This window comes from Pongo pygmaeus, chromosome Y, assembly GCF_028885625.2.
Source record: "Pongo pygmaeus isolate AG05252 chromosome Y, NHGRI_mPonPyg2-v2.0_pri, whole genome shotgun sequence".
Taxonomy (NCBI): Eukaryota; Metazoa; Chordata; class Mammalia; order Primates; family Hominidae; genus Pongo; species Pongo pygmaeus.
This window is the reverse complement of record NC_072397.2, coordinates 18,200,290-18,344,468: the sequence shown is the minus strand read 5'-3', so window position 1 is coordinate 18,344,468 and position 144,179 is coordinate 18,200,290. Positions and strand designations below refer to the sequence as shown.

At 38.7% G+C, this 144,179-nt stretch overlaps 2 pseudogenes; both read left to right on the top strand.

Annotated features, from left to right (window-relative positions):
• Window positions 1-22,722: 22,722 nt before the first annotated feature.
• On the top strand, window positions 22,723-129,063 carry LOC134739076 (serine/arginine repetitive matrix protein 1-like; annotated as a pseudogene).
• LOC129025701 (cell division cycle protein 27 homolog) lies at window positions 126,237-127,301 on the top strand (annotated as a pseudogene).
• Window positions 129,064-144,179: the final 15,116 nt, after the last annotated feature.

Genomic DNA, 144,179 nt, shown 5'->3' with positions numbered 1-144,179 from the left:
TAGCTACACTGGGACTCACAATTTCATATCTTGAATTCTAGACCAGAGCTCTCTACCCTAAAGCAACGGCAAGGGGTTAGAGGCACCCTTCTTGATTCTAATAATAAAAAACGATGTTTTTGTAGGGACAAGTTCTCACTGTGTTGCCAAGCTGATCTCAAACCCCTGGCCTCAAGTGATTCACACACCTTGGCCTCCCGTACTGCTAAGAGCCACCACACCTTGTCATTGGAGGTGATCTTGCTTTGTGTGTTTCGGCTGGTCTTCAGGCGCAGCTGTAAGTAAGATGTTCCTGCAGTATAGTTCGAAGTCTTTCTGCACAGAATCAGTGGATCCTGTGATTTTTTCACATGGAATAGCCCCTTTTTTTTTCAGAGATGCTAGAAAATTCACAGTAACCTATGGCCTAGAAAATTTTATTTCTTGATCAACACAGCTCTTTATAGACGCTTGTGGTCCAAAAATGCAGATTCCTAATTATCCCCATGAATAAGGGGGCCATTGCAAGGCAACCTGGGAGGAAGTTTAGGATTGCTCTGAGGCAATGAAAGCTATTGAAATTCCCACATGAGGGGGCAGAAAAGGGAATCCACATATTTTGATCCCTCCATGTTCTGGGTGTAACTTGGTCCTCGTTAAATTGCACCATTTTTGGCATCAGAGAGAACCAGATTTGAATCCCAGTTCCAACCCTCATTATGATTTGATGGTGAATGTGTTTTTAACTCGTGTGAGCCTCAGTTTGCTGATCTATAAAAGATGTGATTGTTACGGGGCTTCCATAACATACATGTGTAAAAATCATGGCAAAGTGCTTGTAATTTAAAAGAGAGGGTTGTTAGGAGACTTCTATCAGGTAAGAACGTAAAAACCTGGACACAATGTCTATAATTTTGTAAGTGTTCGTATATGGAGAAGGAGAATTGTTTTTCTTTCATTTAATTTTTAGAGCAACTTTATAAATTTGGAGATACTCATATATCAAAGCAAGGATCAGAAAGACTAAATAAATCACCATAGTCACAAAGCTGTTCACAATACATTTACTGGATGGTTTCTAGTTAAATGTAGCAATGTTGATCACATTGAAAATCTTATATTATCTGGTGGTTTTCTCTTACATAATTTTCTTGGAATTTAGTAAGATAACTTGCAGCTCAAAAAGCAGATCCGTAGAATATTTTATTCCAGAAATTGTAGTGGGGGCCAAAGTGTTGCACGAGTTTTGTTGGGAACAAGGTTTAGGATGAGAATCTAAGCAAAATTCAGTTGGTGGTTTTCAGTTGGTGGGCAGTGGCAGAAGGAGGAGGAGCTCCGTCTGTGCTCTCTCTTCCCCCAGTCACAGCCCTGAGGCTTGTTGCATCCAGGCCCTTCTAAGTAAAACCAGACATGTTGACAGGTTTATTTAGCATTTAGCAGACATTCAGCTCAGTGTAGGCAGGTGAGTTGGGGTGTGGGCTGCTAGTACAGTGCCGCCTTTTGACCCAGGGATGCCCGTGCCCATGGGGCTATTCCATATATTATATATATTATATATATATATATAATATTTATATATATATATAATATTTATATATATATGTATATAAGCCTGTTGGTTTGTTAAAACCATGGATTCTAAGTTGCTCTATCAACGTGATCATTAGAAAATTGTGACGGACTTAGTTTGTAAATTTTAGAACATTTCTTCTGTTAGTCTTGTTAATATTCAATTCTTTTCTAAAACACCTGGCCCAAATCTCCATAGGTTTTAATCGAATTATATTATAATTTGGATTTTCTGGTCTGCCTATCTTCCAAATAATGAAGTCCTTAAAATTAATTTTCTATTGCTGCCACAACAAATTACCACAACTTTGTGGCTTAAACCAAAGACTTACGACCCTATAGTTCTGTAGGGCAAACCTCTGACTGTGGTTTTACTGGGCTTAAGTCAAGGTGTTGTCAGGGCTGTATTGCTTTCTGGAGGCTCTATAGAGAATCCATTTCCTTTTCCAACTTTTAGATGCTGTCCCTATTCCTTGGATCATGGGACCATCCCTCCATCTTCAAAGCCAGTAATGTGGGATGTCTGTAACTGTTGTTCTGTAGTCATATCACCTTCTGACTGTAACTAGGAAAGATTCTCTGATTTTTTAGACACACACAATTAGATAGGCCCCCAAGATAATCAAGGATAATCCCCCTAACTCAAGGGTTAATGACATCTCCAAAGTCTCTTTTGCCTCATGGAAAGTAATATGGTCACAGTTTCCAGGGACTAGAACATCTTTATGGGGTCATTATTTTGACTGTCACAAAAGCAAAGTCTTGGACTTACACATATCTAGATTTTGTTTGCTTAATTTCAGAGCCTAGAACATATTAGACTTTAAATAAATGTGAATGAGTGATAAATATTATATTTACAGATTGCTGCCTCATTGCAATTCTGTCCTCCCACTGGTGGTGGAATCCTATGTGTTTTTTACCATCTCCATTTTGCATTCAGACTGAATATGGCTATGTTATTCCTTTCACCTGAGTGATTTGAAACCATCTCTCTATTTCTATTTGTAGAGATCTTGTCTATCAAACCCTTCTCAAATGCCACTTCAAAAACTTTTTATAATCCCCAGTTGTCTTAGTCAATTTATGCTCTTACAACAAAATAACACAGACTAGGCAATTTATTAAAACCAGAGGTTTGCCTGTCATAGTTCTGGAGACTAGGAGGTCCAAGATCAAGGCGTTGGCAGATCTGATGTCTGGTAAGGGCTGTTCTCTCCGTTCAAGATAGTGTCTTGATGCTGCATCTTCCAGAGACAAGGAACACTGTGTCTTCACATGGTGGAAGGTGGGAGGGCAAGACGGATGAACTCCCTCCATGCAGCCCTTTCATCAGGGCTCCTAAACCCATTCCTGAGGTAGGAGTCCTGATGGCCTCATCGCTTCCTCTAGGCTCCACCTCAACACTATCACGTTGTCAACGCTGAATCTTGGAGGATGCACAGTGAAACCACAGCACCAATCAAGTATGATCTTTCTCTCCTCAGAAACCCCCTCATATGTTTAGACCTCCCATGCACTTTTATACATTTTGTCTCATGGTTTCTTGCTGTCCAAATAAGGTGCTATAAACGGATAGCTATAGTTTTGAGTTTCATTTCAACAAAACGCCCTTCCTAGGTTTTGAATCCCAAGCGAAATATGAGGACAGGCCCCAACATCCATTACAAAAGCTGAAAGAGAGTGCATGATCCTTTTTCCAGTTTCTTGGCCACTCACGTGTGGGCACATATCTATGCCCAGCCAACTGATATCTCTTTATTAGAACCTGGAACCCAATGAAACGATGCAAAAGACCTGAAAGAATCAGAGAAGATTCTGAGAAATTGAGCAGAGATGCAGGTCCAGGAATTTGGCAGCAAGTGCCTAGGTTCAGCAGAGCCCAGCTACACGGTGACAAGTGTCAAATTGCAGCATCCTAGTGATGGCATCTCAAGATCTGCTTCCGTCGAATGAACTTGGCTGTGCTGAGTTTCCCTCAGTTCTTACCGTGCTTCTCCAGCATCTTCAATGATTTTGTGAACTATTCAATAGCCTTTCATTGAATTCCTATTTTGCTTAAGTTGTCTATAATTTGTTATTTTCAGTGAAAAATATAAACCAGTTATCCTCACATTAAAACACACTCCACTTAGGCATCTCTTGTGATATCACTGGAGAAAAGTGTGGACGTTATTTTTAATTTGACTCAGAATTATAGGATTAGTTTGGTACTAGTAACAATGGAGATAAGTAACTAACTTTTCGTGAAACTTCTTCCTGGGGTGAAACAAAATCTACTGTGGAAACTCTTTCCAATCATCTCTGGAAATTTATTATGTGACCTAGTATATAATGATAATTTACCATGATATTTGATAAAATAGTTTTGTGTGTTCAGAATAATTTCTTTTTTATTTACCTTTGAAAATAAAGCATCGATAGTTAATTTTCTCCTAAATTGTCTGTTTTTATTTCCATAGAAGGTATTTATGGAATGTCTCCTTACTTTTAATGTAACTAGGCATTGTGTGATCAAAGTAAAATAAATATGTTCTTGTTTCTGTAATTACTAAAGCTTTGAAAATGGACTTGTCGACCTCAAACCAATGGGACATATTCCCATGTGGCCTGATCTCCGGTTAGGGTTCCCAGGGTAAGTGGTGATTCCTTTTCTCTTTTAAAATATTTCAGAAATGAAGCTTCTGCTGTGGGCCACTAGGCGGCGTACTTCAGAGCAGGGTTTGTGGGAGTACAAAGCTAACTTCTGCTTATTTTGCTTGATTTTTCTGCAGCTTCCTTGACTACTGTGGATGATAAGTAACCATTTTCTTCCTCTTCTTTCTTTTTTCCCCTCACTGTTTGGAGTGAACTTGAAACATTTGGTAAGTTTGTTGATCAACATACCGTGTTTATGAAAATCCAGCTAAGATAATATGGTAAGAATCCTTTGGTTATAAATAATAGAATTCAAACTCAAATTGGTCTAAGCCAAAAAAATATTAATTTATGGACTCGTATAATGGAAAAATCAAGACTGTAGCTTCAGAATGGCTGAACGTAGGGACTGAGGACTTGGCTCCTCTCAGCTTCCTTGCTTGTTTCTTCCCCATTGATTTTATTCTCAGATAAGTTTAGTCTTTGTGCTGCAATGTGGTCATCATCACTCCTCCAGTTTACATTTCCTTAGTTCCACAGCCCTACAGTAAAGCAAAAACAGAAACACTTCTAATGGTTTCAAAAAGAGACTGGGGATTGAGTTTGGGTGTGAGGTTTGGATTCCACGTCCATCTCTAGTTTCATCTGTGCCAGGATTAGAAGTATATTCATTGGCCAGGCCTGTGTCAACAGCTCATACAGTGTTTCCACCGTCCACACTGTGGCTTTGCAAGTATTAGAAAATGGCTCCCCTTTCTCCAGTTAGATGCAGCCCTGTATTGGGGCATGTGGCTTGGAGAAGAGCATGCAGGCTGGATTTCAGCCCCCTTTTCTCCCTTAGCTGGGTTTCTTCCTTGAGTGAACAACATACTTGTTATTAGCTGTCCTGTGCTTATTCCTGAAACTGGGGGTGAAATCAGCCCCCACGCCAAAACTGAAGGACAGAGGGTGGCTTCATCTAGGGTATCAGATAGTGGCTAATAACAAAGGGGGACACTGGGTGCTGTGTGGGCAAAAGGAGCAAAAAATAATCCTAACATGTCTAGACTTCATCTCAGAAGGAATATGCAATCTTCTTCATTGGAAATATTTAACACTTCAAGAGTGCCAAGAAGGCTATAAGCAGCATATCTCTTAAGGATATAAGTTAGGGCATTCTAGAATGTATGCTTTATGGATTTACCTTATAAATATATAACATTGACTAACACACACAGAAAATATATTGCAGAGTAACATAGATGACACAACTTGAAATATAAGACGTTCTACCGCAGTCTATCAATATTTTCGAACTTATCAACAGACTCGGAGGATCTTTTTTTTATTGATAAATTTCTAACCAGAGCCGTATTTACTCGTGTCTTGAAAAACAGAGTATTTGCAAATATGTCTGAAGATGGAAGAGAAAGAAAATGATTCCGAAAAAGCTGATGACATTATGACAGCTTTTTATAGAAGAAGCAAATTTGCAACCATAAATTAAAAACTTATAGGAGATACACAAAATGTGAAGAAAAATAAATGAAACCAAACCACTACAAGAAATAACTAAACTAAGAAGACAGCAAGAGAGGAAAAAAAAAAGAACTGCAATACATATGAAAAACAATTAATAAAACGCAAGTTACTCCTTACCAATCAACAAGGACTTTAAATGTGAAAGGATTAAACTATCTAATTAAAAGACATAGAGTGGCACAATGCATAAAAGATACTCATCAGTACATATTTATAAGGGAGTTAATTTAGATATAAAGATTCATAGAGGCTTAAAGTGAAGGGATGGGAAAAGATACTCTATGCAAATGATAACCAAAAAAGAGCAAGGGTTTCTATACTTAGATCAGAAAAAATAGACTTGAAATCAAAACCTGTCCCTAGAGACTAAGAATGTCATTATATAATGATAAAAGTTCACTTCAATGGGAAGATTGTAAATATATATCCACTCAACATTAGAACAACTAAATATATAAAGTTAATATCAACAAAGCAAAGCAGAGAAATCAGTAACACTAAAATAATAGTAGCAAACTTCAGTACCCCAAATTCAATAATGGATAGAACATCTAGGCAGGAATAAAAAAAGAGGAAACAGCTGACTTGAACAACACAGTAGATTAAACAATGACATGTACAGAACTTTCCATCCAACAGCAGCAGAACATACATTCTTCTCAAGTGCACACAGAATATTCTCTGCGATAGATCAAATCTTACGTCACAAGGCATCCTACAAATTTAAGAAGTTTGATATAATGCCAAGTATCTTCTCAGACCACAATGGAATAAAATTAGAAGTCAATAACAAAGAAAACAGAAACATTTACAAAAAAAGCAGAAACTAAACAACACACTCTTGAACAACCATTGGGTAAAAGAAGAAATCAAAAGAGAATTTTATAAATATCTTGAGACAAGCAAAAATGAACATACAACTCAACAAAACTTACAGGATGCAGTAAAAGAAGTGCTAAGAGGGAAATGTTACAGTGATAAATACCTACATTAAAAAATAAAAAAGATATCACTAGAACAACCTAACTTTACAAATAAAAAATTAGAAAAAGAAAAACTAACTAAACCCAAAGTTAGCATAATGAAGTAAATAATAAATATTAGATTATAAATAAAATAAGTATAAAATAAAAAATAATAGAAAAATCAAAAAAGCTAGAGTTGAATTTTTGGAAATACAAACAAAAATAACAAAACCTTAGCTACACTAAGAAAAAAAGAGAAACTCAAGTAAATATAATCAGAAATGAAAATGGAGACATTATAACAAATATACAGGAATACAAATGATTATAAAGGACAATTAAGCAATTATATGCCAATAAATTGGATAACCTAGAAGAAATGCATAAATTCTTAGAAAGATGTAATCTCCCAATATGGAACAAAAAAGAAATAGAACATACCAAAAGCAAGCAAAGAGATTTAATCAGTAATCAAAAATTTTCCAACAAATAAAATCCCAGGTGCAGATGCTTTCATGGGCAACTTCTACCAAATACTCAAAGAGCTAAAAACAAAACTTCTTAAACTCTTTAGAAAAAATAGAAGGAGAATACTCCCAAACTCATTTCATGAGGCCGATGTTACCATGACTTAAAAGCTAGAGGAAGACAACATAAGAAAAAATAATTACAGACAGTATCCTTAATGAATATACAAGCAAAAATTCTCAATAAAGTACTAACTAGCAATCTGAATTCAAAAGCATCTTGAAAAGGTCATATACCATGACCAATTAGAATTTATCTATGGGACACAAGGACTGTTCAATGTGTAAAAATTAATAATGTGATATACCACATTAACAGAATGAAAAGCAAAAATAACATTCCAATAGATGCAGAAAACACATTTGACAAAATTCAATATACATTCATAATAAAACTCTCAGCAAAATAAGTATGAAGGAAACTTACCTCAACACTATAAAGGCTGTATATGGAAAACTTATATCTAATATTATAATCAATGGGGAAAAACTGAAAGCTTTTTCTTTAATATCTGGAACAAGACAAGGATGTCTACTCTCATCACTCCTATTCAACATAATACTGGAAGTCCTAGCTAGAACAATCAGGAAAGAGAAATAAAAGCATCAAAATTGAAAGGAAAGATGTTGTTACCTCTGTTAACAGAAGACATGATTATTATACATTGAAAACTCTAAAGACTCCACAGAAAATGCTTAGAAATAATACAGTCAGTCTTTCATGTCTGCTGGGGATTTGTTTCAGGAACCCCTCAGATAATAAAATCTGTGATGATCAACTCCCTCACATAAAGTTGTATACAGTTGGCCCTATGTATCCATGAGTCCACATCTGGGGATTCAAATCACCACAGATGGAAAATATGTACAAGTTAGGTCCATGGTCGATTGAGTTCATGGTTGCAGAAACCATGGATATGAAGGACTGACTATATAATAAATTTACTAAAGTTGTAGGATACGCAACTGACATACAAAAATCATTGCTATTTCTAAACACTAACAATGAATTGTCTGAAAGGGAAATTTAAAAAACAGCATCAAATAAAATACTTTGGAACTAACTAACCAAAGAAGTGAAAGACTTAAACACTACAAATTACAAAAGATTGATGACAGAAATTTAAACCAAAGTAAATTGAAAGACAACCCATGGATTGAAAGAGTTAGTACCGTATTATTAAAGTTTCCGTATTACTCAAAGCAATCTACACATTTAATGTAATCCATATCAAAATCCCAATGGTATCTCTCACAGAAATAGAAAAAAAATCCTAAAATTCACATAGAGCCACAAAAGTCCCTGAGTGGCCGAATCAATTTTGAGCAAGAACAAAGCTACAGGTATCACATTTCCTGACTTCAAATTAAATTACAAAGCTGTAGAAAGAAAAACACTGTGGTACTGGCATAAAAACAGACACATAAACCATTGAAACAAAATAGAGAACCTAGGCATAACCCACACATTTGCAGCAATTGATCACCCTGGAAGGTGACAAGGAGACACTATAAGGAGAGGATATGCTCTTGACCAAATGGTGTTAGGAAAGCTGGATGTCTACATGTAAAAGAATGAAATCGGATCCCTAGCTCATGCCTTATGTAAAAATTAACTCATAACGGATTAAACATTTAAATGTAATAAATGAAACCATAAAACTCTTGGAAGAAGACAGGAGAAAACTTTCTTGACATTGGTCTTGGCAATAATTTGTTTAGATATGATGCCAAAAGCACCGGCAACAAAGGCAAAATAGATAAATGAATTACATCAACTAAAAAGCTTCTGCACAGCAAAGAAAACAACTAATGAAATGATAAGGCAATCTATGAAATGGGGAAAATGTTTGTAAACCATATCTCTCATAAGGAGCTCAAAAAATAAGAAGGACACATAAACATCAATTCCAAAATTATAAATAAGCTAATTTTATTTTAAGGCAAAGAACCTAAATAAATACATCTCAAAAGAAGAAATTCAAATGGCTAACAGGTATATGAAAATGTGCTCAACATCTCTAAACTTCAGAGTAATGCAAATCAAAATCACAATGAGATATCATGTCACACCTGTTAAAATGGCTATTATCCAAAAGAGAAAAGATAAGTGTTGGTAAGAATGTGGAGAATAGGAAACCATTATACACTATTGATGGGAATGCAAATTAGTAAACACAGAAAACAGTATTGAAGTTCCTCCAAAGAAAATTGAAAATAGCACTGGCATGGTGTGGTGGCTCACACCTGTAATCCCAGGATTTGGGGAAGCCAAGGCAGGAGGCCAGGAGCTCCAGACCAGCCTGGGTAATATAGCAAGACCCCATCTCTGAAAAAAAATTAAAATTAGCCAGACATGGTGTTGTACTCCTGTAGTCCCAGCTAATCAGAAGGCTGAGGTAGGAGGATAGCTTGAGCCCAGGAGTTCAAGGCTGCAGTGAGCTATGATCTTGCCACTGGACTTTACCCTGGATGACAGAGTGAGACACGGTTTCAAAAATTAAAAAAAAAGAACTACCACGTAATTCAACAATTTCACTTCTGGATATATGTCCAGTGAAATTGACATAAGAATCTTAGAGTGGTGTCTCTCATCCCCTGTTCATTGCAGCATGACACACAATGACCAAAATATGAAGATAACCTAAATGTCCTTTGGCAGAGGAAAAGATGAATGGGTAAAGAAAATATGGCGTGTATACATAAAATGAAATATTATACAACCTTAAAAAAGAAGGAAATCCTTCTATTTGTGAAAACATGGATGGAGCTGGAAGATACTGCACCAAGTAAAAATGCAAGACAGAGAGACAAATACTTCATGATCTCATTAACATGTGGAATCTACAACAGTCAAATTCATAAAAACAGAGAATAGGACAGTGGTTGCCAGGGGCTCAGGGAGAGGAAATGGGGTGATGTTAATTAAATTGTGCAATGTTAAAGTTATAATAATTTCTGGAGATATAATGTACAACATGGAACAAAACTGTACCATATTCCTGTGTTCTGCTAAAGGACTAGATCATAAATTAATTACTGTCAACACACACAATGGTAAATATGTAGAGATAATATGCTAATTTGCTTGATTGTGGTGATCATTTCAAAATGTAGAGAAATACCAAAACATTGTTACCTTAAATTTATACAATTTGTATATGTTATATTATCATCATAAAGCTGTTAAGAAAGATTTAGTAAATCATGTCTACAACCTGGGAACTTCCCCATGAGAGGGAGGGCTGGAGTAGGAAAATGGAATTTTTCAACAAGGATAGGGTGAGGGACAAGGGAAATGATTGATCAAGTATTTAAGAAATGACCTGTGGGGCAGTTACATCAAAGTTTATGAGATTTAGAGCATCACTTCTCAAACTTTTTGGTTTCAGGAACACTTTACATTTTTAAAAGTTATTGAGGACCCAAAGAGCTTTTATTTATTTGGATTATATCTATTGATATTTATCATAGTAAACATTAAAACTGAGAAATTAAAAAAATAATATACTTATATGTTTACATAAATTACATTTTTATTTAAAATTATCATTTTTAAGCAGTAAAGTTGGTGAGAACAGTGACATTGTTTTATATTTTTAGGTATGACTTTAATGTCTAGTTTAATAGAAGAAAACTTGGTTCTCCTTTCTGCTTCTATGTTTAATTTCTTGTGACATCCCATATCAGGTAGCCTCTGGGAAACTCCAATTATATTTGTGAGAGAATGAAAGTGGAAAAGGTAAACAAAACCTGTGCATTTTTATGAAAAGACTTTTGACCTTGCAGAGCCCCTGGAAGGGACTCAGGGACTTCTCAGGGTTCTCTGGCCCATGTGTTCACAAAGTAGAGGGTAAGTCCGCAAGAGAAAGCAGTGATTGTCTGTGGGAGGTCTTGCTGAGAGGTGGTAGAGAAGAAGTTGTAAGTGTAGAAAGTATGGTCGTTGTTTTCATTTTTTTCCCCTTTCCTCTGGCCTCTTGTTGCTGGGATTTCCTCTTTAGACGATCGTATCATAAATTAGAAATGGCATTAATGAACATTCCTGATACTGCCTAATGAAAGTTTTTGTTTTGTCTTCCTGAGTCTTGATAAATTTCAAGAAGTCTTCTATCTCATTTATTTTTCTCACCCAAATTTGGAATTTAGGAAGGGTTGATATAGCTATATTTAGATGATTTATCTCCCTGAAGACATTTTGGGATCATTTATAAATCTCTATAAACAATGCTCTGATGTCCTTTTACTTTGTTTAGAGACTGGGTCTTGCCGTGTTGTCTGGAGTGGAATGGCTTGATCGTAGCTCACAATACACAATACAATCAAACTCCTGGGCTCAAAGTGGTCCTTCCACTCAGCCTCCACAGTAGCTTGGTCTGCAGGTGTATGCCAGCACGCCTAGCTTTTGATTACTATTATTATTTTTGTAGAAATGGGGGTTTCATTATGCTGCCCAGGCTGGTCTTCAAACTCTTGGCCTTAAGCGATCCTCCTGCCTTCCGCTGTCTGAGGAGCTGAGTTTACAGGTGTAAGCCACCGTGCTGTTCCCGATGTCATTTAAATACAAACACGATACTATATTCCTTGTAGAAAATGCTACATAAAAATAATTTTTTTTGAGATAGGTTCTTGCTGTGTCACCCAGGCTGGAATGCAGTGGTATGATCACACTCACTGCAGCCTTGACCTTCTGGGCTTAAGCGATCCTCCCATCTCAGCCTTCCGAGTAGCTGGGACCTGAGGTATGAGCCACCAAGCCAGGGAATTTTTCAATTTTTGGTAAAGATCGGCGTATTGCTGTGTTGCCGAGGCTGGTCTTGAACTCTTGGGCTCAAGTTACCCTCCACCCAGGTCTCCCAAAGTGCTGGGATTACAGGCCTGAACCACTGCACCGGGTCCTAAAAATTCATTCACTTTCTTTGTTTGTCCACAAGGTGCTGCTGTTTCCCTTGTAATAACATGAGACAGCTCACTCAAGAACATCAAGAACACGACATTCTCTAAAAAAAATCACAGTAGTTCCTTTTCCATAACTACTAAGTTTTCAAGGTTTTATCATGTGTATCTCATAGAAAGAATGTGTAAAATTTTTCATGTAGAAACATAATCTTTTAACAATGAGTTAGTTAAAAAATTTGGCCTTGTCAGAATGAAGATTTCCTTTTCCCTATAATTTTACTTATTATAATTATATTTTCAGTGATATCAATTGCTTTATAAAAACTCATTACATTATATACCCAATGACTGTGAAATCGTCTGCTTTGAAGCACAGTGAAATCATCAATCAGCATACTGGGTCTAACATGGTTCCTTCTATTTTAAGAAAGCTATTTACACTCCAATTTGCAAGCGGGACTTTACAAAAATTAAAACATTTATAAAATATATTAACTATGATTGTTTTAAAAGTAATGGTTTTTATGGTAAGGAAATAAATTGAAGCTCTGTGTTAGAAAGTGCAGAAAACAAATCAGCATTCTTTATAAACAGATTTTACTGCTGGTTTAGAATTACCTTATGTCCTTTATAGATGATGGAAAATGAAATCAGCTGCAGTTAGCAGTGTGCATGCATCGTATTTGCTATGTCACTTTCAGAAAGATTATGGAAAATTGACATGTCAGGATTCTCAAAATGATAAATTCTAAGAAGAGACTAAAGGCAACAGAATTTTAAAAGGAAGCCTAGTTGTTTAATATATACATGGACGAGATACGGGGAAATCCTGGACTGGGAGCTAGCAGATCTATGTTCTGACTTTCACTAAGTCATTGGCTGCTACAGCAGGCCAAGCAGACATAACTGCCAAGGCTGCCTGGGAGTTGGGTTGATTGGCAATTGGCACAGGGAGAGAGGACAATTGCCAGAGTAATTGCCAAATATTCAGGGTTTCATGTTCAGTGAAGCAGGACGTACACTTGTATCCCAAGGGCAAAACTGATGCTAGAATCTGGGCCTCCTAGCTGAATCTGAGTCCACAGTCTGATGAGTAGGATGAAGTAGTCTCAGAAATCCAAGCCAGCCAGAACCCATGAGGTGTGCTATGCAGATATTGACTGGCGAGCTGCAGTAAGATGTTTCGTTCTATTGAGCAAACATTCCTTGATTGGTTAGGTTAGCATCCCACAAGAGCAGAGACAAATTCTTCAGAATTTGTCCATGAAGCTATAATCCCAGAGCTTATATTTCAAGGGAGGAGGGAGGAAACAACATCTCAGGATGGTAGGTGATTACAACTAAACCAAATTCTGAAAATAAAAGGAACCCTATGTCTTTGTCTGCTCAGGCTGCTACTACAAACAACTGTAGACTGAGTGGCTTAAACAGCACATACTTGTTTTCACAGTTGTGGGAATTCAAAGATTAAAATCTGGGCCAGCAGATCCAGTGTCTGGTGAAGGCCTTCTTACTGGTTTGCAGGTGTTCTTGTTGTATCTTCACATGGCTGAGAGAAGATGGCTCTAGTCTCCTACTCTTCTTATTAGGATGCTAACCCCATTGTGGGAACTCCATCCTCATCGAAACCAAATTAATTCCCAAAGATCCTCTTTCTAATGCCATTCTATTGTTAGAGTTTCAACATGTGCATTTGTTGATGCAAACATGCAGTGCACAACATCTTATCTAATCAAATCCGTTGTCCCTTGAGTAAAATTCTAGCTCCTATAACAAGACTTAAAATTATGACTTGGTTGTTACCAAAACTGTCTATCTGAATTTGCTAGAAATCAAACATACTTGAATATTTCCTCTAAAGATTTTCTCATTCCTATCCTATTGTGTATATTTACAGAATTCTTAAATAATTACATACCCAAGGCTTCTATTAGGTCTGATGAGAGATTCTATTAGCTTTGACTATTGCAAGCAGCTTTATAGCACTCTAGGTAAAAGCATGTGCTTTGAAATCATACAATAAATTTATTAAATGCTAAGCACTTTATATTCAGTATTTAATTTTATCATCTTAATCACCTTAATTATTACCTCCAATAAACCCTATTTGTTGGCTACTTATATTATTCTGATTTTGCAAATCTAAATTTGAGAGGCTTTCCCAATGTCACATAAGTTAATAACTGGCATAGCTGGGGTTTGAATTAAAGTCTACCTGATTCCAAGATCTATTTACCATTGTTCTACAATATGTACTTCTTAGGTCTCTGAGAATGCTAACAGCCTTTCTTTTGAAATGTGTCTTATTTCTGAGTAACAGCTTTATTAATATGTGATTAGGGCACCATATTTCAGGCAACAAATTCTTTGAAATATTTCATTTCCATAGTGAGATAAGGATAAATTCTGTGGCATTGTCAGCCAGAAAACATCATTTGGAGACTATCTTGTACAAGAAGTAGAAAACACAGCTGGGGGCCTGAGGAGGACAGAAAGCTCACAGTTTCTGTCTATACCCCTTTCACTTCCTCCTCAAGGAGATGGACCTCCGTGGTTGGTCAAACTTAAGGATCTTTTATGAGCCACAGCTAATGGTGAAATCTTCCTAACTCTAGGTGAAGATTAATGGGCAAGTTGGAGAGTTAAGGTAGCTTGTGGCTGCTCCTTTTAGAAGAAAGTCTGATCATGGCTCTCTTCTTTGTGGAACCCCTCTGTTCCCCCAAATTCTTGGTAAGACATGCCTGAAGTCCAAAACTGTGTCAGTAGACTTCATATCTACTCTCTTCTACCAATCACACAACTACAGACAAATAAGAAAAATAAAACAAAGCTGAGACACACTCCACTGGCACGGAGGCCACTCTCTGCCTGGCTGCTTTTCTCTACCCTGGCACCTCCTGGGCATTTGGCTCTTTTTTAGATGAAACGGAGACATGGGTTTGGGATTAAAATTAGTAGGTGAAAGGGGTCTCTGGCCTGTTTTGGCATTAGGCCAAGTAAATAACTGAGTTCTGGCTTAAGCTCAGCTCTGTAGAGCTTTCTCTGTGTTTGGGGAAAGTCTCCGATAGTAATGAAGTGATATTTTACTGTGCTTCGTTTTCTGTACATATATCTCTTTCTTAGGTATGTTGTGAGGAGGTTCGTTCCCTGGACAAATACCATCTTAATCACCTTCATTATTACCAACTTTATTTTATTTGCAGAATTAAAATTTAAATACACATTCAGGAAAAAATTCTGGTGAGAGAATTATATTATGAGGTTAATCTTTCAGCATCTGCCTTAGGGACATTGATTATTTTCCCACTTGTTTTTCACCAAGCTCCAGGTTTGCAAAAGAATTGTGATGTGGTCTGAGGCAAACTTACTGATTGGCTAGTGGTAAGTTAAACCGTATCCTATAGGACTGCTGGGAACCATTGTTTGTCACCGGCCAGAAATCCACTGTTTGGAGGTGTGCGCTGGGAAGGCTATTCATACTTATTGATACATGTTTTGTTCTTGGCACTATGTTAAGTACTAGAAACATGCAACAATTTGGAATATCGTTACATTCAACCCTAACAATAGTCTGATGTGTATGTTATTAGTCCCGTATTAGAGACGAGTAAACAAGATTAGAGGAAGAGAAACACACAGCTGGAACCACACAGGCAGCACTGGGATTGGAAGCAGTTCTGTCTCACCCCGGATCACCATTTCTATGCTGTGTCTCCACTAAAGGATCCTTTCTTTGGTTCTTCTAAATCATTAGTCATCAATAATTTATCTCCAAACTGTAGGTTTCACAGGAGGAGATGCCACTTGAAGCTTCAGGGCTCCAAATGCAGATAGAATGTGGAACGTGGTGGGAAGCACCGGGAGGGGTTTAATGATAAATTTCAAGTACTTTGTGGGGCTCTGAAAGACTGTCTTCAAATTCTTTGTCCTACTGCCTCTTTCATATTATTTCAAATGTCATGTTGGTATATCTTTTTGGTTAAATTAAGGAAAATCTCCGTGAAAATTAAAAAATGAACAAAAAAAAAAAAAACCCCAAAAGAATAGAAAGAGATACCATGAAAAATCAACTCAGATTTCTCAGGGTTTTATTAACTCAAAGAAGCCTTGGTCCAGTTGGAAGAAGACAGAATTGACTTTGACAATCTCTAGCAACCCCTTTAGCGTTCAATGCACTCTAGACCGTGAGTATAAAGAAGTTCACTTAATAGATTCACCAAATTAGTTAGTTTGTGTAGTTCAAAGGGAAACAGACACACAGGACTGTGAGGTTTTGACAGGGGAGAAAGGCAAGTCTGGGTCCAGTGAGCCCAGGCAGGCCATGAAGGGGCAGGGCAGGAGAAGGATGGTGCTGGGAGGCTAGGGAACTGGCCACCTCTGTGCTTGCTGAAGATAACAAAAATCAACACAGCTTTCTCCAAACGCTGCCCTTGCCTGATGGAATTAAACAGAGCTCTGAGAAAGACAGCACCGGGGCTGAGGATGGGTCCTGAGCTGCCTACAGTCACCAATATCTTGGCCAATGGCTATGCACTCAGGGGCAATTTGGCTAGCTTTCTTGATCCACACCGGAAAACTCACTTTTGAGGTGGTTTGGAATGCTCCAAAAGGAACGTGCTTCATGCTATTTGTATTGCTGCCAAAAAGAAAAGATTCTGCTTTTCATCAGCTGTTGATTTTTGCTCTCTGTATTTCTCTAGCATCTGTTGCTGGTGGCCCTGGTTATGCTAACAAGTAGATAGTGTAGGTGCAGCAGCAGCACAGAAAAGACTCTCCTGGATTCTCAGTTTCAGGCTGGCCTGGGAACAGGATTAGGGATGTTTCAATGCTTGAATGCAGCTGAGCTGGAGATCTGTGGCAATTCTTTTGACTTGAGGCTGGACATTCTTTATAGCTTCCCCAGATAAAGGAATTGGCAGGGTTTGAAAAAGAATTACAGGCAGGAGATTCATTTTCTTTTTTGCTACCTCACCAGCCATAAAATTAATAGGTTTTAACCTAAATAACCTTAGCCATCTCGTGGGAGTAGGAGATCATTTCCTTCAGAGTCTTTCCCAATTGGAGTCTAGTCCCAGGATGGTTTGAATGATCCATTTGAATTTGAAGAGCTTTCTAATTTATTCCTCTCATCCCCTCTCCAACCAGTCTTATTCCTTTCCCCTTCCTCCCTACCAAACCTCAGAGTCTCAAAATAAAAATCTTTGTATTTTAAACTTCATCATGCTAATTTCATCACTTCAAATGAACCTTCCCTTGTTTGCGTTTCCTCCAACTGTGTGACTTAGGGCTGTTGAACTGTTTCAAATACACAGGAAAATGGAAACCTCTTTTGGTGTCTAGTGATTGTATAATAAAATATTTTCAGATGCTAATCACATGCTTTGTGCTTTGTTAATGAAAATCTAAGGATATTCTTATTTGAAAGGTTTAAAAATATAATAACTGTCATTACATCTAATTCTGTCTACATTTCTGGTGTGAAATGAGAAGTCAGGAGCCCTGCCATCTACACAGTGCATGGTTCTACCAGCTATTTCTGTGTAACTTCAAGCAAATCATTTCTTTTCTGCCTTTTCTTTCTTTATATGTAAAATGTGGATAACTGTCTCACTGAATTCACAGAGTGACTGTATTATGTACAACAAAATTTGTTGAAAAGCATAAAGCTCTATAATTAAGTAGAATGTTACGTGTGATTTATAAGCATTTTAAATCCTGGAGCAGTGGAGGAAGTGTTCCTCTTACTGTAAAAGGACATCCCTCTAATAATCTCCCTTCTTTTCCTGACTTTTCAGGGATTCTGTTCATTGCTTTTCCATTTGTCATCTGCATCTTCAATCTGTCTCCTTCTTGATGCATTCTGTCAGCATTTAAATATAAATTTTTCATTAAAAAAATCTTCTATCTTGGAGGAACCTTAACTTTGACTCTGTGTGTCTCTCTAGCTGTCAAGCCATCTCCTCCTTTCTTGGCAAATTTTTCTCAAGGATTTTCCACAGTTACTATCTCCTTTTGCTCCTTTTCCTTTCACTCTTTATTCAGGTCAGTTTGGCTTTCACTTTCACCAAGCCTATGAAACTGTTTGTGCTAAGGTCACCATATAAGAGTGCCAGGGGCTTCCATCACAAGCTGCCACAGATTGAGTGGTTTATCTTCCACAGCTCTGAAGACTGGATATCCGGGATGGAAAGTCAGCAGGTTTACCTTCTTCTGAGAACTTCTGTCTTGCAGTTACCCCCCTTCCTGCTGTGTCCTCAGGCTGTGTTGCCTGTGTCTCAATCTCTTTTTAGATGGATACCTGCCATATTGGTTTAGGGTCCACCCATACGACTTCATTTGACTTCACTTACCTCTTTGAATGCCTTCTCTAAATCAGTCCCCTCTGAGGAAGTGGGGATCAGCTCTTCAACATAGGAATCTGGGGGGACACAATTCAGCACTCCCAGAATTGGTCATTCCTAAACATCATGAACACTAGTTCTCTTTCTCTATTTTCATTCTTTCTTTCTTCCTTCCATTCTTTCTTTCTTTGTTCTTCTCTCTCTTTCTTTATCTCTCTATTCCTTTCTTTCCTCTTTCTTTCTCCCTTCCTTCCCTCCCATTCCTTTCCTTGCTCTCCCTTCCTTCATTCCTTTCCCTTCCTTTCCTTTCCTTTCCTTTCCTTTCCCTTCCCTTCCCTTCCATTCCTTTCCTTGCTTTCCCTTCCTTCTTTCCTTTCCTTTCCTCCCCTTTCCTTCCTACTCTCTTTCTCACTCCCTTCCTTCTATTTTTTTACTTTTGTTTATATAAAATTTATGGGATACATGTGCAATTTTGTTCCATGCATAGTGGTCAGTTCAAAGCTATTAGGGTATCCCTGACCCAAGTAACATATATTGTACATATTATGTAATATATGAGTCCAGTGGGGTCTCAGGAAAATTCAGTAGAGTAGACCCCTTACCTCTTCCTCTAGCTTGAACTATTTTCTTATCAGTTTCTCCCTCTGCACAAACATTAAATGTTGAGGTTCTTAAATCCTGGGTCCTCTTCTATTCTTATTGCATACTAAGCTTGTCCAACCCATGGCCTGGGGGTCATGTGTGGCCCACGTGTGGCCCAGGACAGCTTTGAATGCAGCCCAACACAAATTTGTAAACATTCTTCAAGCATTATAAGATATTTTATGATTTTTTTTACCTCATCAGCTATTGTTAATGTTAATATATTTTAAGTGTGGCCCAAGACAATTCTTCTTATTCGAATGCAGCCAGGGAAGCCAAAAGATTGGACACCTCTGCCTACACAGACTCTAGACAATATTTTATTAATTCCTATGGCTTTAGATACCATTTATATGCATATGGCTCCTACAGACCTCTCCTCCCAGGCTCCAAAAGATTATGTGCACGCTGCCATCTTGAAATCTCCACTGGGATTTTCACAGGCGTTCCTAAAATCAGAATTCAAAACTCTTGAGTTCTTCCCCCACATCTATGCCACTTCCTCAATCATTTCCCTTTTGTTAGTTTATTTCTTCTTCAGCCCTACCATTTTTCATAAAAATTATCTCCATTTACTTCTTCCAGAAAGCATCATCATCCTTGATGCTTTCTTCTTCCTGCAACACCACTACCGTCACAACTTGCAACCAAATACTGTTATTTCACCTTCAAAATATGTGCTAAAATTATCCGCTTCTGTCATCCGCATCTTTCACCTGGTCTGCAAACATATACTCATCTTTCCAACTTTTTGCCTCTCCAATACCTTCTCTATGGCACACTCAGAGAGGTCCTTCAAAAATTTCAATTAGATCACGTCTCTCCTTCGTTTAAAAATCTTTAATGATTTTCTACCCACAAAATAATTCTGCTAGACTACAAGCTCTATAAATGAAAGGACTAGGTTTGCCTTATTTGTTTCTGTTTATGCAGAGCCTAGCCTTGCACTTAGTGGGAACTTAACACATTGACCTAGATCTTGTCCACCTTCTCAGCCTCACCTCTCATGGAAGCACTCATAGACCTCAGTCAAGTTACTCTTTTCTCAGATCCCTGAGCTGGCCTGGTACAGGGCTGCCTGGGCCGTGATGCGTTCACTCCTGCTTTGTTGGCCGGTATCTGCTTATATGCTTGCTACTGTAACTGATGTCCAAGGCAGTCACATAGGCATCCCTGGGAGCTTGCTAGAGCTCAAGCACCACCCTAGATTCAATGAATCAGAATCTGCTTGTTGACAAGGTCTCCAGATGGTTCATATGCACATTCAAGTTTACGGTGCTTTGCTCTAGATCTCAGCCTGAGTGTTAGTTCTTTAAAGAGACCTTTCCCAACTGGCCAAATCTTATTAAGTCATATGATGGATTCACCCATATGGTCTGTGATACAGAAGGGAAAAGGAGTTGAGGTCTATTGATCAGAAGCTGCTCACTTTAGAGTTTTACCTAAGGGTGATCCTATCAAAAGTTCTGGATTTTGTAGAGAAGCATACAAATTAGTGAATAGTTTGATTTGAGCTAATTGAAAATTGCCAGTTTTCTTTGCTTTAACCAATATGTTTGCTTTCAAACTGAAAATCCCTTGTTACAGGTCCTTAGTTTTACTTTGCCATATTATGACATGATGGGAATAATGCACAGCGGTGATCCTGAGTTGGTTTGTGTTTTCAATACATAATTGATCCATGATTGTGACATGCATTGTAGAATGTCCAGCTAGAACACCTATTCTTTAAATTACTTTCATTACTTTCAATGGCAAAACCACAATTACTTTTGCACTAACCTGATAGCTTTGCTACAAGTCAGTTGTTCAGTTTTTTTTTGTTGTTGTTGTTTGTTTTAATTTTTGCAAACACTTTAGATACTGCATAGTGGATGGATTAGTTTGGTTCCTGGGATCTTCTGTGTATTCTCTTGAAGCTCAATAATCACATTACTGCGGACCTCCAAAATTTTACAAAGGACTGCATAGTGAGTATTCAGCCAATAAACTAAACCACAGCTTATGACTGTGAGATGAAAGAAGCACACCAATTAAAAGTAAACACTGTTTAAACTTATCTCAATGCATTTCTAAAGTATACATTTATTATATTCTCTACTTGTAAAATATTTTGTTGTGTGTATTGCCAAGTATTTCGGGATTTTATGGGTATAATGTATTCTGTTAATTTAACTGGGAAACTTGTAGTTTTTCAATAAGAAAACTAAAAGTGTTGACAGAGATGTAATTTTAAAGCACAATCCCACTCATTCCTTCAGTATTACAGCTGCTCCTTGTTTGTTTAATAATAGAACTGATGAGCAGTTAATTTGAGAGGAAAGCTGGTGCAGGTGTAGTGCTATTTAGACGTCATGGAGGACACATGTGACATCTGAAGCTAGCTATATGGTAAAAGCAAAACAGAAGTTAAAATCAGCCCTGTATAAAATCTGCATAGTTTTAGGCTTCAGGGAGTTTCTCTGTATGTTGAAGCAGGAAGTTTAGTAAAATTCTAAGTAATAAGAGAGGAACCAACATTTGTAGAATTTGCTTTGTATGGGAGAACTCATTCAATCATCAGGAGAACTCTTCAATAGGTTTTATTTGCTCCGGTTTACCTAGATGAAAAATTGAGACCCAGAATCCATGCTTTTCTTTCCTGGTTACACATTAGAATCACCAATGTGACATTAAACACACAGACACACACACTGCACACCCATTAGGATGGCTGCTATCAAAAAAGGAAAACAAAAAAATCGGGGCCAGTCACGCTAGTTCACACCTGTAATGCCAGCCCTTTGGGATCACCTGAGGTCGGGAGTTTGACAGCAGCCTGGCCAATATGGTGAAACCTCAGTTGTATAAAAAAAATAAATAAATAAACAAAACAAAAAACAACAAATACACACAATTAGTCGGTCATTGTGGCACACGTGTAATCTCAGGTAACTGAGAGGCTAAGGCACGAGAATCGCATGAACCTGGGAGGCGGATGTTGCAGTGAGCCGAGATCACGCCACTGTACTGCAGCCTGGAGACAGAAGGAGACTCGTCCTCAAAACAAACCAAAAACACCCAGAAAATAACAATTGCTGTCAAGGATGTGGAAAAATTGTAACTCTTGTGCATTGAGGATGGGTATTAAAAATAGTACATCAGCTGTGGAAAACACACGATTCCTCAAAAATTTAGACATAGAATTACCATATGATTCAGTAATACCACTCACATTTATAAATCTCGATATTTGTATCTTTATCTACCTATATCTATCTTCAAAAGAATGGAAAGCAGTTACTCAAATAGATACTTGTACACCTGTGTTCTCCCGACCCCCCCCCCCACTTTTTTTTTTAATAAATGAGGTCTCACTATGTTTTCAAGGCCGGAGTTTAGGGGCTGTTTATAGGCACGATCCCCTGCTGCGGGGCTGTCCAGAGGCATGACCCCTTGCTGGGGGCTGTTTATAGCCATGATCCCCCTGCTGCGGAGCTGTCCACAGGCACAGAACCCTGCTGCGGGGCTGTCCGCAGGCATGACCCCCTGCTACGGGGCTGTTTACAGGCATGATCCCCATGCTGCCGTGCTGTCCACAGGCACAAGACCCTGCTGGGGGGCTGTCCACAGGCACGATCTCCCTGCTGAGGGGCTGTCCACGGCATGATCTCCCTGCTGCGGGGCTGTCCACAGGCACGATCTCCCTGCTGCGTGGCTGTCCACAGGCATGACACCCTGCTGGTCAAACTGGGAGTTGTGCCCTGCTTTTTCTCCAACACAGGCCGGTTCGCCCCTCGTTAGGCAACGTGGTAGTCCCTTACCCCAGGAGGTCACTGTACTAATGTCTAATATTGTGCAGACATCTGATCAACACAGCACACTGCCGCCCAGGACTCCTAGGCTCAAGCAATCTTCCCGCCTCAGAAGCCTGAGTAGCAGGAACTACAGGCACATGCCACCACACCTGGCTGCTACACCTGTGTTCATTGCAGCATCACAGCAGCCTTATATACAGGAACCACAAGGTGGAAACAATCTAAAAAGTCTATTGAGGGATAGATGGATAAATAAAATGTGGTATAGACATAAAATGGAGTATTAGTGATCTTTGGAAAGGGAGGGAATTCTGATACTTGCTACTATATAGATAAAACTTAAAAACATTATGCTAAGTTAGACGTCAAACACAGACTACGTGATTCCATCTACATGAAGAACCTGGAATACGCAAATTAATAGAGACGCAAAGTAGAATAGAGGTTTTCAGGACTGGCAGGAGGTGGAAATGGGCGGGGTTAGTGTTTAATGGGCACAGAGTTCCTTTCTGGGATGACAGAATGTTTCGGAAATGGATAATGGTAATGATTGCACATCATTGTGAATGTAGCTAATGACATTGAATTCTTTACCAGAAAACAAAAACAAAAACAGAAACACATTGCTTAAGCTTCCCAGTTGGACAGGTGACGTGCTTTGGGCAAGCTGGGGCCTGAGCCCAGGCTTCCCTCGCCAGAGCTGCTTCAAGACCTCTCTTGGTTGTATTTACACCTGATTGCTCTGGAGAGCCCCATACATGAAAGCCAACTCTGGTTCTATCTTTTCTCACTCCAGTTCTCCCTTCCCCCACCATCCCCCAGCTGGGCATTATGAGAAAAGCAAGATGACTATGAGTTTTCTGATTATTTATATGACCAAATAATCTCAAGAACTATTGCTAACTAACCCATGGGACTCCCACTACCTTCATGAGGTTCAGACGAAGTGAAGAGTCCCTAAAATCCTGCCACCTAGTCAGGAACTCAGTTGTCAATAATTTCTTTATTTTTGATACAAGCAGGAGTGGGGAAAGAGAAATGAACAGACTTGGAAGCTTCTCCGAGGCCCTAGAGAAGACCTCTGGGCTCCAAACACCAGACGCTAGGAGAAAGGAGGGTAGTTGATGACTCCCCACTCTTTCTCCAGCCCCTGCTCCTCTGTTTCTTCCCTTCACCCACTGCAGCTTCCTCAGGTCCTGGGTCCCGCGCCATCATCTCTTCGAATCACCTCCATTCTATCCCTGTTAATAAAGGAGCATCAGCTAAGTGAACATGGTGATTTGCATTCACTTACATTTATTCAAAAATTGTGTTTAATTCCACACAAGAAAAAGAATGTGGCTCTTTTTCACTCGGAAAAAAATAATTGTTATGTATCATCTTAATCATGTTTTCCTGGGATCTAATCTATACATGATGCCTATTAAAACCTTCATTGCATCTGTGTACGTGGTTTGCTTTCCTCTCTTGTGAAATAGTGTTGGACCACACGGGTTTGGGCCACAGCCGAGGAAGGCACAATCGTGAATGTCATAATCCCAAATGTTGAAGTCCCAAAAGATCTGAATCTGTACAGTATAAAATCCTGAAAATTACAATCGTATAAGAACAAAATTCTGAAAATACAATTCTGGAAAAGAATTATTAACACATTCTTTAAAAAAGCATTTATTGGGCAGTGCATGGTGGCTCATGCCTTTAATCCCAGCACTTTTAGAGGCTGAGGCGGGTGGATCACAAAGTCAGGAGATGGAGACCATCCTGGCTAACACGGTGAAACCCCATCTTTACTAAAAATACAAAAAATTAGCCAGGCATTGTGAAGGGTGCCCATAGTCTCAGCTACTCAGGAGGCTGAGGCAGGAGAATCGCTTGAACCTAGGAGGTGGAGGTTACAGTGAGCCACGATAGCACCACTGTACTCCAGCCTGGGTGACAGAGTGAGACTCTGTCTAAAAACAACAACACAAAAACACTTATTTATATTTTTAAGATGGAATTTATTTGAGAAACGTATAAAAACACAACAGAACGCTTCCTAGGCCACTTTACACAATCAATAGGCAATAATAACATACATATATTTGCAAGCATAAAACTCAGGTATGCTAACGATAGTCTCACGGGTATAACGGTAATGAGCAGATGAGTTGTATTTGTAAAGAAATGGGTCAAAAATAAAATGTATAAAAGCATGGTTGGTAACTGGGTGGACTCAGCTTTATAACTTAGGTCATCTGGAATACTGTAACGGACAACCTAAGTCTTTTGACCAGATTCATCAAAAGCTGGGATGGGTTACCCTCTAATATGCAGTCAAAGAGCTGAGATCCTGAGGAATTTTCTCTTTCCCAAATGTAAATGTGCAAAAAGGATATCTTCTCATTTATTGAGGAAACTTTAATGTTTTTATGTACATGTACAATGGTTACACACAAAGTCAGTGTTGTGATAATGCACTCTTGTGGAGTCAAATTTGCAAAAAAAAATGCATAAAACAAATTAAAACTCTCTATAAAAGTCTTTTCAAAATTTATACCTCCAGTATTGGAAATGATACCAAGATGAAATACATAGCATAGCAAGTTGTAAAAAATAATGCTGACAATTTAAAATAGTGGAAAAAATGGAAAAAGAAATAACTAAAAAGAAAATTGACATATAAAAACTATATTACATGGATAGATTATGGGCAATCGCAGGGTTCATCATAGCTGGCTGACTTTCATGACCATTAACTATATTTTGAAGTCTTGCATCATGATGAATAGTTGCCTATTTTGCTTTTAGGGTTTGACTCTCCTCATAAAATACATTCACATTCATTTTCTATGAGGCACTGCTCTTTTTGAAATTCTTCTATAATTTGATACACACTGAAATGAGAATTTCCTATTACATTTTCCAATCTTCTATGCCATTCTTGTCTATTGTGTTGAGTATGTGGAAATCCATTTTGAAGGCCCTCATATACAGGCCACTCATTTGGCAGAAACAATACTCTTGATTGAACAGCAACTCCGTTGCCTAAATGACTTCTTATCCTACCTTGCACATCATTATTTTCAAACCAGTATGTAATACTTCTGGCTTCTTCAGGCAATTGTGGTTTTAATTTATCAAAAGCTCCTGGAATTTTATAGGGTGGAAGGAAGGCCAATACAGACAAATGACACATTTTTAAACTAAAATTTTCATCATTGCCATATGGCCTGGCCAATCAACTCACCTGAATTTTCTGGCAAATGAGCTCGGCTGAATGGAAGATATAAAGTTTACTGCTAACAGCTGGCAATTAACTTTTAGAAGCCTTGATCACACCTAATGAAAAACTTGTCATTATAATTTGGGGATCCAGTAGAAATCTATTTTCTTCTGCAAAGCCCTCCAAGTCTTCAAATAAGCTTTTATAAAGTACTTCACTTTTTCCAGTTATTAAACTATAAACATGTAGATTAAATTACAGAATTTTGTAATCCAATGGGGGCATAAACTGTATGAAGTTTATTTAAAAACCCACTGGGGACAGTTTTGAAAGTGCCATTCATCAGCCAAAGTGAAATATGCACCAGTTTTGTTATGTTAAACTTAGTGGTAAATAAATATGTTTATCTTTTTTGAGAGTCAAATCCCTAGTCAAGAATAGTTCATGATTTAATATGTCTTGTAGCACTGGAGGAAGCTCTGTGCCAGGAGGTGTCTGTCTTAGAAGGCCACTGAATTTGTTGAACTTTTTATTATCTGACAAAAGGCATTTTGTGAAGGCAAGCATGGTGCTATGGGTAGAGGTGCTTGGTAAATGATTACATAATTTGGCAGACAAGATTTTGTGCATTTTTTACTTTCATTTTCATGTCTTCTGTGATATTCAAGACATTCAAAACAGTGACAGCAGATCTTCCCCACCTAGTCCGCTGAGACCCACACACTGATCTCTTCTGAGAAAACCATCACAGACATACCCAAAATAATGCTTTCCCAGCTTTCCAGGGATTCCTTAATCCAGTCAAGTTGACACCTGAAATTAAGTCTGCAAGTCCCCCCCTTGTATGTTTGGCACCCATATGGACCTCCTTAAACCGTACATAATTTCCAAATAAAAAGAAAGCAGAGCAACAGTTTTACCTAACATGGTGCAGCTAACGTGGTACAACTCTCCTGTGATTGTGATTTTCTGGGTTTTAGATGTTAAGAATTTAAACCTTAGGACTGGGCATGGTGGCTCATGCCTGTATTCCCAGCATTTTGGGAGGCCAAATCAGGAGGATCACTTGAGCCCAGGAGTTTCAAATCAGCTGGGGCAATAAAGTGAGACCCTATGATATGGTTTGGCTGTGTCTCCAACCAAATCTCATCTTTAATTGTAGTTCCCATAATTCTCACATATCATGATGGGGACCCAGTGGGAGGTAATTGAATCATGGAGACAGTTACCCATATGCTGTTCTCATGATAGTGAGTGAGTTCTCACAAGTTCTGATGGTTTTATAAGGAGCTTATCCCCCTTTGCTTGCACTTCTCCTTCCTGCCACCTTGTGAAGAAGGTGACTTGCTTCCCCTTCGCATTCTACCATGCTTGTAAGTTTCCTGAGATCTCCTCAGCTATGATGAACTGTGAGTCAATTAAACCTCTTTCGTTTATAAGTTAACCAAGCTTGGTTATGTCTTTATTAGCAGCATGAGAATGGACTGATACAGTAAATTGGTATTGAGGTAGTGGGGCGTTGCTATAAGGATAGCTAAAATTGTGGAAGTGAATTTGGAACTGGGTAACAGGCAGAGGTTGAACAGTTTGCAGGGTTTGAAAGAAGACAGAAAAATGTGAGGAAGTTTGGAACTTCCTAGAGACTTGCAGAATCGTTTTGAGGAAAATGCTGATAATGACATGGACAATGATGTCCAGGCTGAGGTGGTCTCGTATGGTGATGAAGAACTTTTTGGGAACTGGAGTAAATGTGACTCTTGCTATGCAAAGAGACTGACGGCATTTTGCCCCTGCCCTAGAAATCTGTGGAACTTTAAACTTGAGATACATGGTTTAGGGTATCTGAAAGAAGAAATTACTCAGTAACAAAGTGTTCAAGAGGAAGCAAAGCATAAAAGTTTTAAAAATTTTATGGCTTGATGAGATAGAAAAGGAAAACCCATTTTCTGGAGAGGAATTCAAGCCAGCTGCAGAAATTTGCATAACTAACGAGGAGCTGAATATTAATCACCAAGACAATGGGAAAATGTCTTCAGGGCATGTCAGAGACCTTAACGACAACTCAAACCATCATAGGCCAGGAGGACTAGGAGGAAAAAATGGCTTCATGGGCCCAGTGCAGGAACTTGCTGCTCTGTGCAGTCTCAGAACTTGGTGCCCTGTGTCCCAATCATGGCTAAAGGGCCAATGTACAGCTCAGACCATGGCTTCAGAGGGTACAAGCCCCAAGCCTTGGCAGCTTACATGAAGCATTGGGCCTTTGGGTGCACAGAAGTCAAGAATGGAGGTTTGGGAATCTATGCCTAAATTTCAGAGGATGCATGGAAACGCCTGGGTGTTCAGACACAAATTTGTGACGGGGACTTAGCCCCCCTGGGGAACCTCTGCTAGGGCAGTGAGTGCAGAAGGGAAATATGGAGTCAGAGCCCCCACACAGTCCCCACAGGGGCACCACCTAGAGGAGCTGAGAGAAGAGGGCTACCATCCTCCAGACTCCAGAATGGTAGATACACAGACAGCTTGCACCGTATTGCCTGGAAAAGCCACAGACACTCAGCACCAGCCTGTGAAAGCAGCCAGGTGGAGGGCTGTACCCTGCAAATCAACAGGGGTGGAGCTGCCCAAGGCCATGAGAGCCCACCTCTTGCTTCAGTGTGACCTGGATGTGAGATATGAAGTTAAAATAAATCATTTCAGAGCTTCAAGATTTGACTGACTCATTGAATTTTGGACTTGCATGGGGCCTGCACTCCCTTCATTTTGGCCAATTTCTCCCATTTGGAACAGGAGTATTTATCCAATGTCTACATCCTCATTGTATCTATGAAGTAACTAACTATTTTGATTTTACAGGCTCATAGGCAGAAGGACCTTGCCTTTTCTAAGGTAAAACTTTGGCATTGGACATTTGGGTTAATACTGGAATGAGCTAAGACTTTGAGGGACTGTTAGAAAGGCATGATCATGTTTTAAAATGTAAGGACATTAGATTTGGAAGGGCTGGAGGCAGAATGATATGGTTTGGCTGTGTCCCCACCCAAATCTCACCTTGAATTGTAGTTTCCATAATCCCTACATGTTGTGGGAGGAACCCAGTTGGAGGTAATTGATCATAGGGGTGGTTACCCCTGTGCTGTTCTCATGACAGTGAGTGATACCTGATGGTTTTATAAGGGGCTTTTCCCCTTTTGCTTAGCACCTTCTGCTGCCTTGTGAAGAAAGTGCCCTGCTTCTTGTTTGCATTCACCATGATTGTAAGTTTTCTGAAGGCTTCCCAGCCATGCTGAACTGTGAGTCAATTAAACCTCTTTCTTTTATAAATTACCCTGGCTCATGTATGTCTTATTGGTAGCATGAGAATGAACCAATTCATTCTGTCTCTATTTAAAATAAAGAATTCAGTCCTTAGGAATTTTGCTCTTTCAGGATTTCAACATTCAGTGTTATGGTGTTTGTGACTGAGTGTTCTGGGATTATTATCCTCACCTGGACTAAACAGCCTCGCAGCTCTCTTCAAACTATGATCCTATTCTCCCACTGCCTCCTGAGTTCAGCCTCTTTCTTCAACTTGGCTGAGCCTGCCTTTCCTTTCCTATCTGTCTTTTTTCTTCCTTCTGATTAATCCGAAGTAAAATTTGACTTTTATTTTCATTCCAACCACTCCATCTTCTATCACATATTTCCTTTCATGAAGTTGGCCCTGATAATGTTTCTGTTGACAACAGTATAATATAGACAAGATTACACATAAAGTACGTATTTTATTATTTGGTGGCAGCATTCTGATAAGAAATTAAAAGTATTTCTTTTAAAATCATAATTTAATCACCAGGCAGAGCAAGTAAAGAGAAATAAGTTCTAGAATCTCACATCTGTCAAAAGTAAATGCTGATTTTTATTGAGGACTTCCTTATTTCTGCCACCAGTTGACTCTCACGCAGCTTGTTCCCAATAGAATCAAGTGTGGAATTGGCAAATGGGGTGTCATACCTGCAGTGCTCTACTGGAGCTGATAATTAAGTATCCAGAAATTTTATGAAGTGTTTGTCAAACCATCAGTAGAAATATTTACACAATGGAAATCAGCAAATGCTACAAATCTGGGCTTCTCCCCACCCAACCAATAGTTTTACTAGTGTACCACTTTTATTCATCTTGTAAACATTCAGAATTTATATAAATATTCATAGACTCTTCTATATTCAGTGTCTCAGAATAAATTGAAGTTCTTACAATAGCCAGTGAGGCTGAGTGTGAATTGACCCACCCCAGTACCTCTCTCTGACTTGTCTTCTGTTAGCCTTCTGGCTCCCAGTGTTCTCTACTTCATGCACATGGGCCAGACACCCTGCTGTTTGCCTGCCTTTTCTTCCTTGAGTGTTCTTCCCCAGATATCTGCATAGCTGGTGCCCTCACCTCCTTGGAATGTTTGTTCAAATGTTATCTTCTCAGTGAGACCTTCTATATAAGTTTTCTATGACTGCTGGAATAAATTAGCACACCTCTAGTAGCCTAAGAGAACACACACTCTCTCTAGGGGAGAGAGAACACTTTCTTACCTTCTCCAGCTTTGAAAGGATGCCTGCATCCCTTGGCCCCTGGCCCCCTTCCAGGCAGCAACCACATCATTCTGACCCTAGCTGTCACACTTCTTCCCTCAGACTCTCCTGCCTCCCTCTTTTGCTTTTAAGTACTCTTGTGATGACATTGGGTCAACCTGGGTAATCCAGAATAATCTCCTCATATCATGATCCATAACTTCATCACATCCACAATTCCTTTTTGCCATATAAGGATATGGACATGTAGAAAGGCCATTCTTCTACCTATTACTCCCTCCTTGAGCATTCTAATTACCTTCACATCTACCCGCTCTCAGCATTCCTGAGCTCCCTTCCACGCTTAATTTTTCACTATGCCACTTATTACCTTCTGGCATATTATATATTTTACATATTTATTTTATTAATGATCCATCTTTTCTCACGGGAATGTAATTCACATGAGGATAAACATTTTTGTTTTATATCATTGCCATATTTTCATTATGTTGAACAGTGCCTTGCTCTTAGTAAGGATTTAAGAAATATATATGTTTTGGCTGAATAAATTAGGTTGAGAAGTTTGGGGGAAAATCCTGACATGATACAGAAGATGGATCCCAATGATGGGAAAGAGCCATGTGGTGGGGCCTCTACAGGAAGCCGGGATGCTCCAGAGGTCCTCCATGGCAGAGCTGCTTTGCTCACGTTGAAATATTTGCCCAAGTTCTGATTTCTAATGTTTTCTTTCATATTTGTTTTTGCTCTGACTTTTTCTAATTAATTTTTTTAATAGAGATGAGGTTTTACTATATTTCTCAGGCTGGTATCAAACTCATGAGCTCAAGCAATCTTCCCACCTCAGCCTCCCAAACTGTTATTACTACAGGTGCAAGCTGCCACGCCCGGCCTCCTTTTGCTCTTTCTTTGAAATATACTCAAAATGTTTATATTGGTTTCTAACTATAGATCATGAACTCCTGAAGCAAAGTAACCACTTTGTGCTTCTTTATTTCTTTCACTCTTCTACTCTGCACGGTGCCAGATATTGGATATGTAGGTGCCAGACATTTGATTTTCTGATTTCTTATATTTTATTTCTTAAATCAGCCTAACCACGTTGTAGAGAGGGATGATTTCCTTCCTTTGTTTTGAAAATTTGTGCAATCCCAATACTTACATTGTGCGGTTCAATGTCGCTTCAGCTTTTTTTTTTTTTCTACTTTTGCCACACTTTCAAAACTCTTAAAACTTGTTAGTGGTCAGCACAGCAAGAAACACTCTTTAGCTTTGAAAAAAAATCTTTAAAATGTAAAAATGCACTGACATTGTTTTTAATGTAACATAGGCTAGAATTTGCCTATGTTTTCACGTGCTGAGAATTGTCCCACCTGGCTGATGTGTTCACCTCTTCAGCTTGGATCCTGTTGTGGATTATTTACAAACATCAATTGCCTTCAAGCCATTCTTTCTGCTGTATGTTTTGCAGCCTTCTACAGTAGATACACAACAGATAATGTGGAGAGAAAAGACATAAGAGGAGGAAGATAATGAGAGACTTTGTCAAGGTTGTAACCTTCTTTTTCTCTTTGAATAATTTTTTGCCCTTCTACTAAGACAGCGAAGCCGCATTTTGTTACCCACCGCCTAAAACCACTTAATCTCAGGTGAATGCACCACTTGCCAAGCTGTTGGAATGCTATTTGTGTTTTGTTGCACAATTTTTGAGTTGCTTATTTGGTAGTCTTTTTGGAAGGCAAATTTGGAAAGAGGACCTACACAGAAGTGCTGACCCACCCACATTCCCTTATTATCATTAGAAACAAGAAGAAACTAGCATAGCTAAGAATGGAGTGAGGAAAGGCAGTGTGATAAGCACCAGCAAAGAGTTGAGGGCTGTTGCTCTCTAAATTATTATTTGATTATTTTAAAAGTATGGAAGTTTTCTAGTCACTGAAGAAAGGAGGGGAAAGTGCACTTATTTTTATATGGAGTTACTTAACTACCTCCTAAACACATAAGTGGAAATTGTTTTAGTTGGTGCAAAGTGTTTTAATTAGTAAGAATTCATACATTGAGATTATAATTAGAGAGCTCAATTTATGTATTTGCTATCCTGCTCAAGCCTAACGTGGCAAAAAAAAAAAAAAAAAAGAAAACAAAGTTCACTCCGAAATATATAGCTTCAAAATAAAAAATACTGGAAAGTTTGCTGTGATAACTATTTTGTACTTTTGTAGAAAAGACCTAAAAAACAAATAACCTAAAGAACAATTTGATAAACATGGGCAATTGCTCCCTTTGGGTATATACAGGTAAGATAGGAAGAATGATCAGACCAGTAAATTATAGTTTATATTGAAGATAATATTCAGTTGACTTATAACAAATAACCAGCATTCATGATAAGCATTTCCAAGGTGTCAAGTGCACTGATTTTTAAAAATATATTTTAGAAGGAATTTAGAACTGGTGTTTTCAATGAAAAACATCATCTCTGCTGTTTCAACATGTATATGAAATGGGTGTTACATCTATCCTGCCCTTTAACCCTACCGTTAGCAAAGTGGCTGAAAATAACAGTAAGAAAAAATCAGTCTAAGGGAGAAAACCACTAATGCTCTCAATTCTCTCTCTCTCTCTCTGTGTGTGTGTGTTAAGGGGGATGGCGGGAGGTGGTCTTAACTCTTCAAAGAAACCTTCTTTGTATAGGAAGCATATTTCGGTTTAGGTACAATGATAAGAAAGTTTAATTTTATAATCCATAAGAGCAGATACCTTCAGAAATGATTTTTCTTGTGGGATTTCAAAGACTGGTATTCTGACTAGTGTGAAATGACAGGTTTGGACGTCTATATCTACACCCATCAAAACCTCAGAACTTCATGCGCTGCTATAACTTTTCTGTTAACTCTGGGTAAATTAGGAGGCTGATACGAGGAATAATTTTAACTTCAGATTTTACAGTTTGTTTATGTTAAGTGCAGAAAGATCTACTTTTCAATGATCTGTACTTTAAGATATTGATTTTTCCTGGTGCTATTTTGTGATTATGGAGAAAATAGAAATCTCAACTCCGAATTGAGAATAGATGTTTTGATACTAGTCCTGCTGTGGCCTGAGACTTGGAATCATGAAGTAAAAGAGACCTTGCTGTTTATCTACAGATTAGAACACACAAATAAACATCAGCGTAACATCCTCGTTTGCATTCTAGTAGTTACATTTACTTATTCCAGAGCAAAATTAACATATGATGAGAAGTGGAATATTTTCTGTTGATATCTAAGGTATTATGACAACTGCCTTCCTTAGAAAAGAAACAGTGTATTATGAGGACAGTGGTTGCTTCAAAATTATTTGCCTTCAAGGCATTGCAAGCAACTGGAATCAATTGAACAACCTTCTCAAGCACAAGCCAACAGTGAAATTAATGTAATTTATGTGAAACAGCAGGCAAGAGCTTCATTGGTACACTCGGAAGATGTCTCACTAACCCTGCCGAAGTTTTGCTCCATCTGATCAGGGCATAAAAGTTTCATTGGCCCAATAACCAAGGTCTTAGAGTTTCACAGTGTTTTCTCTCCAATAGCTAATACAGGGAGCGTTGCTGATATTCTGCCCATGGTTGCCAAAGCTGAAATCAAACGTGCCTTGAATAATACTATAAAAACTTTGAAATTAATCTTTGCCATAGGAACCAATGTTCAACTGTGGGCTCTATACAAAGCCTCTTAAGGTGAGAGGGACCAAATTTTTCAAGTTGGTTTTAGGTAACAGAAACAGACGTCTTTAACCGATTTGTCTGGAAAAAAAGTAAGGAAAATCCCAGCCTTAAATATTCTAGTCAAGAACTACAAGGCTTAGTCCCGTTTTATTTCTCTCTTTCTCCTTTCGATACTTTTTCCTTATTCTTGACTCTATACATGGAGAAAAATTTCAAGTGCATCTAAAGCAGTAATGCTGGGAACTTGCCAACTTATTCCGACGATGCTACTATTGCTTATAAAGCATTTTGAGGATTCTTGTATTCAGAGCTAGTGATAAGCCGCAAGAGGAAGTCAGTCTTGCTGGTGTACAGCTGCATTTTGGGCTCATGTATAGAAGAGCTAACATCGATTTCATAGTCTCCCAGGTGTTTGAAATCCAGGCTCCGCTCTCAGGACCTGTGAGGTCTTAGATAAGTTGCTCAATCTCTTTGAGCCTCAGTTTTCTGAGTAAAATGGTACATACCTTACAGGACTGCGGTGTGGATGAATTGCGATGATGTGTATGAATCCAGCTCAGGGTCTTCTTTCCTTCATTCTTTCTTCCCTGCCTCTGAATTTACACCAAGCTGTACTTTTGAGGTCTGACTTCTGATAGGCTAGAAACACAGTCAAGCTTGATGCTTGCTAGAAACTGAGGGGCTCGACTTGAATATTAGGGAACCTGCGAATGACATCTGTCATCCATCCGGGAAGGCCGAGGAGGAAAGAGAGGCAGGGCAGCAGAATGGGAAGTGGTGCTCATGGAGGCCACTTTTTGGCTGTAGCCTGTTCAAGGCACTTTAGTGCTGAGTCATTTGGGGCCCAAGGTAGGGGCAGATAGAAAAGAAGGAGAACAGTTATCGCCTAGTCACAGGGATAGATAGAAGAGAAGGAGGGCAGTTACCGCCTAGTCATAGGGGCAGATAGAAGAGAAAGTCGGCAGTTATTGCCTAGTCAGGAGTTTAACAATCTCTATTTCCTTTCAAACCTCGTTTCATCCCTTCCCTCCCAGTCATATTCACAGGCAATTAAACTTCCTCCTGCATCTCGGAGCAGGCCTCTGCGTAATCATTTCTCTTCTGCAAGTGTATCTTCTTCAGGCACGTGGGAAGGTCTTAGTGCACCTGCTGTATTTAAGGACTTGATCCTCTTTCATCTTTATTGTCAAAGTTGTGGCTTGCTGAGGTCAGGGCAGAGTCTGGTTATGACATGTTAGCAATCGTCACCTCTCATTTTTAAGTAGATATACTTTTATGCAGTTTGAGCTCCCATTCATGTCATTTATTAATTTATTCATTCGTTAACACATTCATTTGTGGAGCATTCGGCCTATAAAATAGAAGAAGCCCTTCCTTAGCATTAAGGGAGGAAAGAAAACAAAATGCACAGAGACACATGCTAGGTTTTGTATAACTTTGACAGTTTCTAAAATAAAATAAGGTCTAACTTGGAAAACCGAAACCTATTATTGAGATATTTTCATAATCTAAAAAGTCAGTTTCAAAAGAACTTCCAAAATGTTTTAAAAAATGACTATCCTTTACAATAATGATGTAGCATTCCAAGGTTTTCGTGTTCAACCAGCCTTTATTACTGACTACAGGGTGCTTGAGGCAGGACATTTGTAATGAGAGCCACAAACATGAATCGAAAAATCGTTGCCCATAGGTTCACAGTTCCTGTCAAAGCATAGAGCGCCCTGTAGATACAGCCCCCTGTACAAGATGTCCTGTATTCTGGGTGAGAGGATACACTAGCTTTGCAGGTATATCTGGTGGGCAGAACAGGAAAGGTGTCACTGAGGAAGTGCTATGTGGGTTAGTTGTGAAAAATGAGTACGGGTTTATGAGGCAGATATGAGAGGCACTTTGTTGAAATTACAATTCCTACCAGGCACTCGTTTGAATTTTCTGTTTCATTTGCTCTTTGGAGGTTGCTTGTTGATACACTTACATCTTCTATGCCAGTCTAAAAAGAGAGGAGTGAGTGTGTGTGTGCCTGTGATTAGTGTTTTTCGCAGAGTTTCTTTGTGTTTCCAAGCTTACTTTAGACCTGAAGCTTATTAAACTTCTCATAACAAATGCATGATTGAACTAAATTCCAAACTGCTGCCTCTGGCATTGGAGCCTTATGGCACCTCAGTGCATTCATGGGGTGTGCTCTACCCTCTAACTTCGTAATTTATTTAAAGACCAAATCATAATGAATAACAATTCTTAGGCTTAAACCTATAGCAGGGGTAGGAAATAGTTCAAAGCTTCTGACTTACATGAACAAATGCAATGTTCAAAAACTACTGTTTTCTAATCTGCATGAATGTACTGAACTAGTTGCCACCTTCATTTAAATATGATGTATGAAAAGTGGTTTCTAAACTGTTAAATTCCAATGTTGATATTGTTATAGATATGCTTTATTTAAATACTGGATTATGATTTTATAAAGTACAGGGTTTTTAACTGCAAAATTATTCTAAAATATGTAGAAATAATTTGGAATATTCTTCCCATTTTGAACAGAATGATTGGTTTTAAAATTCCCTTGATTTATATGTTTGTATACTGTGGATTCTCACCTGAGTGAATTAGTGTCTTTGCAATATAGTAAGATTTTGGTACAGTTTTTAATCTATCAAGGAAAAGGCTAGATAAGTAGGATCTCATTTGTTTCATAGCTCATTATTTGAAGGATGATTTAAGACCCTAGGAAATACTGACTCACCATTTCTGAAAAGACAACTGATTTTCTTATGCTTTTAAGTTCAAATTTATATTGTCTCCTTTTGATTAATTTAAACAACAGCTTATCAAAAACCTTAACAGAAAACATTATTTATTGAATCAGAAGAGAAACAGGTAATACTATGCTTTATTGGGCCTGTTTCCTTTACCCCAATATCATAAGAATTGTTGTTGCTTCTATAATGTTCAGCTTCAAATTATTTTGCTTGATCAATCAAAATAAATTACCTGAATTTTCTCCTCTTGTTCTAAATGAAACCACATTCATCCACCTACCCACAGCCATAGGACTGTTTCCTTTATTCTGACAGTTTGTGATATCCTTGACTTCACAGCAGAAAGCTGTGAGTCTCCCAAACCCCTTCACTCAGGTCCCATGGGGCCTGCCCTCTAAAGTCTCTTCAGTCTTTTTTCTTTGAATGTTCATGGCCACCTTGTCGTTTAGACTCTTATCCCTGACTGTAAGTGATCCCTCAGGTCTTCCTGCCTGTAGCCATGCCTAATATTTACCCTTCCTAAAATGTGATGTGATCATGTCACTGCCTTGTTTAGAAGCCCTGCACTGGCCTCAAACATGTGCAGCATCAAGTGCTTGCTGTTTAACACGGTCTACCCAGTCCTCCAGATTCTGGTTTCCAGTTATTTTCTCAACCCTAAAAAGCACCTCACTCTCCAAACATATCAAATAGCTTGTGCCCTTCTGCCTCCTGTTCACACCTCCATTACTTCCCCTCTACCTGGATGTTCCTCTCTTCATCCGCCCCTCCCCCCAACAGTGCTTGAGTGTTTTATTGCACGTTGGACCTCCCGTCTTTCACTCCTGGCTTCTGTCTGTCTACCTGTCTTGACCGGCCAATTACACTGCCTCTGGCTTATCTGCCTCATTCTGGTCTACAGTGTTGTTTGTTAGCTTCATATCTAATGGTTCTCTCAATTATTTCTCAGCATCCCCACACCAGGCTCCTTGCCCTGTATTTATAAGCTGTTATTGGCTTGAGGGTGACAGTGCCTTTCTAATAAAACTATTTTATAGACTGATACTTACAAAGGTATAGTAGAAAAGAAATGAACCTACCTTTGAGTATATTTCAACATATCTAGTGATTCATGAATATTTCTTCTTATTATTATCATTATTGTTATTTTTAAATAGACGAACAGGGAAGGCAGAGTCTAGCCCACCAATGTGAACTTAGGCTTTCATCTTTATTAAGACATTTGGGATCTCTGTAAGTATTCTGAATTTTAAATGGCATTCAATGATTTGATAAAATAGGAATTTTATTTTACTCTGAACTGGGTAGTGTTTCAGCAACTGGCTACTGTGACATTATTTCTATAAATTCAAAATGTAGAAGGAACATTTACCTTTTAACAATGGAATATCCCGGGTCTCAGGTCTCAACCTTTTTTCTAGGTTCACTCATGCCTCTGTGATCTCATGAAGCCCAATGGCATTAAATTCCATGTATATGTGCATGGTCCATGAACACATATTTCCAGCTTCTACCTCTCCTCTAAAATTTAGACTCATATCTAATTATCTGCCAATTATCACCACTTGGAAGACTAATAGACAGCTCAACTATCACACATCCATAAGGGAATTCTTGATCCTCCACCTTCAATCCCTGGGCCCAACAATCCTCAGTCTTCTCCGTCTCAGTAAATAGCACCTCCAGGTTACCAGCCGTTAGGCCAGAAAACTTGTCTTGACCCCTCTTTGTTACTTAAACCTCATATCAGCATACACTGTTGAACTCTAATAAGAATCTGAGCTTCCCTTGCGACACCCATTGTGTACACCCTGCTTCACTTTACATCATTGCTTTCATGGATTATGAAAATAGCCTCTTAACTCCTCTCCCACTTTCTCTTTCTCCCTGTACTTTGCTCCTCACTAAGCAACCAGAGTAAGTCCTTTTTTTTTTTTTGAGACAGAGTCCTCTCTCTCACACAGGCTGGAGGGCACTGGTGCAATCTAGGTTCACTACAACCTCTACCTCCTGGGTTAAAGTGATTCTCCTGCCTCAGCCTCCCAACTAGTTGGGACTACAGGCATGCATGACCAAGCCTGGCTAATTTTTGTGTTTTTAATAGAGATGGGGTTTTGCCATGTTGGCCAGGCTGGTCTCTAACTCCTGACCTCAGGTAATCCGAATAAGTCTTTTTAAAGCATAAGGAAAATAATGTTTTCATCTGCTTAAAACCTTCTATGGCTAGGAATGATTTAAACCATCTTGTCCCCTGACACTTCTCTGATGTCTAGTCCAATCAGTCTCCCCTCTATTGTTGCAATCTTCAAAGACACCAGGCAAATGTGCTTCTGCCTCAGGGCCTTTGCATGTGTGGTCCCTTTGCCTGTAATGTTTTCTCATCAGGAATCAACATGGCTTACTTCTTCTCTTTCTTTTATTTTTATTTTCTTTTATTTTATTATTATTATTTTACTTTAAGTTTTAGGGTACATGTGCACAACATGCAGGTTTCTTATATATGTATACATGTGCCATATTGGTGTGCTGCACCCATTAACTCATCATTTAGCATTAGGTATATCTCCTATTGCTATCCCTGCCCCATTCCCCCAACCCACAACAGTCCCCAGAGTGTGATGTTCCCCTTCCTGTGTCCATGTGTTCTCATTGTTCAATTCCCACCTATGAGTGAGAACATGCGGTGTTTGGTTTTTTGTCCTTGTGATAGTTTGCTAAGAATGATGGTTTCCAGTTTCATCCATGTCCCTACAAAGGACATGAACTCATCATTTTTTATGGCTGCATACTATTCCATGGTGTATATGTGCCACATTTTCTTAATCCAATCAATCATTGTTGGATATGTGGGTTGGTTCCAAGTCTTTGCTATGTGAATAGGGCTGCAATAAACATATGTGTGCATGTGTCTTTATAGTAGCATGATTTATAATCCTTTTGGTATATATCCAGTAATGGGATGGCTGGGTTAAATGGTATTTCTAATTCTAGATAACTGAGATATCTCCACACTGACTTCCACAATGACTGAACTAGTTTACAGTCCCACCAACAGGGTAAAAGTGTTCCTATTTCTCCACATCCTCTTCAGCACCTGTTGTTTCTGACTTTTTAATGGTCACCATTCTAACAAGTGTGAGATGGTATCTCATTGTGGTTTTGATTGGCATTTCTCTGATGGCCAGTGATGATGAGCATTTTTTCATGTGTTTTTTGGCTGCATAAATCTCTTCTTTTGAGAAGTGTGTTTTATCCTTTGCCCACTTTTTGGTGGGGTTGTTTGTTTTTTTCTTGTAAATTTGTTTGAGTTCATTGTAGTTTCTGGATATTAGCCCTTTGTCAGATGATTAAGTTGCAAAAATTTTCTCCCATTCTGCAGGTTGCCTGTTCACTCTGATGGTAGTTTCTTTTGCTGTGCAGAAGCTCTTTAGTTTAGTTAGATCCCATTTGTCAATTTTGCCTTTTGTTGCCATTGCTTTTGGTGTTTTAGTCATGAAGTCCTTACCCATGACTATGTCCTGAATGTTATTGCCTAGGTTTTCTTCTAGGGTTTTTATGGGATTAGGTCTAACATTTAAGTCCTCAATCCATCTTGAATTAATTTTTGTTTAAGGTGTAAGGGAGGGATCCAGTTTCAGCTTTCTCCATATGGCTAGCCAGTTTTCCCAGCACCATTTATTAAATAGGGAATCCTTTCCCCATTTGTTGTCTTTGTCAGGATGGTCAAAGATCAGATGGTTGTAGATATGTGGCATTATTTCTGAGGGCTCTGTTCTGTTCGATAGGTCTATATCTCTGTTTTGGTACCAGTACCATGCTGTTTTGTTTACTGTAGCCTTGTAGTATAGTTTGAAGTCGGGTAGCGTGATGCCTCCAGCTTTGTTCTTTTGGCTTAGGATTCACATGGTGATGCCAGCTCTTTTTTGGTTCCAAATGAACTTTAAAGTAGTATTTTTCCAATTCTGTGAAGAAAATCATTGATAGCTTCATGGGGATGACATTGAATCTGTCAATTACCTTGGGCAGTTTGGCCATTTTCATGATAGTGATTCTTTCTACCTATGAGCATGGAATGTTCTTCCATTTGTTTATGTCCTCTTTTATTTCATTGAGCAGTGGTTTGTAGTTCTCCTTGAAGAGTTCCTTCACATCCCTTCCAAGTTGGATTCTTAGGTATTTTATTCTCTTTGAAGCAACAGGGAATGGGAGTACACTCATGATTTGGCTCTTTGTTTGTCTGTTATTGGTGTATAAGAATGCTTGTGATTTTTGTACATTGATTTTGTATCCTGAGACTTTGCTGTAGTTGCTTATCAGCTTAAAGAGATTTTGGGCTGAGACTGTGGGTTTTCTACATATTCAATCATGTCATCTGCAAACAAAGACAATTTGACTTTCTCTTTTCCAAATTGAATACCCTTTATTTCTTTCTCCTGCCTGATTGCCCTGTCCAGAACTTCCAACACTATGTTGAATAGGAGTGGTGAGAGAGGGCATCCCTGTCTTGTGCCAGTTTTCAAAGGGAATGCTTCCAGTTTTTTCCTATTCACTATGATATGGGCTGTGGGTTTTTCATAGATAGCTCTTATTATTTAGAGATACGTCCCATCAATAACAAATTTATTGAGATTTTTTAGCATGAATCGTTGTGAATTTTATCAAAGGCCTTTTCTGCATCTATTGAGATAATCATGTGGTTTTTGTGTTTGGTTCTGTTTATTGCTGTATTACAGTTATAGATTTGCATACGTTGAACAAACGTTGCATCCCAGGGATGAAGCCTCCTTGAACATGGTGGATAAGATTTTTGATATGTTGCTGGATTTTGTTTGCCAGTATTTTATTGAGGATTTTTGCATCAATGTTCATCAAGGATATTGGTCTAAAATTCTCTTTTTTGGTTGTGTCTCTGCCAGACTTTGGTATCAGGATGATCCTGGCCTCATAATATGAGTTAGGGAGGATTTCCTCTTTTTTTATTGACTGGAATAGTTTCAGAAGAAATGGTACCAGCTCCTCCTTGTACCTCTGGTAGAATTCGGCTGTGAATCCACCTGGTCCTGGACTTTTTTTCATTGATAAGCTATTGATTATTGCCTCAATTTCAGAGCCTGTTATTGGTGTATTCAGAGATTCAACTTTTTCCTGGTTTAGTCTTGGGAGGATGTATGTGTCGAGGAATTTATCCATTTTTTCTACATTTTCTAGTCTACTTGCATAGGGGTGTTCATAGTATTCTCTTATGGTAGTTTATATTTCTGTGGGATTGGTGGTGATATCCCCTTTATCATTTTTATTGTGTCTATTTGATTCTTCTCCCTTTTCTTCTTTATTAGTCTTGCTGGTGGTCTATCAATTTTCTTAATCTTTTCAAAAACCGGCTTCTGGATACATTAATTTTTTGAAGAGCTTTTTGTGTCATTTCCTTCAGTTCTACTCTGATCTGAGTTATTTCTTGCCTTCTGCTAGCCTTTGATGGTGTTTGCTCTTGCTTTTCTTGTTCTTTTAATTGTGATCTTAGGGATTCAATTTAAGATCTTTCCTGCTTTCTCTTGTGGGCATTTAGTGCTATAAATTTCCCTCTACAAACTGTTTGAATGTGTTCCAGAGATTCTGTTATGTTGTATCTTTGTTCTCATTGGTTTCAAAGAACATCTTTATTTCTGCCTTCATTTTGTTATGGACCCAGTAGTCATTCAGGAGCAGTTAGTTCAGTTTCCATGTAGTTGAGTGGTTTTGAGTGGGTTTCTTAATCCTAAGCTCTGGCTTGATTGCACTGTGGTCTCAGACACAGTTTGTTATAATTTTTGTTCTTTTACATTTGCTGAGGAATATTTTACTTCCAACTATGTGGTCAGTTTTGTAATAGGTGTGATGTAGTGCTGTAAAGATCGTATATTGTGTTGACTTAGGGTGGAGAGTTCTGTACATGTCTATTAGGTCCATTTGGTGCAGAGCTGAGTTCAATTTCTGGGTATCATTGTTAACTTTCTGTCTCATTCATCTGTCTAATGTTGAAAGTGGGGTATTAAAGTCTCCCATTATTATTGTGTGGAAGTCTAAGTCTCTTTGTATGTGATTAAGGACATGCTTAATGACATCTGAAAGAGTTTTATTTTATCATTTTTTATTGCATCTATTTGATTCTTCTCTCTTTTCTTCTTTATTAGTTTTTCTAGTGGTCTATCAATTTTGTTGATCTTTTCAAAAAACCAGCTCCTGGATTCATTAATTCAAGAATTCTGGGAAATTTCTTTGTGATGTGTGCATTCATCTCACAGAGTTGAAACTTTCTTTTCATTAAGCAGTTTGGAAACCCTCTTTTTGTAGAATCTGCAAGTGGACATTTGGAGTGCTTTGAGACCTATTGAAGAAAAGGATATATCTTCACATAAAATCTAGACAGAAGCAAACTGAGAAACTTTTTTGTGATGTGTGCATTGATCTCACAGAATTAAATCTCTTTTTTGATTGGGCAGATTTTAAACTCATTTTTCGTAGAATCTGCAAGTGGACATTTGGAGCGCTTTGTAGCCTATGGTGGAAAAGGAAATATCTTCACATAAAAACTAGACAGAAGAATCCTGAGAAACTACTTTGTGGTGTGTGTGTTCATCTCACAGAGCTGAACCTTTCTTCTGATTGAGCAGTTTGGAAACCCTCTTTTTGTAGAATCTGCAAGTGGACATTTGGAGCGTTTTGAGGCCTATGGTGGAAAATGAAATATCTTCATATAAAAACTAGACAGAAGAATTCTGAGAAACTACATTTCGATATGTGCATTCATCTTACAGAGTTGAACCTTTCTATTGATTGAGCAGTTTAGAAACATTCTTTTTGTAGAATCTGCTTAGGGTGGAAAAGGTAATATCTTCACATAAAAACTAGATAGAAGTATTCTGACAAACTGCTTTGTGTTGTGTGCGATCCTCTCACAGAGTTGAACCTTTCCTTTGATTGAGCAGTTTGGAAGTCCTTCTTTGTAGAATCTGCAAGTGGACATTTGAAATGCTTTGTGGCCTACGGTAGAAAAGAAAATATCTTCATATAAAAACTAGACAGAAGCATTCTGACAAACTTCTTTGTGATGTGTGCATTCATCTCACACAGTTGAACCTTACTTTGCATTGAGCAATTTTGAAACACTCTTTTTGTAGAATCTGATAGTGAACATTTGGAGCTTTTTGATGCCTATGGTGGAAAAGGAAATGCCTTCATATAAAAGCTAGACAGAAGCATTCAGAAAAAATTCTTTGGGATGTGTACATTCATCTCACTGAGTTGAAACGTTCTTTTGATGGAGCAGCTTTGAAACATTATTTTTGTAGAATCTGCATGTGGACATTTGTAGTACTTTCAGGTCTGCAGTGTAAAAGGAAATATCGTCACATAAAAACTAGACAGAAGCATTGTGAGAAACTTCTTTGTGATCTGTACTTTCATTTAACCGAGTTGAACCTTACTTTTCATTGAGAAGTTTTGAAACACTCTTTTTGTAGAATCTGCAAGTGGACATTTGCAGAGCTTTGAGGCCTATGGTGGAAAGGGAAATATCTTCACATAAAAACAAGACAGGAGCATTCTGACAGACTTCTTTGTGATGTTTGCCTTCATCTCAATGAGTTGAAACTTTCTTTTGGTTGAACATCTATGAAATACTCTTTTTGTAGAATCTGCAAGTGGACGTTTGGGGCGCTTTCATGTCTATGGTGAAAAAGGAAATACCCTTACATAAAAACTAGACAGAAGCATTGTGAGAAAGTTCTTTGTGATGTGTGCATTCATCTCACAGAGTTGAACTTTTATTTTCATTGAGCAGCTTGGAAACACTCTTTCTGTAGAATCTGCAAGTAGACATTTGGAGCACTTTGCAGCCTATGGTGGAAAAGGAAATATCTTCACTTAAAAACTAGAAAGAAGCATTCTGACAAATTTCTTTGTGGTGTTTGCATTCATCTCACAGAGTTGAACCCTTCTTTTGATTCGGCAACTTTGGAAAACTTTTTCTATAATCTACATTTGGACATTTCGAGTGCTTTGAGGCCTATGTCGGAAAAGGACATATCTTCACAGAAAAACTAGACAGCAGGATTCTGAGAAACTTCTTTGTGATGTGTGCATTCATCTCACAGAGTTGAAACTTTCTTTTGGTTTAGTAGCTATGAAACACTCTTTTTGTACAATCTGCAAGTGGAGATTTGGAGCACGTTGAGGCCTACGGTGGAAAATGAAATATCTTCACATAAAATATAGACAGAAGCATTCTGAGAAACTTCTTTGGATGTGTGCATTCCTCTCAAAGAGTTGAACCTTTTTTTGATTCAGCAGTCTGGAAACAATCTTTTTGTAGAATCTGCATGTGGACATTTAGAGCTCTTTGAGGCCTATGTTGGAAAAGGACATATCTTCACATAAAAACTAGACAGAAGCATTCTGACAAACCTCTTTGTGATGTGTGCCCTCATCTCAACGAGTTGAAACTTTCTTTTGATTGAGCACCTATGAAATACTCTTTTTGTAGAGTCTGCAAGCAGACATTTGGTGTGCTTTGATGTCTATGGTGGAAAAGGAAATATTCTTACATGAAAACTAGAGAGAAGCATTATGAGAAACTTCTTTGTGATGTTTGCATTCATCTCACAGAGCTGAACCTTTCTTTTCATTGAGCAGCTTTGAAACCCTCTGCTTGTAGAATCTGCAAGTGGACATTTCGAGCGCTTTGCGTCCTATGCTGGGTAACGGAATATGTACGTATTATAAGTAGATAGAAGCATTCTGATAAACTTCTACGTGATGTGTATATTCCTCTCACAGTGTTGAACCTTTGTTTTCATTGAGCAGCTTTGAAACACTCTTTATGTAGAATCAGTAAGTTGACATTTGGAGCGCTTTGAGACATATGGTGGTAAAGGAAATATCTTCACATAAAAACTAGACAGAAGCATTCTGACAAACTTCCTTGTGATGTGTGCATTCATCTCACAGAGTTGAACCTTTCCTTTCATTGAACAGCTTGGAAACACTCTTTTTGTAGAATCTGCAAGTGGACATTTGGAGCACTTTGAGGCCTATAGTGGAAAAGGAAATATCTTCACATAAAAACTACACAGAAGCATTCTGACAAACTTCTTTGTGATGTGTGCATTCATCTCACAGAGTTGAACCTTTCTTTTGATTGAGCAGCTTTGAAATGCTCTTTTTGTAGAATCTGCAAGTGGACATTTGGAGTACTTTGAGGCTTATTATGGAAAAGGAGATATCTTCACATAAAAACTAGACAGAAACATCTGACAAACTTCTTTGTGATGCGTGCATTCATCTTACAGAGTTAAACCTTACTTTTCATTGAGCAGTTTTGAAACACTCGTTTTGCTGAATCTGCAAGTGGACATTTGGAGCGTTTTGGGGCCTATTGTTGATAAGGAAATATCTTCATATAGTAACTAGACAGAAGCATTCTGAGAAAGTTCTCTGTGATGTGTGCATTCATCTCACAGAGTTGAAACCTTGTTTTGATTGAGCAACATTGAAACACTCTTTTTGTAGTGTCTGCAAAAGGATATTTGGAGCTCTTTGAGGCCTATCATGAAAAAGGAAATATCTTCACATAAAAACTAGACAGAAGCATCTGACAAAATTCTTTGTGATGTGTGCATTCATCTCACAGAGTTGAACCTTACTTTTCATTGAGCAGTTTTGAAACACTCGTTTTGCTGGATCTGCAAGTGGACATTTGGAGTATTTTGTGGCCTATGGTGGATAAGGAGATATCTTCATATAGGAACTAGACAGAAGCATTCTGAGAAAGTTCTCTGCGATATGTGCATTCATCTCACAGAGTTGAAACTTTGTTTTGATTGAGCAACATTGAAACACTCTTTTTGTAGTGTCTGCAAGAGGATATTTGGAGTGCGTTGAGGCCTATGGTGGAAAAAGAATATCTTCACATAAAAACTAGACAGAAGCATTCGGACAAACTTCTTTGTGATGCGTGCATTCATCTCACAGAGTTGAAACTTCTTTTAATTGAGCAGCTTTCAAACATTATTTTTGTAGAATCTGCAAGTGGTCATTTGGAGTGCTTTGAGGTCTACAGAGGAAAAGGAAACATCTTCACATAAAAAGTAGACAGATGTATTCTGAGAAACTTCTTCATGATGTGTGCATTCATCTTACAAAGTTGAACATTTCTTTTGATTGAGCAGGTTTGAAAAACTCTTTTTTCAGAATCTGCAATTGGACATTTGGAGCGCTTTGAGGCCTATGTTGGAAAAGGAAATATCTTCACATAAAAACTAGACAGAAGCATTCTGAGAAACGACTTTGTGATGTTTTCATTAATCTTACAGAGTTGAACCTCTCTTTTGATTCAGCAACTTTGAAACACTCTTTTCGTAGAAATTGCAATTGGACATTTGGAGCGCTTTGAGCCCTATGGTGGAAAAGGAAATATCATCATATAAAAACTAGACAGAAGTATTCTGACAAACTTCTTTGTGATGTGTGCATTCATCTCACAGAGTTGAACTTTTCTTTTGATTCAGCAGCTTTGAAACACTCTTTTTGTAGCATCTGCAAGTGGACATTTGGAGCGCTATGAGACCTATCATGGAAAAAGAAATATCTTCACATAAAAACTAGATAGAAACATTCTGACAAACTCCTTTGTGATGTGTGCATTCATCTCACAGAGTTGAACCTTACTTTTCATTGAGCAGTTTTGAAACACTCTTTTTGTAGAATCTGCACGTGGATATTTGGAGGGCTTTGAAGCCTATGGTGGATAACGAAATATCTTCATATAATAACTAGACAGAAACATTCTGAGAAACTTCTCTGTGATTTGTGCATTTATCTCACAGAGTTGAACCTTTCTTTTTATTGAGCAGCTTGGAAACACTCTTTCTGTAGAATCTACATGTGGACATTTGGAGAGCTTTCAGGCCTATGTTGGAAAAGGACATATCTTCACATAAAAACTAGACAGAAGCATTCTGGCAAACTTCTTTGTGATGTGTGCATTCATCTCACAGAGTTGAAACTTTCTCGTGATTCAGCAGCTTTGAAACACACTTCTTGTAGAATCTGCAAGTGGACACTTGTTGAACTTTGAGGTCTCTTGTGGAAAAAGAAATATCTTCTCATAAAAACTAGACAGAAGCATTCTGAGAAACTTTTTGTGATGTGTGCATTCATCTCACAGGGTTGAACCTTACTTTTCATTGAGCAGTTTTGAAACACTCTTTTTGTAGAATCTGCAATTGGACCTTTGGAGGTATTTGAATCCTCTGGTTGATAACGAAATATCTTCATATAATAACTAGAGAGAAGAATTCTGACTAACTTCTTTGTGATGTGTGCGTTCATCTCACAGAGCTGAATGTTTATTTTCATTAAGCAGCTTTGAAACACTCTTTCTGTATAATCTGCCAGTGGACATTTGGAGTGCTTTGTGGCCTATGGTGCAAAAGAAAATATCTTCACATAAAAACTAGACAGAAGCATTATGACAAACCTCTTTGAAACGTGTGCATTCATCTCACAGAATTGAAATTTACTTTTCATTGAGCAGTTTTGAAAAACTCTTTTTGTAGAATGTTCAAGTGGACATTTTAGAGCTTTGAAGCCTATGGTGGAAAAAGAAATATCTTCATATAAAAACTTGACAGAAGCATTCTGACAATCTTCTTTGTGATGTGTGCATTCATCTCACAGAGTTTAATTTTACTTTTCATTGAGTAGTTTTGAAATACTGTTTTTGTAGAATCTGATATTGGACATTTGGAGCGTTTTGATGCTTATGATAGAAAAGGAAATATCTTCGCATAAAAACTAGACAGAAGCATTCGGAAGAAATTCTTTGGGATGTGTACATTCATCTCACTGAGGTGAAACTTTCTGTTGATTGAGCACCTTTGAAACATTATTTTTGTAGAATCTGCAAGAGGACATTTGGAGCGCTTTGCTGTCTACAATGAAAAAGAAAATATCTTCACATAAAAACTAGAGAGAAGAATTCTGACAAACTTCTTTGTGATGTGTGCTTTCATCTAACCGAGTTGAACCTTCCTGTCAGTTGAGCAGCTTTGAAACACTCTTTTTGTAGAATCTGCAAGTAGACATTTTGAGAAATTTGAAGCCCAAAATGGAAAACGAAATATCTACACCTAAAAACTAGACCGAAGCATAATGACAAACTTTTTTGTGATGTGTGCATTTATCTCACAGAGTTTAAACTTACTTTTCATTGAGCAGTTTTGAAAAACTCTTCTTTTAGAATCTGCAAGTGGACATTAGGAGTGCATTGTGGCCTATTGTAGATAATGAAATATCTTCATATAGTAACCGGACAGAAGCATTCTGAGAAACTTCTATGTGATGTGTGCATTCATCTCAGATTGTTGAAATTTCTTTTGATTGAGCAATTTTGAAACACTCTTTTTGTAGTATCTGCAAGAGGACATTTGGAGTACTTTGAGGCCTATGGTGGAAAAGGAAATATCTTCACATAAAAACTAGAAAGAAACATTCTGACATATATTCTTTGTGTGTGTGAGTTCATCTCACAGAGTTGAACCTTACTTTTTATAGTGCCGGTTGGAAACCCTCTTTTTGTAGAATCTGCAAATTGACATTTGGAGAGCTTTGAGGCCTATTGTGGAAAAGGAAATATCTTCAAATAAAAGCTAGAAAGAAGGATTCTGAGAAACTTTTTTGTCTTTTGTGCCTTCATCTCACAGAGTTGAACATTTCTTTTGATTGAGCAGCTTTGAAAAACTCTTTTTGTAGAATCTGCAAGTGGACATTTGGACCGCTTTGAGGCCTAAGGTGAAAAGCAAATATCTTCACATAAAAACTAGAAAGAAGCATTCTGACAAACTTCTTTGTGATGTGTGCATTCATCGCACAGATTTGAATCTTACTTTTCATTGAGCAGTTTTGAAACACTCTTTTTGTAGAATCTGCAGGTGGACATTTGGAGCGCTTTGAGGTGTATGGTGGATAATGAAATATCTTCATATAATAATGAGACGGAACCATTCTGAGAAACTTTTTTGTGATGTGTGCATTCATCTCAGTGAGTTGAAGCTTTCTTTTCATTGAGCAGGTTTGAAACACTTTTTCTGTAGAATCTGCAATTGGATATTTGGAGCGCTTTGAGGTCTATGGTGGAAAAGGAAATATCTTCACATACCCATACAGAAGCATTCTGACAACCTTCTTTGTGATGTGTGCATTCATCTCACAGACTTGAACGTTACTTCTGATTAAGCAGCTTTGAAACACTCTTTTTGTACTACCTGCAAGTGAACATTTGGAGTGCTTAGAGCCCTATGGTGGAAAAGGAAATATCTTCACATGAGAACTAGACAGAAGCATTCTGACAAACTTCTTTGTGATGTGTGCATTCATTTGAAAGTGTTGAATCTTAGTTTTCTTTGAGCAGTTTTGAAGGCCTCCTTTTGTAGAATCTGTAAGTGGACATTTGGAGCCCTTTGAGATCTATGGTGGATGACGAAATATCTTCATTTATTAATTAGACAGAAGGATTCCGTGAAGCTTCTTTGTGATGTGTGCATTCATCTCACAGGGTTGAAACTTTCTTTTGATTGAGTAACTTGAAACACTCTTTTGGTAGAATCTGCAAGTGGACATTTGGAGCGCTTTGGGGCCTATGGTGGAAAAGAAAATATCTTCACCTAAAAACTATACAGAAGCATTCTGACAATCTTCTTTGTGATGTGTGCATTCATCTCACAGAGCTGAAACGTTCTTTTCACTGAGCAGCTTTGAAACATTCTTTTTGTAAAATCTGCTAGTGGACATTTGGAGTGCATTGAGGCCTATGGTGGAAAAGGAAATAGCTTCACAGAAAACTAGACAGAAGCTTTCTGACAAATATCTTTGTGATGTGTGTATTCATCCCACAGAGTTGAAACTTACTTTTCATTGAGTAGTTTTGAAACACTCTTTTTGTAGAATCTGCAAGTGGACATTTGCAACGCTTTGAAGATTAAGGTGGAAAAGGAAATATCTTCACATAAATTCTAGACAGAAGCATTCTGACAAACCTCTTTGTGATGTGTGCATTCATCTCACAAAGTTGAACCTTTCTTTTGATGGAGCAGCTTTGAAATACTCTTTTTGTAGAATCTGCAAGTGGACATTTGGAACGCTTTGAGTCTTAAGGTGGAAAAGGAAATATCTTCACATAAATTCTAGACAGAAGCATTATGACAAACCGCTTTGTGATGTGTGCATTCGTCTCACAGAGTTGAACCTTTCTTTTGATTGAGCAGCTTTGAAATACTCTTTTTGTAGAATCCGCAAGGGGACATTTGGAGCACTTTGGGGACTATGGTGGAAAAGGAAATTTCTTCACATAAAAACTAGACAGAAGCATTGTGATAAACTATTTGTGTTGTGAGCATTCATCTCACGGAGTTGAACGTTTATTTTCATTCAGCAGCTTTGAAACACTCTTTCTGTGTAATCTGCCAGTGGACATTTGGAGCACTTTGGGGCCTATGATAGAAAAGGAAATATTTCCACATTAACACTGGACAGAAGCATTCTGACAAACTTCATTGTGATGTGTGCATTCATCTGACAGATTTGAACCTTACTTTTCAATGAACAGTTTTGAATCACTCTTTTTGTAGAATCTGCAATGGGACATCTGGAGCCCTTTGAGGCCTATGGTGGAAAAGGAAATATCTTCCCATAAAAACTAGACAGAAGCATTGTGACAAACTTCTTTATGATGTGTGCATTCATTTCTCATTGTTGAACATTTCTTTTCATTGAGTAGTTTTGAAACACTCTTTGTAGAATCTGCAAGTGGACATTTGGAGCACTTTGTGCCTATTGTTGATAACAAAAGATCTTCATATAATAACCAGACAGAAGCATTCTGAGAAAGTTCTTTATGATGTGTTCATTCATCTCACAGAGTTGAACGTTACTATTTGTTGAGTAGTTTTGAAACACTCTTTTTGTAGAATCTACAAGTGGACATTTGTAGTACATTGGGGCCTATGGTGGAAAAGGATGTATCTTCACATAAACAGTAGACAGAAACATTATGGGAAACTTTTTGTGATGTGTCCATTCATCTCACAGAGTTGAACCTTACTTTTGATTGAACAGTTTTGAAACACCCTTTTTGTGCTATCTGTAAGTGGACATTTGGAGTGATTTGAGGCCTATGGTGGAAAAGGAAATATCTTCACTAAGAACTAGACAGAAGCATTCTGACAAAATTCTTTGAATGTGTGCATTAATCTCACAGTGTTGAACTTTACTTTTCATTGAGCTGTTTTGAAACACTCTTTTTGTAGAATCTGGAAATGGACACTTGGAACACTGTGAGGCCTGTGGTGGAAAAGGAAATATTTTCACATAAAAACTAGACACAAGGATTCTTAGGAACTTCTTCATGATGTGTTTGTTCAACTCAAAGAGTTGAATCTTACTTTCAATTGAGCAGTTTTGAAACATTCTTTTTGTAGAATCTGCAAGTGGAGATTTGGAGAGATTTGAGAGCTATGGTGGATAGTGAAATATCTTCATATAATAACTGGACAAAAATATTCTGACAAACTTCATTTTGATGTGTGCATTCGTCACACAGAGTTGAACCTTATGTTTCATTTAGCGGATTTGAAACACTCTCTTTGTAGAATCTGCAATGGACATGTGGTGCGCTTTCAGGACTATGGTGGAAAAGGAAATATCGTCACATTACTAGACAGAAGCCTTTTTACAACCTCCTTCATGATGTCTGCATTCATCTCACAGAGTTGAACCTTACTTTCGTTGATCAGTTTTGAAACGCTCTTTTTGTAGAATCTTCACTCATACATCTGGAGCGCTTTGAGGCCTATGGTGGAAAAGGAAATATCTTCACATAAAAACAAGACAGAAGCATTCTGACAAACTTCTTTGTGATGTGTGCCTTCATCTAACAGATTTGAACCTTAGTTTTCATTGAGCAGTTTTGAAACACTCTTTTTGTAGAATCTGCAAGAGACATTTGGAGCACTTTGAGGCCTATGATGGAAAAGGAAATATCTTCACATAAAAAGTAGACAGAGGCATTCTCAGAAACTTCTTTGTGATGCGTGCATTCATCTCACAGAGTTGAACCTTTCTTTTTATCGAGCAGTTTGGAAACACTGTTTTTGTAGAATCTCCAAGTGGATATTTGGAGCGCTTTGAGACCTATGGTGGAAAAGGAAATATCTTCACATAAAAACTAGATAGAAGCATTCTGACAAACTTCTTTGTGATGTTTTCATTCATCTCACAGTGTCGAACCTTTCTTTTGATTGAGCAGCTTTGAAACACTGTTTTTGTAGAATCTGCACGTGGACATTTGGAGCGATTTGAGGCCTATGCTGGAAAAGGAAATATATTCACATAAAAACTAGAAAGAAGCATCCTGACAAACTTCTTTGTGATGTGTGCATTCACCTCAGAGAATTTAACCTTACTTTTTATTCAGCAGTTTCTAAACACTCTTTCTGTAGAATCTGCAAGGGTACATTTGGAGCGCTTTGAGGCCTATGGTAGAAGAGGAAATACGTTCACAAAAATACTAGACAGAAACATTCTGACAAACTTCATTTTGATATGTGCATTCATGTCACAGACTTGAACTTTCCTTTTGATTGAGCAGCTTTGAAACACTCTTTGTGTAGAATACGCCGTTGCACATTTAGAGAGTTTTGAGACCTGTGGTGGAAAAGGAAATATCTTCACATAAAAACTGGACAGAAGCGTTCTGACCATCTTCTTTGTGATGTGCACATTCATCTCACAGAGTTGAAACTTTGTTTTGTTTGAGCAGTTTGGACACACTTTTTTTGTAGAATCTGCAAGTGGACACTTGGAGTGCTCTTAGGCCTATAATGGAAGAGGAATTGTCTTCACATAAAAACTAGACAGAAGCTTTCTCAGAAACTTATTTGTGATGTGTACATTCATCTCAAATTTCTGAAGCTTTCTCTTGATTGAACAGTTTGGAAACACTCTTTTTGCAGAAGCTGCAAGAAGACATTTGGAGCGCTTTTAGACCAATGGAGGAAAAGGAATTATCTTCACAATGAAACTGGACAGAAACATTCTGGCAACCTTCTTTGGGATATGTGTATTCATCTCACAGAGTTGAAACTTTCTTTTGATTGAGCAGTTTGAAACACCCTTTTTGTGCTATCTGCAAATGGACATTTGGAGTGCTTTGAGGCTTATGGTGGTAAAGGAATTATCTTCACATAAGACATGGACAGAAGCATTCTGAGAAACTTCTTAGTGATGTGTGCATTCATCTCACAGAGTTGAACCTTACTATCAACGGAACAGTTTTGAAAAACTCTTTTTGTAGAATCTGTAAGTGGACATTTGGATTGCTTTGAGGTCTATGGTGGATAACGAAATATCTTCATATAATAACTAGACGGAAGCATTCTGAGAACCTTTCGTGTGATGTGTGCATTCCTCTCAAAGAGTTGAACACTTCTTTCATTGAGTAGCATTGAAAAACTCTTTTTGTAGAATCTACAAGTGGACATTTGGAGCACTTTGAGGCCGATAGTGGAAAAGGAAATAACTTCACATAAAAACTAGACAGAAGCATTCTGACAAACTTCTTTGTGATGTGTGCATTCATCTCACAGAGTTGAATCTTACTTTTCATTTAGCAGTTTTGAAACACTCTTTTTGTAGAATCTGCCAGTGGACATTTTGAGTACTTTGAGGATTATGGTGGAATAGGAAATATATTCACATAAAAACTAGACAGAAGCATTCTGACAAACTCCTTTGTGATGTGTGCATTCATCTCACAGAATTGAATCTTTCTTTTGTTTGAAGAGATTTGAAACACTCTTTTTGTAGAATCTGCATGTGGACATTTGGAGTGCTTTGGCGCCTATGTTGGAAAAAGGAAATATCTTCATATAAAAACTAGACAGAAGCATTCTGACACACTTGTTTGTGATGTGTGCATTCATCTCACAAAGTTGAACTTTACTTTTCAACGAGCAGTTGTGAAACCCTCTTTTTGTAAAATCTGCAAGTGGACATTTGGAGCGCTTTGAGACCTATGGTGGAGAAAGAAATATCTTTACATAAAAACTAGACAGAAGAATTCTGACAAAACTTTTGTGACGTGCGCATTCATCTCACCGAGTTGAATCTTTCCTTTGAATGAGCAGCTTTGAAACACTCTTTTTGTAGAATCTGCAAGTGGATATTTGGAAAGTTTAAGGGCCTATGGTGGAAAAGGAAATGTCTTCACATAAAAGCTAGACAGAAGCATTCTGACAACTTCTTTGTGATGTGTGCTTTCATCTCACAGAATTGAACCTTAATTTTCATTGAGCAGTTTTGAAACTGTCTTTTTGAAGAATCTGCAAGTGGATATTTGGAATGATTTGAGTCCTATGGTGGAAAAGGAAATATCTTCACATAAAAACTAGGGAGAAGCATTCTGACAACCTTCATTGGAATATGTACATTCATCTCACAGAGTTGAACCTTGCTTTTGATTGGGCAGTTTTGAAACACCCTTTTTGTACTATCTGCAAGTGGACAGTTAGAGTGCTTAGAGACCTACGGTGGAAAAGGAAATATCTTCACATAAGAACTAGATGGAAGCATTCTGGTAAATTATTTTGTGATGTGTGCATTCATCTCACAGAGTTGCATCTTACTTTCGATTGAGCATTAGGTTAAACACACTTTTTGTAGAATCTGCAAGTGGACATTTGCAGCTGTTTGAGGCCTATGGTGTATAACGAAATATCTTCATATAATAATTAGACAGAAGCACTCTGAGAAACTACTTTGTGATGTCTGTATTCATCTCACAGAGCTGAACGTTTGTTTTGATTGAGCAGCTTTGAAACACTCTTTTTGGAGTATCTGCAAGTGGACTTTTTGAGCGCTTTAATTCTTATGGTGGAAGAGAAAATATCTTCACATAAATACTAGACAGAAGCATTATGATAAACTTCTTTGTGAAGTGTGCATTCACCTCACAGAATTGAACCTTTCTTTTGTTTGAGCAGCTTTGACACACTCTTTTGTAGAATCTGCAAGGGGACATTTGGAGCGCTTTGCTGCCTATGGTAGAAAGGGAAATATCTTCATATAAAACCTAGACAGAAGCAATTTGAGAAACTTCTTTGTGATGTGTGCATTCACCTCACAGATTGAAACCTTTCTTTTGATTTAGCAGTTTTGAAACTGTCTTTTTGTAGAATCTGCAAGTGGATATTTGGAGCAATTAGAGGCCTATGTTGGAAAAAGTAAATATCTTCACATAAAAACTAGACAGAAGAATTCTGAGAAACTTCTATGTGATGTGTGCGTTCATCTCTCAGAGTTTTACCTTTCTTTTCATTAAGCAGTTTGGAAACACTCTTTTTATAGAATCTGCAAGTGTATATTTGGCGCCCTTTGTGGCCCATGGTAGAAAAGGAAATATCTTCAGATAAAATCTGGACAGAAGCAATCTGAGAATCTTCTTTGTGATGTGTGCATTCATCTCACAGAATTAAACCTTTATTTCGGTTGAGCAGGTTTGAAACACCCTTTCTGAAGGATCTGCAAGTGCATATTTGGAACATATTGAGGCGTATGGTGGAAAAGGAAGTATCTTCACATAAAGACTAGACAGTAGAATTCTGAGAAACTTCTTTGTGATGTATGCACTCATGTCACAGAGTTCAACGTTTCTATTGATTGAGCAGCTTGGAAACACTCTTTTTCTAGAATCTGGAAGTGGACATTTGGAGCGCTTTGCAGCCTATGGTAGAAAGGAAATATCCTCACATAAAATCTAGATAGAAGCAGTCTGAGAAAATTCTTTCTGATGTGTCCATTCATCTCACAGGGTTCAAAATTTCTTTTGATTGAGGAGCTTTGGAACAATCTTTTTATAGAATTTCCAACAGGACATTTGGACAGCTTTGTGGCCTATGGTGGAAACGTCAATATCTTCACAGAAAAACTTGACAAAAGCATTCTGACAAAATGCTTTGTGATGCGTGCATTCATCTCACAGAATTGAAACTTACTTTTCATTAATCAGTTTTGAAACACCCTTTTTGTAGAATCTGCAAGTGGATATTTGGAGCTCTTAGTGGCCTATGGTAGAAAAGGAAATATTTTCACATAAAATCTAGACAGGAGCAATCTGAGAAACTTCTTTGTGATGTGTGCATTCATGTCACAGAGTGAAACTTTTCTTTTGATGGAGCTGTTTTGAAACTCTCGTTTCTTATAATCTGCAAGTGGACACTTGGAGAGGTTTGAGGCCTATGGTGGAAAAGGAAATATGCTCACATAAAAACTAGATAGAAGAATCCTAAGAAACTTCTTTGTGATGTGTGCGTTCATCTCACAGAGTTGAAGATTTCTCTTGATTGAGCAGTTTGGAAACTGTCTTTTTGCAGAATCTGCAGGTGAACATTTGGATTGCTTTTAGGCCTGTGGTGGAAAAGAAAATATCTTCATATTAAAACTAGACAGAAGCATTCTGAGAAACACCTTCACGATGAGTGCATTCATCTCCCAGTATTGAACCATTCTTTTCATGGAGCAGTTTTGAAATACTCTTTTTGTAGAATCTGCAAGTGGACATTTGGAGCACTTTGCAGCCTATAGTAGAAAAAGGAAATATCTTCCCATAAAATTTAGACAGAAGCAGTCTGAGAAACTTCTTTGAGACATGTGCACTCATCTGCAGAGTTAAACCTTTCTTTTGGCTGATGAGTTTTGAAACTGTCTTTCGGTAGAATCTGTAAGTGGACATTTGGAGCGCTTTGAGGTCTATGGTGGAAAAGGAAATATCTTCACATAAAAACTAGACAGAATAATTCTGAGAAACTTCTTTCTGATGTATGGGTTCATCTCACAGAGTTCAATGTTTCTATTGATTGAGCGGTTTGGAAACACTCTTTTTCTAGAATCTGGAAGTGGACATTTGGAGTGCTTTGTGGCCTCTGGTAGAAAGGAAACATCTTCACATAAAATCTAGACAGAAGCAGTCAGGGAAATGTCTTTGTGAGGTGTCCATTCATTTCACAGAGTTGAAAATTTCTTTTGATTGAGCAGCTTTGAAACACCCTTTTTGTAGAATTTGCAAGAGGACATTTGGACAGCTTTGTGGCCTACGGTGGAAAAGTCAATATCTTCACATGGAAATTAGAAAAAGTATACTGACAAACTTGTTTATGTGAAAATATTTCCTTTTCCACAATAGGCCTTAAAGGGCTCCAATTATTCACTTGTAGATTCTACAAAAAGTGTTTTTCAAAACTGCTAAATCAAAAAAAAAGTTAAACTCGGTGAGATGAACGCACCCATCACAAAGAGGTTTCTCAGAATTCTTTTGTCTCATTTTTACGTGAAGACATTTCCTTCTACACCATAGGCCTCAAAGCACTCCAAATGTACACTTGCAGATTTTACAAAATGAGTGTTTCAAAACTCCTCAATCAAAAGAAATGTTCAACAATGTGAGATGAATGCACACATAACATAGAATTTTCTCAGAATGTTTCTTTCTAGTTATTATTTGAAGATATTTCCTTTTCCATCATTGGCCTCAAAGTGCTCCAAATGTACACTTGCACATTCTACAAAAACAGTGTTTCAAAACTGCTCAATGTAAAGAAAGGTTCAAATCTGTGAGATGAATGCACACATTACAAAGTAGTTATTCAGAATATGTGTGTATAGATTTTATATGAAGATATTTCCCTTTCCACCTTAGGCCTAAAAGCGCTATAAATGTCCACTTGTAGAATATATAAAAGAGTGTTTCAAAGCTGCTAAATGAAAAAAAAGTTCTACTCCGTGAGATGAATGCATATATAAAGAAATTTCTCAGAATGCTTCTTTCTAGTTATTATGTGAAGATATTTCGTTTTCCACCGTAGACCTGAAAGCATTCCAAATGTCCACTTGGAGGTTCTACAAAAAGTGTTTCAAATCTGCTTAATCAAAAATAAAGTTCAACTCTGTGCGATGAATGTATACATCAGAAAGAAGTTTGTCAGTATGCTCCTGTCCAGTTTTTATTTGAAGATATTTCCTTTTACACCATAGGCCTCAAATCTCTCCAAATATTCGCTTGGAGATTCCACAAAATAGTGTTTCAAAACTGCTCAATCAAAAGAAAGATTCAACTCTGTGAGATGAATGCACATATCACAAAGGAGTTTGTCAGAATTCTTCTGTCTAGTATTTATTTGAAGATATTTCCCTTTCCAACATAGGCCTCAAAGTAGTCCAAATTTCCACTTGCAGATAGTACAAAAAGGGTGTTTCAGAACTGCCTAATCAAAATTAAGATTCAACTCAGTGAGATGAATGCAAATATAAAGAAATTTCTCAGAATGCTTCTGTCTAGTAAATATGTGAAGATATTTCATTTTCCACCATAGGCCTCAAAGCATTCCAAAAGTCCACTTGGAGGTCCTATAAAACGAGTGTTTCAAAACTTCTCAATGAAAAGTAAGGTTCATCTCTGTGAGATGAATGCACTCTTCACAAAGAAGTTTGTCAGAATTCTTCTGTCTAGGTTTTATGTGAAGATATTTCCTTTTCCACCGTAGACCTCAAAGCGCTCCAAAAGTACACTTGCAGATATATCACTTGCAGATATATCAAAAAGAATGTTTCAAAACTGCTCAATGAAAAGAAAGGTTCAAGTCTTTGAGATGAATGCATACATTACAAAGAAGTTTTTCAGAACATTTCCGTATTGTTTTTATGTGAAGATACTTCCTTTTCCACCATAGGCCTCAAAGTACTCCAAATGTCCACTTGAAGATTCTACAAAAAGAGTGTTTCAAAGCTGCTCAACCAAAATAAAGTTTCAACTCTGTGAGATGAATGCACATATCACAAAGAATTTTTACAGAACGATTCTGTCTAGTTTTTATGTGAAGATATTGCCTTTTCCAGCAGAGGCCTCAAAGCGTTCCAAATGTCCACTTTCAGATTCTACAAACAGAGTGTTTCAAAACTGCTCAATCAAAATAAATGTTCACCTCTGTGAGATGAATGCACACAGCTCAAATAACTTTCCCAGAATGATTCTGTCTAGTTTTCATGTGAATATATTTCCTTTTCCACCATACGCTTCAACGCACTCCAAATGTCCAGTTGCAGATTCTACAAAAATAATGTCTCAAAACTGCTCAATGGAAAATAAGTTTCAACTCAATGAGGTGAATGCACACATCACAAAGAACTGTGTCAGAATGCTTCTGTCTAGTTTTTATGTGATATTTCCTTTTCCATCATAGGCTGCAAAGCGCTCCAAATGTACACTTGCAGATGCTACAAAACGAGGGTTTCAAAACTGCTTAATGAAAAGAAAGTTTGAATTCTGTGATATGAATGCACACATCACAAAGATGTTTGCCAGGATATTTCTGTATAATTTTTATGTGAAGACATTTTCTTTTCCATCATAGGCTAAAAGCGCCCAAAATGTCCCCTTACAGATTCCACAAAAATAGTGTTTCAAAGCTTCTCACTGAAAAGAAAGTTTAAACTCTGTGATATGAATGCACCCATCAAAAAGAAATTTTTCAGAATGCTTCTGTCTAGTTTGTATGTGAAGATATTTCCTTTTCCACCGTAGGCGGTAAGGCGCTCCAAATGTCCACCTGCAGACTCTACGAAAAGAGGGTTTGCAAACTACTCAATCAAAAGAAAGGTCCAACTCTGTGAGATGAATCCACACATCGCAGAGAAATTTGACAGAATGCCTCTGTCTAGTTTTTATATGAAGAAATTTCCTTTTCCACTGTAGGCCTCAAAGCACTCCAAATGACCATTTGCAGATAGTTCAAAAAGAGTGTGTCAAAACTGCTCAATCAAAAGTAAGTTTCAACTCTGTGAGTTGAAGGCACATATCACAAAGAAGTTTGTCAGAATGTTTCTGTCTGGTTTTGAAACTCCCTTTTTTCACTATTTGCAAGTGGACTTTTGGAATGCTTTGAGGCCTATGGTGGAAAAGGAAATATCTTCACATAAAATTAGACAGAAACATTCTGACAAATTTCTTTGTAATGTGTACATCCATCTCACAGAGTTGAACCTTTCTTTGATTGAGTAAGTTTGAAAATCTCTTTCTGTAGAATCTGCAAGTGGACATTTGGAGTGCTATGAGGCCTATCATGGAAAAGGAAATATCTTCATGTAAGAACTAGACAGAAGCATTCTGAGAAACTACTTTGTGATGTGTGCATTCATATCAGAGATTTGAACTTTTCTTTTGATTAAGCAGTATTTTAACTTTCTTTGTGTAGAATCTGCAAATGGACTTTTGGAGGGCTTTGCGACCTATGGTTGAAAAGGGAATATCTTCACATAAAAACAAGACTGAAGCATTCTCACATAGTACTTTGTGATGTGTGTATTCATCTCACAGAGTTGAACCTTTGTTTTGATTGAGCAGTTTTGAAACTCTCTTTTTGTAGAATCTGCAAGTGTACAATTGGAGCACTTTGAGACCTATGGTAGAAAAGAAAATATCTTCACATAAAAACAACACTGAAGCATTCTCACATAGTTCTTTGTGATGTGTGTATTCATCTCACAGAGTTGAACCTTTCTTTTGATTGAGCAGTTTCGAAACTCTCTTTTTGTATAATCTGCAAGTGTACAATTGGAGCACTTTGAGAGCTATGGTGGAAAAGGAAATATCTTCACATAAAAAATTTATGGAAACACTCTGACAAACTCCTTTTTGGTGCATGCATTCATCTCACAGAGTTGAAACTTTCTTTGTATTGAGCAGTTTTGAAAAATCTTCTTTGTAGATTATGCAAGTGTACACTTGGAGCACTTTGAGGCCTATTGTGTAAAAGGTAATAACTTCACATAAAATCTAGACAGGATCATTGTAAGAAAACGCTTTGTGATGTGTTCATTCATCTCAGAGAGTTGAACCTTACTTTTGAATAAGCAGTTCTGAAACACTTTTTTTGTAGAATCTGCAAGTGGATATTTGGAGCGATTTGAGGCCTATTGTGGAAAAGGAAATATCTTCACATAAAAACTACACAGAAATATTCTGAGAAACTTCTTTGTGATGTGTGCATTCAACTCACAGAGTTGACTCTGTCTTTCAATTGAGCAATATTGAATCTCTCGTTTTGTTGAATCTGGAAGTGGATATTTGGAGCCATTTGCCCCTATGGTGGAAAAGCAAATATCTTCAAATAAAAACTACACAGAAGCATTCAGAGAAAAAACTTTGTGATGACTGCATTCATCACACGGAGTTGAATTTTTCTTTTAACTGAGCAGTTTTGAATCACACTTTTTGTAGAATCTGGAGGTGTATATTTGGAAGGCGTTGGGGCCTATTTTGGAAAATGAAATATCTTCTCCTAAAAACTACACAGAAGCATTATGAGAAATCTCTTTGTGAGGCGTGCATTCAACTCACAGAGTTGAACCTATCTTTTGAATGAGCAGTTTTGAATCTCTTTTTGCAGAATCTGCAAGTGGATATTTTCAGCGCTTTGACTCTACTGTGGAAAAGCAAATATCTTAACATAAAAACTACACAGAAGCATTCTGAGAAACTTCTTTGTAATGAGTGCATTCATCTCAAAGGGTTGAACCTCTGTTATGATTGAGCAGTTTTGAAACACTCTTTTTGTAGAATTTGGAATTGGATACTTAGAGTGCTTTGAGGACAATTATGGAAAAGGAAATATCTACACATAAAAACCACCTACAAGCATTCTGAGGAGCTTCTTTTTGATGTGTGCATTAATCTTACAGAGTTGATTCTTTTTTTTGATTGAGCAGTTTTGAAACACTGCTTTTGTAGAATCGCAACTGGATATTTAGAGCACTTTGAGGCCTCCTGTGGAAAAGCAAATATCTACACATTAAAACTACACAGAAAGATTCTGGGAAACTTCTTTGTGATATGTGCATTCATCCCACACAGCTGAATCTTTCTTTTGATTGAGCAGTTTTGAAACACTCTTTTTGTAAAATCTTCAAGTGGATATTTTGAACGATTTGAGGCCTATTGTGGAAAAGGAAATATCTTCACATAAAAACTACAGAAGCCTTCCTGGAAACTACTTTGTGATGTGTGCATTCAACTCAAATATTTGAACCTATCTTTTGATTGAGCACTATTGAATCTCCTATTTTGTAGAATCTGCAAGTGGTTATTTGGAGCCCTTTGTGGCCTATGGTGGAAAAGGAAATATCTTCAAATAAAAACTACAAAGAAGAATTCTGGTAACCTTATTTGAGATGTGTGCATTCATCTCACAGAGTTGATCCTTTATTTTGATTGAGAAGTTTTGAAACACTGTTTTTGTGGAATCTGCAAGTGCATATTTGGAGCAATTTGAGGCCCACAGTGGAAAAGCAAATATCTTCACAGAAAAACTACACAGAAGCATTCTTTGAAACTTCTTTGTGAAGTGTGCATTCAACTCACAGAGTCAAAACTAACTTTTGATTGAGCAGTTTTGAATCTCTCTTTTTGCAGAATCTGCAAGGGGATATTTGGAGAGCTTTGAGGCCTATTGGGGAAAAGGAAATATCCCCACATAAAAACTACACAGAAGCATTCTGAGAAACTACTTTGTGATGTGTGCATTTAATTCACAGAGTTAAAGCTGTCTTTTTACTGAGCAGTTTTGAATCTCTCTTTTTGTAGAATCTGCAAGTGGATATTTTGAGCCTTTTGTGGCCTATGGTAGAAAAGGAAACATCTTCAAATAAAAACTACACAGAAGCATTCTGAGAAACTACTTTCTGAGCAGTGCATTCAACTCACAGGGTCAACCATATCTTTTGATTGAGCAGTTTTGAATCTTTTTGCAGAATCTGCAAGTGGATATTTGGAGAGAGTTGAGGTCGATAGTGAAATAGGAAATATCTTCACATAAAAACTACACGGAAACATTCTGGGAAACTTCTTTGTGATGTGTGTATTCAACTCACAGAATTGAACCTGTTTTTTGATTAAGCAGTTTTTAATCTCGCTTTTTGTAGAATCTGCAAGTGGATACTTGGAGCCCTTCGTGCCCTATGGTGGAAAAGGAAATATCTTCAAATAAAAACAACCCAGAAGGATTCAGGGAAACTGCTTTGTGAGGTGCACATTCAACTCAGAGAGTCGCACCTATTTTTTGATTGAACAGTTTTGAAACACTGTGCTTGTAGAATCTGCAAGTGAATATTTGGAGCGATATGAGGTCTACTGTCGAAAAGCAAATATCTTCACAAAAAAACTACACAGAAGCATTCTAAGAAACTTCTTTGTGAAGTGTGCATTCATCTCACAGAGTTGAACTTTTCTTTTGATTGAGCAGTTTTGAAATACTCTTTTTGTAGAATCTGCAAGTGGATATTTGGAGCAATTTGAGGCCTATTGTAGAAAAGGAAATATCTTCATATAAAAACTACATAGAAGCATTCTGAGAAACTTCTTTGTGATGAGTGCATTCAATTCACGGAGTTCAGCCTATCTTTTAATTGAGCAGTTTTGAATCTCTCTTTTTGTTGAATCTGCAGGTGGATATTTGGAGCCGTTTGCACCCTATTGTGGAAAAGGTGATATCTTCAAATAAAAACTACAGAGAAGCATTCAGAGACATTTCTTTGTGATGAGTGCATTTATCACACGGAGTTGAACCACGTTTTTCTTTGAGAAGTTTTGAAACACTCTTTTGTTGTATCTGGAAGTGGATAATTGGAGTGATTTGAGGCCTATTTAGGACAAGGAAATATCTTCACAGAAAAACTACACAGAAGCATTCTGAGAAACTCCGTTGTGATGTGTGCATTCAACTCACAGTGTTGAACTTATCTTTTGATTGAGCAGTTTTGAATCTCTCTTTTTATGGAATCTGCACGTGGATATTTGGAGCACTTTGCAGCCTATGATGGAAAAGGAAATATCCTCAAATAAAAACTACACAGAAGCTTTCGGAGAAACTTCTTTGTTAGGTGTGCATGCAACTCACAGAGTAGAAGATATTTTTTGCTTGAGCAGTTTTGAATCCCACTTTTTGCGGAAACTGCAAGTGGATATTTGGAGAGCTTTGAGGCCTAGAGTGGAAAAGGAAATATCTTCACATAAAAACTACACAGAAGCATTCTCAGAAACTTTTTGTGATGTGTGCATTCAACTCACAGAGTTGGACTTATTTTTTGATTGAGCAGGTTTGAATCTCTCTTTTTGTAGAATCTGCAAGTGGATGTTTGGAGCCCTTTGCGGCCTACTGTGGGAAAGGAAATATCTCCAAATAAAAACTACACAGAAACATTCTGAAAAACTACTTTTGGATGTGTGCATTTATCTCACAGGGTTGAAACTATCTTATGATTGAGCAATTTTGAAGCACTCTTTTTGCAGAATCGGCAAGTGGATAATTGGAGCGCTTTGAGGCCTATTGTGTAAATGGAAATATCTTCACATAAAAACAACACAGAAGCATTCTGAGAAACTTCTTTGGGATGTGTGCATTCATCTCACAGAGTTGTTCCTTTCTTTTGATTAAGCAGTTTTGAAACGCTGTTTTTGTAGTATCTGCAAGTGGATATTTGGAGGGCAATGAGGCCTACTGTGGAAAAGCAAATATCTTCACATGAAAACTACATAGAGACATTCTGAGAAACTTTTTTGTGAGCGTGCATTCAACTCACAGAGTTGAACCTTTCTTTTGATAGAGCAGCCTGAAATTCTATTTTTGTAAAATCTGAAAGTGGATATTTGGAGCAATTTCAGGCCTATTGTGGAAAAGGAAATATCTTCACATTAAAACTATGCAGAAATATTCTGATACACTTCTTTGTGATGTGTGCATTGAAGTCACAGAGTTGAACATATCTTTTGATTGAGCAATTTTGAATCTCTCATTTGCAGATTCTGCAAGTGGATATTTTGAGCTCTTTGTGGCCTACTGTGGAACAGCAAATATATTCACTTAAAAACTACACAGAAACATTCTGAGAAACTTCTTTGTGAAGTGGGCATTCAACTCACAGAGTCTAACCTATCTTTTGATTGAGCAGTTTTGAATCTCTCTTTTTGCAGAATTTGCAAGTGGATATTTGGAGAGATTTGAGGACTACTGTGGAAAAGGATATATCTTCGCATAAAAACTACACAGAATCATTCCGAGAAACTTACTTGTGATGTGTGCATGCAACTCACACAGTCGAACATATCTTTTGCTTGAGCAGTTTTGAATCCCTCTTTTTCCAGAATCTGCAAATGGATATTTGGAGAGCTTTGGGGCCTATTGTGGAAAAGGAAATATCTTCACATAAAAACTACACAGAAGCATTCTGAGGAACTTCTTTGAAATGTGTGCATTGAACTCACAGAGTTGAACCTGTCCTTTGATTGAGTAGTTTTGAATCTCTCTTTTGCAGATTCTGCAAGTAGATTTGTGGAACGCTTTGAGGCCTACTGTGGAAAAGCAAATAACCTTCCTTAAAAACTACACAGAAACATTCTGACAAACTTCTGTGTGACGTGTGCTTTCAACTTACAGAGTCGAACCTATCTTTTGATTGAGCAGTTTTGAATCTCTCTTTTTGCAGAACTTGCAAGTGGATATTTGGAGAGCTTTGAGGCCTACTGTGAAAAAGGATATATCTTCATATAAAAACTACACAGAAGCATTCTGAGAAACTTTTTTGTGATGTGTGCATTCAACTCGGAGAGTTGAACCAATCTTTTGATTGAGCAGTTTTGAATCTCTCTTTTTGTAGAATTTGCATGTGGATTTTTGGAGCTCTTTGCGGCCAATGGTGGAAAAGGTAATATATTTAAATAAAAACGACACAGAAGCATTCTGAGAAACGTCTTTGTGATGTGTGCATTCATCTCAAAAAGTTGAACTTATCTTACGATTGAGCAGTTTTGAAACACTCTTTATGTAGAATCTGGAAGTGGATATTTGGAGTGCTTTGAGGCCTACTTTGGAAAAGGAAATATCTTCACATAAAAACTACAAAGAAACATTCTGAGAAACTTCTTTGTAATGTGTGCATTCATCTCAAAGGGTTGAACTATCTTATGATTGAGCAGCTTTGAAATATTCTTTTTGTAGAATTTGGAATTGGATATTTGGAGTGCTTTGAGGCCAATTGTGGAAAAGGAAATATCTTCACATAAAAACTACATAGAAGCATTCTGAGAAATATCTTTTTCATTTGTGCATTCATCTTAAAGAGTTTATCCTTTCTTTTGATTGAGCAGTTTTGAAACACTCTTTTTGTTGAATCTGCAATTGGATATTTAGAGTGCTTTGAGGCCTGCTGTGGAAAAGCAAATATGTTCACATTGACACTACACAGAAACATTCTGAGAAATATCTTTGTGATGTGTGCACTCATCTCACACAGTCGAATCTTTCTTTTGATTGAGCAGTTTTGAAACACTCTTTTTGCAGTTTCTGCAAGTGGATATTTCGAGTGGTTTGAGGTCTATTGTGGAACAGGAAATATCTTCACATAAAAACTACACAGAAGCATTCTGAGAAACTTCTTTGTGATGTGTGCATTCAACTCAAACAATTGAACCTATCTTTTGATTGAGCAAAATTGAATATCTCTTGTAGAATCTGCAAGTGGATATTTGGAGCCCTTTGTGACCTATGTTGGAAAAGGAAATATATTGAAATAAAAACTACACAGATGCATTCTGGGAAACCTATTTTTGATGTGTGCATTCATCTCACAGAATTGATCCTTCCTTTTCATTGAGCAGTTTTGAAACACTGTTTTTGTGGAATCTGCAAGTGGATATTTGGAGTGGTCTGAGTCCTACGGTGGTAAAGTAAGTATCTTCACATAAAAACTACAGGGAAACATTCTGAGAAACTTCTTTGTGATGTGTGCGTTCAACTCACAGAGTTGAACCTATCTTTTGATTAAGCAGTTTTGAATCTCTCTTTTTGTAGAATTTGCACGTGGATATTTGGATCCCTTTGCAGCCTATGGTGGAAAAGGAAATATCTTTAAATAAAAACTACACAGAAGCATTCTGAGAAACTTCCTTATGATGTGTGCATTCATCTCAAATAGTTGAACCTATCTTATGATTGAGTAGTTTTGAAACACTTTTTATGTAGAATGGATATTTGGAGAGCTTTGAGGCCTATTTTGGAAAAGGAAATATCTTCACATAAAAACTACATGGAAACATTCTGAGAAACTTCTTTGTAATGTGTGCATTCATCTCCAAGGGTTGAACCTATCTTATGATTGAGCAGCTTTGAAATGCTCTTTTCGTAGAATTTGGAATTGGATATTTGGAGTGCTTTGAGGCCAGTTGTAGAAAAGGAAATATCTTCACATAAAAACTACACAGAAGCACTCACAGAGTTGAACCTTTCTTTTGATTGAGCAGTTTTGAAACACTTTTTGTAGAATCTGCAAGTGGATATTTAGAGTACTTTGAGGCCTGCTGTGGAAAAGCAAATATGTTCACATTAAAACTACACAGAAACATTCTGAGAAACATCTTTGCGATGTGTGCACTCATCTCACATAGTCGAATCTTTCTTTTGATTGAGCAGTTTTGAAACACTCTTTTTGCAGTTTCTGCAAGTGTATATTTCGAGTGGTTTGAGGCCTATTGTGGAAAAGGAAATATCTTCACATAAAAACTACACAGAAGCATTCTGAGAAACTTATTTGTGATGTGTGCATTCAACTCAAGGAATTGAAGCTATATTTTGATTGAGAGCAATTGAATCTCTCTTTTTATAGAATCTGAAGGTGGTTATTTTGATCCCTTTGTGGCCTATGTTGGAAAAGGAAATATATTCAAATAAAAACTACACAGATGCACTCTGGGAAAACTTATTTGTGATGTGTGCATCCAACTCACAGAATTGATCCTTTCTCTTGACTGAGCAGTTTTGAAACACTGCTTTAGTGTAATCTGCAAGTGGATATTTGGAGCACTCTGAGGCCTATGGTGGTAAAGTAAGAATCTTCACATAAAAACTACACGGAAGTATTCTGAGAAACTTCTTTGTGATGTGTGTATTCAACTGAAGGAATTGAAGCTATATTTTGATTGAGCACAATTGAATCTCTCTTTTTGTAGAATCTGAAAGTGGTTATTTTGATCCCTTTGTGGCCTATGTTGGAAAAGGAAATATATTCAAATAAAAACTACACAGATGCATTCTGGGAAAAATTGTTTGTGATGTGTGCATCCATCTCACAGAACTGATCCTTTCTTTTGTTTGAGCAGTTTTGAAACACTGTTTTTGTGGAATCTACAAGTGGATATTTGGAACGCTCTGAGATTTATGGTGGTAAAGTAAGTATCTTCACATAAAAACTACAAGGAAGCATTCTGAGAAACTGCTTTGTGATGTGTGCATTCAACTCACAGAGTTGAAACTATGTTTTGATTGAGCAGTTTTGAATCTCTCTTTTTGCAGAATCTGCAAGTGGATAGTTGGAGTGCTTTGAGGCCTACTGTGGAAAAGCAAATATCTCCACATAAAAACTACACAGAAGCATTCTAGAAACTTCTTTGTGAGGTGTGCATTCAACTTAGAGAGTTGAACCTATCTTTGGATTGAGCAGTTTTGCATCTCTCTTTTTGCAGAATCTGCAACTGGATATTTGGAGAGCTTTGAGGAATATTGTGGAAAAAGAAATATCTTCATATAAAAACTAGATAGAGATATTCTGAGAAACTTCTTTGTGATGTGTGCATTCAACTCACAGAGTTGAACCTATGTTTTGACTGCACAGTTTTGAATCTCTCTTTTTGTAGAATCTGCAAGTGTATATTTGGAACCCTTTGAGGTGTATGGTGGAAAAGGAAGCATCTTCAAATAAAAACAACACAGAAGCATTCTGAGAAACTACTTTGTGATATGTGCATTCATCTCACAGGGTTGAATCTATCGTATGACTGAGGAGTTTTGATCACTCTTTTTGTAGAATCTGCAAGTGGATATTTGGAGCACTTTGGGGCTTTTTGTGGAAAAGGAAATACCTTCACATAAAAACTACACAGAAGCGTTCTGAGAAACTTCTTTGTGATGTGTGCCTTCATCTCACCGAGTTGATTCTTTCTTTTGATTACACAGTTTTGAACCACTGTATTTGTAGAATCTGCAAGTGGATACTTGGAACGATTTGAGGTGTACTGTGAAAAAGGAAATATCTTCACATAACAACTACACAGAAGCATTGTGAGATACTTCTTTGTGATGTGTGCATTCATCTCACAGAGTTGAACCTATCTTTTGATCGAGCAGTTTGGAAACACTCTTTTTGTAGGATCGGAAAGTTGATATTTGGAAAGATTTGAAGCCTATTTTGGAAAAGGAAATATCTTCACAGAAAAATTACACAGAAGCATTCTGAGAAACTTCTATATGATTTGTTTTTTTAATCTCACACAGTCGATCCTTTCTTTTGATTGAGCAGTTCTGAAACACTGTTTTTGTTGAATTTGAAAGTGGATATTTTGAGTGCTTTGAGTCCTACTTTGGAAAAGCAAATATCTTCAAATAAAAATTACACGAAGCATTAAGAGAAACTTCTTTGTAATGAGTGCATTTATCACACAGAGTTGAACCTTCCTTTTGATTGAGCAGTTTGAAATACTCTTTTTGTAGAATCTGCAAGTAGATATTTCGGGTGGTTTGAGGCCTATTGTGGAAAAGGAAATATCTTCACATAAAAACTACACAGAAGCATTCTGAGAAACTCCTTTGTGAGGTGTGCATTCAACTCACAGAGTCGAACTTATCTTTTGATTGAGCAGTTTTGAATCTCTCTTTTCGTAGAATCTGCAAGTGGATATTTGGAGCCCTTTGTGGCCTATGGTGGAAAAGGAAATATCTTCAAGTAAAAACTACACAGAAGCATTCCGAGAAACTCCTTTTTGATGTGCACATTCAACTCAAAATGTTGAGCCTACCTTTCAATTGTGCATTTTTGAATGTCTCCTTTTGTAGTATCTGTAAGTTAATATTTGGAGCCCTTTGCAGCATATGGTGGAACAGGAAATATCTTCATATAAAAACTACACAGAAGTATTCTGAGAAACTTCTTAATGTTGTATGCATTCATCTCACATGGTTGAACCTATCTTATTATTGAGCAGTTTCGAAACACACTTTTTGTAGAATCTGCAAATGGATATAAGGAGGGCTTTGAGGCCTACTGTGGAAAGGGTAATATCGTCACATAAAAACTACATGGAAGCATTCGAGAAACTTCTTTGTGAGGTGTGCATTCAAGGTAGAGATTCAAACCTATCTTGTGATTCAGCAGTATTGAATCTCCTTGCAGAATCTGCAAGTGGATATTAGGAGCGCTTTGAAGCCTACTGTGGAAAAGGAAATATCTTCACATAAAAAAAGCACACAGAAGCATTCTGAGAATCTTCTTTGTGAGGTGTACATTCTACTGATGGAATCAAACCTATCTTTTGATTGAACAGTTTTGAATCTCTCTGTTTGCAGAAATTGCAAGTGGATATTTGGAGAGCTTTGAGTCCTATTGTGGAAAAGGATATATCTTCACATAAAAACTACACAGAAGCATTATGAGAAACTCTTTTTTGATGTGTGCACTCACTCACACAGTTGAAACTATTTTTTGATTGAGCAGTTTTGTATCTCTGTTTTGGTAGAATCTGCAATTTCATATTTGGAGAAGTTTATGGCCTATGGTGGAAAAGGAAATATCTTCACATAAAAACTACACAAAAGCATTCTGAGAAACTTCTTTGTGATGTGTGCATTCATCACACAGAATGGAACCTTTCTTTTGATTGAGCAGTTTTGAAACACTCTTTTTGTACTATCTGAAAGTTGATATTTGGAGCGATTCGAGGCCTATTGTGGAAAAGGACATATCTTCACATAAAAACTACACGGAAGCATTATGAGAAGCTTCTTTTTGATGTGTGCATTGAACTACCAGAGTGGAAACTATCTTTTGATTGAGCATTTTTGAATCTCTCTTTTTGCAGAATCTACAAGTGGATATTTGGAGCGCTTTGAGGCGTACTGTGGAAAAGCAAATATCTTCACTTAAAAACTACACAGAAGCCTTCTGAGAAACTTCTTTGTGACGTGTGCATTCAACTCATAGGGTTGAACTTTTCTTTTGATTGAGCAGGTAGGAAACACTGTTTTTGTAGAATCTACATGTGTGTATTTGGAGAACTTTGAGGCTTATGGTGAAAAAGGAAATATCTTCACATAAAAACTACATGGAAGTATCATATACTTTGTGATGTGTGCAATCAACTCACAGAGTTGAACTTTTCATTTGATTGAGCAGTTAGGAAACAATATTTTTGTAGAATCTACATGTGTATATTTGGAGCGCTTTGAGGCCTATGGTGAAAAAGGAAATATCTTCACATAAAAACTACATGGAAGCATTCTGAGAAACTTCTTTGTGGTGTGTTCATTGAACTCACAGGGTTGAACCAATCTTTTCACTGAGCACTTTTGAAACTATGTCTGTGTAGGATCTGCAACTGGATATTGGGAGCCTTTACTGCCTACGGTGGTAAAGGACATATCTTCACATAAAAACTGCACAGATGCATTCTCAGAAACATCTTTGTGATGTCTGCATTCATCTCACGTAGTTAAACCTTTCTTTTGTTTGCGCAGTTTTGAAACACTGTAGAATCAGCAAGTGGATATTTGGAGCGCTTGAAGGCCTATTGTGGAAAAGGAAATGTCTTCACTTAAAAACTACACAAAAGCATTCTGAGAAACTTCTTTGTGATGTGTGCATTCATCTCACAGAGCTGAACCTTTCTTTTGATTCAACAGTTTTGACACACTCTTTTTGTAGAATCTGCAAGTGGATATTTGGAGAGCTCTGAGACAAACGGTGGGAATGGAAATATCTTCCCTTTAAAACTGCACAGAAGCATTCTGAGAAAATTCTTTGTGATGTGTGCATTGATCTCGCAGATTTTAACCTGTCTTTTGAATGAGCAGTTTTGAAACACTCTTTTTGTAGAATCTGCAGTTGGATTTTTGGATCGCTTTGAGACCTGTGGTGGAAAAGGAACTATCTTCACATAAACACTACACAGAAGAATTACGGGAAACTTCTTTGTGATGTGTTCATTCTTCTCACACAATTGAGCCTTTCATTTGCTTGAGCAGTTTTTTTAATTAATTAATTTTTTTATTATTATTATGATTTAAGTTTTAACGTCCATGTGCACAATGTGCAGGTTACTTACATATGTATACGTGTGCCATGCTTGTGTGCTGCACCCATTTACTCATCATTTAGTGTTTGGTATATCTGCTAATGCTATCACTTCCCTCTCCCCCCACCCCACATCCGTCCCCAGAATGTGATGTTCCCTTGCCTGTGTCCATGTGTTCTCAATGTTCATTTCCCGCCTATGAGTGAGAACATGTGGTGTTTGGTTTTTTGTCCTTGTGATAGTTTGCTGAGAATGACAATTTCTAGCTTCATCCATGTCCAAAAAAGGACATGAACTCATCATTTTTTTATGGCTGCATAGTATTCAATGGTGTATATGTGCCACACTTTCTTAATCCAGTCGATCATTGTAGGACATTTGGGTTGGTTCCAAGGCTTTCCTATTGTGAATAGTGCCACAATAAACATATGTGTGCATGTGTCTTTATAGCAGCATGATTTATAGTCCTTTGGGTATATACCCAGTAATGGGATGGCTGTGTCAAATGGTATTTCTAGTTTCAGATCCCTGAGGAATCACCACACTGACTTCCACAATGTTTGAACTAGTTTACAGTCCCACCAACAGTGTAAACGTGTTTTTGTTTCTCCACATCCTCTCCAGCACCTTTTGTTTCCTGATTATTTAATGATTGCCATTCTAACTGGTGTGAAATGGTATCTCATTGTGGTTCTGATTTGCATTTCTCTGATGGCCAGTGGTGATGAGCATTTTTTCATGTGTTTTTTGGCTGCATAAATGTCTTCTTTTAAGAAGTGTCCATTCATGTCCTTTGCCAATTTTTTATGGGTTTTTAAATTTTTTTCTTGTAAATTTGTTTGACTTCATTGTAGATTCTGGATATTAGCCCTTTGTCAGAAGAGTAGTTAGTGAAAATTTTCTCCCATTTTGTAGGTTGCCCGTTCACTCTGATGGTATTTTCTTTTGCTGTGCAGAAGCTCTTGAGTTTAATTAGATCCCATTTGTCAATTTTGTCGTTGGTTGCCATTGCTTTTGGTGTTTTAGACATGAAGTCCTTGCCCATGCCTATGTCCTGAATGGTAATGCCTAGGTTTTCTTCTGGGGTTTTTATGGTTTTGAGTCTAACATTTAAATCTTTAATCCATCTTGAATTAATGTTTGTATAAGGTGCAAGGAAGCAATCCAGTTTCAGCTTTCTACATATGTTTAGCCAGTTTTCCCAGCACCATTTATTAAATAGGGAATCCTTTCCCCATTGCTTGTTTTTGTCAGGTTTGTCAAAGGTCAGATAGTTGTAGATATGTGGCATTATTTCTGAGGGCTCTGTTCTGTTCCATTGGTCTATATCTCTGTTTTGATACCAGTACCATGCTGTTTTGGTTACTTTAGCCTTTTAGTATAGTTTGAAGTCAGGTAGTGTGATGCCTCCAGCTTTGTTCTTTGGTTTACAATTGACTTGGAAATACGAGCTCTTTTATGGTTCCATGTGAACTTTAAGGTAGTTTTTTCCAATTCTTTGAAGAAAGTCATTGGTAGTTTGATGGGGATGGCATTGAATCTATAAATTACCTTGGGCAGAATGGCCATTTTCACAATATTGATTCTTCCTAACTATGAGCATGGAATGTTCTTCCATTTGTTTGCATCCTGTTTTATTTCATTGAGCAGTGGTTTGTAGTTCTCCTTGAAGAAGTCCTTCACGTCCTTTGTAAGTTGGATTCCTAGGTATTTTATTCTCTTTGAAGCAATTGTGAATGGGAGTTCACTCATGATTTGGCTCTCTGTTTGTCTGTTATTCGTGTATAAGAATGCTTGTGATTTTTGTACATTGATTTTGTATCCTGAGACTTTGCTGAAGTTGCTTATCAGCTTAAGGAGATTTTGGGCTGAGACATTGGGGTTTTCTAGATATATAGTCATGTCATCTGCAAACACGGACAATTCAAATTCCTCTTTCCTAATTGAATACCCTTTATTTCCTTGTCTTGCCTAATTGCTCTGGCCAGGACTTCCAACAATATGTTGAATAGGAGTGGTGAAAGAGGGCACCCCAGTCTTGTGCCAGTTTTCCAAGGGAACGTTTCCAGTTTTTGCCCATTCTATATGATATTGGCTGTGGGTTTGTCATAGATAGCTCTTATTATTTTGAGATATGTCCCATCAATATCTAATTTATTGAGAGTTTTTAGCATGAAATATTGTTGAATTTTGTCCAAGGTCTTTCTGCATCTATTGAGATAATCATGTGGTTTTTGTCTTTGGTATAGTCTATAGGCTGGATTACATTTATTGATTTGTGTATATTGAGCCAGCCTTGCATCCCAGGGATGAAGCCCACTTGATCATGGTGGATAAGCTTTTTGATTTGCTGCAGGATTTGGTTTGCCAGTATTTTATGGAGGATTTTTGAATCAATGTTCATCAAGTGTGTTGGTCTAAAATTGTCTTTTTTGGTTGTGACTCTGCTCGGCTTTGGTATCATGATGATGCTGGCCACATAAAATGAGTTAGAGGATTCCCTCTTTTTTACTGATTGGAAAATTTTGAAAAAAGAATGGTACCATTTCCTCCTTTTACTTCTGGTAGAATTCGGCTGTGAATCCATCTTGTCCGGGACCCTTTTGGTTGGTAAGCTATTGATTATTGCCACAATTTCAGATCCTGTTATTGGTCTATTTAGAGATTCAACTTCTTCCTGGTTTAGTCTCAAGAGGGTGTATGTATTGAGGAGTTTATCCATTTCTTCTAGATTTTCTAGTTTATGTACATAGAGGTGTTTGTAGTATTCTCCCATGGTAGTTTGTATTTCTGTGGATTCGGTGGTGGTATCACCTTTGTCAATTTTTATTGTGTCTATTTGATTCTTCTCTCTTTTCTTCTTCATTCGTCTTTCTAGCATTCTGTCAATTTTGTTAATACTTTCAAAAAACCAGCCCCTGGATTCAAATACACAACATACCAGAATCTCTGGGACACATTCAAAGCAGTGTGTAGGGGGACATTTATTGCACTAAATGCCCACAAGAGAAAGCAGGAAAGATCCAAAATTGACACCCTCACATCATAATTATAAGAAGTAGAAAAGCAAGAGCAAACGTAATCAAAAGCTGGTAGAAGGCAAGAAATAAAATAAATAAAATAAGAGCAGACCTGAAGGAAATAGGGACACAAAAAAGCCCTTCAAAAAATTAGTGAATCCAGGAACTGGTTTTTGAAACTTTCTTTTGATTGGGCCGTTTGAAACACTCTTTTTATAGAAACTGGAAGAGGATATTTGAAACGCTTGGAGGACTATTGTGGAAAAGGAAATATCTGCACATAAAAACCACACAGAAGCATTATCAGAAACATCTTTGTGATGGGTGCACTCATCTCACAGAGTTGAAACTTTCTTTTGATTGAGCAGTTTGGAAACACTCTTTTTGTAGAATCTGCAAGTGGATACTTGGAGCCCTTTGTGGCCTATTTTGGAAAAGGAAATATCTTCACATAAAAACTACACAGAAGCATTCTGAGAAACTTCTTTGTGATGTGTGCATTCATCTCACAGAGGTGAACCTTTCTTTTGATTGAGAAATTTTGAAACACTCCTTTTGTAGAATCTGCAAGTGGATACTTTGAGCCTTTGAGGTCTATTGAAGAAAAGGAAATATCTTAACATAAAACCTACACAGAAGCATTCTGAGAAACGGCTTTGTGATGTTTGCATTCAAATCACACAGTTGAACCTATCTCTTGATTGGGCAGTTTAAAATCTATCTTTTTGTAGAATTTGTAAGTGGATATTTGGAGCCCTTGGCAGACTATGGTGGAAAAGGAAATTTTATCTTCATATAAAAACTGCTCAGAAACATTCTGAGAAACTTCTCTGTCATGTGTGCATTCATCTCACAGAGTTGAACTTTTCTTTTGGTTGAGCAGTTTTGAAACTCTCTTTTTGTAGAATCTGCAAGTGGATATTTGGAGCGCTTGGAGGCCTATTGTGGAAAAGCAAATATCTTCACATAAAAACTACACAGAAGCATTCTGAGAAACTTCTTTGTGATGTGTGCATTCACCTCACAGAGTTGAATCTCTCTTTTGATTGCGCTGTTTTGAATCTCTCCTTTGTAGAATCTGCTAGTGGATATTTGGAGCCATTTGTGGTCTATTTTGGAAAAGGAAACATCTTTAGGTAAAAACTACACAGGAGCATTTTGAGAAACTTCTTTGTGATGTATTCTTTCATCTCACAGAATTGAGCCTTTCTTTTGATTGAGTAGTTTTGAAACACTCTTTTTATAGAATCTACAAGTGGATATTTGAAGCTCTTTGAGGCTTATCGTGGAAAAATAAATATCTTCACATAAAAACTACACAGAAGCTTTCTCAGGAACTTCGTTGTGATGTGTGTATTCATCTCACAAGGTGAAACTTTCTTTTGATAGAGCAGTTTTGATACTCTCTTTCTGTGGAATCTGCAAGTGGATATTTGGAGCACTGAGAGGCCTCTGGTGGAAAAGTAAATATCTTCACATAAAAACTACACAAAAGCATTCTCACAAAGTTCTTTGTGATGTGTGCATTCATCTCACAGAGTTGAGCGTTTCATTTGATTGAGTAGTTTTAAAACACCTTTTTGTAGAATCTGCAAGTGGATATTTGGAGCGCTTTTAGGCCTATGAAGAAAAAGGGAATATCTTCACATAAAAACTACAAGAAGCATTCTGAGAAACTTCTTTGTGATGTGTGCATTCATCTCACAGATTTGAACCTTTCTTTTGATTGGGCAATTATGAAACACCTGTTTTGTAGAATCTGCAGGTGAATATTTGGAGGGCTTTAAGGCTTTTGGAAAAGGAAATATCTTCACATTAAAACTACACAGAAGCATTCTGAGTAACTTCTTTGTGAAGAGTGATTTCAACTCACAGAGTTGAATCTATCTTTTGATGAAAGACTTTTGAAGCTCTCTTTTTGTAGAATCTGCAAGTGGATATTTGAAGCCCTTTGTGAACTATGGTGGAAAAGAAATATCTTCCCATGAAAACTACACTGAAGCATTCAGAGAAAATTATTTGTGATGTTTGCATTCTTCTAACTGTGTTGAACATTTCATTTGATTCAGCAGTTTTGAAACAATATTTTTGTAGAATCTGGAAGTGGATATTTGGAGCGCTTTGAGACCTATTGTGGATAAGGAAATATCTCTACATAAAAACTATACAGAAGCATTCTAAGAAACTTTTTTGTGATGTGTGCATTGAACTCACTGAGTTGAACATATCTTTTGACAGAACAGTTTTGAAATTCTCTTTTTGTAGTATCTGCAATTGGATATTTTGAGACCTTTGTGGCTGATGGTGGAAAAGGAAATATGGTCCCATAAAAACTACACAGAAGAATTCTGAGAAACTTCTTTGATATGTGTGCATTCATCTCACAGAGTTGAACATTTCATTTGATTGAGCAGTTTTGAAACACTGTTTTTGTAGAATCTGCAAGTGGATATTTGCAGCACTTTGAGGCCTATTATGGAAAAGGGAATATCTTCCCATAAAAACTACACAGAAGCATTCTCAGAAACTTTTTGGGATGTGTTCATTCATCTCACAGAGTTGAATGTTTCCTTTGATTGAGCCGCTTGGAGACACTTTTTTAGTACAATCTGCAAGTGAATATTTGGAGCTCTTGGAGGCCTATTGTTGAAAATGAAACATCTTCACATAAAAACTACAAAGAAAAATTCTGAGAATCATTTTGTAATGTGTGCATTCACCACAGAGTGTTGAACCTATCTTTTGATACAGCAGTTTTGAAACTGTCTTTTACTAGAATCTGCAAGTGGATATTTGGAGCCTTTTGCGGTCTATGGTTGAAAAGGAAATATCTTCACATAAGAACTACAAAGAAGCATTCTGAGAAACCTCTCTGTGATGTGTACATTCATCTCACAGAGTTGAAACTTTCATTTGATTGAGCAGCTTTGAAACATTCTTTTTGAAATTCTGCAAGTGGATATTTGGAGGGCTTTGAGGCCTACAGTGGAAAAGGAAATATCTTCACATAAAAACTACACAGAAGAATACTGAGAAACTTCTTTGTGATGTTTGCATTCATGTCACAGAGTTGAACCTGTCTTTTGATAGAGCAGTTTTGAAACTCTCTTTTTCTAGAATCTGCAAGTGGATATTTGGACCTTTTGCGGCCTATGGTGGAAAAGGAAATATCTTCACATAAAACTACACAGAAGCATTCTGAGAAACTTCTTTGTGATATGTGCATTCAACTCACAGAGTTTAACATATCTTTTGATAGAGCAGTTTGAAATTCTATTTTTCTAGAATCTGCATGTGGATATTTGGAGCCCTTTGCGGCCTATGGTGGAAAAGGAAATATCTTCAGATAAAAACAACACAGAAGCATTCTAAGAAACTACCTTGTGATTTGTGCATTCATATCACAGATTTGTACCTTTCATTTCATTGAGCAGTTTTGAAATACTCTTTTTGTAGAATCTGTAATTGGATATTTTGAATGCTTTGAGGCCTATAGTGGAAAAGGAAATATCTTCACATAAAACTACACAGAAGCATTGTCAGAAACTTCTTTGTGATGTGGGCATTCGTCTCACAGTGTTGAACCTTTATTTGGATTCAGCAGTTTTGAAACAAGCTTTTAGTAGAATCTGCAAATGCATACATGGAGTGCTTTGAGGTCTACTGTGGAAAAGGAATTATCTTCACATAAAAACTACACGGAAGTGTGTGAGAAACATCTTCATGATGTGTGCATTCATCTCACAGAGTTGAAACTTTCTTTTGAATGAGCTGTTTTGAAACACTCTTTTCATACAATCTGCAACTGCATACATGGAGTGCTTTGAGGCCTATGGTGGAAAAGGAAATATCTTCACACAAAAACTACACAGAAGCATTGTGTAAAACTTCTTTATGATGTATGCATTCACCTCACAGAGTTGAAGCTTTCTTTGGATTGATCAGTTTTGAAACTGTTTTTCTAGAATCTGCAAGTGGAGATTTTGAGCCCTTTGTGGCCTAATGTGGCAAAGGGGATATCTTCACATAAAAACTACACAGAAGAATTCGGAGAGACTTCTTTGTGCTGTGTGCATTCATCTCACAGTGTTGAAGCTCTCTTTTAATTGAGCAGTTTGGAAACGCTCTTTTTGCAGAATCTGCAAGTGGATATATGGAGCGTTTGAGTCCTATTGTGGAAAAGAAATATCTTCATATAAAAACTACACAGAAGCATTCTGAGAAAATTCTCTGTGATGTGTGCATTCATCACCCAGAGTTGAAACAATCTTTGGATTGAACAGTTTTGAAATACTCTTTTTGTAGAATCTGGAAGTGGATATTTGCAGCACCTTGAGGCCTATGGTGGAAAAGGAAATATCTTCACATAAAAACTGCACATAAGCATTCTGAGAAACTTCTCAGTGATGTGTGCATTCATCAAACAGAGTTACAGAGTTACAGAGCAGTTTTTAAACTCTCTTTTTGTGGAATCTGCAAGTGGATATTTGGAGCCCTTTGGGGTCTATGGCGCAAAAGGAAATATCTTCCCCTAAAAAGTACACAGAAACATTCTGAGAAACTTCTTTGTGATGTGTGCTTTCGTCTCACCGAGTTGAGCCTTTCATTTGATTGAGCAGTTTTAAACACTCTTTTTGTAGAATATGCAATTGGATAATTGGAGCGCTTTGTGGTGTATAGTGGAAAAGGAAATATCTTCACATAAATACTACACAGAAGCATTCCCAGAAACTTCTATGATTTGGGTACATTCATCTCGTAGAGTTAAACATTTCTTTTCCGTGAGCCGTTTTGAAACAATCTTTTTGCAGAATCTGCTAGTGGATGTTTGGAGCCCTTTTTGGCCTATGTTGGAAAAGGAAATATCTTCAGATAAAAAATACACAGAAACATTCTCAGAAAATTTTTGTGATGTGCTCATTCACCTCACAGAGTAGAATCTCTCATTTGATTGAGCAGTTTTGGAACACTCTTTTTGTAGAATCTGCAGGTGTATATTTTGAGCGCTTTGAGGCCTATGGTTGAAATGGAAATATCTTCACATCAAAACTACAGAGAAACATTCTGAGAAACTTCTTTGTGATGTGTGCATTCAACTCACAGAGTTGAACCTATCTTTTGATAGGGCAGTTTTGAAACTCTCTTTTCGAAGAATCTGCAAGTGTATATTTGGAGCCCTTTGCGGCCTATTGTGGAAAAGGAAATATCTTCTCATAAAAACTACACTGAAGCATTCAGAGAAGCTACTTTATGATGTGTGCATTCAACTCACGGAGTTGAACCTAACTTTTGATAGAGCAGTTTTGAAACTCTGTTTTTGTAGAATCTGCAAGTGGATATTTGGAGCTCTTTGTGTCCTAAGGTGGAAAAGGAAATATCTTCACATAAAAACTAAACAAAAACATTCTGAGAAACTTCTTTGTGATCTGTGTATTCATCTCAAAGGGTTCAATCTCTCTTTTGATTGAGCAGTTTGTAAACACTCTTTTTGTAGAATATGCAAGTGGATATACTGTGCGCTTTGAGGTGTGTTGTAGAAAAGGAAATATCTTCACATAAAAACTACACAGAAGCATTCTGAGAAACTTTTTTGCGATATGTGCATTCTTCTCACAGAGTTGAAACTTTCTATTGATTGAGCAGTTTTGAAACACTCTTTTCATAGCATCTGAAAGTGGATATTTTGAGCGCATTGAGAACTAGGGTGGAAAAGGTAATATCTTCACATAAAACTACACAGAAGCATTCTGAGAAACTTCTTTGCGATGTGTGCATTCACCTAACTGAGTTGAACCTATCTTTTGATAGAGCCGTTTTGAAACCCTCTTTTTGTTGAAGTGCAAGTGTATATTTTGAGACTTTTGCAGCCTATGGAGGAAAAGGAAATATCTTCTCATAAAAACTACACAGAAGGATTCTGAGAAATTCCTTGTGATATGTGTATTGAACTCACAGAGTTGAACCGAACCCTGTGCTTTCATATCAAAGCGATATGTGCTTTCTTCTTTCAGAGTTGAAACTTTCTATTGATTGAGCAGTTTTGAAGCACTCTTTTCGTAGCATCAGAAAGTAGACGTTTGGAGCGATTTAAGACCTATGGAGGAAAAGGTAATATCTTCACATAAAAATACACAGAAGCATTCTGAGAAACTTCTTTGTGATGTGTACATTCACCTCACAGAGTTGAAACTAACTTTTGATAAGGAGTTCTGAAACTCGCTTTTTGAAGAATCTGCAAGTGGATATTTGGAGCCCTTTGTAGCCTATGGTGGAAAAGGAAGAATCTTCACATAAAATCCACACAGACACATTGTGAGAAACTTCTTTGGATGTGTGCATTCATCTCACAGAGTTGAACCTCTCTTGATTGAGCAGTTTTGAGACACTCTTTTTTTAGAATCTGCAAGTGGATACATAGAGCGCTTTGAAGTCTATGGTTGAAAAGGAAATATCTTCACATAATAACTACACAGAAGCATTCTGAGAAACTTCTTTGTGATGTGTGCATTCATCTCAAAGAGTTGAAGCTAACTTTTCATGGAGCAGATTTGACACTCTCTTTTTGTATAATATGCAAGTGGATATTTTGAGCCCTTTGCAGCCTATTGTGGAAAAGTAAATATCTTCATATAAAAACTACACAGAAGCGCTCTGAAAAACTTCTCTGGAATGTGTGCATTCATTTCACAGAGTTGAACCTATCTTTCAGAGAGCATTATTGAAAGTCTCTTTTTGTAGTATTTGAACGTGGATATTTTGATCCCCTTTGTGGCCTACGGAGAAAAAGGAAATATCTTCAATTAAAAATTACACAGAAGGATTCTGAGAAAATTCTATATGTTGTGTGCATTCATCTTATAGAGATAAAATTTTCATTTGATTGAGCACTTTTTAAAAACTCTATTTGTAGAATCTGCATTTGGATATTTGTAGGGTATTGAGGCCTATTGTGGAAAAGGAAATATCTTCACATAAAAACTACACAGAAGCATTCTCAGAAGCTTCTTTATTTTGTGTGCATTGATCCCACAGTGTTGAAACTTTCTTTTGATTGAGCAGTTTTGAAACATTCTTTTTGTAGAGTCTTCAAGTGGATATTTGCAATGCTTTGAGGCGTATTGTGGAAAAGGAAATATCTTCTCATAAAAACTACATGGAAGCATTCTCAGAAAATTCTTTGTGATGTGTGCATTCATCTCACAGAGTTGAAGCTTGCTTTTGATTGAGCAGTTTTGAAACTCTCTTTTTGTAGAATCTGCAAGTGGATATTTGAAGCCCTTTGCAGCCTATGGTGGAAAAGGAAGTATCTTCACATAAAAACTACACAGAAGCATTGTGGAAACTTCTTTGTGATGTGTGCATTCATCTCACAGAGTTGAACCTCTCTCTTGATTGAACAGTTTTGAGATACTCTTTTTGTCGTATCTGCAAGTGGATACATGGAGTGCTTTGAGTTCTATGGTTGAAAGGGAAATATCCTCTCATACTAACTACACAGAAGCATTCTGAGAAACTTCTTTGTAATGTGTGCATTCATCTCAAAGAGTTGAACCTATCTTTTGATAGAGCAGATTTGACACCCTTTTTGTATAATATGCAAGTGGATATTTTGAGCCCTTTGTGGCCTATTGTGGAAAAGAAAATATCTTCACATAAAAACTACACAGAAGCATTCTGAGAAACTTCTTTGCAATGTGTCCATTCATCTCACAGAGTTGAATCTATCCTTTCATAGAGCAGTATTGAAACTCTCTTTTTGTAGAATTTGAAAGTGGATATTTGGATCCCCTTTGCAGCCTGTGGAGAAAAAGGAAATACCTTCAATTAAAAACCACACAGAACCATTCTGAGAAACTTCTATGTGGTGTGTGCATTCATCTCATAGAGTTGAACTTTTCATTTGATTGAGCACTTTTTAAAAACTCTATTTGTAGAATCTGCATTTGGATATTTGTAGGGCTTTGAGGCCTATTGTGGATAAGCAAATAACTTCACATAAAAACTACGCTGAAGCATTCTCAGAAGCGTCTTTACTTTGTGTGCATTGATCTCACAGTGTTGAAACTTTCTTTTGATTGAGCATTTTTGAGACTCTCTTTTTGTAGAATCTGTAAATGGATATTTGGAGCTCTTTGAAGACTCTGGTGGAAAAGGAAATATCTTCACATAAAAACTACACAGAAGTATTCTGAGAAACTTCTTTGTGATGAGTGCATTCATCTCACAGAGTGGAACCTTCCTTTTGATTGAGAAGTTTTGTAACACTCTTTTTGTAGAATCTGCAAGTGGATATATAGAGCGTTTTCTGGCCTGTGGTTTTAAAGGAAATATCTTCACATAAAAACTACACAGAAGGATTCTGAGAAACTTCTTTGTGATCTGTGCATTCATCTCACAGTGTTTAACATATCTTTTGATAGAGCAGATTTTAAACTCTCTTTTTATAGAATCTGCAAGTGGATATTTTGAACCATTTGATGCCTATTGTGGAAAATGATATATCGTCACATAAAATTTACACAGAAGAATTCTGAGAAACTTCTTTGTGATCTGTGCATTCATCTCACAGATTTGAACCTCTCTTTTGATTGAGCAGTTTGGAACCACCATTCTGTGGAATTTGCAGGTGGATATATGGAGTGCCTTGAGGCCTATTGTGGAAAAAGGAATATCTTCACATAAAAACCACACAGAAGCATTCTGGGATACTTCATTGTGATGTATGCATTCATCTCAGAGATCTGAAAGTTTCACTTGATTAAGAAGTTTCAAAACACTCTTTTTGCATAATCTGCAAGTGGATATTTGGAGCGTTTTCAGAACTATTGTGGAAAAGTAAATATCTTCCCATAAAAACTGCACAGAGACATTCTCTGAAACTTCTTTGTGATGTGTGCATTCATCTCACAGAGTTGAAACTTTCTTTTGATTGGTCAGTTTGGGAACACTCTTTTAGTAGAATCTGCAAATGAATGTTTGGAGCCCTTGGAGGCGTATTGTGGAAAAGGAAATACCTTCACATAAAAACTACAAAGAAACATTCTGAGAAACTTCTTTGTCTTGTGTGCATTCAACTCACAGTGTTGAAACTCTCTTTTGATAGAGCAGTTTGAAAGTCACTTTTGTAGAATCTGCAAGTTGATACTTGGAGCTCTTTACAGCCTATGTTGGAAAAGGAAGTATTTTCACAAAAACACTACACAGAAGCATTTTCAGAAAATTCTTTGTGATGTGTGCATTCATCTCACAGAGTTGAACTTTTATTTTGATTAAGTAGTTTTGAATCTCTCTTTTTGAAGAATCTGCAAGTGGATATTTGGAGCCCTTTGTGGTCTATTTTGGAAAAGGAAATATCTTCACTTAAAAACTATACAAAAGCATTCTGAGAAAGTTCTTTGTAATGTGTGCATTCATTTCACAGGGTTAAACATTTCTTTTGAATGTGCAGTTTTGAAATACTCTGTTTGTAGAATGTGCATATGCATATGTGGAGCCCTTTCTGGGCTATTTTGGAAAAGGAAATAATTTCACAGAAAACCCACAGAGAAGCCTCTGAGAAACTACTTTCTGATGTGAGCATTAATCTGACAGATGTGAACTTTTCTTTTCATTGAACAGTTTGGAAACACTCTTTTTGTAGAATCTGTAAGTGGATATTTGGAGCCCTTTGAGGCATATTGTGGAAAAGGAAACATCTTCACATAAAAACTACACAGAAATATGCTGAGAAACTCCTTGTGATGTGTGCATTCAACTCACAGAGTTCAATCTATCTTTTAATGGAGTAGTTCTGAAACTCTTTTTGTAGAATCTGCAAGTGCATAATTGGAGAATTTTGTGGCCCACGGTGGAAAAGAAAATATCTTCACATAAAAGCTGCACAGAAGCATTCTGAGAAACTTCTTTGCAATGTGTGCATTCATCTCATGGAACTGAACTTTTCTGTTGATTGAGCAGTTTGGAAGCATTGTTTTTGTAGAATCTCCAATCAGATATTTGGAGCGCTTTGAAGCCTATGGTGGAAAAGGAAATATCTTCACAGAAAAACTACACAGAAACATTCTGAGAAACTTCTTTGTGATGTGTGCACTCATCTCAGAGAGTTGAACTTTTCTTTTGATTGAGCAGTTTGTAAACACTGTTTTTGTAGAATCTGAAAGTGGATATTTGGAGCGCTTTGAGGTCTATGGTTAAAAAGAAAATATCTTCACATTAAAACTACACAGAAGCATTAGGAGAAACTTCTTTCTGATGTGTGCATTCAACTCACAGGGATGAAACTATTTTTCATTGAGCAGTTTTGAATATCTATTTTTGTAGGATCTGCAAGTGGATATCTAGAGATCTTTCTGGCCTATTTGGGAAAAGGAAATAACAGAGAAACTACACAGGAGCATTCTGATAAAATTTTTGTGATGTGGTACATTCAACTCACAGAGTTGAACCTATTTTTGATAAAGCAGTTTTGAAACTCTCTTTTTGTAGAATCTGCAAGTGGATATTTGGAGCCCTTTGTGGCATATGGTGGAAAGGAAGTATCTTCACATAAAAACTACACACAAGTATTCTAAGAAATCTCTTTGTGATGTGTTCATTCATTTGACAGAGTCGGAAATTTCATTTGATTGAGCTGTTTTGAAACAGTCTTTTTTAAAATCTGCAAGTGGATATCAGGAGCACTTTGAAGCTTACTGTGGAAAAAGAAATATCTTCACAGAAAAACTACACAGAAGCATTCTGAGAAACTTCTTTGTGATTTGTGCTTTCGTCTCACACAGTTGAACCTTTATTTTGATTGAGCAGTTTGGAAACACTCTTTTTGGAAAATCTGCAAGTGGATGTTAGGAGAGCTTTGTGGTCTATGATGGAAAAGGATAGATCTTCACATAAAAAACAGACAAAACATTCTGAGAAACTTCTTTTTGATGTGTGCATTCAACTCACAGAGATGAAACAGTCTTTTGATTCGGCAGTTTTCAATCTCTCCTTTTGTAGAATCTGCAATGGTTATTTGGAGACCTTTGTGGCCTATTTTGGAAAAGGAAATACCTTCACATTAAAATTACACAGAAGTATGCTGAGAAACTTCTTTCCGATGTGGGCATTTATTGCCCAGATTTGAACCTTTCTTTTGATGGAGTAATTTTGAAACACTCTTTTTATGGTATCTGCAAGTGGATATTTGAAGCCTTTGAGACCTTTTGTGGAAAACGTAATATATTCACATAAAAACTACACAGAAACATTCTGAGATATTTCTTGTGAAGTGTGCATTCATCTCACAGAGTTGAAACTGTCCTTTGATTGAGCAGTTTCTAAACACTCTTTTTGTAGGATATGCAGGTGGAAATTTGGAGTGCTTTTAGGCCTATGGTGGAAAAGGAAACATCTTCACAGAAAAACTACAAAGAAATATTCTGAGAAACTTCGTGTGATGTGTGCATTCATCTCACAGAGTTAAACGTTTCTTTTGATTGAGCAGTTTGGAAACACTTTTCATAGAATCTGCAAGTGGATATCTGGAGTGCTTTTAGGCCTATTGTGGAAAAGGAAATATCTTCACCTTCAAACTACACAGAAGCATTCTGAGAAACCACCCTGTTATGTGTGCATTCATCTCATATGGTGGAACAATTCTTTTGATTGAACAGTTTGGAAACACTCTTTTTGTAGAATCTGCAAGTGGATATTTGGAGCACTTATGGCCTGTGGTGGAAAAGGAAATATCTTCACATAGAAACTACAAAGAAGCATTCTGAGAAACTTCTTTGTGATGTGTGCTTTCAACTCACAGATTTGAAACTATCTTTTGATTGAACTGTTATGAAACTCTCTTTTTGTAGAATCTCCAAGTGGATATTCAGAGCCGTTACTGGTCGATTTTGGATAAGGAAATATCTTCAGAAAAAAACTACACTGAAGCCTTCTGAGAAACTTCTTTGTGATGTGTGCATTCATGTCACAGAGTTGAACTTTTCTTGGAGCCCTTTGAGGCCTATTGTGGAAAAGGAAATATCCTCACATAAAAACTACACAGAAGCATTCTGAGAAACTTCTTTGTTATGTGTGCATTCAACTCACAACTTTGAATTGTTCTTTTGATTGAGCAGTTTTTAAACACAGTTTTAGTAGAATCTGCAAGTGGATATGTTGGGTGATTTGCGACCTTTACTGGAAAAGGAAATATCTTCACATAAAAGCAAGACAGATGCATTCTGACAAAGTTCTTTGTGACGTGTGGATTCATCCCACAGAGTTGAACCTTTCTTTTAATTAATCAGTGTTGAAACATTCTTTTTGTAGAATCTGCAAGTGGATATTTGGATCGCTTTGTGGGCTATGGTGGAAAAGGAAATATCTTCATGTAAAAACTAGACAGATGCATTCTGAGAAACTTCTTTGTGATGTGTGCATTCATCTCACAGAGTTGAACCTTTATTTTGATTGAGCAGTTTTAAAACACTCTTTTTGTAGAACATGCATTTGGATATTTGGAGAATTTGAGGCCCTTGGAGGAAAAGGAAATATCTTCACATGAAAACTCCACAGAAGCATTCTGAGAAACTTTTTTGTGATGGGTGCATTCATCTCACAGAGTTGAGCCTTTCTTTTTACTGAGCATTTTTTAAACCCTCTATTTGTTGAATCTGTGAGTGGATATTTATAGATCTTTGAGGTCAATGTTTGAAAAGGAAATATCTTCATATAAAGATTCGACAGAAGCATTGTGAGAAACATCCTAGTGATGTGCGCATTCATCTCACTGAGTTGAACATTTCTTTTTATTGAGCAGTTTTGAAACACTCTTCTGTAGAATCTGCAGGTGAATATTTGGAGGGCTTTGAGGACTATGGTGGAAAAGGAAATACCTTCACATAAAAATCAGACCGAGGCATTCTGAGAAACTTCTTTGTGATGTGTGCATTCATCTCACAGACTTGAGCCTTTATTTTGATAGAGCAGTTTTAAAACACTCATTTTGTAGAACCTGCAATTGGATATTTTTAGAGTTTGAGGCCCATGGAGGAAAAGGAAATATCTTCACATAAAAACTAGACAGAAGCATTCTGAGAAACTTTTTTCTGATGTATGTGTTCATCTCACAGAGTTGAACCTTTCTTTTGACTGAGCAGTTTATAAACACTCTATTTGTAGAATCTGCAAGTGGATATTAGGAGAGCTTTTTGGTCAATGTTTGAAGAGGCAATATCTTCATATAAAGATTAAACAGAAGCATTCTGACAAACATCCTAGTGATGTGTGCATTCATCTCAGAGAGTTGAAGATTTCTTTTGATTGAGCAGTTTTGAAACACTCTTCTGTAGAATCTGCAGGTGGATATTTGGAGCACTTTGAAGCCTGTGGTGGAAAAGGAAATATCTTCACATAAAAATTAGACCAAAGCATTCTGAGAAACTTCTTTGTGATGTGTGCATTCATCTCACAGAGTTGAACCTTACTTTTGATTGAGCAATTTTGAAACACTCTTTTTGTAGAATTTCCATGTGAATATTTGGAGCATTTTGGGGCCTATGGTGTAAAAGAAAATGTCTTCACATAAACACTACAGAGAAGCAATTTGAGAAAATTGTTTGTGATGTGTGCATTCAACTCACAGAGTTGAACCATTCTTTGATGGATCAGTTTTGAAACACTCTTTTTGTAATATCTTCATGTTGATATTTGGAGCAGATTGAGGCCTATGGTGGAAAAAGACATATCTTCACATTAATATTAGACAGGAGCAGTCTGAGAAACTTATTTGTGATGAGTGCATTCAACTCAGAGAGATGAAACTTTCTTTTGTTTAAGCAGTTTTGAAACACACTTTTGTAGAATCAGCAGGTGGATATTTGGAGCGCTTTGAGGCATACAGTGGAAAAGGAAATATCTTCACATGAAAATTAGGCAGAAGCATTCTGAGAAACTTCTTTCTGATCTGTGCATTCATGTCAGAGAGTTGAAACTTTCTATTTATTGAGCAGTTTTCAAACTCTCTTTTTATAGAATCTGTAAGTGGATATTTGGAACGCTTTGAGCCCTATGGTGGGAAAGGAAACATCTTCACATAAAAATTAGACGGAAGCTTTCTGAGAAACTTCTTTGTGATGTCTGTGTTCATCTCACAGAGTAGAAAGTTTCTTTTGATGGAGCAGTTTTGAAACACTCTTTTTGTAGAATCTGCATGTGGATGTTTAGAGCACTTTGGGGCCTATGGTGGAAAAGGAAATATCTGCACACAAAAACTAAACAGAAACATTCTGAGAAACTCCCTTTTGATGTGCGCATTGAACTCACAGAGTTGTCCCTTTCTTTTGATTGAGCAGTTTTGGAACACTCTTTATGTAGTATCTGCAAATGGATATTTGGAGCAGATTGAGGCCTATGGTGGAAAAGGGCGTATCTTCACATAAATATCAGACAGAAGCATTCTGAGAAACTTATTTGTGAAGTGTGCATTCAACTCACAGAGAAGAAACCTTCTTTTGATTGAGCAGTTTTGAAACACTTTTACTGTAGAATTTTCAAGTGGATATTTGGAGCGCTTTGTGGCCTAGAGTGGAAAAGCAAATATCTTCACACAAAAATTAGACAGAAGCATTCTGATAAACTTCTTTGTGGTGTGTGCATTCATCTCACAGAGTTGAATCCTTCTTTTGATTGACCAGTTTTGAAACAGTCCTTTTGTAGAATCTGAAAGTGGATGTTTGGAGCACCTTGGGGTCTATGGTGGAAAAGGAAATATCTTCACATAAAAACTAAACAGGAGCATTCTGAGAAACTTCTTTGTGATGTGTGCATTCATCTCACAGAGATGAATATTTCTCTTTATTGAGCAGTGTTGAAACACTCTTTTTGTACAATCTGCGAGTGAATATTTGCAGCAGTTTGAGGCCTATGGTAGAAAAGGAAATATCTTCACTTAAAAAGTACATAGAAGCACTCTGAGAAACTTCTTTGCGATGTGTGCATTCATCTCACAGAGATGAACCTTTCTTTTGATTTTGCAGTTGTGAAACACTGTTTTTGTAGAAACTGCTATTGGATATTTGGAGTGCTTTGAGTCTTATGTTGGAAAAGGTAGTATCTTCACATAAAAATGAGACAGAAGCATTCTGAGAAACTTCTTTGTGATGTGTCCATTCATCTCACAGAATTGAACCTATCTTTTGATTGACCAGTTTTGAAACACGCTTTTTGTAGAATGTGCAAGTGGATATTTGGAACACTTTGTGGCTTATGGTGGAAAAGAAATATATTCACATAGAAACTAGACAGAAGCATTCTGAGAAACTTCTTTGTGATGTGTGCATTCATCTCACAGAGTTGAACTTTCTTTTGATTGAGCAGTTTGGTACCAGTAGTTTTGTAGAATCTGCAAAGGGGTATTTTTGAGCCCATTGAGGCCTATGTGGTAATAGGAAATATCTTCACATAAAAACTAAACAGAAAATTTCGGATAAAATTCTTTGTGATGTGTGCTTTCATAACACAGTGTTGAAACTTTCTTTTGATTGGGCAGCTTGGGATCAGTCTTTTTGTATAATCTGCAAGCGGATATTTGGAGCACTTTGAAGCCTATGGTGAAAAAGAAATATCTTCACACAAAAAATAGACAGAAGCATTCTGAGAAACTTCTTTGTGATGTATGCATTCATTTCAAAGACCTGAACCTTTGTATTGATTGAGCAGTTTGGAAACAGTCGTTTTGTAGACTCTTTAGAGGGATATTTGTCTGACCACTGAGGCCTCTGGGGAAATGGGAAAAATCTTCAGATAAGAACTAGACAGAAACATTCTGAAAAACTTCCTTCTGATATGTGCATTCATCTCAAAGATTTGAATCTTTCTTTTGATTGAGCAGTTTGGAAACTGTCTTTCTGTACTATGTGCAAATGGATATTTGAAGTGCTTTTTATGCTTTTTACATTGGAAAAGGAAATATATTCGCATAAAAACTTGACAGAAGCATTCTGAGGGACTTCTTTTTTATGTGTGCACTCATTTCACAGAGTTGAAACCTTCTTTTGATTGAGTAGTTTTGAAACACTCTTCTTATAGTATCTTCAAGTGGATATTAGTAGCATTTTGGGGCCTATAGAGGAAAAGGATCTATCTTCACATAAAACCTAGACGGAGGCATTCTGAGAAACTTCTCTGAGATGTGTGCATTCACTTCACAGAGTTGAACCTGTCTTTTGATTGAGCAATTTGGAAACCCACTTTTTATAGAATCTGCACGTGTATATTTGGAGTGCTTTGTGGCCTATAGTGGAAAAGGAAATAACTTCACATAAAAACTAGACAGAAACTTTCAGAGTTACTTCCTGTGACTTGTGCATTGATCTCACAGAGTTGAATCTTTCTTTTGATTGAGCAGTTTGGGAACAGTCCTTTTGTAGAATCTGCAAGTGGATATTTGGAGCACTTTGTGGACTAAGTGGAAAGGGAAACATCTTCACATTAAAAGTAGATAGAAGCATTCTGAGAAACTTCTTTGTGATGTGCGCATTCATATCACAGAGGTAAACCTTTGTTTTGATTGAGCAGTTTGGAAACCGTTGTTTTGTACTATCTGCAAAGGGATATTTGTGAACCCATTGAGGCCTCTGGGTCAATAGGAAATATGTTCGCATAAAAACTAGACACAAACTTTCTGAGAAACTTTGTGATGTGTGCGTTCATCTCACAGAGTTGAACCTTCTTTTGATCGAGAAGTTTTGAAACACTCTTTTGAGAGAATCTGCAAGTGGATAATTGGAGCGCTTTGTGGCCTATAATTGAAAAGGAAATATCTTCACGTCAAAACTACACAGAAGCATTCTGAGAAACTTCTTTGTGATGTGTGTATTCATCTCACAGAGTTGAACCTTTCTTTAGTTTGAGGAGTTTTGATTCCATCTCTTTCTAGAATCTGCAAAAGGATATTTCAGAGCACTTTGTGGTCTCTAGGGAAACTGAAAATAATTTCACATAAAAACTACACAGAAACTTTATGAGAAATTTCTTTGTGATGTGTGCCTTCTTCTTACAGAGCTGAAACTTACTTTTGATTGAACAGTTTGGAAACAGTCTTTTTGTAGAATCTGTAAAATGATATTTGGAGTGCTTTGCAGCCTCTGGTGGAAAGGGAAATATCTTCACATAAAAAATAGAGTGAAGCATTCTGAGAAACTTTTTTGAGATGTGTGCATTCATCTCAAAGAGTTAAACGTTTCTTTTGATTGAGCAGTTTGGAAACACTCTTTTTGTAGCATCTATAAATGTATATATGGAGCTCTTAGAGGCCTATATTGGAAAAGGAAATATCTTCACTTAAAACCTAGACAGAAGCACTCTGAGAAACTTATTTCTGATGTGTGCATTCAACTCACAGAGTTAAAACTTTCCTTGGATTGAGCAGTTTTGAAACACACTTTTTGTAGAATCTGCAATGGATATTTGGAGCACTTTGAGACCTAAGGTGGAAAAGAAAATATCTTCACTTAAAAACTAGACAGAAGCATTCTGAGAAAATTCTTTGTGATGTGTGCATGCATCTCACGGATTAGAAGGCTTTCCTTGATTGAGCAGCTTGGAAACAATCTTTTTGTGGAATTTGCAAAGGAATATAAGTAGACGGTTTCAGGTCTATGGTGAAAATGGAAATATCTTCACATAAAAACTAGACAGAAGCTTTCTGAGAAAATTCTTTGTGATGTGCTCATTCATCTCACCGATTTGAAGTCTTCTTTTCATTGACCAGTTTGGATAGAGTCTTTTTGTAGAATCTGCTTTGTGATATTTGTGAGCCCTTTGAAGCCTATGGTGAAAAAATAAATATCTTCACACAAAAACTAGACAGAAGCTTTCTAAGAAACTTCCTTGTGATGTGTGCATTCATCCCAAAGAGCTGAACCTGTCTTTGGATTGAGCAGTTTTGAAACAGTCCTTTTGTAGAATGTACAAAGGGATATTTGGGATCCCTTCTTGGCCTATGGTGAAAAAGGAAATATCTTCACATAAAAACTAGACAGAAGCATTCTGAGAAACTTCCTTGTGATGTGTGCATTCATCTCACAGAGTTGAAACTTTCTTTCAACTTATCGAGTTGGAAACAGTATTTTTTAGAATATGCAAAGGGATATTTATGAGTGGTTTGAAGTCTGCAGTGAAAAAGGAAATATCTTCACATAAAACCTAGACAGAAGCATTCTGAGAAACTTCTTTGTGATGTGTGCACTCATCTCACAAGTTTGAAACTTTCTTTTGATTGAGCAGTTTGGAAACAGTCTTTTCATAGAACCTGCAAAGCGATATTTGTGAATGCTTTGAAGCTTACGGTGAAAAAGAAAATATCTTCACATAAAAACTAGACTCATGTTTTCTGGGAAACTTCTTTGTGATGGGTGTATGCATCTCAAAGAGTTCTATCTTTCTTTTGATTGGGCAGTTTGGAAACAGTCTTTTTGGAGAATCTGCAAAGGGATGTTTTTGAGTGGTTTGAGGCAGGTGGTGAAAAAGGAAATATCTTCATATAAAAACTAGAGAGAAGCATTCTGAGAAACAACTTTGTGATGTGTACATTCATCTCACAGAGTTGAATTTTCTTTCATTGAGTAGTTTGGAAACAGTCTTTTTGTAGAATATGCAAAGGGATATTGTGAGCTTTTTGAGGCCTGTTCTAAAAAGTAAATATCCACAAATAACATCTAGACAGAAGCCTTCTGAGAAACTTCTTTGTGATGTGTGCATTCATCACACAGATTTGAACCTTTCTTTTGATTGAGCTGTTTGGAAACAGTCTTTTCATAGAATCTGCAAAGGAAAATTTGTGAGTGCTTTGAGGCTTATGGTGAAAAAGAAGTATCTTCACATTAAAACTAGACAGAAACGTGCTGAGAAACTTCTTTGTAATGTGTGCATTCATCTCACACAGCTGAACTTTCGTTTGATTGAGCAGTTTGGAAACAGTACCTTTGTAGAATCTACAAAAGGTTATTTATGAGTGGTTTGAGGCCTATGGTGAAAAAGGGAGTATCGACAAATAAGAACTAGACAGAAACTTTCTGAGAAACTTCTCTGTGATGTGTGCATTCATCTCACAGAGTAGAAAGCTTTCTTTGATTGAGCAGTTTGGAAACAATCTTTTTGTAGAATCTGCAAAGGGATATATGTAGACAGTTTCAGGTCTATGGTGAAAATGGAAATATCTTCACATAAAAACTAGACAGAAGCTTTGTGAGAAAATTCTTTGTGATGTGCTCATTCATCTCACCGATTTGAAGTCTTCTTTTCATTGGCCAGATTGGATAGAGTCTTTTTGTAGAATCTGCTTTGTGATATTTGTGAGCCCTTTGAAACCTATGGTGGAAAAAGAAATATCTTCACACAAAATCTAGACAGAAGCATTCTGAGAGACTTTGTTGTGATGTGTGCATTCGTCCCAAAAAGCTGAACCTGTCTTTGGATTAAGCAGTTTTGAAACAGTCCGTTTGTAGAATGTAAAAAGGGATATTTGGGATCCTTTCTTGGCCTATGGTGAAAAAGGAAATATCTTCACATAAAAACTAGACAGAAGCATTCTGAGAAACTTCTTTTTGATGTATGCATTCTTCTCATGGCGTTGAACCTTTCTTTAGATAGAGCAGATTGGAAAATGTCTTTTTGTAGAATCTACAAAGTGATAATTTGAATGCTTTGAGACTTATGGTGAAAAAGGAAGTATCGTCACATAAAAACTGGACGGAAGCTTTTGAGAAACTTCTTTGTGATGTGTGCATTCATCTCAAAGAGTTGAAGCTTTGTTTAGGTTGAGCAGTTTGGGAACAGTCTTCTTGTAAAATCTGTAAAGGGATATTTGTGAGGGCTTTGAGACCTATATTGAAAAAGGAAACATCTTCAAATAAAAACTAGACAGAAGCTTTCTGAGAAACTTCTTTGTGATGTGTCCATTCACCTCACAGAGTTGAACATTTACTTTGATTGAGCAGTTTGGAAACAGTCTTTTTGTAGAATCTGCAAAGGGTTATTATGAGCAGTTTAAGGCCTATGGTGAGAAATTGAGTATCAACAAGTAAAACTAGACAGAAAATTTCTGAGAAACTTCTCTGTGATATGTGCTTTCATCTCACAGAGTTGAGGCTTTCTTTAAGCCGTTTAGAAACAGTCTTTTTATAGAATCTGCAAAGGGATATATATAGGCAGTTTGAGGTCTATTGTGAAAATGGAAATATCTTCACTTAAAAACTAACGGCTCAATGGGAAGAAAATTTTACTTCTGTGTGATGAATGCACATGTCACAAAGGAGTTACTCAGAAAATTTATTTCTACTTTTTATATGAAGATATTTCCTTTTTCACCATCTGCCTCAATGCATTCCCAGATATCCCTTTGCATTTTCTGTGAAAAGACTGTTTCCAAACTGCTCAATAAACAGAATGGTTCAACCCTGTGAGAAGAATGTGCACATCACAAAGAAGTTTCTCAGAAAACTTCCTTTTCGTTTTCCTGTGAAGATATTTCCTTTTTGAACATAGGCCTCAACTCCCTCCCAAATATACCTTTGCAGAATCTACAAAATACTGTTTCCAAACTGCTCAATCAAAATAAGGTTTCAACTCTGTGTGATGAATGCACACATCAAAAAGTTTCCCAGCAAGCTTCTCACTAGTTTCTATGTGAAGATAATTCCTTTTTCAACCTGGGTCTCAAAGCACTCAAAAATATCCCTTTGTAGATTCTAGAATAACAGAGTTTACAAACTGCTCAATGAAAAGGAATGTTTACCTCTGTGAGATGAATACACATATTTTAAAGCAGCTTCTCAGAATGCTTCTTTCTAGTTTTTATGTGAAGATATTTCCTTTTTCACTGTAGTCCTCAATGTGCTCCTAAATATCCCTTTGCAGATCGTAAAAAAAGACTGTTTCCAAACTGCTCAATCTGAAGAATGTTTCAAATCTGTGAGATGAATGCACACATCACAAAGAAGTTTCTCAGAAGCTTTCTTTATAGTTTTTCTGTGAAGGTATTTCCTTTTTCACCATAGGCCTCAAAGCCCTCACAAATGTCCCTTTGCAGATTCCACAAAAAGACTGCTTCCAAACCCCTCAATAAAAAGAATTATTGAACACTGTGAGATGAATGCACACAACTCAGAGAAGTTTCTTGGAAACCTTCAGTCTAGTTTTTATGTGAATATATTTCCTTTTTCACCATAGGCCTCAAAGCATTCCAAATATCAATTTGCAGATTGTACAAAAAGACTGTTTCCAAACTGCTCAATCAAAACAAAGGTTCAACTCTGCTTGATGGATGCACACATCACAAAGAAGTTTCTCAGAATGCTTCTGTGTAGATATTATGTGAAGATACTTGCTTTTTCACCATAGGCCTCAAAATGCTCACAAATATCCCTTTACAGATTCTATAAAAATACTTTTTCCAAATTGCTCAATCAAAAGAAAGGTTCGACTCTGTGAGATGTATGCACATTACAAAGAGGTTTCTCAGAAAGCTTCTCTCTAGTTTTTATGTGAAGATATTTCCTTTTTCACCATAGACCTCAAAACGTTCACAAATATCCCGTTGCAAATTCTACAAAAAGACTCTTTACACACTGCTCAATGAAAATAATGTTTCAACTCTGTGAGATGAATACTAACATTGCCAGGATGTTTCTCAGAAAGCTTCTGTGTAGTTTTTATGTGAAGATATTTCCTTTTTCACCATATGCTTTAAAGGGCTCACAAATATCCCTTTGCAGGTTTTACAAGAAAAGAGTTTCCAATCTTCTCAATTAGAAGAAACAGGCACATCTGGGAGACAAATGCACATATCACAAAGCAGTTTCTCAGAAACATTCTGTCTAGTTTTCATGTGAAGGTATTTGATTTTTCACCACTGGATGCAAAGCACTCAAAATTGTCCGTTTGTAGATTCTACAAAAAGTCTGTTTCCACACTGCTCATCAAAAGAAAGTTTCAACTCTGTGAGATGAATTTATACATCAAAAAGAAGTTTCTCAGAAAGCTTCTATTAAGTTTTTATGTAAATGTTTCCTTTTTCACCATGAGCCTCAAAGTGCTCACAAATATCCACTTGAAGAATATTAAAAAAGACTGTTTCCAAACTCCTCAATCAAAAGAAAGGTGGAACTGTATGAGATGAATTCACAAATCATAAAAAAGTTTCTAAGAAACCTTCTTTATAGTTTTTCTGTGAAGATATTTCCTTTTTCACCATAGGCCTCAAAGCCCTCACAAATATCTCTTTGCAGATTCTACAAAAAGACTGTTTCTAAACTGCTCAATAAAAAGAATTATTGAGCTTTGTGAGATGAATGTACACGTCTCAAAGAAGTTTCTCAGAAACTTTCAGGCTAGTTTTTATGTGAGTATATTTCCTTTTTCACCATAGGCCTCAAAGTGCTCAAAGTAGCCATTTGCAGGCTCTACTAAAGACTGTTTCCAAATGGCTCAATGAAAAGAAAGTTTCAACTCTGTGAGATGAATACAGACATCACTAAGAAGTTTTACAGGAGGCTTCTGTCTAATTTTTATATGAAGACAATTCCTTTTTCACCATAGGCCTCCATCTGCTCACAAATATCTCTTAGCAGATTCTGCAAGAAACAGAATTCCAGACTGATCAAGGAAAACAAAGGTTTTTCTCTGTGATATGAATGCATACATCAGAAAACTGTTTCTCAGAAACCATCTTTATACTTTTTATGTGATGATATTTCTTTTTTCTGCCTAGGACACAAAGTGCTCAAAAATATCACTTTGCAGATTATACAAAAAGATTGTTTCCAAACTGTTCCATCAAAAAAATAGTTCAACTCCCTGAGATGAATGCATACATCACAAAGAAGTTTCTCAGAAACCTTATTTATAGTTTTTATGTGAAGATATTTCCTTTTTCACCATAAGCCTCAAAGTGCTCAGCAATATCCCTTTGCAGATTCTGAAAAAAGATTGCTTCCCAAATGCTCAACCAAATAAATGTTTGAACTCTGTGAGATGGATGCACATATCACAAGGAGGTTTCTCAGGGTTCTTCTGTCCATTTTTTATGTGAAAATATTTCCTTTTTCACCATAGCACTCAAAGCCCTGGCAAATATCCCTTGCAGATTCTACAAAAAGACTATTTCCAGATTGCTCAATCAAAAGGATGGTTCAACTTTGTGAGATGACTGGACACATCACAAAGATGCCACTGAGAAAGCTTTTGTCTCGTTTTTATGTGAAGATATTTCCTTTTTCACGATAGGCCTCAAAGCACTCACAAATATCCCATTGCAGATTCTACAAGAACAGAGTTTCCAGACTGATCAGAGAAAATAAACTTTTACCTCTGTGAGATCAATGCACACATCACAAAGCTGTTTCTAAGAAACATTCTTTATATCTTTTATATGAATATATTTCCTTTTTCACCATTGGCCTCAAAGCATTCATAAATATCCCTTTGCAGATTCCACAAACAGACCGTTTCCATACTGCTCAATCAAAAGTAAATTTCATCTTTGTGAGATGAATGCCCACATCACAAACAGGTTTTGCAGAAAGCCTGTCTCTAGTTTTTACGTGAAGATATTTCCTTTTTCCCCATAGGCCTCAAAACACTCACAAATATCCCTTTGCAGACTCTACAAGAACAGTTTCCAGACTGAATAGAGAAAAGAAACGTTTACCTCTGTGAGATGAATGCATACATCACAAAGCTGTTTCTGAGAAACCTTGTTTATACTTTTTATGTGAATATATTTCCTTTTTCACCATAGGCCTCAAAGCACTCATAAATATCCCTTTGCAGATTCTACAAAAAGGCGGTTTCCCAACTGCTCAATCAAAAGAATTGTTGAACTCTGTGAGATGAAAGGATACATCACAAAGAAGTTTCTCAAATTCTTTAGTATAGTTTTTATGTGAAGATATTTTCTCTTTCACCATAGGCCTCAAAGTGCTCAGAAATATCCCTTTACAGATTCCACAAAAAGACGTTTCCAAACTGCTCAATCAAAAGAAAGACTCAATTCTGTGAGATGAATGCACACATCACCAAGAATTTTCTCAGTAGGCTTCTGTCAAGTTTTTATGTGAAGACAATTCCTTTTTCGCCATAGAGGTTCTACACACTCACAAATATCCCTTAGCAGATTCTAAAATAACAGAGTTTCCCAATTGATCAAAGAAAAGAATCATTTACCTCTGTGAGATGAATGTAGACATCACAAAACAGTTTCTCAGAAACCTTCTTTATACTTTTCTGTGAAGATACTTCTTTTTCTGCATAGGCCTCAAAATGCTCAGGAATATCGGTTTCCAGATTCTGCAAAAATACTGTTTCCAGAGAGGTTCAACTCTGTAAGATGAATGCATATATCACAAATAAGTATCTCAGAAACTTTCTTTATACTTTGTATGTGAAGACATTTCCTTTGTCAACACAGGCCTCAAAGTGCCCAAAAATACCCTTTTTCAGATTTTACAAGAACAGAGTTTCCAGACTGCTCAGAGAAAAGAAACTGCTTACCTCTGTGAGATGAATGCACACATCACAAGGCTGTTTTTAGGAAACCTGCTTTACAGTTCTTATGTGAAGATATGTCCTTTTCCACCATAGGCCTCACAACACTCCAAATATCCACTTGCAGATTCTACAAAAAGAGTGTTTCAAAACTGCTCAATCAAAGGAAAGGTTCAACTCTGTGAGATGAATGGAAACATCACAAAGAATTTTCTCAGAATGCTTCTGTCTAATTTTCTTTTCTTTTATTTATTTATTTATTTATTTATTTATTTATTTATTATTATTATACTGTAGGATTTATGGTACATGTGCACAATGTGCATGTAAGTTACATATGTATACATGTGCCATGCTGGTGTGCTGCCCCCACTAACTCGTAATCTAGCATTAGGTATAACGCCCAATGCTATCCCTCCCCGCTCCCCTCACGCCACAACAGTCCCCGAAGTTCCCCTTCCTGTGTCCATCCATGTGTTCTCATTGTTCAATTCCCACCTATGAGTGAGAATATGCGGTGTTTGGTTTTTTGTTCTTGCGATAGTTTACTGAGAATGATGATTTCCAATTTCATCCATGTCCCTACAAATGACATGAACTCATTTTTTTATGGCTCCATAGTATTCCATAGTGTATGTGGGCCAAATTTTCTTAATCCAGTCTATCATTGTTGGACATTTGGGGGGTTCCAAGTTTTTGCTATTGTGAATAATGCCTCAATAAACATACGTGTGCATGTGTCTTTATAGCAGCATGATTTATAGTCCTTTGGGTATATACCAGTAATGGGATGGCTGGGTCGAACGGAATTTCTAGTTCTAGATCCCTGAGGAATCGCCACAGTGACTTCCACAAGGGTTGAAATAGTTTACAGTCCCACCAACAGTGTAAAAGTGTTCCCATTTCTCCACATCCTCTCTAGCATCTGTTGTTTCCTGACTTTTTAATGATTGCCATTTTAACTGGTGTGAGATGGTATCTCATTGTGGTTTTGATTTGCATTTCTCTGATGGTCAGTGAAGGTGAGCATTTCTTCATGTTTTTTTTGGCTGCATAAATGTCTTCTTTTTTTTTCTTTTTATTATTATTATTATTATTATTATTATTATACTTTAAGCTCTATGGTACACGTGCACAACGTCCAGGTAAGTTACATATGTATACATCTGCCATGCTGGTGTGCTGCACCCACCAACTCGTCATCTAGCATTAGGTGTATCTCCCAATGCTATCTCTCCCGCCTCCCCCCACCCCATAACAGTCCCCGAAGTGTGATGTTCCCCTTCCTGTGTCCATGTGTTCTCATTGTTCAATTCCCACCTATGAGTGAGAATATGCGGTGTTTGGTTTTTTGTTCTTGCGATAGTTTATTGAGAATGATGATTTCCAATTTCATCCATGTCCCTACAAAGGAAGTGAACTCATCATTTTTTATGGCTGCATAGTATTCCATGGTGTATATGTGCCATATTTTCTTAATTCAGTCTATCATTGTTGGACATTTGGGTTGGTTCCAAGTCTTTGCTATTGTGAATAATGCCACAATAAACATACGTGTGCATGTGTCTTTATAGCAGCATGATTTATAGTCATTTAGGTATATACCCAGTAATGGGATGGCTGGGTCAAATGGAATTTCTAGTTCTAGATCCCTGAGGAATCGCCACACTGACTTCCACAAGGGTTGAACTAGTTTACAGTCCCACCAACAGTGTAAAAGTGTTCCTATTTCTCCACATCCTCCCCAGCACCTGTTGTTTCCTGACTTTTTAATGAATGCCATTCCAACTGGTGTGAGATGGTATCTCATTGTGGTTTTGATTTGCATTTCTCTGATGGCCAGTGATTGTGAGCATTTTTTCATGTGTTTTCTGGCTGCATAAATGTCTTCTTTTCAGCAGCGTCTGTTAATGTCCTTCACCCAATTTTTGATGGGGTTGTTTGTTTTTTTCTTGTAAATTTGTTGGAGTTCATTGTAGATTCGGGATATTAGCCCTTTGTCAGATGAGTAGATTGCGAAAATTTTCTCCCATTTTGTAGGTTGCCTGTTCATGCTTATGGTAGTTTCCTTTGCTGTGCAGAAGCTCTTTAGTTTAATTAGATCCCATTTGTCAATTTTGGCTTTTGTTGCCATTGCTTTTGGTGTTTTAGACATGAAGTCCTTGCCCATGCCTATGTCCGGAATGGTACTGCCTAGGTTTTCTTCTAGGGTTTTTATGGTTTTAGGTCTAACATTTAAGTCTTTAATCCATCTTGAATTGATTTTTGTATAAGGTGTAAGGAAGGGATCCAGTTTCAGCTTTCTACATATGGCTAGTCAGTTTTCCCAGCACCATTTATTAAATAGGGAATCCTTTCCCCATTGCTTGTTTTTGTCAGGTTTGTCAAAGATCAGATAGTTGTAGATATGTGGCATTATTTCTCACGGCTCTGTTCTGTTCCATTGATCTATATCTCTGTTTTGGTAACAGTACCATGCTGTTTTGGTTACTGTAGCCTTATAGTATAGTTTGAAGTCAGGTAGTGTGATGCCTCCAGCTTTGTTCTTTTGGCTTAGGATTGACTTGGTGATGCCGGCTCTTTTTTGGTTCCATATGAACTTTAAAGTAGTTATTTCCAATTCTGTGAAGAAAGTCATTGGTAGCTTGTTGGGGATGGCATTGAATCTGTAAATTACCTTGGGAAGGATGGCCATTTTCACGATATTGATTCTTCCTACCCATGAGCATGGAATGTTCTTCTATTTGTTTGTATCCAGTTTTATTTTCTTGAGCAGTGGTTTGTAGTTCTCCTTGAAGAGATCGTTCACATCCCTTGTAAGTTGGATTCCTAGGTATTTTATTCTCTTTGAAGCAATTATGAATGTGAGTTCACTCATGATTTGGCTCTCTGTTTGTCTGTTATTGATGTATAAGAATGCTTGTGATTTTTGTACATTGATTTTGTATCCTGAGAATTTGCTGAAGTTGCTTATCAGCTTAAGGAGATTTTGGGCTGAGACATTGGGGTTTTCTAGATATACTAACATGTCATCTGCGAACAGGGACAATTTGACTTCCTCTTTTCCTAATTGAATACCCTTGATTTCCTTCTCTTTCCTAATTACCCTGGCCAGAACTTCCAACAATATGTTGAATAGAAGTGGTGAGAGAGGGCATCCCTGTCTTGTGCCAGTTTTTAAAGGGAATGCTTCCAGTTTTTGCCCATTCAGTATGATATTGGCTGTGGGTTTGTCATAAATAGCTCTTATTATTTTGAGATATGACCCATCAATACCTAATTTGTTGAGAGTTTTTAGCATGAAGGGTTGTTGAATTTTGTCAAAGGCCTTTTCTGCATCTATTGAGATTATCATGCGGTTTTTGACTTTTGTTCTGTTTCTATGCTAGATTACATTTATTGATTTGCGTATATTGAGCCAGCCTTGCATCCCAGGGATGAAGCCCACTTGATCATGGTGGATAAGCTTTTTGATGTACTGGTGGATTCTGTTTGCCAGTATTTTATTGAGGATTTTTGCATCAATGTTCATCCAGGATATTTGTCTAAAATTCTCTTTTTTGGTTGTGTCTCTGCCAGGCTTTGGTATCAGGATGATGCTGGCCTCATAAAATGAGTTAGGGAGGATTCCCTCTTTTTCTATTGATTGAAATACATTCAGAAGGAATGGTACCAGCTCCTCCTTCTACCTCTGGTAGAATTCGGCTGTGAACCCATCTGGTCCTGGACTTGTTTTGGTTGGTAAGCTATTGATTATTGCCACAATTTCAGCTCCTGTTATTGGTCTATTCAGAAATTCAACTTCTTCCTGGTTTAGCCTTGGGAGGGTGTATGGGTTGAGGAATTTATCCATTTCTTCTAGATTTTCTAGTTTATTTGCATAGAGGTTTTTGTAATATTCTCTGATGGTAGTTTGTATTTCTGTGGGATCTGTGGTGATATCCCCTTTATCAATTTTTATTGCATCTATTTGATTCTTCTCTCTTTTTTTCTTTATTGATCTTGCTAGCGGTCTATCAATTTTGTTGATCGTTTCAAAAAACCAGCTCCTGGATTCATTTATTTTTTGAAGGGTTTTTTTTTTGTCTCTATTTCCTTCAGTTCTGCTCTGATTTTAGTATTTCTTGCCTTCTGCTAGCTTTTGAATGTGTTTGCTCTTGCTTTTCTAGTTCTTTTAATTGTGATGTTAGGGTGTTAATTTTGAATCTTTCCTGCTTTCTCTTGTGGGCATTTAGTGATATAAATTTCCCTCTACACACTGCTTTGAATGCATCCCAGAGATTCTGGTATGTTGTGTCTTTGCTCTCATTGGTTTCAAAGAACATCTGTATTTCTGCCTTCATTTCGTTATGTACCCAGTAGTCATTCATGAGCAGGTTGTTCAGTTTCCATGTAGTTGAGTGGTTTTGAGTGAGATTCTTAATCCTAAGTTCTAGCTTGATTGCACTGTGATCTGAGAGATAGATTGTTATAATTTCTGTTCTTTTACATTTATTGAGGAGAGCTTTACTTTCCAGTATGTGGTCAATTTTTGAATAGGTGTGGTGTGGTGCTGAAAAAAATGTATATTCTGTTGATTTGGGGTGGAGAGTTCTGTAGATGTTTATGAGGTCTGCTTGGTGCAGAGCTGAGTTCAATTCCTGGGTATCCTTGTTGACTTTCTCTCTCATTGATCTGTCTAATGTTGACAGTGGGTTGTTAAAGTCTCCCATTATTAATGTGTGGCAGTCTAATTCTCTTTGTAGGTCACTCAGGAATTGCTTTATGAATCTGAGTGCTCCTGTATTGGGTGCATATATATTTAGGATAGTTAGCTCTTCTTGTTGAATTAATCCCTTTGCCATTATGTAATGGCCTTCTCTGTCTCTTTTGATCTATGTTGGTTTAAAGTCTGTTTTATCAGAGACTAGGATTGCAACCCCTGCCTTTTTTTGTTTTCCATTTTCTTGGTAGATCTTCCTCCATCCTTTTATTTTGAGGCTATGTGTGTCTCTGCACGTGAGATGGGTTTCCTGAATACAGCACACTGATGGGTCTTGAGTCTTTATCCAATTTGCCAGTCTGTGTCTTTTAATTGGAGCATTTAGTCCATTTACATTTAAAGTTAATATTGTTATGTTTGAATTTTATCCTGTCATTTTGATGTTAGCTGGTTATTTGGCTCTTCAGTTGATGCAGTCTCTTCCTAGTCTCGATGGTCTTTACATTTTGGCATGATTTTGCAGTGGCTGGTACTGATTGTGCCTTTCCATGTTTAGCGCTTCTTTCAGGAGCTTTTTTAGGGTAGTCCTGGTGGTGACAAAATCTCTCAGCATTTGCTTGTCTGTAAAGGATTTTATTTCTCCTTCACTTATGAAGCTTAGTTTGGCTGGATATGAAATTCTTGTTTGAAAATTCTTTTGTTTAAGAATGTTGAATATTGGCCCTCACTCTCTTCTGGCTTGTAGGGTTTCTGCCGAGAGATCTGCTGTTACTCTGATGGGCTTCCCTTTCAAGGTAACCCTACATTTCTCTCTGGCTGCCCTTAACATGTTTTCCTTCATTTCAACTTTGGTGAATCTGACAATTATGTGTCTTGGAGTTGCTCTTCTCGAGGAGTATCTTTGTGGCATTCTCTGTATTTCCTGAATCTGAATGTTGGCCTGCATTGCTAGATTGGGGAAGTTCTCCTGGATAATATCCTGCAGAGTGTTTTCCAACTTTTTTCCATTCTCCCCGTCACTTTCAGGTACACCAATCAGACGTAGATTTGGTCTTTTCACGTAATCCCACATTTCTTGAAGGCTTTGCTCATTTCTTTTTATTCTTTTATCTCTAAACTTCCCTTCTCATTTCATTTCATTCAATTCATCTTCCAGGGCTTATACACTATCTTCCATTTGATTGCATTGGCTCCTGAGGCTTCTGCATTCTTCATGTAGTTTTCAAGCCTTGGTTTTCAGCTCCATCAGCTCCTTTAAGCACTTCTCTGTATTGGTTATTCTAGTTATATATTCTTCTAAATTTTTTTCAAAGTTTTCAACTTCTTTGCCTTTGGTTTGTATATCCTCACATAGCTCGGAGGAATTCATCATCTGAAGCCTTCTTCTCTCACCTCGTCAAAGTCATTTTCCTTCCAGCTTTTTTGCATTGCTGGTGAGGAACTGTGTTCCTTTGGAGGAGGAGAGGTACTCTGCTTTTTAGAGTTTCCAGTTTTTCTCCTCTGTTTTTACCCGTCTTTGTGGTTTTATGTACTTTTGGTCTTTGATGATGGTGATGTACAGATGGGTTTTTGGTGTGGATGTCCTTTCTGATAGTTTTCCTTCTGACAGACAAGACCCTCATCTGCAGGTCTGTTGGAGTACCTGACCGGCCATGTGAGGTGTCAGCCTGCCCCTGCTGGGTTGTGCATCCCAGTTAGGCTGCTCGGGGGTCAGGGGTGAGGGACCCACTTGAGGCAGTCTGCCCATTCTCAGATCTCCAGCTATGTGCTGGGAGAACCACTGCTCTCCTCAATGCTGTCAGACAGGGACATTTAAGTCTGCAGATGTTACTGCTGTCTTTTTGTTTGTCTGTGCCCTGCCCCCAGAGGTGGAGCCTACAGAGGCAGGCAGGCCTACGTTAGCTGTTGTGAGCTCCACCCAGTTCTAGCTTCCTAGCTTCTTTGTTTACCTAAGCGAGCCTGGGCAATTGCAGGCGCCCCTCCCCCAGCCTCGCTGCCGACTTGCTGTTTGATCTGAGACTGCTGTGCTAGCAATCAGCAAGACTCCGTGGGCATAGGACCCTCTGAGCCAGGTGCGGTCTATAATCTCCTGGTACATCGTTTCATAAGCCTATCAGAAAAGTGCATTATTCTGGTTGGAGTGGCCCGATTTTCCAGGTGTCGTCTGTCACCCCTTTCTTTGCTAGGAAAGGGAACTCTCTGACCCCTTGCACTTCCCGAGTGAGGCAATGTCTCACCATTGCTTCAGCTGTTGCACAGTGCACTCACCCACTGACCTGTGCCCATTGTCTGTCACTCCCTAGTGAGATGAACATGCTACCTCTGATGGAAATGCAGAAATCACCCGTCTTCTGCGTCTCTCACGCTGCGAGCTGTAGACCAGAGCTGTTCCTATTTAGCCATCTTGGCTCCTCCCAAAACCAGACCTCTTCTGTCTAATTTTCATGTTAAGGTATTTCCTTTTCCACCACAGGCATCAAAACTCTTCAAATATCCACATGCAGATACTATAAAAAGACTGTTTCCAAGCTGCTCAATCAAAACTGTAGTTCAACTCTCTGAGATGAATACACACATCACTAAGAAGTTTCTCAGAATGCTTCTGTCTAGTTTTTATATGAAGATATTTCCTTTTGCAACATAGGCCTCAAATTGCCACAAATATCCACTTACAGATTCTACATAAAGAGTATTTCAAAACTTGTCAATCAAAAGGAAGTTTGAAATAGGTGGGATGAATGTACACACCAAAAAGAAGTTTCTCAGAATGCTTCTGTCTAGTTCTTATGTGAAGATATTTCCTTTTCCACTCTATGCCACAATGCACTCCTTATATTCACTTGCAGATTCTACAAAAAGAGCATTTCAAAATTGCTCAATCAAAAGAAAGGATCAGCTCTGTTGGTGGAATGCACACATCATAAAGAAGTTTCTCAGCATGCTTCTCTTCAGTTTTTATGGGGAGATATTTTGTTTTCCAACATAGGGCTAAAAGCGACTTAAACATCCACTTGCAGATTCTACAAAAAGAGTTTTTCAAAACAGCTCTATCAGAAGAAAGTTTCAACTCTGTGAGATGAATGAAAACATCACAAATAAGTTTTTCAGAGTGCTTCTTTCTAGTTTTTATGTGATGATATTTCTTTTTCACCATAGGGCTCAAACCGCTCAGAAATATCCCTTTGCATATTGAAAAAAAACACTATTTCCTAACTGCTCAATGAAAAGAAAGGTTCAACTCTGTGAGTGAATGCAAACATCAAAAACGTATTTCTCAGAAAGCGTCTGTCTGGTTTTGATGTGAACATATTTCCTTTTTCACCATAGGCCTCAAACCCACCAGATATCAATTTGCAGATTATATGAAAAGACTGTTTCCAAACTGCTCAATCAAAAGAATGGTTCAACTCTCTGAAATGAAAGAACACACCACAAAGAAGTTTCTCCAAAAACCTCTGTCTATTTTTTATATGAAGATATTTCCTGTTTCACCGTACGCCTCAAAGCTCTCTCAAATATCCCTTTGCAATTCTGTGAAATAAGTCATTGGTAGCTTGATGGGGATGGCATTGACTCTATAAATTACCTTGCACCCTATGGCCATTTTCACAATTTTGATTCTTCCTACCCATGAGCAAGGAATGTTCTTACATTTCTTTATGTCCTCTTTTATTTCATTGAGCAGTGGCTTGTAGTTCTCCTTGAAGAGGTCCTTCATGTCCTTTGTAAGTTGGATTCCTAGGTATTTTATTCTCTTTGAAGCTATGCAGCCATAAAAAAATGATGAGTTCATGTCTTTTTAGGGACATGGATGAAATTCTAAATCATCTTTCTCAGTAAACTATCACAAGAACAAAAAACCAAACACCACATATTCTCACTCATAGGTGGGAATTGAACAATGAGAACACATGGACATAGGAAGGGGAACATCACACTCTGGGGACTGTTGTGGGGTGTGGGGAGGGGGGAGGGGTATAATTAGGAGATATATCTAATGCTATATGACAAGTTAATGTGTGCAACACACCAGCATGGCACATGTATACATATGTAACTAACCTGCGCATTGTGCACATGTACTCTAAAACTTAAAGTATAATAATAATAAAATAAAAATAAAAATAAAATCCCTTTGCAGATTCCATGAACAGACTGTTTCCCAACTGCTAAATCAAAAGAAAGTTTCAACTCTTTGAGATAAAAGCACACATAACAAAGCACACATAACAAAGCTGTTTCGCATAAAACTTCTGTCTAGCTTTTATGTGAAGATATTTCCTATTCCACCATAGGCCTCAAAGGGTTCATAAATATCCCTTTCCATATTCTACAAAAATACTGTTTCCAACTGCTCAATCGAAAGAAAGATTCAACTCTTTGAGATACATGCACACATCACAAAAAAGTTTCTCAGAATGCTACTATACAATTGCTATTTGAAGATATTTCCTATTTCACCATAGTCCTCAAAGGACTCAAAACTATCCTTTTGCATATTCTACAAAAAGATTGTTTCCAAACTGCTATACCAAAAGCAAGGTTCAACTCTATGGGATGAATGCACACATCACAAGTTTCTCAAAATGCTTCTGTCTAGTTTTTATGTGAAGATATTTCTGATTTCACGAAAGTCCTCAAAGGGCTCAAAACTATCCTTTTGCAGATTCCACAAAAATATTGTTTCTAAGCTGCCCAATCAAAAGAAAGATTCAACTCTATGAGATGAATGCACACATCACAAAGAAATTTCTCAAAATGCTTTTGTCTAGTTTTTATGTGAAGATGTTTCCTATTTCACCAAAGTTCTCAAAGGGCTCAAAACTATCCCCTCACAGATTCCACAAAAAGACCATTTCCAAACTGCTCTATGAATAGTACGTTTCAATTCTATCAGATGATTGAAAAAATTACAATGATGTTTCTCAAAAATTTTCTTTCTCGTTTTCATATGAGGATATTTACTATTTCACCATAGGCCTCAAAGGGCTCAAAAATATCCCTTTGCACATGGTACAAAAAGACTGCTTCCAAACTGCTCAATCAAAGGAAAGGTTCGACTTTGTACATTTAATGAACACATCACAAAGATGTTACTCAGAATCCTTCTGTCTAGTTTTTATGTGAAGATATCCCTTTTTCACCATAGTTCTCAAACCTCTCAAAAATATCCCTCTGCAGATTTTCAAAAATATTGCTTCCAAAGTGCTCAATCAAAAGAAAGATTGACCTCTGTTAAATGAATGCACATATCAGAAAAAATTTCTCATAAATGTTTCTGTCTAGTTTTAATGTGAAGATATTTCCTTTTTGACTTTAGTCCTCAAACCGCTCACAATTATCCCCCTGCATATTCTACAAAAGGACTGTTTCCAAACTGCTCAATCAAAAGACAGTTTCAACTCTGTGAGATGAATGCACAAATCACAAAGAAGTTTCTCAGAAAGCTTCTGTCCAGTTTTTATGTGAAAATATTTCCTTTTTCACCATAGGCCTCAAAGCCCACCAAATATCAATTTGCAGATTCTATGAAAAGATGTTTCCAAACTGCTCAATCAAAAGAAAATTTCAACTCTGTGGGATAAACACACACATAACAAAGAAGTTACTCAGAAAGTTTCTGACAAGTTTTATGTGAACATAGTTCCTATTTCACCATAGACCTCAAAGGGCTCACAAATATCCCATTTCAGATTCTTCAAAAAGACTGTTTGCAAACTGCTTAATGAAAGGAAAGGCTAATCTCTGTGAAATGAATGCACACATCCAAAGAAGTTTATCAGAATGCTTCTGCCTAGTCTTTATATGAAAATAGTTTCCTTTTCACCATAGGACTCAAACCACTCAAAAATATCCCTCTTTAGATCCTACAAAAAGAGTGTTTCCAAACTACTCAATCTAAAGAAAGGTTCAACTCTGTGAGATGAATGCACACATCACAAAAAAGTTTGTCAGAAAGCTTGTGTCTAGTTTTTATGTGAAGAGAATTTCTATTTCACCCTAGGATCAAATCGCTCCAAATATCTATTTGCAGGTTCTACAAAAAGACGGTTTCCAAACTGCTCAATCAAAAGAAAGGTTAAGCTCTCTGAGATGAATGCACACATCACAAAAAAGTTTCTCAGAATGCTTCTGTCTAGTTTTTCTGTGAAGATATCTCCTTTTTCAACATAGGCCTTAAATTACTTACAAATATCCCTCTACAGATACCAAAAACAGACTGTTTCCAAACTGCTCAATCAAAATAAAGGTTCAAATCTGTGAGATGAATGCACATATCACAAAGAAGTTTCACAGTAGGTTTCTGTCTAGTTTTTAGGTGAGGATATTTCCTATTTCAACACAGGCATCAATGGGCTCAGAAATATCCTTTTGCACGTTCTACAAAAGGACTGTTTCCAAACTGCCCAATCAAAAGAAATGTTCAACTTTTTGGAATGAAAGCACACATCACAAAGAAGTTTCTCAGAAATCTTCTGTCTACTTTTAACTCAAGATTATTCTTATTTTGTCACAGGCCTCAATGGGCTCACAAATATCCCTTTGCAGATTTTACAGAAGTTCTGTTTCCAAACTTCTCAATCAAAAGAAACATTCAACATTGTGAGATGAATGTACACATCACAAAGAAGTTTCTCAGGATGCTTCTGTCTAGTTATTATGTGAAAACGTTTCCTTTGTCACCATAGTCTTTAAACTACTCAAAAATATCCCTCTGCAGATACTACAAAAAGACTGTTTCCAAACTGGTTCATCAAAGAAAGTTTCAACTCTGTGAGATGAATGGACTCATCACAAAGAAGTTTCTCAGAATTCTTCTGTCTAGTTTTTATGTGAACATATTTCCTTTTTCACCATAAAACTCAAATTACTTCAAATATCCATTTGCAGATTCTACAAAAAGAATGTTTCCAAACTGCACAATCAAAACAAATTCTCATCTCTGTGAGATGAAAGCACACATCACAAAGAAGTTTCTCAGGAAGCTTCTGTTTGCTTTTTACATGATGGTATTTCCTTTTGCACCATAGGCCTTTAACTGCACAGAAACATAAATCTGCTTGTACTACCAAGAGACTTTCTCCAAATTGCTAAATCAAAAGTAACGTTCAACTTTGTGAGATGAATGCACACATCACAAAGAAGTTTCTCAAAATGCTTCTGTCTAGTTTTCACGTGAAGACATTTATTTTTCACCATTGGCCTCAAACCGCTCAGAAATATCCCTTTGCTGTTTGTACAAAAAGACTGTTTCCAAACTGCTCAATGAAAATAAATGGTAAACCCATAAAGGTTCATGGAATTCTCATGAAGAGTTTTCTCAAAAAGCTACTGTCTAGTTTTTATGTGAAGATATGTGCTTTTTCACTATAGGCCTTAAAATGCTCCAAATATCCATTTGCAGATTCTACAAAAAGACTGTTTCCAAACTACTCAATCAAAAGAAAGGTTCAACACTGTGACATGAATGGACAAATCACAAAGAAGTTTCTCAGAATGCTTCTGTCTAGTTTTTATGTGCAGATATTTCGTTTCTACAATAGGCCTCAAATGGCTCAGAAATATCCCTTTGCAGATTGTACAAAAAGACTGTTTCCAAACTGCTCAATCAAAAGAAAGATTCAACTCTGTGAAATGGAAGTGCACATCACAAAGAAGTTTGTCAAAATGCTTCTGTCTAGTTTTTATGTGAATATATTTCCTTTTTGACCATAGGCCACAAAGCTCTCCAAATATCCATTTGTGGATTCTTCAAAAAGACTGTTTCCAAAGTGATCAATCAAAAGAAAGGTTCAACTCTGTAGGATGAAAGCACACATCACAAAGAAGTTTCCCAGAAATCTTCTGTCTAGTATTTATATGAAGATATTTCCTATTTCTACATAGGCCTCAAAGGGATCACAAATATCTCTTTGCAGATTCTACAAAAAGACTATTTCCAAACTGCTCAATGAAAAGAAAGGTTCAACTCCATGAAGTGAATGCACAGATAAAAAAGAAGTTTTTCAGAATGCTTCTGTCTAGTTTTTATATGAAGATATTTCTTTTTCACCACAGGACTGAAAACACTCAGAAATATTCCTTTGCAGATTGCATAAAAAGAATGTTTCAGAACTCCTCAATGAACAGAAAGGTTCAACTCTTTGAGGTGAATGCGAACATCACAAAGAGTTATCTCAAAAAGCTTCTTTCTGGTTTTTATGTGAAGATATTTAGTTTTTCACCATAGGCCTCAAACCGCTCACAAATGTACCTTTGCAGATTCTACACAATGACTTGATCTCAAACTGCTCAATGAAAAGACATGTCCAAATATGTGAGATGAAAGCTCGCATCACAAAAAAGTTTCTCAGAAAGTTTGTCTAGTTTTTAGGTGCAGATACTTCTGTTTTCACTTTATGCCTCAAAGTGCTCCAAATATCCGTTTACAGATTCTACAAAAAGAGTGTTTCCAAATTGCTCAATTAAAAGAAAGGTTCAACTCTGTGAAATGAAATCACACATCACAAAGAAGTTTCTCAGAATGCTTCTGTCTGGTTATTATGTGAAGATATTTCCTATTTCACTATAGGACTCAAAGGGCTCAGAAATATCTCTTTGCAGATTCTACAAAAGGACTGTTTCCAAACTCCTCAATCAAAAAAAAAAAAGGTTCAACTCTGTGAGGTGAAAGCATACATCACAAAGAAGTTTCTCAAAAAGCTTCTGTCTAGTTTTTATGTGAAGATATTTCCTATTTCACCATAGACCTCAAAGGGCTCAGAAATATCCCTTTGCAGGTTCTATGAAAAGACTGTTTCCAAACTACTGAATGAAATGAAAGTTTCAACTCTGTGGGATGAATGCACACATAACAAAGAAGTTTCCCGGAATGCTTCTGTCTGATTTTTATGTGAATATATTTCTTTTTCACCATAGGCATCAAACCACTCAGAAATATCCCTTTACAGATAGTGCAAAAAGACTGTTTCTAAACAGCTCAATGAAAAGGAAGATTCAACTCTGGGAGATGAATGCAAACATCACAAAGAAGTTTATAAAAAAGCTTCTGTCTGGTTTTTATGGGAAGATATTTCCTTTTTCACCAAAGGCCTTAAACCACTCACAAATATCCCTTTACAGATACTACAAAAAGACAGTTTCCAAACTGCTCAATGAAAAGAAAGGTTAAACTCTGTGAGATGAAAGCACACATCACAAAGAGGTTTCTCAGAATGCTTTTGTCTAGTTTTATGTGAAGAATTTTCCTTTTCACCATAGGCCTCAAGGCACTCCAAATATCCATTTGCAGATCCTACAAAAAGACTGTTTCCAAATTGCTCAATCAAAAGAGTGGTCCAACTCTGTGAAATAAATGTACACCCCCTGAAGAAAATTCTCAGAAAACTTCTGTTTAGTTTTTATGTGAAGATATTTCCTTTTTCGCAATGGGCCTCAAAGTGCTCCAAATATCCACTTGCAGATTCTACAAAAAGAGTGTTTCCAATCTGCTCAATCAAAAGAAAGGTTCAACTCTGTGAGATGAAAGCACACATCACAAAGGAGTTTGTTAGAAACCTTCTATCTAGTTTTTTGTGTAGATATTTATATTTCAAAATAGGCCTCAATGGGCTCAGAAGTATACCCTTGCAGATGCTACCAAAAAGAGTGTTTCCAAACAGCTCAATCAAAAGAAAGTTTTAACTCTGTGAGATGAATGTACACATTACAAAGAAGTTTCTCAGAATGCTTCTGTCTAGTTTTTTTGAGAAGCCATTTCCTTTTCACTATAGGCCTCAGTCTGCTCACTAATAGCCCTCTGCAGATACTACAAAAAGACTCTTTCCAAACTGTTTAATCAAAATAAAGGTTCAAATCTGCGAGATGAAAGCCCAAATCACAAAGGAGTTTCTCAGAAAGTTTCTCTCTAGTTTTTATGTGAAGATATTTCCTATTTCACCTTAGGCCTCAAAGGGATCAAAAATATCCCTTTTCAGATTCTACAAAAAATGTTTCCTAACTGCTTCCTCAAAAGAAAGGTTCAACTCTGTGAGATGAATGCACACATAAAAAATTAATTTCTCAGAATGCTTCTGTCTTGTTTTTATGTGAAGATATTACTTTTTCAACATAGGTCTCAAACCGCAAACAAATATTCCTTTGCAGATTGCACAAAAAGTATGTTTCCACACTGCTCAATGAACAGAAAGGTTCAACTCAGTGAGACGAATGCAATCATCACAGTTTTCTCAAAATGCTTCTGTCTAGGTTTTATGTGAAGATGTTTGCTTTCTCACCATAGGCCTCAAACCGCTCACATATATCCCTGTGCAGATTCTACAAAATGACTTGTTGCCAAACTGCTCAATGAAAAGGAAGGTCCAAATTTGAGAAGAAAGCATGCATTACAACGAAGTTTCTCAGAAAGTTTCTGTCTAGATTTTATGTGCAGATCCATTTGCAGGTTCCATAAAAGGAGAGTTTCCAAACTGCTCAATCAAAAGAGAGGTTCATCTCTGTGAGATGAAAGCACACAGCACAAAGAAGATTTTCAGAAAGCTTCTGTCTAGTTTTTATGTGAAGATATTTCCTATTTCACCAAAGACCTCAATGGGCTCAAAATTATCCCTTTGCAGATTCTAAAAAAGGACTCTTTCCAAACTTTTAAACCCAAGGAAAGTTGCAATCCTGTGACATGAATGCACACATCACAAAGAAGTTTCTCAGAATGCTTCTGTCTAGTTTTTATGTGAAGAAATTTCCTGTTCACCATAGGCCTAAAATGCTGCTAATATCCATTTGCAGATTCTACAAAAAGACTGTTTCCAACCTGCTGAATCAAAAGAAAAGCTCAACTCTTGAGATGAAAGCACATATCACAAAGAAGTTTTTCAGAAATCTTCTGTCTGGTTTTTATGTGAAGATATTCCCTATTTCACCATAGCCCTGAAAGGGCTCACAAATATCCTTTTGCATATTCTACAAAAAGACCATCTGCAAACTGCTCAATCAAAAGAGAGGTTCAAATATGTGTGATGAATGCACACATCACAAAGAAGTTTCTCAGAATTCTTTTGTCTAGTTTTTATGTGAAGATATTTCCCTTTCACCATAGGCCTCAAATGGCTCAGAAATATCCCTTTGCAGATTGTACAAAAAGACTGTTTCCAAACTGCTCAACCAAAAGAAAGTTTCATCACTGTGAGATGAATGCACACATCACAAAGAAGTTTCTCAGAAAGCTTCTGTTTAGCTTTCATGTGAAGATATTTCCTTTTTCACCATAGGCCTCAATGGGCTCAGAAATGTCCCTTTGCAGATTCTACAAAAGGACTGTTTAGAAAACTGCCCAATCCAAAGAAAAGTTCAACTCTGTGAGATGAACGCACACATCTAAAAGAAGTTTCTCACAATGGATCTGTCGAGTTTTTTTTGAGAAGATATATCCTTTTTAACTATAGGCTGTAAACTGCTCATGAATATCCCTCTGCAGATAATACAAAAAGACTGTTTCCAAACTGCTGCATCCAAAGAGATGTTCAACTCTGTGAGATGAATACACCCATCACAAAGAAGTTTCGCAGAAAGCTTATGTCTGGTTTTTATGTGAAGGTATTTCCTTTTTCACCATAGACCTCAAAGTGCTCCAAATATCCATTTACAGACTCTACAAAAAGAGTGTTTCCAAACTGCTCATTCAAAAGAAAGGTTAAACTCTGTGAGATGAAAGCACACATCACAAAGTAGTTTCTCAGAAACCTTCTGTCTGGTTTTTATGTGAAGGTATTTCCTTTTTCACCATAGGCCTCAAAGTGCTCCAAATATCCATTTACAGACTCTACAAAAAGAGTGTTTCCAAACTGCTCATTCAAAAGAAAGGTTCAACTCTGTGAGATGAAAGCACACATCACAAAGTAGTTTCTCAGAAACCTTCTGTCTAGTTTTTATGTGAAGATATTTCCTATTTCACTGTAGGCCATAAAGGGCTCACAAATATTTTTTGCAGATTCTTCAAAAAGACTGTTTCCAAACTGCTCAATCCAAAGAAAGTTTCAACTCTGTGAGATGAATGGACACATCACAAAACTAGAAAAGCACATCATAAAAACTAGCCCTCAAAGCACTCCAAATATCCATTTGCAAGTTCTTCAAAAAGTCTGTTTCCAAACTGGTCAATCAAAAGAAAGGTTCAACTCTGTGAGATGAAAGCACACATCACAAAGAAGTTTCTCAGAAATCTTCTGAGTAGTATTTATGTGAAGATATTTCCTATTTCACCATAGGCCTCAATGGGTTCACAAATATCCCTTTGCAGATTCTATAAAAGAACGGTTTTGAAACTCCTCAATTCGTAGAAAGGTTCAACTCTGTGAGATGAATGCATACATCACAAAGAAGTTTCTCAGAATGCTTCTGTCTAGTTTTTATATGAAGATATTTTCTTTTTCACCATAGGCCTCAAAGTGCTCCAAATATCCATTTGCATATTCTATAAAAAGACTGTTTCCAAACTCCTCAATCGAAAGAGAGGGCCAACTTTGTGAAATGAGAGCACACTTCACAAAGAAGTTGCTCAGAATACTTCTGTCTATTTTTTGTGTAAATATATTTCCTATTTTACCTTAGGCCATAAATGGCTCACAAATATCCCTCTGCAGATTCTAGAAAAGGACTCTTTCCAAACTGCTAAATCAAAAGAAAGTTTCAGCTCTGTGAGATGAATGCACACATCACAAAGAAGTTTCTCAGAAAGCTTCTGTCCAGTTTTTATGTGAAGATATTTCCCTTTCCACCATACCTATTAAAATGCTGAAAATATCCCGTTGCAGATTCTCTGAAAACACTGTTTCCAAACTTTTCAATCAAAAGAAAGGTTCAACTCTGTGAGGTGAATGCACATATCACAAAGACGTTTCTCTGAAATCTTCTATCTAGTTTTTATGTGAAGATATTTCCTTTTTCACCATAGGTCGCAAGCCACTAACAAATATCCCTTTGCAGATTTTACAAGAACAGTTTCCAGATTTCCAGATTCATCAAAGAATACAAACTTTTATCTCTGTGAGTTGAATGCACACCTTGCAAAACAGCTTCTCAGAAACATTCTTTATAGTTTTTATTGAAGATATTTCCTTTTTCACCATAGGCCTCATAGAGTTGACAAATATCCCTTTGCTGATTCTACAAAAATACTGTTTCCAAACTGCTCAATCAAAAGAATGGTTCAACTCTGTGAGGTGAATGCACACATAGCCAAAAAATTTCTAAGAAACTTCTGTCAAGTTTTTATGCAATGATATTTCTGTTTTCACCATAGGATTCAAACTGCTCAAAAATATCCCTTTGCAGATTCTACAAGAAAAGAGTTTCCCATCTGCTAAATGAAAAGAAACGTTTACCTCTGTGAGATGAATGCACAAATTGCAGAGTAGTTTCTCAGAAACTTTCTGTCCAGTTCTTATGTGAAGACATTTCCTTTTTCATCATAGGCCTCAAAGTGCTCACAAATATCCCTTTGCATATTCTACAAAAAGACTTTTTCCAAACAGCTCAATCAAAGGAATGGTTCAACTCTGTAAGATGAGTGCACACATCACACAAAAGTGTCTCAGAAAGCTTCTGTCTAGTTTTCATGTGAAGTTATTTCCTTTTTTACCATAGGCCTCAAAGTGGTCACAAATATCCCTTTGCATATTCTTCAAAAAGACTGTTACCAAAATGCTCAATCAATAGAAAGTTTCAACTCTGTGAGATGAATTCACACACCCCAAAGCAGTTTCTCAGAAACCTTTCTAGTTTTTATGTGAAGATATTTCCTTTTTCACCATAGGCTTCAAAGCTCTCACAAATATCCCTTTGCAGATTCTACAAAAAGACCGTTACCAAACTGCTCAATCAAAAGAATTGTTCACCTCTGAAATGAATGCACACATCACAAAAAAGTTTCTCAGAAAGCTTCTGTCTAGTTTTTATGTGAAAATATTTCCTTTATCACCATTGGCTTCCAAGTGCTCACAAATATCCCTTTGCTGATTCTACAAAAATACTCTTTCCAAACTGCTCAATCAAAAGAATCATTAAACTCTTCAACTCTGTGAGATAAATGCACACATAACCAGGAAGTTTCCCAGCAACTTCTGTCAAGTTTTTATGTGATGATATTTCCTTTTTCACCATAGGCCTCAAATTGCTCACAAATATCCCTTTGCAGATCCTACAAGAACAGAGTATCCAATCTGCTCAATGAAAAGAAACATTTACCTCTGTGAGATGAATGCACACATCACAAAGCAGTTTCTCATAAACCTTCTTTCTAGTTTTTATGTGAAGATATTTCCTTTTTCACCATAGGCCTCAAAGTGTTCACAAATATTCCTCTGCAGATTCTACAAGAACACAATTTCCAAGCTTTTCAATCAAAAGAATGGTTTAACTCTGTGAGATGAATTCATACAACAAAAAGTAGTTTCTCAGAAATCTTCTGTCTAGTTTTTATGTGAAGATATTTCCTTTTTCACCATAGACATCAAAGCACTCACAAATATCCCTTTGCAGATTGTACAAGAACAGAGTTTCCAAATTGATCAAAGGAATGAAACGTTTAACTCTGTGAGATGAATGCAGACAACACAAAGCAGTTTCTCAGAAACCTTCTTTATAGTTTTTATGTGAAGGTATTTTCTTTTTCACCATAGGCTTCAAAGTGCTCACAAATATCCCTTTGCAGATTCTACAACAACGGAATTTACAAACTGCTCCTAATTAGTTTTTAGGACCAACATGAGGGTTTAGACACACTGCTTGTGGTGCAGCATACATGTATTAGCCACACTGAAATTAGGAATTCAACTGAAGTTCATGTACAGCCGAAAATGTGAATATTTGGGGGACCTTGGAGATCATCTAGCTCACTTTATTTTGTATAAAAGAAAACAGACTCGGAGAAAGGGCATGCATTGCCTAAGATGATTCAGCAGCTTTGGCACAGAAACAAAACACACCTAAGGTGATTCATCAGGTTTGGAGCAGAAACACAAAACAATCTCTGTTCTTTTGCTTCTCAGATCGAGAATTTTTTCACAATACTGAACTACTTATCTTTCTGATTCTTTATTTTTTCTTTTTAAATTTTGCCAGTATTGTCTTACAAAGATCCTATTCTTTACCCTAAATATTTCAATTCGTTACCAGTATTGTCTCTTTATAAGTAAAATTGCTAGTTGTTATTATAAATGATTATTCAATCACTTTTCATTTTTGGGGGGGTCTAGTACAAAGTTAGTAACAAATAAACACTACCGGCCTTGGCAATCCAAAGGGAGTTCAAGTTCCAGGGCACGTCAGGAAGAGGCTAAATGACAGCTGTGCTGCAAGTGGACAGAATACAGCTCTCATACAGATTGTTGGGTATTTGATGTTCTTCAACAATTTCATTAATCTTCAGTTTTTTTTCCTCTTTGAAGTGAAAGTCTGCTATGACCTTCAAGTTTCGTTTGAAATAATTATAGATTCACAGGAAGTTGCAAAATGTACAGGGATGTCTTAGGTACTCTTCACTAATTCCAGTGGTGACGTCTCGCATAGCCATAGAGCATTATCAAAACCTGGAAACTGACATAGGTACAATTCAGAAAGCTTACTCAGATGGCAACCGTTTTATATGCATTCATTTTTGTGTGTGTGTATGTTCGTGCGTGTGTTCTGTGCATTTTTATGTGGTGTAGATCTCTGTAACTACCTCTTCCACAGTCAAGATACAGAACTGTAGCCTCACCACCAGGCTCCAACTTACGATCTTTGTTGACACTCTGACAAGTTTTCCTCCACCCCTTCCACTTAGCAGCCCCACACACCCCCCGACGGGCTCACCACTCCGGACACTCCATGGCCACGTGTGAGGAGGCAGTCCACCCGAACCGTGCACGGCAGCCTCGAGGGACCGATGGCCACTCACGCGCGGCAGACACTGGGCGGCCCCGATGTTTGGGCAGCGAAGGAGAAGCAGACTGCTGTGCCAGGGATCTCACCACCAGTGGCCTCTGAGCATGAAGGCAGCCCCGCGCCGTACCTGGAGCAGATGACTGGCCTTCGGCGGGCCAGCAGCTCCCCTACCACCGCCGCCGTCGCGGCCAGCCCCCGGAACCCTTTTCCCAACATGCACTGCAGAACGACCCGAAATCCTCCAGGCGCCCACCAGGCCCACACGGGGCGCCGCCGAACAGGTCCTGAAGGCACACACCTGGGGACAAGGACAACAGGCCAACCAGTGGCCAGCGGTGGCGCCCCACAAGGCGGAGCCGGGTTTGGTCCTAGACGGGGCCGCCACAGCCTAAGCTGGTGAGCCACTAGGAAAGAGAGGATCCGCGGGCGGGGTGGGGGGCACAGACAGGCAAGGCCAGAGACTATGAGGGCAAGGGCACCCGGGAGACCGCAGAAGGACGGCTCGGGGAGAAACCTCAGACACGGCCGGGCCACCAGGAAAACAGGGCCACAGGATCCCACTGCCACAGACACGAGAGAGGTCCCATGGAGCCCCACCTAGGATGCTGGACGGCCCTCAGCACCCACTGAGACCCACCTCACGAGCGCCGGGTCCCACCATCGGGACCCTGAAGCAACCTCAGCCACAAACCCAACGCCAGGGCCACGTTGCTCGTTTCTCGTCCATCCTCCAACCTAGTCAAGCTCCGGGAGACCAGCGCGGCCCCCAGTTGGGACGCTTCCCAGGGTCAGGCAGCCCAACCCCATGCCACGCAAACGCGGTCTTTGGCACCAGTAGCTGCTCCGCAGGGGAGTGGGCGGAGATCCGGCTCACAGCAGAGCAGGTCACGCACTGGACGGATCGCCGGGCACAGCCACTGCTCGCACAGCCTCCCAACCACTAGGATGCCGGCCAGCCCAGCGGGATCCTCCCCCAACTTGGAAAGGGGAGGCGCGGGCCACACAGTAGGCGATGAGCCGCCCTTTGTCCCCACCACGGAGGCCGGCGAAACCCTCGATCTCCCCCCCACCCTGTCGAGGGGGAAGCGGAGGAGTGTCTTCTGCAAGCTAGTCGCTACAGCAGCACTACCATAATGCAGAGAGAGGCGGCAGGCTGGGGGATCCTGTACCCAAAGGCACACCTCTCGGATCGCTACAGAAGGCTTTCTCACCGAGGGTGAGTCACACTCCCCTCCTGCCAGTCGCCCCTCGTCAGGCCCACAGAGGCGCACAGGGACGCCTGAGGAAGGGAGGGGGCCTGTGGTACCAGGAAAAATCCTTGTGCGGCAACCTTGGGCCTTCGCGGTCTGGGCAGGGGGCCTGGCCGCTGCGCGTGAACGCAATCCTCCAAGGGTCCCCCGATCCACCCGCCTCCTTTCTCCCAGGCAAAGCACCTCCAAGTAAACCCACACACAACCTGTCGGAGGCAGAACGGTAGCCCCTCGGCGGCCGGCCGGTGAACGCGTCACCTGCCCCAGCCCACCTCAATCGCTCACATGGCCAGCGTGCACCCGCCAGAGGGTAGCACGGGACCTGCGCTTGCCAGACCAGGCGTCACCCTTCCCCATGTGGGAGGGGTGCGTCTCACTCAACTGCCTCGACTCCCACACCAACGAGCTCCCTCAGGACCCACTTGCAGACACCGTGGTGGCGACTGGAGAAGGGCCGCTGGGGTTGGGAACCACACACCACCGCTCGACCTCGGGCACCTGAGGGATAAGCTGGGGTGGAAGTTGGGGAGCCGGGCGTGGTAGGCTCACGCCTGTCATCACTGCACTTTGGGAGGCGAGAGAAGGTGGATACCTCAATCCAAGCCTTGGCAACATGGTGAAACCTCGTCTCTAAAAAAATACAAAAACTGACTGGTTTCATTACCTGGACTCAAAGTTAATAAGTAGATAAATAGGCCAGGCGCGGTGGCTCACGCCTGTAATCCCAGCACTTTGGGAGGCCGAGGCGGGCGGATCACGGGGGTCAGGAGATTGAGACCATCCTGGCTACCACAAGAACCCCGTCTGTACTCAAAATACAAAAAATTAGCCAGTGGCAGTGGCGGGTACCTGTGGTCCCAGCTACTTGGGAGGCTGAGACAGGAGAATGGCGTGAACCTGGGAGGCAGAGCTTGCAGTGAGCCAACATCATGCCACTGCACTCCAGTCTGGGCAACAGAGCGAGACTCCGTCTCAAAAAAAAATAATAATAATAAATAGATTAAGATTTAAAATTAAAAAAAAGCGTAGCTGGCCAGGCGCAATTGCTCACGCCTGTCATCCCAGCACTTTGGGAGGCTGACGTGGGCAGATCACTTGAGATGGCCAGTTCGAGACCCGCCTGACCCACATGGAGAAATGCCATCTCTACTAACAATACAAAATCAGCCGGGTGTGGTGGCACATGCCTGTAATCCCAGCTACTCAGGAGGTTGAGGCAGGAGAATCGCTTGAACACGGGAGATGGAGGTTGCGGTGAGCCAAGATGGTGCCATTGCACTCCAGCATGGGCAACAAGAGTGTAACTCCATCCCTCCCCAAAAAATTAAGTGCTGTATTCTGTTATTTTTACTTCCTACCCTGAGAAGAACATAATACAGCTGTTGTCTGTCTGCCTGCCTGCCTGCCTGACTTCCTGCCTGTGACAGGGCCTCACTCTGTCTTTAACCCAGACTGGAGTGCAGTGACACCATTATGGCTCACTCACTGCAGCCTCAAACTCCCCAGAGTTAGGCGATTCCTCAAGGGATCCTATGGCCTCGGCCTCCCAAAGTGTTGGGGTTACAGGTGTGAGCCACCAGCACCCGGCCTGAGTTAATACATCTGTTCTCACTACGTCTTAACTACACACCCATGAAGAAATCAAGTCAAGAGTCAGTAAGAAACTCTCAGCATTCTCTCCCGAAAGCAGTGAGGTGGATGGAGGCCGTGTGTCCAGAGCTCCTGGTGTTTTAGGTGACCATGCGTAGAGGAGAGATTTCCAATGTTTCCAGAGAGGTGCGAGCAACAGTCATTTGGGCATCCGGGCACGAGATGGGGTTTCTGACAGCGACTTAAGGGCCAGGAAGTTCCAGAATCTGCCAAGGCTCATGTCCCAGGGTGGGGCTGATGTAACCCAAGGTAGAGGGAGTGAGCAGTCTGCACAGAGAGAGCTCCAGCCCTAGGCCCCACTGTGCAGACCAAATCAGAAGGAAGAGAGTCCTTCGTCCTACATGCCACATCCCTCCACTGAACTTGGGAGTGGATCCGTTTTCCAAACTTGATGTGACTCTTGCTTTGCAATGGAACACAAGGGGTCAGGCTTTCCAGAGTTGGCAGGGTAAAGAAGTCATTCTGGCTTGGCCTCCCCCATCCACTGGTAATTAGTGAGTTTATTTTTTATTTATTTTTTATTATTATACTTTAAGTTTTAGGGTACATGTGCACAAGGTGCAGGTTAGTTACATATGTATACATGTGCCATACTGGTGCACTGCACCCACTAACTCGTCATCTAGCATTAGGTATATCTCCCAATGCTATCCCTCGCCCCTCCTCCACCCCACAACAGTCCCCAGAGTGTGATGTTCCCCTTCCTGTGTCCATGTGTTGTCATTGTTCAATTCCAACCTATGAGTGAGAATATGCGGTATTTGGTTTTTTGTTCTTGTGATAGTTTACCAAAAATGATGATTTCCAATTTCATCCATGTCCCTACAAAGGACATGAACTCATCATTTTTGATGGCTGCATAATATTCCATGGTGTATATGGCCCACATTTTCTTAATCCAGTCTATCATTGTTGGACATTTGGGTTGGTTCCAAGTCTTTGCTATTGTGAATAATGCCGCAATAAACATACGTGTGCATATGTCTTTATAGCAGCATGATTTATAGTCCTTTGGGTATATGCCCAGGAATGGGATGGCTGGATCAAATGGTATTTCTTCTCCTCGATTCCTTTGCCATCCCCATGAAGCTACCAATGACTTTCTTCACAGAATTGGAAAAAACTGCTTTAAAGTTCATATGGAACCAAAAAAGAACCCACATCGCCAAGTCAATCCTAAGCCAAAAGAACAAAGCTGGAGGCATCACACTACCTGACTTTAAACTATACTTCAAGGCTACAATAACCAAGACAGCATGGTACTGGTACCAAAACAGAGATATAGATCAATGGAACAGAACAGAGCCCTCAGAAATAATGCCACATGTCTACAACTATCTGATCTCTGACAAACCTGAGAAAAACAAGCAATGGGGAAAGGAGTCCCTATTTAATAAATGGTGCTGGGAAAACTGGCTAGCCATACGTAGAAAGCTGAAACTGGATCCCTTCCTTGCACCTTATACAAAAATCAATTCAAGATGGATTAAAGACTTAAACGTTACACCTAAAACCATAAAAACCCTAGAAGAAAACCTAGGCATTACCATTCAGGAAATAGTCATCGGCAAGGACTTTATGTCTAAAATCACCAAAAGCAATAGCAACAAAAGCCAAAATTGACAAATGGGATCTAATTAAGGTAAAGAGCTTCTGCACAGCAAAAGAAACTACCATCAGAGTGAACAGGCAACCTCCAAAACTGGTGAGTTTAAATGAGCCAAGGCTGGCGGGCCGGAGATGCTACGGGGGGAAATGGGGTGGGCGAGGTAGGGGGTGTGCCTGAGGCATTGCAGAAAGTGTGTCTGAGCCTCGAGGATGACGGTGCTGCAGGAGCCCGTCCAGGTTGCTATATGGCAAGCACTAAATCTCTATGCTTACCGAGATGGGGTTTTCCTCGCAGAACGCCTTTATGCAGAAGTACACTTAGAAGAAGCCTTGTTTTTACTGGCGACCTGTTCTTACCACCCAGGAAAGGCCTATAAAGCATATAGACTCTTGAAAAGACACAGTAGTACTACACTGCAATGCGAATACCTGCTTGCAAAATGTTGTGTTGGTCTCAGCAAGCTTGCAGAAGGGGAACAAATCTTATCGGGTGGAGTGTTTCATAAGCAGAAAAGCCATGATGATATTGTTACTGAGTTTGGTGATTCACCTTGCTTTCCTCTTCAATTATTGGGTCGTGTGTATTGCAAGACAGATCGGCTTGCCAAAGGATCAGAATGCTACCAAAATAGCCTTAGTTTAAATCTTTTCTTCTGGTATCCTTTTGAATTATTATGTGAAATAGGTGAAATGCCATATCCTGACCAAACATTTAAATTCACATCTTTACAGAACTTTAGCAACTGTCTGACCAACTTTTGCACAACACAAGTACCTAATCATAGTTTATGTCACAGACAGCCTGAGACCATTCTTACAGAAACACCCCAGGACACAACTGAATTAAACAGATTGAATTTAGAATCTTCCAGTTCAAAGTATTCCTTGAATACAGATTCCCCAGTATCTTTTATTGATTCAGCTGTAATTTCACCTGAAACTGTCCCACTGGGAACAGGAACTTCCATATTTTCTAAACAGGTTCAAAATAAACCAAAAACTGGTCCAAGTTTATAAAAAGGACCAGCAGCTCTTAGTCCATTAATCCCAAGTTTTGGGATTTTGCCATTAGAAACCCCAAGTCCTGGAGATGGATCCTATTTACAAAACTACACTAATACACCTTCTGAAATTGATGTGCCATCCACCGGAGCCCCTTCAAAAAAGTCTGTTGCCAGAACTGGCCAAACTGAAGCAAAGTCTGCCTTCTCACAGAGTGGAAATACCCGAGAGGTAACTCCAATTCTTGCACAAACAGAAAGTTCTCATCCATAAATAAATACAATATCTCAGGTATTGATCCCCACTATGACATCTCCCCCAAATGCACTGAATTGAAGAAGTTTACGACTGTTTACTAGTGACAGTTCTACAACCAAAGAGAATAGGAATAAATTAAAAGTGAAGTTTCCACCTAAAATCCCAAACAGAAAAACAAAAAGTAAAACTAATAAAGGAGGAATAACTCAACCTAACATAAATGATAGCCTGGAAATTAGAAAATTGGACTCTTTCATCATTTCAGAAGGGAAAATATCCACAATCACACCTAGATTCAGGCTTTTAATCTATAAAAAGTAGCAGCAGAAGGCTTGATGAGCCTTCTTCGTGAAAGGAGGAAAGGTTATTAAGCTTTGTGTTCATGTCATTGCAAAGAAGCTATAAATATTTTGAGGCATCTACCTTCTCACCACTACAATACTGGTTGGGTACTGTGCCCAATTGGAAGGGTCTATTTTGAAATTTCAGAGTACATGCAAGCTGAAAGAATATTCTCAGAGGTTAGAAGGACCTGAGAATTATAGAGTCGAAGGCATGGAAATCTACTATGTAACACTTTGGCATCTTCAAAAAGATGTTGCTCTTCATTTCTGTCAAAAGACTTTATAGACATGGACAAAAATTCTCCAGAGGCTTGGTGTGCTGCAGGGAACTGTTTCAGTCTGCAATGGGAACACGATGTTGCAATTAAATTCTTCCAGAAAGCTATCCAAGTGGATCCCAATTATGCTTATGCCTATACACTATTAGGGCAGGAGTTTGTCTTAACTGAAGAATTGGACAAAGGATTAGCTTGTTTTTAAAATGCTATCAGAGTCAATCCTAGACCCTATAATGCATGGTAAGTGGTAATGAAGTGTAAAGACAAAGTCTTGTTGATGGTGCTGGTAGTCACTAATTTTTCTTGCTAGATAGCTCTTTATTGTCATGAGTTTCGTTACTAATACTTAGGGATGGTACATACTGGTCAATAACTTCAAACTAACAAATTTTCTTATGAAATGTATGTTTTTAACAAACTCTTAAGTTGACTAATGATAATAGAGTACCAGATTCTTATATTCAACAGTTTCAGTCTTCTACCAAACTTTAGCAAATACTGTAGTTGTGTTTTGTTTGTTTGTTTGCTTGTTTAGTTTTGTTACTTGGTTTGTTACTTTTTCTTCGAACACAGAAATGGTGATTGGGACAAAAAGTGCTTGGGAAATTGGAAAGGAATAACATAATTCACTTATTGGATAATAGAAAAAAACACTTATAAAATTCACTGGTTGCTGCTTTTTGACAGTGTTCCAGTTTATTGAGTTACTATTAAGAACTTAGTGTGCCCTTTTATTTAGCAGTATCTCTGTTTTACTTTTTTGTATTTGTGTATAAGTAGACAAATAGGAAATTGCTACCCAGGTGATATTGTTATCAACTGAATAACATAGGAAAAAGTTTGGTCCTACTTCTGCCTCAACACCATACTTCTTGTTGACATTTATTGTATTTTTCTGGACTGACTTAAAAGTTTAAATAGCAAGAGAATGCCAGGTATGGTGGCTCATGCCTGTCATCCAAGCACTTTGGGAGACCAAGGCGGGTGGATCACAAAGTCAAGAGATTGAGAGAATCCTGGCCAACATGGTGAAACCCCGTCTCTATTAAAAGTATAAAAATTAGCTGGACTTGGTGGTGGACGCCTGTAGTCCCAGCTACTCAGGAGGCTGAGGAAGGAGAACCACTTGAACCCGGGAAGTGGAGGTTGCAGTGAGCCAAGATGATGCCATTGCACTCCAGCTTGTGTTACAAAGCGAGACGCCATCTCAAGAAAAAAATAAAATAAAATAAAATAAAATAAATAAATAAATAAATAAATAAATAAATAAATATCAAGAGAAAGTATAATTCTGAAGTCATAACACTGTGGTAGTTTTTTTTTCAGATATGGTTATCTTTGGGGTTAATTATTATAGCAGTGGAGTTTTATCACTTGATTTGCTTCTAAATCTGAAGCATTATATTACTAAAACATTTTTTGATTTGTGAATATGTTGTTTAATGTATTATATCTCATTTTACAGTAGTAGTTGCAGTGCCTGAAAGATTGCCAAAGAAATAGTGCTACATTTTGCTGAAAAATGTAACAATCAACTTGACAATACTGCCTTCTCTTCCGATAGCTATGTTTTCCGTAATATTTTAAGAACTCAGTTCTTCATGAGACTTGTGTTGTTTTTGATTTTTTCCGAAGTCTGGTTGATCCTTGTGTTGTTCTCTTTTAAATGTGTGTTGTCTGTTCAGCTATGTTGCAGGAGGTGGATTCTTAAAAATCTTAACCATATCAAAAATTGTGTTTAAAGAAGGATTATTCAGATCGGCAAGCTTTTACTAGGAGGAGTTTAAATGCTGAAGTATTTAGGTAACTCTAAATACTGAGCAACTTTATTCTAACTACAAAATAAATAGCCTTTCTTTTGTTTTAACTTTCACTATCATTAGCCCCGTGTTTAATACCTTTTCTTCATCTATAGCACAATTATAGCGCTATAAAAAGCAACTCAAATAAAGCAGATATATTGTACTCTAAAAAAAAGAAAAAAGAAAAAAAGAAGTCGTTATGTGGCACACAATGAGGTGTGACTCGAATCTAGAATCTCCAGTGAAAACCAGTGAAACGGTCAAACTCCGTATCTACTAAAAATAAAAAAATGAGCAGGGTGTGGTTGCGCTGAGGCAGGAGAATCACTGGAACCCAGGAGGCAGAGTTCGCAGTGAGCTGAAATCACACCGCTGCACTCCAGCCGGGGTGTTACAGAGCAAGAATCCATCTCAGAAAAAAACAATCACACAAAACCAATAAACTGTTTCACTCAACGTGTCAGGCTCAGGTCTCTTGACAGGATACATCCCAGCACCTGGGGAAACATCGAGGGATGAGATGGAATCTATTTTGTGGCCTCAAGGAAGGGTTTGAGATATAGTCCCACAAACGTGATGGCCTAAGGAAGCCCCTTTGCCCAAGAAGCAATATTCATTTGTATCCTGTAACCACCCATGAAGGAGAATCGGGCTCTCTACAGACCCCCCAACACACAACCAACCCCACTCCACCCCTCCGCCTCGTGAAATGAGCTCTTGTTCCATCAGGCTCTATTCACGCCGTGTGGTTTTGTAAACTCCAGCGTGTGTGCATGAGTTGTTGTGGGGTGGGTGTCGGGGCGGCTGTGGACAGAGGAGGGGATAAAGCGGCGGTGCCCCGTGGGTGTCTGGGACATGGGACATGAGTGAGGTGGCCAGATCCTAGGGAACTCTTTGCCTGTCAGTACGTTTTCCCTCCAGGTATCCTCTCTGACCTATGCTCCACATCTTTGCAGTTCATTGGGGACCTTGTGGGTGGAAGTCGCCATCCCTTTGGACTTTAGTCGAGGAAGGCCAGGCTCCCAAGATTCTCCCCAGAGTCAGGTACTTGGGTAGGCTCACAAGGATGCTGATGGTGATGGTGACAGTGATGTAAGTTGGAGGCCTCGGGCCAACGCAGAGGTATCCATTTGACCTCGATGGGACAGGTCAGCTTTGCGGAGTCCTGTGCGTCCTTCCAGAGACTCATCCTGCACTAGCAAGCATGGTGCTGAGGATCCCAGCTCCCAGCAGAAGCATGTTTGTTCAACAGAATCCTGGGCAGGAAAGTTCTCAGCAGGTTTAGGCCTCCTAGCCAAAAAGCATAAGCCACTTCTGGGATTTTTTTCAAAGAGCCAGTGGTTCCACAATAGGCCATGGGTAGTTGTGGAAATGGAGAGAAGTGTTTGCAGATCCATATTTGAGACAGAAGGCACAGGGCTCAGTCACAGATCATGTAGGATACGAGCAGATGCACACTGAGAAAACGCTCCCAGCATCCTAGGTGAACAGAGGTATGAGTTTTCAAGACAGTCAAGGGAGACACAACCCCAGATTTTAAGGTTGGATCTTTATTTATATGTAGTATCTATGGGATATCCAAGTCCAGAATTCAACTCACCAGTTCTGTACAGCATTCTGTAGGGAGATCAAATCTGGGATGTCTAAAGTTAAGAATTCAGGCCGTGGTAATGGATTAGATTAGATGTACTTGAACTTATTTTGCAAAAAAAGAGAGGCCGGGAGATAGCGAGAGCCAGAGAGGCAGTGAGAGAGAGAGAGAGGGACAGACATAGACAGAGACAGAGAGAGACAGAGAGACACAAAGATACGCAAAGAGAGAAAGACAGAAAGAGAGAGAGAGAGATAGACAGATAAAGACACAGAGAAAGACAGAGATTGACAGAGACAGAGAGAAACAGAAAGAGAGACAGAGACAGAAAGAGAGAGAGACAGAGAGAGAGAGAAAGACAGACAGGAAGACAGGCAGAGAAAGAGAATAAGAGAGAATACAGACACACACACAGAGAGAGAGAGAGAAAGAGACAGATGGAGAGAGAGAGAAAGAAAGAGAGAGACAGACAGAGAGAAAGAGACAGAGAGATAAAGACAGAGACAGACAGAGGGAGAGAGAGAGAAACAGACAGAAAGAGAGAGAGACAGACAGAGACAGAGGGAGAAAAACAGACAGAAAGAGAGCGAGATAGAGACAGAGAGAGAGAGAAACAGACAAGGACAGAAAGAGACAGATGGACAGGCAGAGAAAGACAGTAAGACAGAAGACAGACACAGAGAGAGAGAGAGACAGAGAGACAGAGACAGAGAAACAGACAGGCAAAGAGAGAGACAGAAAAAACAGACAGACAGGGAGAGAGAGAGACAAACAGACAGACAGGGAGAGAGAGACCGACAGACAGACAGGCACAGAAAGAGAAGACAGAAGACAGACACAGTGAGAGAGACAGAGAGAGAGACAGAAACAGCGAGACAGAGAAAGAAAGAGATACAGACAAAGAGACTGAGAAAGACAGAGATGGATGGAGAGAGACAGAGAGAAAATTGGAGAGAGAGACAGAGAGAGAGCGACAGACAGGCAGAGAAAGAGAGTAAGACAGAAGACAGACACAGGGAGAGAGACAGGCAGAGAGAGACAGAGACAGAGAGAAAGAAAGAGAGAGACAGACAGAGATGGAGAGAGAAAGACAGAGAGAAACAGACAGAAAGAGAGACAGAGACAGAGAGAGACAGACAGGGAGAGAGAGAGAGACAGAGACAGACAGACAGGCAGAGAGAGAGAGTGTCAGACAGACAGGCAGAGAAAGGGAGTAAGACAGAAGACAGACACAGTGAGAGAGACAGGCAGAGAGAGAGAGACAGAGAGAGAGAAGACAGAGAAAGAGAGAGACAGAGACAGAGAGTCACAGAGAGGAGGAGGAAAGGCATGCTCAGGAAATAATTGCAAATATTTTATAACGCTTTTGATCCCATAAACGGTGGCCGGGGTGTGCTTTGAAAAGAACAACAACAGCAACAAGAGCAGCAGAAGCAGCAAGAGCAGCAGCAACATTCAGTTACAGATTTCTAGAAAATAAGATGTTCTGAAGTATAGTAAACTTCAATCGGCTCTCACTATACTTTGAGAGATTCACAAAAACGCTAGTTAACAACAGGAGAAAACAGCAGCTAACATGTCCTGGGGAAAATATACGTCTGCCTGAAAACTGGGGATTTCTACTTCACCTGAAAAGAAATACATATGAAAAAAGAAAAACACGAACAAAACAAAACAAGCCAACAAACAGGCGCCAAGGCACTGTCCCTGGAAATCTTAAGTGAGCAAAGTATTAGTTTTCAGAAAGCGTTTCTATTTTGGTCAAATACTAAAAAGGCCCAGACTAGAGATTTGATGCTCTTCCCATTGTGAAACTATGCTGGCCGGAGGGCGGAGAAACTAAAACATCATGATAAAAGGTGATTGAGACCCAGCCAGGGGGAAGCTTTCCTAGGGAGGGAGGCCTGAGAAGGGAAGCAGGGGAAAAAACCCACAACTACAGACCCGCCGCTTGCCCACAGGGGTCAAGGGTTATGCCATAGGCCCAAGCTGCCTCTGGGGAAGTGGGACCTTGCCACTCCCATGTTCAAAAACGGTGACCACTGAGTGAGGCCTGACGTCCACCGATGCAAATGTCAGCCTGGCAAGGATGAGGTCGCCGGCAAGGGGTGGAGGAAAGGGAGAGAAGACGGAGGCACACTGGAGTGGCTCTGGAAGGTTTCAAAGCAGGCTGTTGGGAGGCGGGGGGTGGGGCGTTTGGGGGGAACCCACCTAACTGACTCACTAAATGAAGGTAAAGGGACGTGGGTAGTGGGGGGAGCAAGGGGGCGACTTGAAAATTAAACTGACCCCTCCTAAAACCCAAGTAGAAGAGTCTATCCGCATAAAAGAAACCAATACACAAAGAAAACTAAAGCGCTGATCAAACAACAATAGGGCCCCTGTCAGTGCAGAGGTTCCCTAGGCAACGAGGGAGAGAGGGAGGGGCCTCCAGAAGGGAGAGAGAGAAACCCGTTGCCCCAGGCTCAGTGAAGTGAGCGAGACCTCCCTCCATGTCACCTCGACTTTCAATAACAGTGCCCGCTAGGTGATGCCCGAAGACAACCGATGCCTGCAAGTGTCAGCCAGCACGGAAAAGAATGCATTTATTTATTTATTTATTTAGAGACAGTGTCTCACTCACTCTACAGCCCGGGCTGTAGTGCAGTGGCATGATCTCGGCTCACTGCAGCCTCCGCCTCCCAAGTTCAAGCGATTCTCCCGCCTCAGCCTCCCAATTAGCTGGCATTACAGGCACCTGCCCAACTGCGCCCGACTCAGTCTAGTATTTTTAGTAGAGAGGGGGTTTTGCCATGTTGGCAAGGCTGGTCTCAAACTCCCAACTGCAGGTGATCCACCCGCCTTGGCCTCCCAAAGTGCTGGGATGACAGACGTGAGCCACCGCACCCGGCCTTAACCATGTATTTTTAAGTCAAGGAGCTTATCAGGGAAATACGAGAAGTAGGGAGGCCACACGTTACAGAGAGAAAAGTTTGAAAATACCCCTTCCATCCAAGTGGGGACCCGGCCTCGACCTCCCGAAATCATACACTGAGTGGCGAAGCCTAGTAACACCCATCTGTCTAGATTCCTCTCGGCCTCTCTAAGCAGGCGCTTCTCAGTTTCATGGAAGGGTCAGGGCCCTCCCCGGCACGGGGGGTCTGACAGACTGACAGAGAAAGATACAGACATAGAAAGACAGAGATGGACAGAGAGAGACAGAGGGAAACAGACAGAAAGAGAGAGAGACAGAGAGACAGAGAAACAGACAGACAGGGAGGGAGAGAGACAGAGAAAGAGAGAGAAACAGACAGACACAAAGAGACAGACAGAGAGAGACAGAAAGAAACAGAAAGAGAGAGAGAGATGGAGAGAGAGAGAAAGGGAGGGAAAGAGAGAGACAGACAGGCAGAGAAAGAGAGTAAGACAGAAGACAGACACAGTGAGAGAGACAGGCAGAGAGAGAGACAGAGACAGAGAGAAAGAAAGAGAGAGACAGAAAGAGAAACAGACAGAGATGGACAGAGAGAAACAGAGAGAGAGGCAGAGATAGAGAAAGAGAGAGAAACAGGGAGGGAGAGAGACAGAGAGAGAGAAAGACAGACAGAGAAAGACAGAAACAGAGAGAAACAGACAGAAAGAGAGAAAGATGGAGAGAGTGATAGATAGAGAGAGAGAAACAGAAAGGGAGGGGGAGAGAGAGACCAACAGACAGACAGGCAGAGAAAGAGAGGAAGACAGAAGACAGACACAGTGAGAGAGACAGGCAGAGAGAGACAGACAGAGGCAGAGAGAAAGAAAGAGAGACAGACAGAGATGGAGAGAGAGAGACAGAGAGAGACAGAAAGAGAGAGAGACAGAGAGAGAGTGAGAGAGAGAGACACAGAAAGGGAGGGAGAGGGACAGAGAGAGAGAGACAGATGGGTAGAGAAAGAGAGTAAGACAGAAACTAGGCACAGAGACAGAGACAGAGAGAGTGTGAGAGAGACAGACCGAGAGACTCAGAAAAAGAAAGAGACAGAGAGGGAGACAGAGAAAAACAGCGACAGACAGAGAGAAACAGAGAAAGACAGAGAGAGACAGACAGAAAGAGAGATAGAGACAGGCAGGCAGAGAAAGAGAGTAGACAGAAGACAGACACAGTGAGACAGGCAGAGAGAGAGAGAGAGACAGAGACAGAGAGAAAGAAAGAGACAAACAGAAAGAGAGAGAAAGACACAGATAGAGAAAGACAGAGACAGACAGAGAGAGTCAGAGAGAAACAGACAGAAAGAGAGAAGGTCCTAGCCCAGTAGCGACACAGTGCCTTTTCTTTCATTTTCTCTTTCTTTTCTAGTTTTCTTTTTCTTTTCTTTTCTTTTCTTTTCTTTTCTTTTCTTTCTCTCTTTCTATTTATTTATTTAGAGACTGAGTCTCACTCTGTCACCCAGGCTGTAGAGCAGTGGCAAAATCCCGGGTCACTGCAACCTCAGCCTGCCAAGTTCAAGCGATTCTCCCGCCTTAACCTCCCAAGTAGCTGGGATTACAGGTGCCTGCCCCACTGAGCCCGACTTAGTTTCGTATTTTCAGTAGAGTCGGGGTTTCAACATGTTGGCCAGGCTGGTCTTGAACTCCTGACCTCGTGACCCACCCACCTCGGCCTCCCAAAGTGCTAGGAGGAAAGACGGGAGCCACCGCATTCAGTGTACAGTGACATTTCTTAGAAATCACTCATGGGAACACACACTTATCGGTGATGTGTACAGATTTTATTTATTTATTTATTTATTTATGTATTTATTTATTTATTGCACAGGAAGGTGGGTGGACAGAGTTTCGCTCTTGCTGCCCAGACTAGAGTGCCCAGACTAGAGTGCAATGGCATAGGGGACTCAGGAAGTCAAACTATGGCAGAGAGGACATGTCATTCTGAGCGTAAGGGCCTGAGCAAAAATTGGCAGGGCCCGCACTTTTAAAGGCTAAAATCCTGGTGGCTCAGGCCTGTCGTCCCAGCACTTTGGGAGGCCCAGGAAGGCGGATCACTTGAGGTCAGGAGTTCAATACCAACGTGGCCAACATGGAGAATCCCCATCTCTACTAAATATAGAGATATTAGACGGCTGTGGTGGTGCACGCCTGTAATCCCAGCTACCAAAGAAGAATCACTGGAACCCGGGAAGCAGAGTTTCAGTGAGCCGAGAGAGCGCCACTGCACTGCAGCCTGGGTGACAGAGCGAGAGAGACTCAGTTCAAAAAAAAAGAAGAAAAAAAAAGAACAGGCCCAAATATTGCATTGTCGCTGAATGTTCCCCCAAAAGGCCGGAAACCCCCTGACTCAGGTCAAGGAGGTGGTGTTTCGTTTCACTTCTCTCTCTCTCTTTCCCTTTCTGGCTTTCTCCCTCTCTCTTTCTTCCCTAACTTTCATTTCTTGTTCAAGCATACATGTGCAAGATTGTTACATAGGTAAACTTCTGACGGGGGGGTTCAGTGTGCAGATGATTTCATCATTCGGACACTCAGCACAGTACTCGACAGTTTTCATGTTTTGTTTTGTTTTGGTTTCTCCTGAAGCTGTCCCTTCTTCCACCCCTCCTCCCTCAAGTAGGCTCCTGCGTCTCTCATCCCATTTGTTCTGCCCACACAGAACTCTCATCTATAAGTTCCCACTTATGGATGAGAACACGCAGTATTTAGCTGATCGTTGCTTTCATCTTCTGTGGTGACAGTGAAAGAGACATGACACTAAACTGACCCTTAGGACGCTCCCCTCCCTCCCCACCCCGCACCCCCTCGCCACATGCACCCTCATTCCTGCGCCCCCTCCTCAAACGCAGGAAAGGAAGAAAGAAATTAAAGAGATCAGCCTCCAAGGCGGTGGAGTCAGGGGATCTCAAAGGGTGAGCAAGCGATGGGGTTCGGGGGATGTCTAGGCTGAACTTGTAACAATAGGGGACCGAGTTTCCAGCCACAACACACCCCCTTATCTTCAGCCACAGCCAGCCACTGGGTGGCTGTAAAAGCTTCTGAATGGAGAGAAGCCCAAGGCAATGGAAGGCATCAGCTCCAACTCCAGGAAGGGAACAGGGCTTTGTGCATTTCAATGGGGCTTTGGAAGGCGGTGCTGGTGCTGCGGCTTCCAAAGCAATGCACCTCTCCTCGACTTGCCTCGACAAGAGCGAGACTCCGTCTCAAAATCAATCAATCAATAATAAAAAAAATCATCAATGAAAGAAAGAATCAGTACAGCGTTGTGGTCGTTAATCATTCCCTGGACTCCAGAAGCAGTGGCTCACGCCCCTCAGGCCAGCACTTTGAGACGCTGGGTCAGAAGGGTTGCAACAAAATGATGAGACCCTGTCTGTCGAAAAACATTTAAAAATGAAGGCCAGGTGCAGTGGCTCATGCCTGCCATCCCAGCACTATGGGAGGCTGGGGAGGGCGGATCACCTGAGGTCGGGAGTTCGAGACCAGCCTGACCAACATGGAGAAGCCCCGTCTCTACTTACAATACAAAATCAGCCAGACGTTGTGGTGCATACCTGCAATCCCAGCTACTCAGGAGGCTGACGCAGGAGAATCGCTTGAACCCGGGAGGGAGAGGTAGCCATGGGCCAAGATCATGCCATTGCACTCCAGTCTGGGCAACAAGAGAGAATCTCTGTCTCGGGAAAAAAAATAAATAAATAAAAATGATCTGGGCACAGTGGCACATGCCTGTGGTCCCAGGTACTCTACTCTGAAGGCTGAGGTGGAAGGATCGCTTGAGTCCAGGAGCGTCCAAGCTGCAGTGAGAGAGTTAAGATGGCACCACTGCCAGGGTGACAAAGTGAGACGCTGTGTCTAAATCAGTCAATCAATCAATCAGATCACTGGAAGGTGCTGTCTGTGTCTTACTTTCAAAGCGTGTCTCTTTAGGCCAAGCAGGCATGGTACCTCACACCAGTAATCTCATCACTTTGGGAGGATGAAGCAGGAGGAAAGAAGGAAGGGAGTAAGGGAGGAAAGAAGAAAGGCAGGAAGGCAGTCGGGCAGGAAAGAAAGAAAGAGAGAGAGAATGAAAGAAAGAGAGAAAGAAAGAAAGAAAGAAAAAAGGGAGAGAGAAGAAGAGAGAAGAAAGAAGAAGAAAAGAGAAGAAAAGAAAAGATAAGAAAAGAAAATGGGGAGAGGCATATCTCCTTGACTGGTGACTGCCCATGATACAGCTGACTGAAGCCTCGACCTGTGGGGCCTCAAGTGATCTTCTCCTTATCTCAGCCTCCTGAGTAGCTGTGACTACAGGTGGGTATCAGCACGCACAACTCATGTTATAATAATATTATGATTATTATTGAGACAGATTCTCGCTCTGTCTCAATAATTGCCATGGCACCATCTCAGCTCATTGCAACCTCTGCCACCCTGGTTAAAGCAACTGGCCCTCCTCAGTCTCCTGAGTAGTTATGATTGCAAGTCTATACCACCAGGCCTGGTTAATTGTTCTAATTTTCATAGAGATGAGGTTTTGCCATGTTGGTCAGCCTGGTCTTGAACTCCTGGCCTCAAGTGATCCACCCTCCTTGGCCTCCCAAAGTGCTGGAATGACAGGCGTAAGCCACTGTGCCCGACCCAGATAATCTTTTTAATAAACTGTAGAGAAGGGGTTTCGTCAGCTGCCGGGTGGAGGGTGGGGTGCTTTTTACTCAGACTGCATACTGTGAAAAGGGCAAATTAGTGTGGTTTGTGAACTAGATGTGGAAATTGTGTGTGTGTGTGTGTGAGAGAGAGAGAGACCAATCCCACCATAAGGACCCGGAAACGGTGTTTGATTTGGGTCCTTTTCTAGTCACCTCTCTGTCTGTAGATGACTGAGGATTTCACAAATGAAAGTCAGCAGTATCTATTGAGCTCTTTCTCCCTCTCATGGGTCTCATCTTTGTGGTGGAGAAAGGGAAGAAAAGAGGTATTGATGGGAAGTTGTCTTCATGCCTGAGGAAGCTGAAGGCAGGCTGACGGGAAGGAGAGCATCCTGTGTGATATTTCCATACCTGCACACCCATTACAATGCTAGGGCTGCCAGTCCAACCTGTACATCAACTCACCCCCAAGAACACCACAGTCCGGGATGGTCCAGTCTCATCCCATCTGGCCCACCTGGGGTATCTGGTGGAAGTCTTCACTGGAGGATTCGAAAGCGGAGTCAACGCGTTTCCCTTAGGGTCCCTGAGCAAAGGCCAGCCAGGGGAGGGGGGAGGTATATGAATGGGGCGGGGCATCAGTCTCAGAGCTCCCTGGAAGTTGGCAGGCAGCCGGTGGGGGACACTGAGCCAGAGACGTCTGGCAGGATATAGATCTGGAAGCTGTGTCAGTCCTCTCCCATACCTCTCCCAAGGAAAAATCCCGTGGTGGTGGTGGCAGACTTGGCTGGGGGAGAAGCGGGGACAAGGGGGAGAGGGAAGGAGGCCCTAGGGAGGATTTAGCACCGAAAACCCACCCAGCCAAGCTCCCTCTCTCCTATCGGGTCCAAGTTACATCCTGGGAGGTGGCAAGTGAAACGTTCACCCCCTGCTTTTTGTCTTTCTCTTTATTTTTTCATCTTTTAAATTTTACAAGAGACGCTCATTTCAACAACCAGACGGTGGATGTGACGGGAGAAGTGTCAAGGCCAGGAGTTTGAGACCAGCCAGAGCAACTAAGCAACACGAATAGGAGAACCCAGCTGAAAAAAAATGAAAAAAAGAAGGAGGAGGAGGAGGAAAGAAAAGAAAAAAAAGAAAAGAAAGGAAAAGAAAAGAAAAGAAAAGAAAAGAAAAGAAAGAAAGGAAAGAAAAGAAAAGAGAAAAACAACCACCAAGAAAGTAAAAATTCTCCAATGGTGCAGGCACAAAAAAGAGCGATTTCACTTCTTTCCCAAAACATGGATAGAGCTGGAAGCATGTATGTATGCAGTGAACTGCCTTCTACTTACAAGTGGGAGATAAACAGTGGGTACCCACACGGTCATCAAGATGGAAATAACAGACACTCCAAAAGGGAGGAGGAGGGTAAGAGGGGGACGAGGGGTGAATAAATCGCCCCTCGGAGGCAACGTTTGCCACGTCGGTATCGGATACAGTGGAGGTCCACTTCTATATCTGGAGGCAGTAGTATGCCGATCTAACAAACAAGCATGTAGGACCCCTGAGTCTGTAAAATAGCAAAACAAGGACTACAGCACCACCAGCAGCGGCAGCAACAACAACAACAGGAAAGAAGCTGGAACACAAAAACCAGTTGGGGGTTGGGGGAGGGTGGCCGTGCTTGAGACCCTCAGGATCAGTACCCTCAGGTTTAAAAAATAAAACAGCAGACTCATTCCTTTCTGTAGGCAGGAAAAATCCAATCAAATTTCTCCACTGCTAGAAAGAGAAGTAGAATAAGGAGAAGGGCTTATTGATCTTCTTGTGATCTATCAAGATCATACATATAGGAAAAAATTAAATATAGACAGCAACAATTTCTACACTGTTCAAAAGAATCACAGATCAGGCACACCCCACTCGATGGGGCTTGTGCCACTAGAAAGAAAAGGCAGGCCAGGTGTGGTGGCTCACACCTGTCATCCCAGCACTTTGGGAGGCCGAGGCAGGTGGATCACGAGGTCAGAAGATAGGGAACATCCTGGCTAACATAGTGAAACCCTGTCTCTACTAAAAATACAAAAAATTAGCCGGGCCTGGTGTGGGCGCCTGTAGTCCCAGCTACTCAGGAGGCTGAGGCAGGAGGATGGTGTGAACTCGGGAGGTGGAGCTTGCAGTGAGCCAAGATAGCACCACTGCCCTCTGGCCTGGGTGAAAGAACAAGACTCCGTCTCAAACAAACAAATAAACAAACAAACCAGGCATAGTGCTGCATGCCTGCAGTCCCAGCGACTCAGGACGCCGTGGTAGAACAATCACTTGACCCAGCAGTTTGAGGCTGCAGTGAGCTATGATCATGCCACTGCACTCTGGCCTGAGTGACAGAGTGAAACCCCATCTCAAAAAAAAGGACAACCAAAAACCTACAAGCATACCCAGAGAGTGTGGGTTTGGTTCCAGACAACCACAAAAAGGCAAATGTTACAATCAAGTTAGTAGCATAAACATTTTGTTTCCCAGTGTTTATAAAAGTTATGCTTAAACTATGTTGTAATCTAATATTTAATAATTAATTATTAATTAATTAATTAATTAGTAATCGCATTATGTCTAAAAAATATGTACATACCTTAACTTAAAATACCTCATTGCTGAAAAATACTAATGAATATCTGAGCCTTAACAAGTCATAATCTTTTTGCTGGTGAGTGAAGGGGTGGCCTGCCCCACCACACTTGTGGGTATTTCTAGTCAGGTTGGATGAGAGACTGAGAAAATAAGTAAGACTCAGAGACAAAGTATAGAGAAACAACCGTAGGCCCAGGGGACCGGCGTTCAGCATACCAAGGACTTGCACAGGCACTGGCCTCTGATTTCCCTCAGTTTTTATTGGTTATTATTTTCATTATTTCAGCAAAAAGGAATGTAGTAGGAGAGCAGGGTGATAATAAGGAGAAGGTTAGCAAAAAACATGAGAGCAAAAAAATCTATGTCATAATTAAGTTCAAGGGAAGGTACTATGACTGGACGTGCACGTAAGCCAGATTTATGTTTCTCTCCACCCAAACATCTCAGTGGAGTAAAGAATAACAAAACAGCATTACTGAAAACATGTCTCGCCTCCCACCATAGGGCGGTTTTTCTCCTATCTCAGAATTGAACAAATGTACAATCGGTTTTTATACTGAGATATTCAGTTCCCAGGGGCAGGCAGGAGACAGTGGCCTTCCTCTATCTCAACTGCAAGAGGCTTTCCTCTTTTACTAATCCACCTCAGCACAGACCCTTTATGGGTGTCAGGCTGGGGGACATTCAGGTCTTTCTCATCCCACGAGGCCATATTTCAGACTATCACATGGGGAGAAACTTTGGACAATATCCAAATTTCAAGGGCAGATGTCCCTGCGGCTTTCTGCAGTGCATTGTGCCCCTCGCCTATTGAGACTAGAGAATGGCGATGGCTTTTACCAAGAATACTGGTTGTAAATATTATGTTAACAAGGCACATCCTGCACAGCCCTAGATCTCTTACAACTCGATTTCATACAACACATATTTTTGTGAGCTCTAGGTTGAGTCAGAGTGGCTGTGACAAAGTGGCCGGGGCAAAGCTACAAATTAACAATATCTCAGCAAGGCAATTGTTTAAAGTACAAGACTTTTTCAAAATGGAGTCTCTTAGGTCTTTCCTTTCTATATAGACACAGTAACAGTCTGATTTCTCTTTCTTTTCTCTACAGTGAGAGTCTTGTCTCTATGTTGATGGCTGCTGATTGATCAGTGTGAGGGCTGCTGAAGGTTGGGTGCCTGTGTCAATTTCTTAAAACAATGAAGTTTGTTCCTTTCACAAAAGATTTCCCTGCAGCATGAGATGCTGTTTGATAGCATTTTATCCACAGCAGAACTTCCTTTAAAATTAGAATAAACCCTCTCAAACCCTTCTGCTGCTTTATCAACTAGGTTTATGGAATATTCTAAATCCTTTGTTGTTACTTCAACAATGTTCATAGCATCTCCACCTGGATTAGATTCCATCTCAAGAAAATATTTTCTTTGCTCATCCATAAGAAGCAACTCCCCACTTGTTCAAGTTTCATCATAAGTTTACGGCAATTTAATCTCATCTTAAGGCCCTAATTCTAATTCTGATTGTCTTGCAATTTCTACCACATCTGTAGGGACTTCCTCCACTGATATCCTGAGCCCTCAAAGTCTTCCATGAGGGCTGGAATCAACTTCTTCCAAACTCCTGTTAATGTTGATATTTCAACCTCCTCCCATCAATCACAAATGTCCTTAATGGCATTTGCTATTCAACCACAGGAAGAGGTTCAAATATCATGAAGGGATTAATGGTGAAACCTTTCCAAAATGTTGTCAATTCAGTTTTGACGTCTTGTTGCCCAGGCTGGAGGGCACTGGCATGGTCTCGGGTCACTGCTACCTCAGCCTCCAGGGTTCAAGCCTTTCTTCTGCTTCAGCCTCCCAGGTAGCTGAAATTACAACTACCACCACCATGCCTAGCTAATTTTTTTGTATTTTTATTAGAGACGGGGTTTCATCATTTTTGCCAGGCTGGTCTTGAACTCCTGACGTCAGGTGATCCACCGATCTCGGCCTCCCAAAGTGCAGGGGTTACAGGTGTGCGCTACTGTGCCTGGCCAAGTAACAATCCCTTTAAAGGAATCTTTTTTTTTTGTTTGTTTGTTTGTTTTTGTTTTTTCTCTGAGCAGTACGTCTCAATAGTGGGATTAACATATTCAGTAAACCATGCGTTAACAGATGTGTTGTCACTCAGACTGTGATGTTCCATTTCTAGTGCACAGAAAAAATAGATTTTGCATAATTCTTAAGGGCCCTGAGATTTTCAGAGTGGTCAATGAGCATTGGCTGTAACTTAAAGTCACCAACTGCAGTGGTCCTCAAAGAGAGTCAGCCCATCCTTTGAAGTTTTGAAGCGAAGTGTTGACGTCTCTCTAGCGATGAAAATTTTACATCTTCACTAAGCTTAATCATTTCTAGCTCTGGACTTAAAGTGAGAGACATGCAATTCTTCCTTTAATTTGAGCTCTCTGAGGAAACTGTGGTTACTAATTAACACCCCTGGCGGGTGTCATCCTCCTCCCTCCTCAATCGAGTTCACCCACACCGGGGCATGGGGAAAGGGGTTTCCCACACCCCACATGCCCTGCACGCCTGGGGCTCTCCCACAGGGGGCTTTCATGAGCCAGGCAGCAAGGGCCATTCCCTTGCTCCAGCTCAGCCAGGCTGTGCAGGCAGAAGGAATCTCTCAACCTGCCCCGCCTCACGGGGATTTAGTGTTCG